At 32.7% G+C, this 144,179-nt stretch overlaps 2 protein-coding genes and 1 long non-coding RNA gene across 18 annotated transcripts; 2 read left to right on the top strand and 1 right to left on the bottom strand.

Annotated features, from left to right (window-relative positions):
• Positions 1 to 23,085: 23,085 nt before the first annotated feature.
• LOC143253953 (uncharacterized) lies at positions 23,086 to 109,104 on the top strand. Of its 4 annotated transcripts, XM_076508608.1 has the most exons (14): positions 23,100 to 23,514; positions 38,006 to 38,065; positions 39,453 to 39,533; positions 41,988 to 42,110; positions 48,800 to 48,870; positions 63,531 to 63,626; positions 70,599 to 70,651; positions 73,285 to 73,352; positions 78,440 to 78,669; positions 90,075 to 90,337; positions 96,743 to 96,877; positions 97,508 to 97,765; positions 100,453 to 100,780; positions 103,211 to 105,515. In XM_076508608.1, the coding sequence occupies exons 6-14, from the start codon at positions 63,605 to 63,607 to the stop codon at positions 103,435 to 103,437; spliced, it is 1,584 nt and encodes a 527-aa protein (XP_076364723.1). In that variant the 5' UTR covers positions 23,100 to 23,514; positions 38,006 to 38,065; positions 39,453 to 39,533; positions 41,988 to 42,110; positions 48,800 to 48,870; positions 63,531 to 63,604; the 3' UTR covers positions 103,438 to 105,515. The 4 variants fall into 4 exon arrangements, with proteins under 4 accessions (XP_076364726.1, XP_076364723.1, XP_076364722.1 ...); XM_076508611.1 differs by lacking the exons at positions 38,006 to 38,065; positions 103,211 to 105,515 and adding an exon at positions 105,957 to 109,104 and having other exon boundaries at positions 23,086 to 23,514; XM_076508607.1 differs by lacking the exon at positions 38,006 to 38,065.
• LOC143253954 (uncharacterized) lies at positions 103,013 to 111,450 on the bottom strand. The gene is made up of 2 exons (XR_013029908.1): positions 111,004 to 111,450; positions 103,013 to 103,402 (listed from the first exon to the last, which is right to left on the bottom strand). It is a non-coding gene; the product is annotated as an uncharacterized LOC143253954 (long non-coding RNA).
• A 6,628-nt stretch (positions 111,451 to 118,078) lies between these two features.
• Positions 118,079 to 143,732, top strand: LOC143253951 (uncharacterized). 13 transcript variants are annotated; one of them, XM_076508597.1, is made up of 9 exons: positions 118,119 to 118,171; positions 118,294 to 118,432; positions 121,195 to 121,252; positions 122,362 to 122,443; positions 124,352 to 124,432; positions 125,688 to 125,750; positions 129,883 to 130,040; positions 131,903 to 134,413; positions 139,216 to 143,732. In XM_076508597.1, the coding sequence occupies exons 8-9, from the start codon at positions 132,087 to 132,089 to the stop codon at positions 139,415 to 139,417; spliced, it is 2,529 nt and encodes an 842-aa protein (XP_076364712.1). In that variant the 5' UTR covers positions 118,119 to 118,171; positions 118,294 to 118,432; positions 121,195 to 121,252; positions 122,362 to 122,443; positions 124,352 to 124,432; positions 125,688 to 125,750; positions 129,883 to 130,040; positions 131,903 to 132,086; the 3' UTR covers positions 139,418 to 143,732. The 13 variants fall into 13 exon arrangements, with proteins under 13 accessions (XP_076364715.1, XP_076364717.1, XP_076364714.1 ...); XM_076508600.1 differs by lacking the exon at positions 118,294 to 118,432 and having other exon boundaries at positions 118,079 to 118,171; XM_076508599.1 differs by lacking the exon at positions 118,294 to 118,432 and having other exon boundaries at positions 118,104 to 118,171; positions 121,122 to 121,252.
• Positions 143,733 to 144,179: the final 447 nt, after the last annotated feature.

The raw sequence follows: 144,179 nt of genomic DNA, 5'->3' as shown, positions 1-144,179 counted from the left end.
GCCCGTCCCAGCACGTCCTTCCACGTTAAACACAATAATATCTCAACTTTTTACGAGTTGGGACATCTCATGTGAGAGAAGAGAGGATATTGTTTAATCCTGTGTGTTATTGGGTAAACATCAGATAAGATCTGATGTTATAACATCTCACAACATTTAAGACCTAGCATTAAATCAAACTTATGTAGTTAAACTTAAAGTAAATGCAGACTCGGTAAATTGACTTGAATATTTTCTGTGAGGCTACCGGTATATTGTGACATCATTTGAAACAATACACAGATGTTAAATCATTTAAAACAATACACAGATGTTAAATAATTTGAAACAATACACAGATGTTAAATCATTTGAAACAATACACAGGTGTTAAATCATTTGAAACAATACACAGATGTTAAATCATTTAAAACAATACACAGGTGTTAAATCATTTGAAACAATACACAGGTGTTAAATCATTTGAAACAATACACAGGTGTTAAATCATTTGAAACAATACACAGGTGTTAAATCATTTGAAACAATACACAGATGTTAAATCAATAACTTACTACTCTTTATCTGTGTTAATATTTCTGTGGGTTATTCGTTTGAAAATTTTCAGATATTATGTAGAAAACATTAATACTACTCAGAGAGCGAGATATTTGGGGATCAAGATATCAATATGTCATGTAAACAATGATGTAAACAAATAATAATATAAACACTGAGTAAAGGAAGTTCTATTTACATAAAGAAAGTTATAATATCGAAGGCTTAGCTGGAAATTGAATAATTTCCGTGTTCAAATAACGTACATACTAATTATTTCATTACTAGGTGCATTTATTTTCTTATCATCCTACACTGCTAGACGGTCGTAAAGAGAAAAGACTTAATCAGATCAAAACCTTAAAACTGGACTTTCGAATTAACATGCCAGCCATATTTGAAGACTTTATCCTGTTGTATAATTAGTTTAATATGTATAAGGATTATATTAGTTAATATTTAAATAGTTTTGTGCACTTACAACGCTTTAAACCGAATTTCCATACTCGTGATGGGCAGAGCACAAATAGCCCATTGCGTAGTTTTGTGCTTAATTACAAACAAACAAATAATATTTAAATTATTTTCTCTTTATAAGATGGCCAAGCATGGCCAGGTAATTAGGGCGCTCGACTTATAATCTGAGCGTCTCGGATTCGAATTCATGTCACACCAAACATACTCGACTTTTCAGCCGCAGGGTCATTATAAAGTGACCTGTCAATTCCACTATTCGTTGACAAAAGAGTAACCCAAGAGTTGGCGATGGGTGGTGATGACTAGCTACCTTTCCTCTAGTCTTACATTGCTAAATTAGAGACGGCTAGCGCAGATAGCCCTTGTGTAGATTTGCGCGAAATCCGAAACTTCTCATAAAGAGTTTTTATATTTTTCTGCTGAGCAGAAATTAGCTAACAATGTCTCATATTACACATATCAAAGGCTTAGTCCTTTCACATATCCTTTCTCTGTAGATATTTTTGGCCAACCAAAGATATATACCAAACAGTATGAAAACAAAGACTGTAAACTTGAAGTGTCAACTTCTTTGGTGGTTTAATTTAAACCCCGTATCGTAACCGTACATTTAATGTTTTTGGCCTTCACTCATTTTATTGAATAATTTGTTTTGTTTTATTTAATTTTTTTCCCATAAGACACTGTGGTTTGTTAATCTATAATGTGGTTCAAGAGATCTGATGTAGTTTCTTTTATACATAAAAAATAGCTATTTGAAAAATGGTACTTTATATCTCTTTTATGAGAATAATAAAATTTGCTTTTCATATATTAAAACTTCAAATATTTTTAATAGAGCAAGATGACTGAGATATTTTTATCGTTTATACTGCTTATCAACTTTTTACATTAAATATAATTAGAAATAAACAGTCTTAAAACACGAGGTGTCAGTGAGGATGGAATGAATGAAGAGTATAGTGGTGTGCTTTGATTTTGTTTGGTTGCAGTTAAGCCTAAAACCACATCATCGGCTATCAGTTCTGGTCTCATCGAGGGTATCTAAAACCGATTTTTAGCGTTACAAGCTCGCAAGCCTAGAACATAGGTGCGGGGATTCGCGCCTATTCGACCACAAGAGCATTAGTGAGGTCGAGCACTGATGTCGGGCGAGAAGGCCTGGCTAGCAGTCGGCGTTCCAATTCATTCCAAAGGTGTTCGATGGGATTGAGTTCAGAACTCTGTGCAGGCCAGTCAAGTTCTTCCACACCAATCACGGCAAACCATGTCTTCATGGGCCTCGCTTTGTGAACAAAATAGGGTCTTCCTCAAATTGTTGCTACAAAGCTGAAAACACACAGTTCTCTAGAATGTCATGGAATGATGTAGCTTTACAATTTCTCTTCGCTGGAACTAAAGAGTCTAGCCCAAACCGTGAAAAACAGCCCCATACCATTATTCCTCCTCCACAAAACTTTACAGTTGGCACTATGCATTCAAGTAGGTAGCGTTCCTCTGGCATCCACCAAACCCAGATTCGTCTGTTGAACTGTCAGATAGTGAAACGTGATTCATCACTCCAGAGAACGCGTTTCCACTGTTTCAGAGTCCAATGGCGGTGTGTTTTACACCACCCCAGCCGATACTTGACATTGCACACAATGAGCTTTGGCTTGGGTTTGGCTGCTCGGCCATGGAAACCCATTTCATGAAGCTCCCGATAAACAATTCTTGTGCTGACGTTGCTTCCAGAGGCAGTTTAAAACTCGGTAGCGAGTGTTGCAACTGTGGACAGACGGTTTTTATCTAGGCGCTTCAGCGCTCGGTGGTCCCGTCCTATGAGCTTGTGTGACCTACCGCTTCGTGGCTGAGTTGTTGTTGCTCCTAGACGTTTTCGCTTCACAATAACAGCACTTACAGTTGGCCGGGGCAACTCTAGCAGGGAAGAAATTTGATGAACTGACTTGTTGGAAGGGTGGCATCCTATGCTAATGCCACGTTGAAAGTCACTGGGCTCTTCAGTACGACTAATTCTACTGCCAATGTTTGTCTATGAAAATTGTATGGCTGTATGCTTGATTTTATGCACCTGTTAGCAATGGGTGTGTCTGAAATAGCCGAACCACTAAATAGAAGGGGTGTACACACACATTTTTCGTGTAGTGTGTGTATATATATATATAAGTAATTCATAATCTGTTATTAGGCATATACTTTTTTCTAGACATTTTTACCAATGATCAAAAACAACAGCACGAAACCAAAGAGAAAATAATACCTTAAGTATAATCACTATTTCAGATTTCTTTTGCACTTTTGTCTTTCAGACGAAAGCCATTTTGCGAAATAAAAGAAAATTAAAAAAGATACTTAATAAAGCTTAATATTGGATCATTGTAAGAAAAATTACACAGTTCAGAACTTTAATGTTAAACTTATGTAGGTAGTCTGGTTGTATGTCAAATTCACTTTTACAGAAGGTTATTCCTCACTAACACAGATCTGTCTGATATTAAAAAATACTTATAAATATATTATTTGTGGTACAGTTATCAGCCTTAGTTAAAGTTAATATCTACCACTGATATTTTTTCCAATTCTTTGTTGTTTATTATATATCCTTCCTCTCCAACAAAGACAAAAGTGAAGAACATAAGTTTACAAGTTTTCGACTGCTTAATTGGCCCCCGCATGGCCAGGTGGGTTGAGGCGTGTGACTTGTTATCCGAGGATCGCGGGTTCGCATCCCCGTCGCACCAAACATGCTTGCCCTTTCAGCCGTGGGGGCGTTATAAAATGACGATCAATCTCACTAGTCGTTGATAAAAGAGTAGCCCATGAGTTGGCGGTGGGTGATGATGACTAGCTGCCTTCCCTTTAGTCTTACACTGCTAAATTAGGAACAGATAGCCCTCGTGTAGCTTTGCGCGAAATTCATAAACAAAGATTGCTTAATTCTTTTAATCTATAATAGCTACTCTGTTTAGACCTATTCAGAAACATTAAACTTGTGGCATTTGGAACAGCTATGGCAATATCTCACATTTTACCGAAAACTCAACCCTGTGTATGAGGTCAAGGCTGGTGAATCATTGTGATTTTTAATTAATAAACAAGACTATGTGACCTTAATAAACTTAATTTTATCAAATAAAGTTTTGTTTGGTGAGTATTTCAATTGAAACGTTTTAATGCAGTCTAACAAGTAACTTAAAATGACTTTTTTTTTCAGAAGCTGACATCGATGGTGAAAATGCTTAAAAACCCTGGACAACAAAGTAATGAAATCGCTGAAGCGTTAGAAACTAGTGTTTCTGATAATGCTTTTAGTATTTAGTAATTCTACCAGAAACTAATCTTTTCAACTCCAATTTAAACTTTTATGTACTTGTGAAGACAACAGTTCCATGTTAATTTCTGCATTAATTTTCAACCGAGATTTGTTGTTTCTGCACTATACAATAATGTTGATGATAAGTAGGCTTCTATTGTTTTCACTCATTCCATTTCATTGGTCAGATGAAACATATTTTGTATTAAGGGTGTACTGCAAGTAGAAAACGATATTTCAGATAGTATTAAGTATCGCTAAAAAATAAGAATTTTTAGTATGTTTTATTGGTTAGAAGAAACAGTCATTTAATCAGGAGTGTCTTTCAGCCAATGCTACCAAATAATGTTATGGGTTGTAATGAATGCCAGCATAACTTTTATGCATTTCAGTTAGCTTCACTGGTTAGTTGTAAGACGTTTTGTTGTCATGGTTGGCTTTCAGTTGGTACTAGAAAAGGATATTAACGTTACCACTAGCATGTGTATGGTGTTCGTGTGTATTTCTTGTAATAAGAAGTGACTCCCATCCGATAATGGCAAATAATGTTAGAGGTAGGTTGAGTACCATCAGGATATTGTGAGTTCGTTTACCTTTGTTGGTCAAGTGGAGTATGTCTTGTAATTAGAGTTGACTTTCAGCTACCTCCAGTGGCACAGCGGTACGTTTGCAGACGTAAAAAACTAAATAGCGGGTCTCGATATCCGTGGTGGGCAGAGCACAGATATTCTATTTTGTAACTTTTTCCTTAACTACAAACAAACTGACTTTCAGTCAATATTGGCAAGTGGTATTAGAGGTGGTACAGAATATAGCATAAATTTATAGCGTACATTCACCTTCACTTGGCTAATGAAACACGAAACATAATCAGGGGAGAATTTCAGCTCGTGCTAGTGAAAGATATTATAGGTAATGCCGAATACCAACCAGAAGTTCAATTGGTTTTATTGGTAATACAGAGTTTGTCTTGTAAGTAAGAGTGACTTTGAGCCAATACAGGCAAATGATGTTTGATTTAGTATTAATTACCTGTAAACTTAGTTTACTGTGTTCATGTGTCAGACGTAATACGTCCTCTAATCAGTAAACTTACAGTCGATGCTAGATGCAGAGACGGTACTCAATATGGAGATAATTTTTATGGTGTTTACTTGTTTTTAATGGTGAAGTGGAGTATGTCTTGTAATCAGTGGTGACTTTTAGTAAGTGCTGCAAAATGGTGTTAGAAGTAGTGTTGAGTATTGGTGTAATATTCGTGATTCCACCAAGAATACGTTTTCATAAAGATTATTTTTCTTTAAATCAAATTATTAATGATAAATATAATATTATGGTACAACTTATTTCGATACTTATTATAATGGTAAAGTATGGAACAGCAAATAATGGTGAAGGAGGGAGTATGCATGAGCATATTCGCTTATTCTTATGCGGAGATTATGATCACGTAAACAATTTTCCAGAAAGTAACGCTTGCTTTGTTTAATATAAATTTAAGTGTAAAATTACTATTTTTAAAAATAATTGAACTATTCAAAGCAACCAACAATTTAATTAATCGAAGAACAGGCTGTAGTGCTATATAGTGTTGTGTTTTTTTTTTTTTGTAAAGTTACGAGTCTTAAATATTTGTAGAAACAATTATTGTGCTTTCATGTGTGAGTGTAATGAAATATAAGATAAATAAACTCTGAATGAAATAACATTGAAATTTCAGTGATATTCTTGCCTTTCGTTTACTAATCATTTGAATTTTATTTGCATGAACAGTTCTATACAATGCTCTCCAGCTCCCCCCACTGGTATGTCTGTGGATTTATACTGCTAGAAACCGGGTTTCGACACTCATGGTTGTCAGAGCAGAAATAGCCCTTTGGAGAGCTTAGTGCTTAATAACAAGCAACAGTGTTTTTAAATAGATTTTTTCGTACTCCGAAGATGGTTCCCAGAATTCCTGATCGTATAGGAGTTTGATGATTTACTTAGACAAAAAAATAATTTTATTAAAATTTTTTGATAGAAATTGTAGAATGTCTCAGACAACTGATAACGTTTCACGTCTTTTAGGAAATAAAATGAATAATTTATGTTAAAATAACGAAGATTTTAATAGAAGTAAACAAAACTCAGTTATAGCTTAATAAAATCTGAAATTAAAAGAACATTATGGAAATAAATGTAAGGGAAACAAAGTTATCTGGTCAGTATTTCGGTCAAAATGCTTCATTCAGAGCCTATCAGGATAAGACATTCGCAAAAACATTAAATTTGTATAGTTGTATAATTATTTATCTCTTTCAGCTTCTTTCGGCATTTCTCAAGATTTTAAGGTTTAAACGACGCCTCTGTTATTCATCACCCCCCAGCGGTTCAATGATAAGCCTGAAGGCTTATAACACTATAAACCAGGTTTCGATACCCTTGGTGAGCACAGCACAATAGCCTGTTGTGTAGCTTTGTGCTTAACAAAGAAACAAACTCAAACTCAACTATGCATCTCGGCAGAGGTAAAATGTCTCTTAGATCCTTTTTCATGACTTGAACTGCTCAGACACAACAATAACCAAACGTAGAACATTCAAGATACTGAGAAATCCAGAAAGGTTAAAAATGAAATAAATACCCAGTAAAACACCATTAGATCAAGTGTTCTCACTAGATACCCTTCCTTCTTTCAGAGGTGAGCCAGAAACGAATAGGAATTTGTATATTACGAAACTTTGTGAACGTACGTAACGACTTGTCTATCTATTGTAGTTCACTCTAAATCATGGGCTTGGTCATGGGGACCAACATCGTAATGCTTGTTGTAGTTGAGTCAGTAAATTTAGCGACATCTCAGGAATTAGGTTAAACACTATAAAAGTCAATTGATCTCCTTCTAATATAATGAAGATTACTTTTTTACGTTGTGTACGGTATGTAGTATCTTGGGTTTGAAGAACAAATGTGAATTTAGAGAGAGAGACTTATTGGCAATTTTCTTAATAACTATACATAAGTTTGTATTTCCCTATTCAAAAAGGAATTTTACTTTCGAATCAGAAATTAAGAGTATGCGTCCCCTGGTCCCACCGCCTATGAATAGTATTACTTGTTTTGTAAGTGGTCTATTTAGTAATTTCTAAATAATTTCATTGTTCTTGTTGCAAAGAGTATCAGTTGATTTCATAAAATTGCAGATCTGTATAGATGTAAAAACGCTGGTTTTGGTTGAGAAAATTTTTATGTAGAGGAAACAACGTTTCAACCTTCTTCGACCAGCCGTTTTTACATATATATTTTTCTCTACAAGTGGGTTTTCTCGTCATCACTGGAATTGCAGATCTATCTTCATACACTATTAAGAGGATGACAACCATCAAATGGTGAAGTGTAGTTATTTTCTATATAAATGGAGATATTGTTAAATGTTTTGTTCTTCAATAAGGACATGACGAATATTTAAAGAAATATTTGTTTGGAGTAAGTGAAATTCGTTTTAGAATACGTGATATGTTACTTCTTTTAAGTGTAACCATCAATGTGTGGAACAAACTTAAACGACCCCAGAAAACGTTTCAACATCCAATAGGTCTCTACTGACTCATAAACACTTCATTAATCCTTAGATTTCAACTAGTCTCTCAAAGATGTATTTCTCTTTGTATTGGCAACTGAACTAAATAAAAAAAATATGGTGAAAGGACCCTATTAAAGTACCACGTAGACTATTATTCTTCGTATCCATAGGATTAACTTTGAAACAGGAATTTGTCAACACTGTCCTTTAATCAATTCTTTATCGATTAAAAACGTCATCAATTTTTATCGTTCGCTTTACTTATTTTAGGCGAGACATGTGCGTTTTCATTTGAAATAAAATCTATACCTTTACTTAATGAAATTTTAAGTTGTTATTATTTGAAATAATATTATCATATTATTATTATTTGTTATTTTTCATTAGTTAGAATGAGCAGTATTAGGCTTAAGAGTAGTGAACTTACTTGTAAATATCCTATTCTATTGAGCAACATATTTCAGCCCTTAGCTTATGTAGACGAGGAACTATTAGAGGGAGGGAAGGCAAAAGGAATGGAGAAGGATATGGATTATGAACTTAAAGAGGTTATAACTATAGGTGATTCCTACACACAGATAGAATCATCTGTGGGGTAAATAGGGAGAAAAGAATTGAATTATGCTATGGTGGGACACAGGTGGATGACAGAGCAAGAGATATATTGAAAAGGACTGGCAACAGTGTAGTTTTTGTTGTGCATGTAGAGCTAACAATATAGGGAGTAACAAGTCAGAGGAGCTAATTAATAAGTGCAAGGGGTTGATAGAAGTACTTAAGAATAAAGGCCATAAATCAGTTGTATCAGGGATATTACCAAGAATTAATTGTAGGGAGGAAATTCTAGGCTGAAATTGATATGTAAGGATGAGCAGGTTAGTTGGTAGGAGGAAATATTTTGGAATGGATTGTTTACACTTAAGTAGGAAAGAGTCTGGCGTATTTACAAGAGCTAATAGGAAGAAGGTTGAATACATTTGGATTTCTGTTAGTAGATACCAAGGAAAAAAGCTCTGAGTAGGAATTTGTTACAGGCAATCAGATGAAACTGATGAAATCAGTGTGAACAAGGTTTCAGCTCTTAATGAGTCATAATTATGAGCGATTTTAGTTTTAGATCTATTTATTTGGAAACGCTAGAATCAAACCGTAAGGGCAAAAGGTTTCTGGAAACAGTTCAAGACACATTTATTCACCAATTGGTTAAGGAACGTACTATAAAATAATAGTATTTTAGATTTATTGTTAACCTGTAATATAAAAATGCTTGAGAGGGTAGAAACTGGGGAGCACATAGGTACAAGTTATCATTCGTCTATTAGATTTGATGTTTTGCTGCACATTGATATCAAGAATAATTATATTTTCATCCCAAATTTTTAAAAAAAAAATCGAAGGGTGTAACAATAATTATCTGTTGTGAATTGGACAGCTGAGCTACTTGGTGACACTGAGCAAATGTGGAAAAATGTTTAATGAAAAAAAATGTCAATGTTTGAAACAAATATATTCTTCACAGAAAGAAAAAAGTTAGCTGCAAGTGAATACGCTAGGATGGCTTACAAAGAGTATAAAAGACAAAATTAATGAAAAACATCACAAATTTAAGAAATTTAAACTGAGTGCTCTTATAGCAGGTTTAGAAGATTATGGAAGATCACGAAAGTTGGTCAAACAGCAAAGTAAAAAATCCGAAAGAATGTATGAAAAATTTAGGTTGAAAACATAAAAAGTAACAGTAGGGATTTATAAAGTACATTAGAGGTAAACAAAATGTTAGGACAGGGATAGGAGACTTAAGGGATGATAAATGAAGGCTTGTATCTGATGATTGTGAAATGGTTAGGTCATTAAATACTGTTTTGTTTTCCGTTGTTACTAATGAAGATTTATTTAATCAGTATTCCTCATCTTGAGCCATTGGTAGATGAAACAAAGTTGAACAAAACAATTGCATAAATTCGTAACTTGTTAAAATAAAATTGGAAAATTTAAAAAATGATAAGGCTCCTAGACCAGATAATATTTCCTTAGTGGTTTTAAAGGAGATTAGGAATTGAATATGTGAGCCACTTACCACGAAATTTTATAAGCCGTTGAATAGTGAACAAGTACCACCAGATTGGAAATTAGTTAATGTCATTCCTATTTTCAAGGGAGGTAACAGAAGTTGTTCCAGTAATTATAGGCCTACTAGATTTTCATCAGTTTTGGGAAAAGAATTAGAAAGTCTGATGAGAGATACTTTGCAAAGCCGTTTAACAAAGTTTATAATTTTATTGGATAGTCAAGCTAGTTTCACTAAGGAAAAAAATTTTACCTTACACTTTTTGTCATGTTTTGAAAATATTACTGCTCATATAGGCGAGGGTAAAAGTGCAGATTTCGTGTATCTGGCTTTCCAGAAAATATTTGACCAAGTGGCACATAAAAGACTTGTAAAGAAACTCATCTCTATAGGTGTGAGAAGTAAATTAACTAACTGGATAAAAATGTGACTTCATGGAAGAAAGCAGAGGGTTTGGGTTGTCATAAACGGAGTTCAGTCAAACTGGATTAATATTGCAAGTAGTGTACCTCAGGGTCTTAGGACCATTGCTCTTTTTTGATGTACGTTAATAGCATAGATGAATGAATGGTTAATACATTACTTAAATTTGCTGATGATATCAAGGTCTTGGGTGTTGCTGGCTGTGAAGAGGATACTGCTGCTTTACAAAAGGATTTAGATCACTTAGTGAGTTAATCAAATAAATGGCAGACGGGTTTTAATTATGACAAATGCAAAATATTGCATGTGGATTATCATAATTTGAATTATAAGTATAATTTGGGTGTGAATAACCTTAACAGTGTTATGAAAGAAAATTATCTGGGTGTAATGAATAACCAGTTTCTAAAGCCATCCAAGCAGTGTAATGTTGCTAGTGGTAAAGCAAATAGGATTTTACTTTGTATCTACAAAAAATGTAATACAAGTCTAAAGATGTTATAATTTTGTTGTATAGGTCATGGTTTTGCCACATTTGGAGTATTGTGTTCTGTCTTGGGCTTCTTATCTTAGTCTATTCGTTATCATATTTAGTAGTAAAATTTATTTAGTATTTTTAATATTAGATACTAATGGTATTTACTTAATGGCCTTGGTGATTGTATAAGCTACTTACTACGACAATTATTTTTTTTTATATTCAATCTCCACTACCTAAGACATCTATTTTCCAAAATGGTACCATAAATTATAAAATACATTACAATTACTATGATATCGAATGAAACAATATTTCTTTAAAATTTATCCCAAGACACAATATTCTATAATTTTGCATTACAGTATTGTTTTCAAGTGAAACCGATTTATACAATTGTATTTCACTCGGACAGAGGAATCAATAATAATACTGACAGATGTAGGGCAATATGGTCCTAACGTACGTACTAGTCATTTCCTCAGTGATGTCATCATGAACTACTTTCTTTTACTAGTAGCAAAGTTTATTAAAAACTATGTTCACTTTGGGGAGCGCGGATGAAGAAGTTAATTTGTGCCAAATGCGATACCTTTTTCTCTAGAACTTGAGACTCACCTAATTTGCACAGGATCCGTGCAAAACAAAATTATTTTCTCAGAAGAACAACAACACTCTATTCAAAACACACAAAAATTTGCCTTGATGTTTCATGATTCAATGCTTGTTGTCTTAAGTTAGCTAAAATAATTTTAATTTTAGTTTTACATTATATGCACACCTAATAAATTATAAGAACACTATATCTAATATTGTAATACGTTATGGTTTATGGAAAGTAAACTAACAATATGTATTAATTACAAGTTTTCGAATGAAATATATATTTACTTTGTTTGTCTACTTTTTCGTCTTTAATTAATGTAGTTCTCCATTACTATCTGAGATGTATTTAAATATTTACAAGGAATATTTTAGAACAGAGGAAGTAATACAAAGATTAGTTCTCCCAGCAGGCGACGTTAATTCACGACTTTTAACTTCAACTGTTTGTTTTGTAATAAAAATATTTAAATAAGGATTGTGTAGGAAAGCTACATTTTTTCTATCCAAGAGTATTAGGTGCGTCTCTTAAAACAAAAATAAGACGTATACAGGATACTATCCAACCTGTAGTCACAAAATTAAAAAAAACAAACCAAGGGTAGATATATTTTTATCTGTGAGTTTGTGGCAAAACATTGGCAAGGAAAACCTGAATTATTTCAGTCAGAAGTTGTTACTTGAAATACTTTAACATGCCAATGACCTTCAACGTTCTTGTCTTGGGCTTTAAACTGTGTGAAAATATCACTGAATAAAATGTACTAAAGACTTGGTTACGTTGGTTCAATCGAGTGACGCCAATCAATCCTTCATAGAATGCACTGTCCCTTGAGTATCATTTAGAGGATAAATTCAATATTAATGTAACATTCATCCTTATTTTATCTTGAGGAGTTCAACAGAGAAAAAACTAACTTTATTTGTAAATATTGTTTTGTGCCGATTTCTTCTAACTAGAAAAACTGAACTTTGTTTGTTTTGGAATAAGTAAACTTTCCTAGCTTGGATTTTTCGGGGAACGCAAAACGAATTCAAACCACACTATTAAAAAAAATATAACACTGTTGATGACATTAAACTACTGTTTATGAGGGATTACAATGGGACCCCCGGTAGTACAGCGGTATGTCTCCGGATTTACACGCGTTACAATGACATTAATCATGTAAATTTACTGAATGTTATTACTTTGTTCACCTAAATATTTAAATCTAACTTTACTTTTGTGATTAATTTCAGATAAATATTTTTCTATCCTTAGGAAACATGACTAATCCAAGAAATAATTCAACTAGTTCACTGAACACATGGTGTTAAAATTAATTAGTCTTCTGTTTGGCTATCAAACAACTTGTTTTGCATATATTAAAGTATTTGTAGTAAAAATAGCATTTAGATAGGGTTTTTCTCAAAGTGCCTAATTTATATTTCCCATATCTTTAACAAGTTATTTACAGTATTCCGAAAGAGAAATATTTATTAACTTAACTAAATTCTGTACTTTTAGGATATATGATATTGATTAGAAATTATCTTAAAGTAAATTAATCATTTCATGAACATTTGTTAAGAATTATGAGGTGACTCGATTTTCAAATAACAAGAAAAACAAAAAAACATTCGTTAAAAAAATGTACTAGATTCCTTTTAAGGGGGAAAGAAATTTTAAATTCTGGGGAGATAACAATCTCTGTAATTAAAAGAGCAATATTTAGTGAGGTCGTGCGTATTTATGCGTATTAGCTCATGTGGAAACTCAATTTTTCTATTGGTTAAGTTTTATAGTGATACTTTAACGTTTATATGAGTGCAACAGTAAATGACGTTAAACGTGCATTGCAGCATACGCGTACAAAACTACGACGTTTATATCATTAAATATAATCACGTCAGTAATATAAATAAACACGTAAGAGAACATATAGACTTAATTTTTTACTTTTATGTAACTTATAAATGACGTATTATCATTATATCTCAATACAAATTCAAACATGCACGTGAAAATAGACAATTACACCTAAAATTTATATACGCTTCACAAGCGAAGAAAGAGTTATCGCCATATAATCTAAGACAATTAGCTTTAATAACCATTCCACAAGATGTTCTACAAATAATACTAATACATTGCACAAAGGAAAATAATTACAAGTTTCTGATCATACAAAAATGCAATTTACACACACGCCTAGGTGGTTAGGGCGCTCAACTCGTAATCTGATAGTAGAGGGCTCAAATCTCCTTTCAGCCGTGGATGCGTGATGATGTGATGGTCAATCCACAATACGTTGGAAAAAAGAATAGCCCAAAAATTGGTGATGGGTGGTGATGACTAGCTGCTTTCTTCTAGTCTTATACTGCTAAATTAGGAGCGGATAGCCCAAATAGCCCTCACGTAGCTTTGCGCGAAATTTAAAAACAAATAAAACAGATATATGAATGCGGAACAAGTTTGAAACAAAAACATGACAACAATTGATTTTTACACTTCTTGAGAACAAAATTGTCAAAATTCACTGTTCTGTGACTGTTATACGATCACAACTGTTGTAATATATAAAGTATTATAACATAACTCTGACACACGCAAAGAGATAATTTACAATGCAATCATCTTTGGCTCGAACTGGAGAAACTTTGCAGTGAACAACTACATCACGTAAGTAAATTATTTTGGTTTTACGGAAGCCACGTTTTGTCATATTTTCAGTGAAACTGGCTTTCTTCAGCCTTTCAAAAACACCACTTAATACGCATAAGAGTTTTTCCCAAATGTAATCCCAAATAACAATATTGTCAACATAAATTCCAGCACCTGACATATTGTTGAGACATTGAATAATCATTCTCTGAAAGCTGCTTGAGAAATTTTCATCCCAAACGGCATTACATTGGATTGGTATATTCTATCAGGAGCAAAAAAAGTAGAAATTTCTTTTCCCATGTCAATTAAAGGAACAACCCAACATCCCTTCAGCAGATCAAATTTTGTGATATATCTGGCTTTTCCAAATTTATTAATACAATCCTTCATTATTAGAATAGAATAGGAATCTGTCTTTGTCAAAAAATTTATTTTGCGAAAGTCTGTACAGGATATAATCGAACTATCAGATTTAGGAACCAGTACACAAGATGAAAACCAGTCACTTTTACTGGGGTTCAAAAAAAGGTTTTCCACCATAAGATATTCATTTACGCATTTTATCAGCTTTTATTGGATTCAGACGATAGGAACGTTGTTTCATAGGAGAAGCATTACCTATATTAACAACATGAACAGCAATGTTGATTTGTTTAGGAACATCCAGAAATATACATTCATATTCAACAACTAAACTGGCAAGTTGATTTTCTTTTTACGAGGTGATTGATCGAATTTTGAATCAAGATTGGTCAAAATGTCAGAATTACTCAGTTTGATGTTGCATTCATCTCAATTATTTTCAAATTTACAGGCGTCTGAGTCAAAGAGATTGTCATCAGTATCAGTAGAACACACCATGACTAAAATGTTTTCAGATGCATCTGTTATGTGATAAGGTTTCAACATATCGATGTGACACAGCTGGATAGCCTTTCGTGATTAGGTCTTTCTACAACATAGTCTGTCTCATTGACTTTCCGAACAACTTTATGATACAGAATGGTATGCACTAGTTTTGACTTGTTTAGCACCGAAGTGATAAACAGCCTGTTGAAACAATTCAGACATAAAATTGATCCCCGATCAGACTGAACTTCTTTGGGCAAGCCAAAAAAAGTAAATTAATTAATCAAAGCCTATAACGGATTTAATAGTATTTTAATATGTATGTTTGTTTCAATTTAATATATATTTAGAAATGAATGTAACTTATATTGTTAAATGTGTATTGCGCAAGTCCCACCTGTTCTCTAAAGTCGTAGAAGATTTTCGAGAGTAAGAGTCAACAATGTATGTTTTACAAAAGCATTAGCGTATTTTCAAACATTATTAAGCCATGTGACATTCTAGAATTTCGCCTGAAAATTTTAAATCGATGAGTGCCCCCAGAGGCAAATTGGTATGTCTGAGGACTTATAACGCTAAATACCGGGTCTTGATACCCGTGATGAGAAAAGCACAGATATCCCATTGTGTAGCTTTGTGCTTAATTCAAAACAGCAACAAAATCTCGAAGTGCTAAGAAACAGTTTTAAAATATTGTTAGTCGGTTGAAGTCAGTATACTACAAGCCTTGGAAGCTATAATTGTAATTAACACTTATTAATCGGAAAACTATAGATATTTGACCAGAAACATTTATAGATTTCGAACATTGGAAACTTCACTGAATTAACTTCGGATGTTCGTATTTCTATGAGGACATTAGCTATTTTCGCACTTTATAAAAATTACCTGCATTTAGTACATCACAGTTTTTATAACAAATTATTGGTTGATAACCACTCTTTATGACAGCAACTTGCATATCATAAATAGTAGTTTGTTACTACTGATGTGAGCCATTGCTCCATTTTAAGATCTGTACATTTGTTTCACAACATATTCCTAACCAACATAATATCACCACGGAATGTTATAGCTAGGACATATATCACAACACATTTTCAAGATAGATATTCAAAATGTAGGACCAACAGTCACAATATTAAAAAAAATCGGTGTTCTCCAAAGCAGTTAGGGTAGCGATATGCTTCAAGCTCACATTCCAAACCCATCCAGAACAAAGTTTTCATTACGAAATACAACCTTCTGACAAAAAAAACCCCAAAAAAACCGAACATTGTGATATAACCTGGCACATTTCTTGGTACAGTTGATAAGGTGATAAAAAAAGAATTTTTAGCTGAGAAAGGCTCATAAGCCAAAAGTTCAAAAGCTCATAATCATATCACAATGAGTTTGATTTGTTTCAGAAATTGCATAATGCTAGGTGGAAGCTGTCTTCATTGGCCAAATCCCTCATTTTAAACAGACATATTAGATGAATGGCAGCTAGACAATAGCATATATTGCTAAGTTATTGGCAACTATACTAAAATATTGAGACATGATCATCATTTCATAAGTATGTATTAAAGTTTACAACAACAGAACACAAATCATGGACTCTTGTATTACTGGCCCAGAACTGGAAAACACCTAAACTATTTTCATCTAAAAGACCGTCGAAGAACTGGAATCACAGTAATTCTATTCGAATATTTAGCTTTTATAACCTCCAGTAAAGCTTCAATTGACTCAAGTGTAGTTAAATGTAATCTTAGAAGTAGACATCCATGCGCATTGTATGGTCTGTAATAAGGTTATCAAAATGTTTTATCTATGATTTATCTTGTCGCCCTTTGTATTAATTTGATCTAACGGAATTTGCAGTACCGCATAAAAGTTCATAATCTAAGTTATTAAATTGAACGTGATCAATAATCATTGGTGTAATTAAAGAGCAATATGTAACCTGGAATGCAATTCTTACAAAATACAATTAAAACTCAGTAATATATTATTTCTTCTTAAAAAGTAAATGCTTACAAATGTTTGGCAAATTTAACTTGAAATTAAATGATGTAATCTTAAAGTACAGTTAAATGTATTGGATCAGTAATACATTAGTGTGTTTGTTTGTTTTTGAATTTCGCTCAAAGCTATACGAGGGCTATCTGCGCTAGCCGTCCCTAATTTAGTATTGTAAGACTAGAGGGAAGGCAACTAGTCATCACCATTCACCGCCAACACTTGGGTTACTCTTTTACCAATGAATAATGGGATTGACTGAAATAGAAAGCAGGTTTGGTGTGACGGGGGTAAATTAGTATGTAAAGAATTAATTTAAAGGTTGTTAATTTATGTTTATTTCAGATCAGAACAAGCTAGCAATTTATATTAAACCTAAAAATTAACTTAGTAATGAATATAGCTAATTAAATATATTTTATTTTATCTTTTTACTTACCAAGATTAGAAAGCATTACTTTATAAGATGGATACTTTCGCTGTTCATTATATTTTCGGCCATAAACCCATCTAATATCTCATGCGGTTTAGCAACCTTAGGAAGCTTGGATTAGCTTTAAATCCATGTACTTATATAATAGGCCTGGCATGGCCAAGCGTGTTAAGGCGTTCGACTCGTAATATGAGGGTCGCGGGTTCGCATCCTTGTCGCGCCAAACATGCTCACCCTTTCAGCCGTGTGGGCGTTATAATGTGGCATTCAATCTCACTATTCGTTAAGAAAAGAGTAGCCCAAGAGTTGGCGGTGGGTGGTGATGACTAGCTGCCTTCCCTCTAGTCTTACATTGCTAAATTAGGGACGGCTAGCACAGATAGTCCTCGAGTAGCTTTGTGCGAAATTCAAAAAACAAACAAACTTATATAAACAATCCAAAGTTATACATATAATATAATATGTATAATAAAACAAGTTGTTGCTGCTTTTTAGTGGCATACTACCGTAATGTAAACCAAGTGCTCATCCCAATCAATTGACTGGATTTAACAAACTGTGTAAGCATCTGTTTGAGAATCTGTATCTCCCCTATTGCAGTATTTCAAATATAAGCTTCAAGGCATTTCTGAGAAATGCCCAAAATATAACACAAGCTAAATGACATAACCATGAATTCAAACAACCTATCTCGAGTGTGAAAACAGTAACCTGCTCTGATCAAAAATACATCAATACTTGTTACAGTGTTCACCCCGCTGAAATCACACAGAATTTGTTATTGCCATATTTCTTCCTGACAGTCACTAATGGAGATCACCGTGCACTTTTGAAATATTCTATGATTCCAACTTTCAACATTTGTATTATTTCAGTGCTAGTTACGTCCATATTGTTCTTGGGTAGGCTTAAAAGCAGTTATTTTATTGGATTTGCCTCATCAACGTCTCTATTGCGAGTATGATTGTGATATTTTTCAAATGACTGTCTAGATCAGCAAATCCATTAGCATGCTTAATCAGCAAGTCACTGAGTTAAAACTAGATTGATTGCATTCTACAACTAGTGACCTCATATTTGCTGCAAAGTATTTGTCGAAATGGAAACAAAAACCTTACGGCTCGCAGCTAAAATCAGTATTCAAGATTTTTACCACTCTAATGACGATTACAGATGGTTGATAAAGAAATATAACAGCTCCTGCTACTGGTTTCTTTATTTCCTGTCATTGGCCCAAGATAACCACTTGTTATAAACAAGAATTTTATGATCTTAGAAACTTCCACTGTTAGGGTTTGAATACTTACACACATTGTGATGCTCCTTGCCTCACTTGGAAGTCCTTCAATAAATTTATTGATCATGATCATTTCACAATATTCTATTACCATTACTAGGTAAACGTTTCTATACTCAAATTCAAAATTGCAGTGCATCTCGTTAACAACGGTATCCCAACTAGTGGGATTTGCAATTCCCGTTCCGAGATAATTAATTCCATGCAGTCACTTGTGTCTTCTTTGTATGAAGTGGTTCAGACGTTCTTTGGCTACATCTTTGAAGTTTGGGAAGAATAATCGTTCATCTCAGGTTGTACATTCTAGTACAATAGGATAGCTACTAAAGAGGTAGATTCCTGATTCCGTACACTCTATTTAACGTTGACTACAACCCTTGAGTTGCTTATCAATGATTTGCTTGTCACATATAATCTACTGGCCCTGCAAACACTCGGGTTTCTCCATGATCTACGATCACCTCCGTAGCTCACGTTCCTTCCAAGAGAGGATTTTTAATACCATACGGATTGGAATTTCTGACACTGCAGCTCGACAAGACAAAATTTGACTTTCAAATGCAAGTCTGTTTTGTCCTGAGGGCAGCTAATTGCTTTTCTTTACAGAAAGATTTTTACCTGACTGACCGATCACCCTTCTAACGGGCAAGATTCCAGTGATGAAAGATTTCTTTTTGGTGACTACCCATCATCACTTGCATTTCATTAGTGACATTGAGTTTAGTGGTATGGTACCTCCTTCAATAAAGAAGCTTCAAGCTTAACTTCAAACTCTCTTTGTTGGTCTTTACACCACTGATTACCAGTGATGTCTTCCATTAGTGGCAAAATGGTTCAGGTTGGTGGTGTTTTTTCAATAGTGGTACTTCTCTTCCTCCTGTAGACCTTGATAAGAGTTTGGGTTGGACTTCTCTGGTCAGCATATAGTGTCCTGCAAAGAACATATCACCTGGTACCAATAACGATCCACAGCTGCTTTGGTTTCTGTACTGCCTGGGCTTAACTTTGAAGAGAGAGTTTCATATAGCGTTCTTAATACCTTAAACCTTTACTAACTATCTTTCTCTCATGACTATAGGCTTAAGGGCTTTAGGATAATGATAAAAGTTAAAGATAAATGCAAGGTTTTACTACAAATCTCATTACTTTTGATACAAACTGTTCTGCCATAGCATTAAACTCATTTCATTTATCTCATGCATATGATTTCCTGTGGTAAAAACCATTTTAATACAAACTCAGATTAGCATATTCTCTGAAGAGTTAAAACGTCCAGCCGTTCCTCCTTTCAGAGTAAATTATGTCATTTGCAATATCAATATCTTTAGTTATGTCATGATAGCAAAATATCTCTTTCCTTACTCCTTTATGGTATTTTCTGATATACATCCTTCCAAAAGAGTAGACAGGTCGAGCCTACAAACTAGAGGTTAGAAGAATATTAGATTATGAAGTGTTAATAGGTTACGTACGTTACATATTAAGATTTCAAATAGCTGAAATTTTCAATTTTAAGTTAAAAGCTATTTGAATTTCGATGTGTATCAAATTTAAGATATTTGCCAACAAGCCTGATACACAGTATTTTCTTTCTTAACACAAATATGTTTTAATATTCAAACAATAATACAATTTATAATAACAATTATCACAAATAGTAATTAAAAATATTGGTTTATATACAAGAGTTTTACAAATTTACAAACAATACTGGATCTCATATCTTGTCTGTAACTTATTTTTTTATCGACGTCCAGTTCACGACGAGCAAATTAATTTTATGTTAATACACAGATACACTTTACTTGACGGGAATGTTCGCGAGCTCTATTTTTATTTGGCTGACCTCAGGCCACTTATAAGCTGGTATTTACCGAAGAAGATATCTAATGTCCTCGTAGAAATACTTACGTCCGAAATTAACTCTCTGAGCTTGAATGGTTCGTAATGTTCGAAATATATAAATTTTTCTGGTCAACTTTTGTAGTTTTCCGACTAATAAGCGTTAATCACAATTATAGTTTCCGAGGGTTAAAGTACACTGATTCTACCTGATCAATAACAATATATAACTGTCTCTTGACGTTTTGTGGTGGTTTGCTTTTATATACCAATCACGTGAGATTCTCGAACGTTTAACAATGTTCCACGACACACTAGTATTTTCGTAAACCATATATTGTTGATTCTAGCTCTCGAAAATCTTCTACAAATTTAGAGAACAGTCAGGATTTGTGATGTCGAGAAACCCACTAGTTGAGAAATTTATATGTATATATCAGTTACATTCATTTCTAAATATATATTAAATTGAAACAAACATATATGTTAAAATAATATTAAATCTGTTACAAGCTTTGATTAATTAATTTACTTTTGTTAGCTTGTCCAAAAAAGTTCAGTCTCATCAGAGATCAATATTATGACTGAGTTGTTTCAACACACTGTTTATCATTTCGGTGCTAAACAAGTCAAATCTAGTGCGTACCATCCTGTATCAATATATGTCACATGCATAAAAACTATACTAAATCAAGCGTAGGTATTAAAATAAATGTATATAAGTAAATTTGTTACAAACTCCATGTCTCTTTAATCTATAACTAAGGTTATTGAGAATAAAGAGTCAAATCCAGAAGGTTGACAATGATATTAATCTTTGTTTACAAAGAAAACAAATAGGCAAACATAATGCAAAAAAAGACAAATCTTATCGTGTGTGTGAAGGGGGAGTGTTAGAAAAAATCTGGTAAAACTTCGATGATTTTTTTTTGCCAATTAAGTGTCTTCCATCCTGAAAAGTATACTAAAAATCTCCTAACTTTTATGAAAAATAAATGTTATATAATATTAACTAAATGAAAAACTACAGTTTAAATGTTTAGCATTAAACTAAGATGAACGCTAGATGAAACTGAAAAATATCAGTTGAAACAAAGCAGTTAAGCTTCCTAAAGTTTAAAGTAACGCAAATCCCTTGAACAAAATCTGAAATTAAAATTATACACTAGCATAAAAAGTTACAAAATCACATATAACAGAAACAAAAGTAAAAGCTGAAAACTGACAGTTGTTTTTCTGTATCATTTTTCTTATAAGAACAATCCTGGCTTTTTATGTATAACATATCAGCACTAACAAAGTTAGGTGTACAAAAGCGTGCCTCAAACACACACATGACCCATGTCAACTGTGAATTGATCATTAGGGCAGTATAGCTCCTTGTGCCCTGGTGGGACAGCAGTATGTCTTCGGATTTAAAAGGCTAAAATTAAAAGTTCGATTCCTCTCAATGGACACAGCAGATAGCTCAATATGGCTTTACTATGAGAAAACACACGTACAGCTCCTTAATATTATTTGATTTACCAACAGAAAAGACAGCTTTCTATTTCTGAACTTCATTTGTTATTTTTCCTGCAATAAACTTGGTTAATTGCCAATCAGTGAACTCCCATCTCATATGCACGAAAAAAGGAGTATTGAAGTGTTTACTTTAGAAATTCTCTGCACCCAAATAGAAACTCTAAAACACAACAATTTCAAAATAATTACATCCTAACTGAGGGCTAGCAAACACATAGTACTTCCCAGTATTACAAATACATTATACTGATCTAACTACTCATACTTTGAAATTTTAAATTTCTGTTCTATTACCTGGTATGTATAACGACAGTTTTAGTGTATCTATTTTCATTTTTTAATAAATCTTGATTGAAATGAGTGGCTTTAACAAAACTCTGTAGTATATCAAAATCACCTTTCATAACTATCACCATAGCTCCCTCATAACACTCAGCACATTACTAGATGCTGATAGCCTCAGCATCCGCAATGTCGTATACAACTTTCTCCAAGCTTGTGTTAATAAAATGCTTTTTGTAACTTGTATTCACGTTCTTCTAAAGCTTTTTGAAAAATATTTTTTATGCTCTTCATCTAAACATTTTTTTAATAACTAATCCTGGTATGACTGTTTTTCTTTTTGCATATTTGTAATCATTGCTAAAAGCTCTTAAGATTCTTTTTCCTTTTTAAATTAAGCATCTTGTTAGACCTACATCCACGTTTAATTTATTAATCATACTCTGATATAACTTTCATTTAGGTAAATTATTTTAGAATTGATAAATAAAGAAAATCATTGAAAAATAAACTTTGATTGTGTATTGAAACAAAATGACTTTTGTCAAGCTTATTTTCACAGATGTTTGAAAAAAGGAAAAATATATAATATATTTAATTGAGAACATTGGCTTATTGAAGACAGGATTTTAAAATTTCGCACCAAAATGTTCCTAGAGAATCATACAGCCGCCAGTTACGTGATAATTTGCTAATTTGAGAAGTGTCGCATAAACCACTTATAAATGAAAAAGCTCATTTTTATATTTAAAAAAAAATACTTGTTGGCAAAATAACCAAGGCATAATCTTTCTGCGTAATATGTTTTTTCTTTTCTTAAATATTTGTAGCTATTAAATTTATGCTTGATATGTTTCACCAGGTACCGCTTATGAAGCTGCTGTAAAAGTGTTTTGATCGTTGGGATTGCTCATGTTAGAAGTTTATTTTGAATTTGATTGAAGAATGTGATGACGCTGTAAAAGTATTATAGTTTCAGTAACTTTCGTATCGAAAAAAACAAAAAACGCACCTTCTTATGATTACAAGCGTTCACTGAGGAGTAAGATGAGATCATGGCAAGTCCGAGAAAATTTAGTGAAAAAATTGCACTTCACAATCAAAAACAGGCGAGGGAAACTGCCGAATTTGACCAGGTTATGCGGGATGTTCTCGGTGCAAAACGGGCAAGTTGAAACAACTTAAGTTAAAATTAGTTATATAACATAAAGTACAAGAAAACACTAATTACAAAATGTTACTAGTACCACTCGTTCTGGTACTGTACGCACAGTTCTGAGTTCGAAGACAGTGAAATGTGTAATTTACATTCTGAACATGAGTTTGAACTTGAAGTTTTTCTTTTAATTACTTTTATATGGCAAATCATATGATTTAAAAAGTACTATTATGAATAGTATTAGTCAATACTTTCTAATGCTGTAATGGTATGAAATGTTTCTGTTTCAAATTAATTGCCAAAAGTTTAATTTTTCAACTCTATTAATACAATTTTTATGTAAAGTATTTTCCAAACATTTCGGTGTATATACCAACAAAAACATTCTGTTCATAAGCCAAAAGTGGTAGTACATTTAGTAACAGTGTAAGTTATAACAACTGAAAAAAACTTGTGCTGTTATTTCATCTAGTCTCGGTTATCTAATAGTAATACTAAGTTAGAGTACAGTAATATAGTTTTGATTTTTGCCTGAATAATTATAAAATAAACATGGTATAAGAAATTTTGTTTTGAAAATAAAAAAAGTATTAACAAATATTTCAGAGTTTTCTGAAATTACGTTTATTTATTACATAATGCAAGCTAAATAAATTGTAAAAAACAGTTTCTTCAGTTTTATATACAGTAACTTGTAAACACATAACTCCATAAACAAAATGATTTGTAATACTAAATTTATTTTACAGTAACAAGGTGTTATATTCATGATTGATTGTAAAAGTAGCAATGTTTAAATTCAGCTCATAACACTAGCTTTTGTAACATCAAATTGTGTTATAAACATCATAAATTTGGTCAGTTATTTTCTCTAGTTCTGTAGACAAAGAAGACTAAAATTATTTACTAAGCTTTAATGAATCCACAGTGAAAGTAGATGTATTAGATAAATAAGTTAAATTAAGTACAGGTCATTGCATGTCAAATCATCCAGGGGGCTGCAGGTGACCCCCACAGAATGCCTTGGAAAAATTCACAGGTGCTCATCTACCCACATAATGAACAATTGCCAAAGATTGAATCAATATCTCTAATAGTTTCTGATTTACAGCCCTGTAAAATTTAGTTACTTTGTTTTTCTTTTTGGCAAATTCATTTTTGGGCAACTTTGGCTGCTTAAAGCTGCAAGAGTAATGGTGGTAGAAGGCTGAAATTTGCAACGCTGACTGAATTAATCTCACAGAATTCAAAATTGGTCTCAAACCACGTTTATCTCTCTTAGGATTTGCACATTGAGGCAGTAAAATCACCTGAAAACCCAAAATCGTAAAAAACATTGGTTTATGTAATAAGTCATAGCTCTAAGACTTAATATGATACAAAGTTGATTTTTTTTTCACACTTCCTATAACATATCAGTTGATAAATCAGCAATTGTTGTAATTAAAGGTCTGTTAGATCTCCTGTGAAAAAATATAGCTGCATGCAACTTTTTATGTTCAGGTGTGTTACTGTGTGCAAATATATCCATACAGTTGTGAAAAATACCTGTCAGAATTTTATAAATCCCACTGAAATATTCTAACCAGCCTTTCACAATGTTAAATAATGAAGTTGTAGGAAACAAGAAAGACTTAATTCATTTTTGAACAAGTTTATTGGCATAACTAGTTAGATCACATGGCAATGCAAATATATTGTGTATGCATTACAGTTATACAGATATGGCTGAGTTTAAGATTCGTAATATAATAAATACAAAGGTAAATCAGACACAAAAAGCACAGTGCTACAACAGGGGATAAATGAGAAAGATTATAGTCACACCAAACTGCAATAATCACGACAATGAAATGTTTCAAAAACTGCTTTGGCGATAAATTAGCCTTAACAACATCAAATAAACATTGCTTTGTTCAGACAGCTTGAATAAATTTCTGAAATTCGAGTTTGATTATGTTGAGATCACTTTAACTTAGAACCTAGTGGCAAGCATTACTGCCTTGCACGGTAGATGCACTTATCAGACAGAATATGTTGGAAAGGAATCCAGCTTTCATCTTTACGTGACCTTGCAGGCAATGAGAACAGTTTGTTTCTTGATTTCTTCATCAATGACACCAACACATCGGAATGTCCATTTGATCTATCTTTTATGTTTCCCACATACCATTTATGATTGTGTATGCATGCCACATATTTTCCTGGCTGATAATTGTCATTGCTATCATTAGACCCTATTTGAGCTGCTGCAGCATCACTTTCACTGTTACTACCAACAGTTACAACTGTGTACACATCTTCATCTTATAGCCTTCTCATATACAGTATGTTGGTAGAGTGGGGAATAAAGCTATGATGTGAACTAATACCTGCCGCAGTTTTGCATTTTTCATGGTGCTTATGTAGATCAAACTTTACACAATTCTGCAGGACTGATTCCTGATTGACAAGAAAGAACTGAATGCCCTGAATGTGGTCCTTTGCCCAATGGTACATATCAAAGACACTAAACATTTGATAATTTATTTTTCACAACCTTGGTTTTTTTTAAGATCATGTTCAGAGATGTAAGAATATATGGTAAATGCTGATTAGAATATTTCAGTGGGATCGTGAATTATTTCAAAATTGTATGGATACATTTGCACACAGTAACACACCTGAATTGATGGGTTTTTTTTTTCAAGTAAACAGTGTATGGTCAGAGGATACTTTAAAACATTATAACTCAAAATGTTGGTTGAACACCATCCTGATTTGTTTTGTAGATCATATTCAGAGATGTAAGAATATATGGTAAAAATCTGAAAAGGCTGAATTACTGGTGACATGGTCAAACTATGGACTGAAGTAGGGCTATTTTTAGCTAAATCATATAAAGTTGCATGCAACTAAATTTTTCTACAGGAAATCTAATAGACTTTTAATTACAACAATTGCTGATTTATCAACTGATATGTTATAGGAAATTTGAAAACAAAATTCAGCTTTGTATCATATTAAGTCTTAGAGCTTGGCTTATTAAATAAACCAATGTTTTTTACCATTTTGGGTTTTCAGGTGATTTTACAGCCTCACTATGAAAATCCTATAAGAGATAAACTTGGTTTGAGACCATTTTTGAATTGTGTGAGATTAATTCAGTCAGTGTTGCAAATTTCAGCCTTCTACCACCATTACTCTTGCAGCTTTAAGCAGCCAAAGTTGCCTAAAAATGAATTTGCCAAATATAAAAAAAAATTAATTAAATTTTACAGGGCTGTAAATCAGAACCTATTAGAGATATTGATCTGATCTTTGGCAGTTTTTCATTATATGGGTAGATGAGCACATGTGAATTTTTTCAAGGCATTCTGAGGGGGTCATCTGGAAAATTTTCCAAAATCTGGATGATTTGACATGGAATGACCCATACACAAAAAGTAGAAGAAAAGGTATCCATTTATTCCATTAAATAGAGTATGCAGATGTACCATAATATCAGAAACAAAAATGCATTAAAATGTGTGTAAACTCAAAAAAACATAATAAAACCAAATTAAAAATATATATTTAAAGTTTAGTACAAGATATCTATAATTGTAATGTATTTATGTGGTGAAAATTATGACTTGAAACTGTAAATGTAATGACTGAGACATATTTACATGTAACAATTAGTAATTCATTAGCTGTACATGTTTAGCATTTTAAATTCAACAAAAATGTATGTATTCTGATGTACACATAACATTAGAAATAAACCCTATTCATCATATTTATAAGCATTTAAATTATTATATATAACCTACTAGCGAACTGAATTCCTTGTATAACTATCACCAAATTAATGTCACGTAAAGATAAAAGTGTATGTTGTTACGTACATGTACTATGTGTAATTATTGTCAAGTCTTCTGTAGTGAAACACTGTAGTTGCTTTAACAGGTATCCTCTGTCTGATTTCCACTTTCTAATATCAGCCATACTTCAATTATATATTGTTTAGTTATGTGATGTATTTTATGTTTTTTTTACTTAATGACCTCTTTTGATGTGATTTGTTTTAAAATATCAAGTAAAAAGAATCTAACTTTTTGTAATTTTTAACACAAAATATATATGCATTTTATCAGAGGCATCTGCCACTTGTTGCGCTGCACAAGATGCCACACTTTATGCATCACTAACATACAAATATTGGTAAAGTTTATATTAATTCAGATTTAAACAAGAGTAAAAGAAAAATTGTTTCATAGTCTAGTATTCAAGAATTTGTATTAATAACTTCAGAAATAAATAATTGATACATTTTTACTTCACTAAGTCAGGCTAAGAAAATATAACAATGCACCTTTCTTTAAGTGGTAACTTCAGAGAGAACGAATTACAAAGCTTTAGAACCTATGATACTGCTGCTATTCACAATTACGTAAGAAACTTTTATTTTTAGAATATTGTAATTATTATGTCAGTAGAATTCATTTCTTTGAGTGTTAAAATTCTAGACTGGATGTTCTCAAAAATGAATTTTGTTCCCTGTGGAGTCACAAAGGAGTTGAAAATAAGGAGCAGCTGTGACTCTTATAACACACATCTGGTCTTAAAGTGTGTAGTATATTTTGTGGCAATGCAATGCATTCCAAGAATGCTCTGATTCACTAATATATTCCTGATCCTTCTTTTTTTAGTATTATACACCTTTTGTGATTGATTTCTTTTAAAATTGTACGATAATTTTAAGATAAATGGTATTTATTCTCAATTGATATATTAGTTACCTGACAAATGAGATGTCTTGTATGTTAAACCTTATAAATAAAAGGATTTCTTCAACAGAAAATTTTTAAGAAGTTGTGTTCTAGGCACTTCTAAGACCTTTTTAAAATAGCATAATTACTAAAAGTGACTTCAAGTGATGATAAATTACCTAATTAGTAGTATTACAAAACTATTAGAAAATTTGTACTTTAATTGCTTCCTTGTTAATAATTATCTAAAGAGACATTGTGAATAGTAATCAGTCATTTGTGAGTTGGAATTTGAAATTGGGGTAGGTGTAGTAGAACAGAAGCTGTACAACAGATGTATTTTTTAAAACTGTAGTATGTTACTGGTTTAACCAGTTAAGTTATATAATTGAGTACTCTGAGCAGCAGTTACATTTTTTAAATAAACTAATCAATTACTCGAAATTTCAGTTAAGTTGATTTTCATGAAGATAATCAATCAAAATTATATTTTTAATTATTCTAACATTTTGTTAATAGAAATTCTGAATATATTGGTTATTACACAAATATTCAACTGTAATTCTTCTGATTGTTAATATCTTTGATCATTCCAACTATCCAATTAATAAAAGTATTGTCATTAGGTTTGCTTGTTTTCGAGCACAAAGCCTTATAATGGACTATCTGTGCTCAGCTTCATTTCAGCATTGTAAGTTGCTTTCTTTTGTTTGTTTTTTACTTTAAGTTTAATCAGCTTTGGTGATTTAAAGGTGCTTCTAATTTAAGCATGTCATATTTGATTCCTAACAAGATCAAACTTATTCATCTTGCCTTCGTTGAGGATGCTGTACAAATTTGACTAAACGATTGTGATCAATTAATGAAACAATCAGTGAGCTACTACCACTATTCACCCTCTCTAGTTCACAGTGTTTGTGGTACAAACTTCACATTTTCTAGAAAGCTGGAAAACCATAATTGTAGTGTGAAATTGAACTAGAGTTTGTTTTAATGAAGATTCTGGGGAATGTACAGCTGTCTTCATCCACTGTGTGTTTTTTCACTGCTATCTTGGTGAATGTAATTTTGGTGCCAGAATGTGTGTGCATAGCTTACCCCATGATTTTCATAATATACAATGATGTAACACTCAGAACTGACTTTAAATTTGAACCAGATTATTTTTTTAAATAATAATAATAATGCATAAATTAAAATCAACTCTATTTTATGTTAAATACTCTGGTGATTTAAAGAAATTGAAGGTGGAGTGGCCAAGATGTAAATGTTCCTTTGATTTACATTATACACATGTAACAAACTTTACTACTGTGAAAACAAGAGTGTCATTTCGGATGACAAGGCACCAGTTATGATAGATTTATTTAAAAACCTAGATACAACTGGATACACAAGTCAATTAACTTGAAGAAATTTACAAGTAAAGCAAGGAGTAGGTGATACCATGTCCAATCCTACAACAAAAGATGTACACTTTGTTATAAAAATATAAGTACTTATAATGAATGAAAAACAATAACATCAATTACATAAAATTTTACACTTTCAGTAACTTATATTAGTGCCATAATATAATATTATAGTAACTTATATTAGTTTCAGTTTCTCATCTTGCATAGTCTGTCTTGAATAAATATTTCTTCCATCTAAATTGTATTATTACATTTCACATCCTGAAACACAATTGTTTAAACTTGCATATCCATCTAATTAGGATTGCTTTACATGAAAATGTTCTCCATTGTCATTGCTATGTTAGCTGTTCTTGACAGATGTGTTCATCTTTCATTAGCATTTCACAACTGTTATTTTGCAACACGTCCTCAGTCCATAGTTTATCTTTGTCAAAATGTGAGGCTGTTATAAATTGGCATTTCAGTTGATGAAAAAGAAAGCTTAAAGCTTTGTTTGATATTTGATATTTTGTAACATGGTCATAAGCTCTAAGACTAGTTAAACTAGCCCATGAGAAAGTATAGTTGAACTGTCTGGTTATTTTTGGGTGCTTCATATGTTAGTGTGTGAAACTATTCTGTGGTCTTGGTAGGAACAAGGACATACACAGAAAATGCAGCAGTAGTGTGAAAAGAACAAAACAAACTGGAAGGTAGATTTTATTTCAAGTCAAAATGGAGGGGTTTTTGGAGAAATTCACTGAAAATTGTACGAGTCATAAAATGTGGATGACACAAAGAAGTACAGAAAGCTATCACTAAATACAAAGACTGCATAGAAGAAAATCCAAATGAAATATAAAGAAGAATATGAGAAAGATAAGTGAGTTCTTCAGAGTTGGAAACTAATTCACAGTTCTTTTTTGATCAGACAGTGATTGATGTCCCACAGCCATTATAAGTTCTGTGAAAAGTACAGATTAATGAAATAAGGAAATTGATTCAGCATAAAAAATTCAAATTGATGACAACGACAAAACATTAGAAATGCGTAGTTTCATTCCTAAAAGAATATGTGAGAGGGAATGTACATTGTCTTGTCTGTTAGCCAGAGAAATGCAGAAAAAAATATTATGCAATCTACTTGCAATTTAAGTGTTTCCATAAACAGGCCCAAAAGTTTTCACACAAACAAACAAATAATCCAATACACTGCAGCTGGACAGTCTTATCAATATAAGATTACCTAAAATCCCTGATTATATAGTGCAGTGGTTCCCAATCCGGGGTGCAAGATAGCATTCTAGGGGTGTGAGATAACATTTGTTTTGGCCATCTTCACCTTTATTCTCAAATAAATAATTACTGTAAGGGTGCGAGAACATATTAAAAATTTTTAGGGATGCGGGGCACAAAAAAGGTTGGGAACCAATGATGTAGTGTCATGAACATTTATTGATTAATTGAAGTTATAAATGTATCAGTTAACAATGCAGAAGTAATTAACTAATCAAAATAGCACCATTATAATTTCTCATTATTTTGTATTAATTCAAGTTTATTTAGCTTAATTCATTGATTTCATGACTCATAAAAATATGAGTTAAATCACCATTTTGCTGTTTCAAAATAATAAAATTTTGGCTGACTTTGAACTGGAATGTTTTTGAACCCAAAATAATAACATCTTATACCCATACTAATTATCTTTTCTCCACCTCTAACAAATGAAGTGGTGCATGCTATTAGTTTCCCTAATCAGGAAAGATTATACCTAAAGTATACACGACTTTTATCACTAATGTGTAGTTGTGTTTGCATTAAATCATAAACTTGATCCTCAGAACTAGGTATGTGTAGCTTTTCTTTTATCCTGTACTTAATAGTTTTTTTGTTAGTCAATGTTGTGCTCAGTATTTTTCAGATTTATAATCAGTGTCGTGAAGTGATCCTTATTTTCATTAACAAACGTTTTTGATAGAATGGGGTTATGAAAATTTGTGTAAAGACACTCGCATAATAGTGTTAACTGTATTTTTTGGTTTCTTATTAAATTGAATATATATATTCAGAAATGTTGTTTACCACTCCAAAGATCAGAAAGAGATTACATAGCACTGCTACCAAAAATAGTTGTGCATTCTTCAAGCCTTAAATTAAATTCCCACCCTTAAATATAGTACTATATACTGTACTCTAAAAGGAGGGCAATACATTCTCCATGCACACTAACTTCTATAAGTATTTGCAGTTCAACAAAGACTCCTTCTTTTCTCAGTACTGTTTGGTTTCAGACTTGTGTTGTTTCTTAATTTGTTAAGAATTATGGAACTTTTGTACTTATTATTTAAACTTTTATACCACCATAGTGTAATCTTTCTTATCTTTATTTTCTTGATTTCAGAATATAACCACCATAGTGTAATCTTTCTTATCTTTATTTTCTTGATTTCAGAATATAACCACCATAGTGTAATCTTTCTTATCTTTATTTTCTTGATTTCAGAATATAACCACAAAAATGTTAATCATTTCAATTAGAACTTGAATTACATTAATTTGATTTCCTCATTTGTATCAAATTATAAAATTTTGGACATATGTTCCAAATCATGATATAATTTCTTTAACAGTATTATTACAAATCATTATCAACCCAGTGTTAGAGGTTCAATAATTAAGGCCCAATTTTGTCATTATGATATTAACCATGACCTGCATGCTGTAGACATATCAGATTAAGTTTTAAAAAAAGCAACTATAAACCAAAATGGTTTTGTGTATTTACTTGACTGTAAATTCATGTATCCACACTTCTAATACCTCCAGAAGACCTGAACTCCATGATGAGAGCAATCTTTTACTATTTTCAGTGGCAACTGAAAGCACTGTGATGGTAAGTGATGTTATTGTCCTGTGACCTGAATCTATTTTTTTTTTCCAACATGACAATATATCACTTCATGCATAATATCTTGATTCCTACATGCACCTGCTTATCAGATTTGCATGCCACTATCCTTAAGCTACCCCTCACCTAAAGAAAAAAGTTTTTAATATGAACTGCACTAGTGTGTGATGCCATAATCATGCAACAGTAGTGTTCCACCAGTAGGAGGGTAACTTAACTTCCTTACGCGATAGCTTATCCTAAGTACTTACACTCAAATAAACTCCATTATTTTTCTTTAGATTGTCAATAATGGATGTGTTTCAAAATTACTTTTGTGATAATTTATGACTATGTTAAATTTTATTGAATTTTACCTGGTTTAGTGTTCATGTTTCATGTAACCAATGTTACTTTGTTTTTCCTCTTTTGCTTGATATTAGGATCCATGCAGACTCATTCCTTGAACAACTTTTTACCTGTAAATACTTCATCCTCTTCATCTACTTAACTCTTTAGTCCTAGCTTACAGCCATTTGGAAACTTTTACCTGCACTGGTGCAGACCCCTTAATTTCTCTTTACCTTTTTAGTGCTTAATTTTTCATACCTCTCTATCTTTCTGTTTCCACTCATCATTCACCTTAATTTGGAAACTTCATCATGGTCTAAAAGAGTTTTCTAGAGAGATTTATCTCATTCCTTTCACCATGTTGACCCACACTTCTTCTGTTTTAAACTTCTTAGTCACTCTAATGTTGGGACAAAATGCTCTCCCTGCTAATGTATACCTTCCTCATGCTTATCTTTGTGATATTTGTTGGGCTGTATTTCTTTGCACAGATGTCTTTGGGGTGCTTCTGACTTTCTAGACACCTAGTTATCTGCCATTACCTGCTTTAATTTATCATTTTTAAACCCATTTGCTCCTGCTCAGAGCCCATTATTGGATGAGGTTTTCCAAAAGACTTCTTCAGTGACATAACTCTTCAAACAAAGACAGGGAGTATTTGGTTCATATTTATGTCTTCAGTTGTTCAAAAAGATTGCTGTGTTTGTTAGTGGAGGCATGGTTTCAGGTGATTGATCTAATGATAGTGGTTCATACACATGCTCACACTCACACACATACTAGTGGTCATTCCTATGCGTATTCCTTCTCCTGCTGTTTCTGCTAGAATATAGGCAATCCAATTACCCAATTCTAAAGTCTGGGGGAGTTGACATGGAAAGATTTCTCTGCTAATGGTCCCTTTTTCCTCATAACAGACCAGTTGGGTCAACCCCCTTGGTTTGAGATGTAGATATGGTGTGTTAATTTGAAGTGTAATAGAGGACAGCCCATTACATGGGCTGTTGCAAACAATTTCTGGTGGATATATTTATCTAGAAGGACTTGGATTTATTTAGGACATAAGTAAGGGTTCCTCCTCTTTTCATTTGTAATTATAGCATCCATCTCATGTAAATAATTAACCTTAGATGATATTGCCTAAAGCCCTAGCTACACTAAACCTTCTGATATTTCACCAACTTTGGTGACATTTAGCCACCAGCATTTTATTCTCCTAATATCCTTTGCTGTACTATCATCAATTTATTTTGACTTTCTCTGATATCTTGCAGCATTGAAGGAGATGAAGGGAATAGTTTTTTTGTTCATGTTTTGTCTTCTGTATCATCATATTCTTGGGGTTGTTAAAAACATTTTCAAACTTCTATCTGTATGGTCATCAGCTTTTCTTTTCATCCATTTATCTTTGTACTGAATGCCATTTGTGGCTGAGAATTTGAATGTTGACTAATTAAGTGTCTGAACCACTTGGTCTGTTATCTCTTGATGTATGGCAAAACTGGTTCAGTTTTCACTCTCACTCATATCTTTGTTACATGTTTTATCTGATAATAACATCAAGAGCTTTTCTGAGGCTTGTCATTTTTATTTTGACAATCTTCCTTTTATATCTTGATGGTAATATCCATATTTGGTACTTATAGCAAAGTGTTCATATCATATCATATGGTATTGGTGAGGAGGGTATTAAACCCATGAAACAACTACAGTAAACATGAAAAACAACTTGAGTTACTCCGGTGTATTCGCTAGTACAGCACTAAGTCTCCAGATTTACAATGCTAAAATCAGGGGTTTGATTCCCCTTGGTGGGCTCTACAGATAGCCCAATGTGGCTTTGCTAAAAATAAAACACACACAAAAGAAAACACACATACTCTGGTGTATTCATGACAGGCTTAGCAAGCCAGTGATGGATTAAACCTTGCTCAAAGAAATCAAAGGTTCTTCTATCCTAGTGAGTAAACAATGAAAGCCCATCAGACAAAGATTATCCACTTGGTATTGCTTCTCTAGACAACAGTTGGTCTTGTGGAAGTTACACTTCATGGGATTTCCACTTCTGTCATTATTTCAGAAAGGAACCCATTCTTGTTATTACCAGCACTAGATACTCCATCATTGTGTGTGATTCTTGCTCTTAGTAGTACAAGTGAGTGAGTAATATTTCTAAAATTTACATTTTCCTAAATTGAAATCTATTTCAGATAGATACTTAACTGTCTGCACCATCTTCACCCTTTCTACCCACTTCTCATAGGTTTTCTCTTGTCAAGAATGAGCCTAAGATTATGTGCTACAACTCGTGGATTATTGCACACAGTGGCCGCATTGCCCTCTTGTTGATGGACGAACACAGCATTATGACAATTACACCATAAGTTTGTACAATACATGGAGATGCATAAAAGGGTGGGAGTTTGCCCAGGACTTTTGGCATGTGCAGGAAATCTCACAACATTTGTACAGGAAGTAATAGCTTTTAGTGGTACAAGAATGTATCTTTCTAAAACACACTTTTGGATAAAGTAAATAAAAAATTGGCAAGATATTTAAATGTTATCTTTCAAAACTCAGTATAATTTGATCATTTGCTCATTGCAGAAGATCAGTAGTGAAATCTCTATTGTACAACAAATACTGAGAAAATTTTAAGAGTTATGGGTCTGGTAGTTTGTTGGTTTTTTTGTATGTGTTAAAACAGTTTTAAACTCTTTTATCTAAGGTTATTTAGAAAATCATTTTGAAAGTTTTCCTTTTTCACTTTGCCTGAATTCTTGAATGTAATTTTAATATTGTGCTAATCTAGAGGAGATTTAGTTGCATAAACTTGTTTATTTGAGGGAAATTTGGATTTACTTTAAGAAAAATTGCAGAATTAAAAAAGGTTAAAGAATCAGGCCTGTTGAAGAAGTCATTTAAAGAATAGAAGAGGTTGTAAATCTTAAAGCCAAGATTTTTCTTGTAAAAAAAAAAGAGAAAGCAAATCCTAGTTTTACTAGGATGTGCAATGGAGGAAGGTCCAGTGTTACTACTAAGGAAAGAAGTCTAAATGAGGTGAAAAAACATTCCATACCTATTTGAACCTCTAATCATTGGTGGGTGTTGGTAAGAAAATACAACTGAAGTGCTTGAAGGAGAGGATTCTTTAACTAGTATTACTGAAAGGTATGTTTGTAGTGAAGTGCAACATGAAAAGAAATATAATTTATTTATAGGTACAACAATACGGGATGTTGTATACAGAGCATTGTAGATAATTTGATGGCATTTGAAAGCAAAAGATTAGGTGGTTAATCTGAATGTGAGGAATATGAATATAATTTGGGATATTTGTAGTTTTATCAAATTGTCTATAAAAAAAGTGTTTTTATCAGTCATGTATCCATTTGGTAGAGAAATGAAAGTTCCTAATATGCAAAAATTGTCTACATGAAACTGAAGAACAAGAACATCATTGAAAATTGGAGAGTAATAAGTTTTATAGGAATAAGATAAGAATAGAGCTACAACATAGGAGGTTCAGATAGATTAAGAGTCGTATAACACATCAATTTAATTTTGGGATGTTTTTATAAAAAAATAAAATTGTTAATAATATTGGTTAGTTAAGAGATTTTGAAAGAATCTTTGCTATGCAAGAAGGCAATATAGCTTATGTGTGAAAAACCTTCTTACTCATAGTTTTGGTAGTGAAGGTGAGTGAAGGATTCCCATTCTGGCTTATTTCTTTTATATAATTTTTTTAATGTTTTGTTATAAATGGCTTTCTTATTGATTGGAAGATTGCTAATCTGATCTTTATTTTTGTGTGTTTGCAAGTTGTTGGAATCATTTGTTAAAAATCATTTAGAAAGCTAGGACTTAGCTTATGATACATTACCTGATTTGGTAACAATCTTTTTGCAATGGGCTTGGTATAATATATACAAGGTCATCTGCACATTTGAGCATGTTAAGTAATTGCACCATAACTTTTGATACAGCGTATGTATCTTTTCAAAAGTTGGTAGACTTTCAGTATAGATTACAATAATTTTTGTACACAAAAAAAATCAGATTTTTTTAAATACTATTTTTACCAGAGATTTGTTTGTCAAAATAGTCTGTTTTGTTATTAATCTGAGTGCAAGAAGATATCATGTTATGATTAAAAACCATTCTTCATCCCAAAAATTTCAAATATTATTTGTGTAATCTTTAAAACCTAAATACATTTGAAATATTTGTTTTCAGTGAGACTTTGTTATATTCTATACTCTGTGTGGGGTCTGTCACTTGACCAACCTTGTAACCATCATAAAAGAAATCAGGAAATATAAATTATTCTTTTCTCATTCTAGAATGACTACATTTTATAATACAAAAATAAAAATGTTTAGTCTAATTGGCTTAAGCTTCGTCATGATATATATATATATATATATAATTTTTATTATACTGATCTTACATTCATGCCTAGGTAACATTACATAACTTGCATTGACGAGGTGCGTGTGTATTCATGTTACATATCCAATAATGTAAAATTTATCTTTAGTCTTCCCTGTTTTGGCTGTGTTTTAGTGGAGTAGTATTTTGTGATATGCAATCACATTTCAATTATTATACATCATATATATATACAAGAATTATTACTATTTAGAAATAAATTATTAAACTTATTTTTCTTAAAATATAGAACAATAAATCAAGAAGTAAAGCAAACAATTAACAATTATCTTTTCTTGCTATGATGTTTGAACTAGGTTGCTGCCGGACATAGGTTGCTAAGCCTTTTAAAAGTTTGGATATTGTAGATATCAAACAAACTTTTTTTATGTTTTATATACACAGCTGAATAACCAAAAAATCAAAAATAACTATATTGATACCATAGAATTCCACTATAACTTATTAAATTTAGTAACTAAGATGTATTTATATTTTTAAAAAAGTGAATATTCAAGCAGACTAAAAGTACAACCTTCCTTTCTGAAATTTTTGTTTGAAAGAACCTGGTATACTTTTCACATATTAAAATGTCTGAAAAAACCACTAGGGGGAACATTCTAAATGGTAGATTGGTTATTCATATCTCACATATTGAAGTAAGTGTAAATAAGGGACCGTTTCTAAATATAGGAAGAAAATGGATCCTCTGTTTGTTTCAGTACATAAGACATATCTCAGCAGCATAAAAAGGTATGAAGTTCTTATTTTGTGTTCTAGCTTTTTAATATTAGTAATTTGAGTTCCTAATTTGTACAAAACTATAGACTTAGTATTTTGACATCACAAACATCTAATTTTAACCAGTGCTGCATTCAACATACCTCATGACTCAGTAAAATCTATATTTAGATGTGTTCTTTTAATATTTACTTTTAAGTTAAGAAATGAACTAATATATAATGTTAATATTTGAATTATAATCTACAATTTCATTCCAAACTTACTAACATAAATTTATAAAACAACAGTTCTATAAAGTTTTGAATGCATGTCAACAGACACAATGACATGGCCTTGATCCATGACCCATCGCAAAAGGGTAAGAAATAATTTTTTGTTATGGTACTTGTAGCTTTTGTGGAAGAGGACCTGTTTTAGGAACTACTGCAAGCTGGAGGCTTTGGTTTCAAGCCCCATCAGGATAGAATATAACTTTCTTGAGCACTAATTACAGTTTCAGATCCTTTTGTTTTACAATAGGATTATTTTAGTTGTATGTCTTAAGTTTCAGAAGATCTCTGATAAAATATCTAATAAGAGATTAATAATATACATGAGTTAGATTATTATGCAATTTATGAAAAAAGATAATAAGTGGATGGGAAATTGGCTAAGTAGGTGACAGTAAAGGATGGTGATAGATGGATAATTTTACCTGCAGGAGAATGTTACTGTTGGGTCTGTCAGAGATCTCTGTTAAAACGTTTATTATTAAAGATTTGAATAATTTTTTGAACTGTAATATTTCAAAGTTCACTGATAGCACAAGTACTTTAATTCTGTCAAGAGCAAATTCTTTTAAAAATATTTCTCTTGTCCAAAAGCATCTTCACACTCTTAATAAATGGAGCAACACATGTTAAGGTGAGCTTTGATACTGAAAATGAGTGAGAGAAAATTTGTTTAGAGGAAAACAGAAAGATCTAGATATGATTATTAATAAAATTCTAAAGTCTCCAATATAGTGCTTTATTGTGCTTACAAAATAATCTCATAGTCATAGATGTAGGAATTTTGAATTTATGGATAAGAACTTTATTGTGTAAAACTAGTGAGAACTTATTTGGGGTACCTTATACAAGCATCCCTTATTATGACTTGAATACTAAGAATGAAATGCTAACAGCAGTATTCTTAAGGAATAGTATTTATTAGAACTTTTTAAAATTAAACTGAATATACTCACAATTAAGAAGTTTCAGGCTCAGATTTTTACAAATGTAACAGTCAAACCTTAAACTTGTGACTCAAAAAACTTGCATCAAGGTTAAGACGTAGTTAGGTTTTGAGGCAATTGATTTTTTTTTTCTACACAGTACAAAGTAATTCATAAATTAATTTGATGTATCCTTTTCAGGGGGTATTTCAGAAACAGCAGATTCTGATTAATCAGGCTTTAGGAGCTTATCGAGTTGGTTCGCTGCCAAATGTTAATCAGGTAAGCAATATGTTACTGTTGGTGAGCAGAAAGTAAATCTATAGAAGAATGAGGAAATTACCTGTGCCAAAAGATAAAACTAAGATTGAAACAACCTGTTCAAATAAAAAATAGTTCTTAAAACTATCTTATAACAGCTTAGATGATTTTAAAATCACAGTTCTATTTCTGTCATCAGGCATACAAATCCACATTTCATAACTCTAAAACAGAAGTAACTTTGCTAAAGAACTTTTATAGTCCTAGTATTTTAGATTTTACTATAATAATTATTATTAAAGTTTCCATTAAGAATAATTTGACTTTTAGAATCAAGGACATTGTAATTTTGAAGTATCAATACATATTTCTTTTCCATGTGTTAGTCATATAAACTACTTACTAGTTACTGTATTAATAGTGTTAAGTATTATATGTATTAAGACCCAGTGTGTCAGCAGTAAGGTGCTTTAGTTCACAATCTTCTTTTTGTCTGGTTTGACTCATCTGATTTGATTTTGACTTTTTGTTTGTGGTGGCTTATATAACCCTTTCTTGTTCCTTTTGAGGTAAACAGAAAGTGGTTGGGTTTTAGATTTAGAGCTGAACCAATAAACATAAGTCCTCGCATGTATATTACAGATGTCTGTATTCCATAACTCATTTTTATTCTTGTAGCTCCATCTGTATTGTGGGTCAAGGTGGAGGTATATGTGGATTACTATGAATCTTCTCCTTTTGCTATTCCTCTATTGTTGCTATTATTATTCTGAGGAAGTTACTATCCTTGGGGCAATTCCTGTCAATTTAGATGGTTTATATTAAATGTACATCTCATCATTTCCAGATGTCAGGTTCCTAGATTTATCACTTAATTTTTCACATTATCATGTGCCCCATTCATGGGTCGGGGGGTGGGGGGGGAACAAGATTCTCTTAGGTCTTGTGAATGTGAAGTGATGATGGTACAATCCTCATTTTTACCTCCACCAGATGGCTGGGTCTTTTATTGTAGTTGAGTTGCCAGTAGTATGATCCTCTTTTCAATCCTCAAATGGATGTCGGCACATAGTGGTCTGGTTTCGGACTGTAGTTGGCTTACCAAAGTTTATTGGTCATGTTTTCATTTCCTCTTCATGGATTTATTGGATGTGATCTGCTACAACAATTCTACGTTTATTTCTTGTGTCAACTGTCTAGGGGTTATCTATTCCATGTCTCTTTCCTATTTTGAGCTCATTTCCATTGAATATTTCTCTTACCTTCTCATGTGACATAATCCCTAAACCTGGTGACAAATTGCTCTTCTCAGCTGGACTGGATTCTAATGGTGGGGTGGTCTCACTAACATCACATTTTTCATAATGTATACTCTCAATTGGGCAAGTTCCTCATAGATACATCTGCTACTTCTCTTAACACAAAAGTTCCACTTTTAAGGTCCTCAATTCTTCATTCTTCAGCCTTGTTATTTGATGCTTTCAGCCAGGACTGGTCTCAGTTTTATTTTTATGCCTTTTTGTCTTCTCTTTCATTTTCTTCTCTTAACTGGTGATATTCCTTATAAATTCCTGTTCATGATACCACTTTAGTCTTCACAATCTTCATTTCCTTTGCCTTGTCAAATGACATCTAGGTGCCCTCTTCCTTTGCCCCATTTTTCTCCCCTCTTGATTTAACCTCACGTCTCTTTTTCACCTAAGGTTAATGTCTTTCATTTGCATATGTGGATTTCTCAGGTCCATTACCCACAGATCCAGACTCTCTGATCATGTAACCATTTCTGTCATTCCTCAACTTTGACCATCTATTAAATAGAAGTGATAAATTTTTCATTGTTAATTTATCTGCCAGTCTCTTCCTGTAGGCCATCCTACTATAGGCCACTTTTTAATTTCAACTTTTTTTTACATGATTATTTGATCATGGATTGTTGATTTTAACTATGGCTGGTTATTAAGTGGTTTTGTCAAATACATTTCATTTTTTCCTTTACTGTCAGGTGTTTTCTTCTTCTGTCCTCTCCACTTTGTTCTCTCTCTCTCTTTTTTTTTTTTTTTGCAGACTCCCATATCTAACTAGGACCGTAATATGGTTTTACTCTCTGTCAGTCATGCTCAGTTTGAACCTCTGGCTTCCTGTTCTTTATACCACCTTGCTCTGAATACATATATTCTCAGTCTTGCTTGTAGTTACTGTCACTCAGATATATATGCTATCAGCATTCTCTGCACTCACTTTTATTGTACTTAATCAGCACTGTAACAATTGGGTAATATTGAAGATCAAATAATTAAACAAGGTTTTTGTTAACATGAAGATGACCTAAGAAGGTTAAAATGTTCTTCTCTGCTTATTTTGGTAAAAATGTTAATACCCATACTAGCCATTCTAAGATACAAAGAAATTATTATTATATCCTTTATAATACATCTTGTAATATACTTAATTCTAAACCTTGGTGTTACACTTCAGGGAGCTGGATCAAGATTGGAAGATGCTAAACAAGGCCGTGACCTTATGAATGAAAGAACATACATGGACAGAAGTAGGCAGGTCACTTTAAGTGGATCAAGACCAATTGGATATGAAAAACAGGTTTGATAAAAAAAATTTATTCTTTTAATCAATTTTACACACTAAACACTTACATAAATATAACTGCAAAATTTATATAGTTTATAGGCCATGCCCTCTGAATTAGTACAATTTTATGTTAGGGCAACTTAATGAAAGTGACCCACTCAACTGAATAAGCAACAAACTAGACCCAGAACTTTCTATAGATACTTTATAATCATTGGTCAGATCTTTGGGATTTTGTTTTTTATTGGCAAAAAAATGATGGTAGTTTCAAGTTGCTAAGACAAATACTGTTCCTAAGGTTCTGTAAGTTCTATTAAAATGAGCCTTTCCCAAGTGCAATTTCAAATGTCATAAAGTAAATAACCCAACATTAAGTTCACCTGTGAATATAAGAAAGCTAAACAAATTGCATTTCTCAGTCTCAAGATTGTAAGAAATAATACAAAATTCAAAACAAAATCAAAGAAAAATCACCCATACCTAACTATACATTTCCTAGAACTCAGCAAATGAAACAAAAAAAACTTAACATATTTAAAAAGTAAATAAACACAGCCACAAAGATGCTCATCCAATAAAATTTACAATGCAATTGACAAATTAAAACAACACTTTGTCAACATTAATAAATTTCCTTCAAAAACCATTGAAAAAATTATACACACACATCTAAGTCAACAACACAATTAATAGCAAACAAACAATAGTAAATTCAATGAAACAACTGAGTATAAAATCTTGCACTACTGCATACCCTATATTCTCAGCATTAGCATTAAAATAACTAACATTTGGAAAAAAACATATAACATTCCAGTAAGTACTAAGTTCATTCAACAGCCAAGTACAAAACTAAAATAAATATTATGTAAAAACAACACTGACAAACATAACACTAATGTTATTTATAAAATACAATTGGACAACTGTTGCAATTTCTATATCAGAGAAACAAGCTGAAAAGTAGAAATGAGATTTAATGAACATAAAAAACCCTTTATTTTTGAACACTTCATATTAAATAATCACAACATAACCTTAGAAAACACCAACATATTAAGTAGAGAAACAAAGGTAAACAAAAGAGAAATCAAAGAAGACCTACTTATACAAGAACTTGAATCAATGTACACCGTTATACCTATATTAATTAATTACATAACATCTAACTTCTTTGTCCCCTACGATGTCGTACCCATTCATACTCTCATTCCCAACACGTGCCCAGTGACTGTCAGTTTGAAACTGTCTATGACCCAAAAAGGTTGATACATTGGCTTTTTACTTTATTTTAATTAAAGTTTTTAATACCCATACCAGCCATCTCTGAAATACAAACAAGGGATAATTAAAGGCAAAATCTTAAAAAAAAATTAGAATTGCACAATATTCCAAAGCATGCAAGATCAACAAGAAAAGCTAGCATTGGAAAATAACCTAATAATTTAAGCTTCTTCAGCAAATCTACTTTCTGAAAAACACTCGGGCTGTTAAGTTTTTTTTTTTTTATTAATTACAATAGTAAATAGTTTTAAGTGTGAGGTTGCTGTGATCACTGTCACTCATTAGCAACATTGAAAGAGAATGGAATGAATAATTCATCTTGGATTAGAATGGAATAAATAATTCATCTTGGATTATCTCATACATATTTATAGTTAAGTTTTACATTATTTCCCAGCATGTCTACCTGGTCTACATAGAACATGGTTGAAATATTTCTGATGGTCTTCACCTCATTGTGTGGATGTTGTATACACTTCTATCTGTATTTCTGAACCAGCAGAATGGGAAAAAATTTCCTAAATTTGATCAAGTTTGGGACAAAGATTGTGTGACTGCAAAGTCCAGATTATTAATTTTTGATGAATGTAACCCAGAAATCAGAGTTAGTGATTTTTGCTTAAATAGTAAAATATTGGGATTTAATTTTGAAAAATGATCAAACTCTTCTTTAAATTTGAGATAGAAAGAGGAGTTTGGCACCTATATCTACATTTTGCAGGGTGAGAAGTTTTTTTTTGTTTTATATTTTCAGTTAGTGGTGGCAAAGTAATGCAGGATGAGGTTGCATTCTATGAATGCTTTTCTAGTTTTTTTTACATCTTCACACTCAGCTAAACCATATGTCTTGTTTTGATTTGTTAACAAAACAAAATAAGCTGTAGAGCTAAAAGCTTCATGCGTGAATCATTTAAAACAGATTACACAAGTTGGTGTTAGTTATAGTACTTCAGGCTTGATAAAGATGATGAACAGGGAGAAAAAGTGTAGTCCTGCAAATAGGTCCACCAAGAACACATCAAACGGTTTTATAAAAGCACTTCAGGAAATACAAAAGTATCATCAATAAAAAATCAAGCAATGAAGAAAAATAATAGTCCATCAATTCATGACATTTTATATAGTTTGTAGGCCTGACATAACAATATTTAGTCTTTAATAATAAATTACGTCCAGAGTAATTTTATTCCAATAAGATGAACTGTTTTGAGTCTTTCTTAAAGTAGAATTGGTTAGATATTTTAATGCTTTTCTAAATCAAGTGTTAAAAAATTAAGAATAGCCGTAATTTATATTAAATATTATGAGTAGTTGTTTCCACAGTGGTGAGTGAATTATGCAGTATTTTTTTTCTTTTTTGTTTAATTGTTCCTTGAATGTTTATATTCAGCTTGATTATTATCATTTTTATTCATTAGCTGTGTGGACTTTTTATGGGTTTTTTATGTAAAAAGATTAAATAACTTCTCCTTAGATAGAACTGGACAGGTAACAGCAGATCAGTGTGTATAAGTGAACTACTTAACACATTGTTATTCAAATAATATGGTCACCAAGTTTCTGAATGACAAACTGTCAATGGTAGCTTACACTTCTATTCTGATCATAATGAGTTCAATTCTGGAGTCAAGTTTGACAAAAATTTAATTCTGGAAAAACTAGGTTTAGGTTAATATGTAAGAACAACCAGATTGGCTGGTTGTACTTGTGGTATCAGTTAAGTAGGAAAGAGGAGTTTTTTTTGGAATTTATTGTTTACATTTAAATAGTATAGGAGGTTACTTGTTTACAAGGTTTTATCTCAACTGTAATAAAACTTTAAACTAGGACTAGGCAGCCATTAAGATCAGGATAAGCTAAATGCATAAAAAAAATATGATTTAGAGAAAACATACAATGTAGTACCAAAGTTGGTTGGTTGTTTGGGGCTTACTGGGGCAAAGCTACAGGGCTATCTTTCAGAGTAAGCTATATTGTTACAATTGTAATGGTAGAAGTATAAGAAAAAAAAAGACATTACAGCAATGGTTGGAACAGAGAATTTTGATATAATGGGAATGACTAAAACTTGTTTAACTGTAGAAAGTTTTGATGACAGAAATATCTTTCAAATAAAGGGTTATAGATTATTTAACTCTCTCTCTGTAGGCTCGGTCATTTTAACTGACCTTTTAATCACCTTATAAGCATGAAAATATACATACTATAAGTGTGAATGTAATGAGCACTAGACCATTATCATTGGTTTGTTCTTTCTTCAGCAATACCTGTACTCATATACTTTTGAGTTTCTAGTCACTTTAATTGACTACCACTTTTTATTTAGTGTTACATTACTTTTATCTTTGATAAGCTTTCACTCCATTCACCTAAAGGCAACCTTAATTTTTTAAGCCACCACAGTTATGTTTTATGTTACTTAACTCAATGTATGCATACTCTTTTTGGTGACAGATGACTCAGTTTTAGGTCTCGGACATTCTCCACATCTTAGTTTGTCTGCCTATCCTTTGCTTGTTTTTAGTTTTTTATCTCTCAGGTGGCTGGTTCAGTTTTCCAAGTCAGTATCAACCCCATCTTGTATCTCATTCACTTAGTGCTATTTCACTTCATAAGCATTGCAAGTTCAGTTTCCATCATTCCCTGGATTTGTCTTTTTTGTACACTTTTTTTTTTTTTTCCTTTTCTTGAATCCCTTTGTTTTGTATGATGTGCCCATATATGTTTTCCTTGATGCTTTCTGGCCCATCAGATCCATTGTCTTGTCTTTCTCTTCCTTGATCATAATGACTTACTTGATCCCTCACAATCATTGATGTCACTTGTTTTTCACATTATTCAGGCCTGCATATGTTTGTAGCTTTCCAGGCCTCTGAAGTAAATTGATGAGCTCATTCTGCTTACATATGTGGGTTTCCATATCTGTGACAAGTGCAGTGTAGGTGACAGGTACATTGTGTTGCTTTGAGATTGGTGACAACCACTCCTACACGCTAACCTTTCCATCTGTTCAGGTAGGGCACAGTTCTAGACACCTCATACATTTTTGGTGTGTAGTCTCAAGAAGAGAGATTTCTGTCTTGTATTCCTGGTCTTTTTATCATGATCCATTTGGACACCTCTGTTATGTGCTCCATCCCATGAAAAGGTATTTACCCACCCATAAGACCCCTGCTTTCCTAGCTCTGGACATTTTTTTTTCTTGGCCCATACCCACCACATTCAGTTGTTGGTTTATCATGTCTTGGGAGCTCAGGCCATTACAGTAAATTGTCTATCTCACCTGGGACTGGACATTTTCTACATGATGGTTTTCCCATTTTACGTGGCTAATTTTTCCATGCCATTATATTTCTCATATACTTGTACCAAGGACATGTCTCAATAGTTCTGCTTGAATGAATACTCTGATCAAATTTAGAGACTGAAGTAACTGTCATGGTACTCCAATCAGTGTCTTAACTATACAGAAAGAAGCTAGCAAGGAGCCAACATATTGTGCCTGTATATGCTAGGAGAAATCAACAGCACTTCAAAAATAAACCTTGATAAAAACAGTGTTTAACACTATATATTAAAGTTTGTTGTCATGTCATAACCAAAAAAAAAAATCATAGTTAATTGTTAGTAGAGCAGAGAGTTTGCATAAAACCTTTACATGGTGCAAGTTGGATTCTCTGACATATTGCTGGAGACTTAAAATTTTCTCCAAACATTGTTAAGTACACCCTAGATCGTAAGACCAAGACAGATAAATTTGAAAATAGTTAAGCACACCCGAGATCATAAGACCAAGGCAGATAAATTTGGAAGTAGAAAATGAAGAGGCATAACACCTAAATTCAATGATAGTGATATTAAGTATCTTCATTTATGCAACCTTGGGATAGAAGTAGCATTGTCACTGATCTCAAGCAGGAGATAAACGACCATGTATCAACTGACAGAAAAGTGTTCAGATCTGCAGTATCAAGAAGACTCAACAAGAATGGAATGTTTAGTTGTGTATCAGTTAAAAAAAAAACCTTTACTTCATTCTTAAAATATTGTGAAAAGACTGTAATTTGCTAAAAAATACAAAAACTGGATTCCTGATGATTGAAAAAGTGTGTTATGCAGGTGTTTTCTTGCAGAGGCAGCATGAGATATTTGAAAATAGATGGAATAATGGACCAGCACAAGTACCATCATACACTGATCCTTCATGGTATGCTCAGTGGTTTGTGTATTATTAATAAAGGATTATATTACCAAGAAGATAATGACTTCAAACACTCATCCATCCTATGCATAAATTGCTTATTTAAGACAGAACTTGCTAGATTCATTCGAATGATGCAGTATCCTGCACACAGTCTCAGTCTCAACTCAACAAATCTGCAGTTTGACAAATCAAAAATTACTTTTAAAGAAACTTTATGTGACTGTATTAGAGATATTTGGAGTAATATCCCAAAGGACAGATTGATTAAATATGTTGCAACAATGCCTGAAAGACTGTCTGCAGTTATTAAACTGAAAGGAGAACACACAAAATATTAGTTGTTTACTGAATTCAAGTACTTCAGCTGAGTTTCTGTTGTACTAAATATGAAGATCAGTAAAGTTCTAATGTTTCACTTGTGATTTTATTCTACTGTTGTTGGTTTTTCAAGTGCCCTAAAATATAATTTTTGACTTTGTCCTGATACTTTTGCATAGTATTGTATATCACTTTTTAATCTACATGTAGTGGATTGTAATATGTATAATTTTATAGTACTGTACAAGAACACATTTTGATTAATACAAAGTATTTGCAACATGTAATGGTGTAGTCATTATGAGTGAAAATAAATAGTTGGTTTACTGTAATTTCAGTTTGGCTTAGTTCATTAGAAACATTTTTAGACTCCTGAATTTAAGTATACACAATTAAATATTTGCATATTTCAAGTAAGATTCGATTATCTATGATGCATTAGCCTTGTTCCATTTCCTATATTATTTCAGGTTAGTAAAGATTGCTTCAAGGTTACAACTGCTTTTTCTGTCTATTACAAATCTATTAAATATGTGATGTACTTAAAGAATTACTACAATAGATTTGGTGTGAAATTTTACACGTGAGAAATGTTCAAATAAAATATTCATGTACGTATGTAAACATAATGACAGTTCAATATAATGAAACTAAATGAAATGTTTTTTTTCTCTCCATATTTATAATATTATTTAATTACTGAGGTTTTATATATTTTTAAGAATAATTTTGCATGTAAAGAAACATGTTTCTAAAACTGGAACTTTCTATAAAGATAAACCTTCAAATAAGTAAAAAAAACAAATAAAAATTAAATAAATGAATGTTTCCTGTACACCTGTTGTGATTATAAATAGTTTGAATAAAATTTGTCATTGCTGGTATTTCTTTTCAGTTGAATGATTTAATGTTCACAAGTGGAGGTCAAGTACATTTATCAATTCCTCCTGATACAAGCTGGAGAAGGTAAGCTGTTTATCTTATTATATTTAGGTTTTTATCAACCACAATGATTTTTGTGAAGTATCTTTAGCTTAATTAGTTCTTTTTCCATTTGTTATAGGATATGAACTTAAGGCAGTAGCATAAGTAAAGCATATATCAAAACCATGCTTGTGATCAGTAGTTTAATCATGGTTTGTGTTTTGTTGTGTTTCATCTTGCATGAAAGTAATATAAAAATGTAGGAGATTAACTCCACGACCCAACTTTTATATATATAAAAACAATGATTAAAAAAAAAGAGTGACATACCAAAGAAAATCTCAAAAACGTCATCTATGAAATTCCGTGTTTCTGCAACGAAAGGTTGTTAACCTGCTCAGAATGGTGACTGCCAAATGAAAACTTCTTCCAATACAGGACTCATCTCCTCTCACAAGATTATCTGTTCTCATTCAGTGCTGCCCTTTATATATGAACTTCTCTCTTTACACATGCTACAAACCTTTTATGCTCCCTATTTGAATCAAATGATTCCAACACATGTCTGTCATGCAAATCATTATGCATCACTTCATCACCAATAGGAGTGTGACACATTCATGTGATTCCTTCTATATGCCTTTAACAAACTGTCTCTTGTATGGCAGTGCTGGTATTCAGACATATTCCTATGTTTGTTTCAAGTTTCACATTGAACATTAGTATATTTGTGAAGTGGTTTTCCTGTACAGTTTTTCCAAGTGTCTTAAGACTGTTTCTTCACTTTAATTTAATCCCAGTTTATTATCAAAGCATCATTATTTATAAGTTTAATTTTTGATTGACTCTTCTTGATGATGAAATCCAAAGTTTTTGTTCCCAATTTGATGATTACACCTTCAACTAAGTACTGGGCTACAGGTCTCAGGTATGGGGTTATCCAGCAGGAGATTTACCATATTTATTCTCAGAAAGATTGAACATTACTTGGGTGAGCTTCTATCTCCAGATTTCACCCCATTTCCTCCCAAACATTCTTAACCTGTTCAGGCTGATGAGGAATTGGATTGCCTATTTCTACCTCCTGATTTTGTTGTGCCTTCCCATCCATCTCCTGAAGATTCAGTTAGGCTTACTATGGTCTTCTTAGATTTCATTTCTCATTTATGTGATATTTTATCTCTTTCCTCTATTTCCTATGAACCACATCCTTCCTTGTTACATAACCAATCTTTATATCCTTATTTGGTTTTCTAACTATTCAGATATTCACATACATACTAACCAGTTTGTCTCACAATTAAGTAATGGGATTAGCATGTCTTGCCTGCCATGGGCTTTGGATTAAATTGCACTTGCATATCATCATGCAGACTGTCCTTTTCCACTCAAAACATTGTGAGTTTCTGTTTTGTCTGATTTGGTTGTAGTTCTTAAATGTCCTATAACTCTGGCACATGATCAATTTTCCTACCATTGTCTTACCCTCACAACTAATTAATGGTATTTACCTATCATTCATATCCTCTCCGAGGCTCTCCACCAAAATCCTGAGAGATTTGCTCATGATATATTTCTCTCTCCTTTCCTCCACATTAGCCCATTTTTCATCTGTGGCTCTGGCTTTGCATGTGTGGTTTCTCTATTGTTAGGATCTTCTAGATTGTAATGTGACCTTAATTCTCATTTGTTTACCTGCATTTCGTCTTCAGGATTTATGTACGACCCCATTTTTGTGGCATTGTATGGTTCTCATAGCACCTGAATCCTTTGACTAATGAGTTGCAGCAGTACAACAACAGTATACCCTTTCCTACCTTATTACTCATTTATCTCGGTCAGAGCCCAATATGGTACCTGTTCCAACTTCCTGATCTTCCCCTTTTCAACTCCTACTTGTCCCTCCTTCTCAGAGTGCCTCATCTCATAATTTTCTTTAATGATGTATGTCACATTGCAAGCAGTATTGGTGAACTACTCAGTGGATACATGTCTTGTGGGAACTTGACTTACCAATTCTTTCATCAGTTGCATCCTTTAATCAAAGATCATTTGATTCTTCAAGTTTTATCTGAAGGATTTGTGATCCTGTTTTTTCCCTACCTCTCCTATCTTCTATACCTATATCCTTCCCTCTGCCTTGGAACCCGATGACTAGCTAGCATCAGTCAGAGGTGGTTCAGAACCTACTATCTCAGCAGATCATCAAACTTGTTCTATGTACTTTACTTGGGTTTTGTTCCAGACTTTTTGTTGTTTCCAAGACAACCAGAGACTGGGGACCTGTCATCACTTTAACCAGTGATGTTGAGAAAATCCACTTGTAGAGAAATATATATGTAAAAATGGGTCATTTGGGTTGAGAAAATTTTTTACGTAGAGGAGTGAACAACGTTTCAACCTTCTTTGGGCAATTATATATTCAAACATCTAAGCCCACCCTCTACATTTTGACACTCAGTTACACAACCCCTTTCAAACATGTGATCAGCTTCCGGTCAGTTACCTCTCTCTCTTTGTGAACCTGATGATGACCAAAGAAGGTCGAAACGTTGTTTACTCCTCTACGTAAAAAATTTTCTCAACCCAAACAAGCCATTTTTACATATATACTGTCATCACTTTGTTCTGCCCTAATCAATTCTTTCAACAAACCCATTTTGCCATGTAGTCATTCCCACTTTGTGGTGTGTGATGGTTGTTTTCTCTGGGCCTGTGGAAGATCATTTCTTATCTTCACATTTCTATCTCAACATGGTCTCATCTGTATCTTCAGTTCTTAAATCATGGGGTGTTTTACAAGTTTTGTGCCCTATCATTCAAGTTTCTTTTTGCCCTTTATGTTTTCTGTCAGGTGGTCAGAACTTTTGCTCACCATCTTCATGATCTGGGACTGTAATTTCAACATTATTTGGACAACTGCCATCTTTGACTCATTCCAAACTGGAGTCAGCCAGCTATAATTGCTTACTGTTTCAAGTGGCCACTTGGATGGGCTAATTAATTGAATTGGAGAAATCCTTCCTTTGTCCTACCAAACAGCTCATCCATATAGGAGTTTTTTTTTGTACTTGTTCCAGTGTGGCCCAACCTTCTCCTTCAAGACTTAATTCCATGTATTGTCATTTCGGTACATGCTTTCATCTTCCTTACAAGATTCTATCGTTTTTGTGAATATGCTCTTTAATACATCATTAGTCCCCCTCAGTCATGTACACATGCAGTCTTTTCAGTGGGCTATTCGTAATTAATAAAACCTTGATTAGGATTCTCTGGGAGCTTCTATTTCCCTTCCTCATACCCTGATAGATAGTAAGTGATCATCCCACTTCCTCCTCCTCATCTGGATTTGCACCTGTACATGGATGCATCCCTTCAGGGCTGTAGTGCATGGTTCAAATCACCCGAGACCTCGTGGTGTCATTACATATCAACATCCTCAAGCTTCTCATAGTCCATCCTTCCTTTAGCTGGACATTGTCTGGTGGTGATTCATTCTGACAATTCTACAGTGGTAACACGTATCAATTACTAAAGGAGTATCCTGTCAAGATCTCTATTTTTGAATGTTGGATCTCCTATATTGGGCCCACATGCATCATGTTCATCTCGTTGCATGTCGTATTTCTAGTGCTTTCAATGTGATAGTGGATCATCCTTCCTGCCTCAAAAACATTTATTAAATGGAGTGTTCTTCAGATCCCCTTGTATTATGGTGGTTTTGTCTCTAGATTTTTCCCTGTGTAAATGCATTTATCACAACCCTCAATCACAAATTACCACTTTTTTGATCCCTGTTAATTCATCCTCAGGCTTTGACTGTTGTTGTCATCAGCCAGAATTTGGCCTGCAAATTCTCTTATGTTTATCCTCCTTTCCAATTACTTTATTGGGTAGTCTTTCTCGTCCATAACCACTCTTTGTTAAGTCCTTCTTACTGTCCCTTATTGGCTAGGTTAACCTCTTTTTTAACTTATTCCTCATGCTCCATAGTTCACCTTTCCCTTAAAACTTATTTCTTTCTAATCTTGTCTCTAGTGGTTAAAGGTCCAACTCATTTGTCATTCATGCTTCACATACACCTACCTGACCTTTCTAGCTTCTCCTTATTCAGATGGATTGTTACATCTTTCCAAAGACTTCAGCTCACCTTTTCTCTTGCTTCTCATTTTCGTTGGTCATCAGAAGAAATCCTAGTCAGGCATATAGATTACACCTATTACATTCATTTCTCATTGTTTACACCATATCTCAGTTTATTATTTGTCAGGTTTTTGTAATCCATCTGTTTCCTTTCTTCAAGTTTTGGTATGGCTTTGACTGAGTAGCTTTATATTCATGTTTTTTCTTCCTTTTAGGGCCCCTATAGCAAGTGATGCTTGGCCAGGTATTCTTTAATTAGAATCTACAAGATTACTTGTAGGTAAATAACCTTATGTTTACTTGCTACATAAACATGCCTGTTCTGGACTATCACCCATTGATTGTATGGGTAAAGCCATGCCTTGTATTGAATAAATCTGTATTGTCTTCTTCTTTTTAAAATAGGGTTTCATGGACACCTATTGCACTGTCTCAGGTGATGACATTTCTCTGAACTTTCCAACACATCTTCACCTCTCTTTTCTACAAGTGAAGTATGGGAGCCCTTAATACGTTACAGTTCTAAGCCAATGGGGTAGTTATCCATGGAGATGCTCTCCTGAATGGGTTCCACACAAATATGGTTGTAACCATTCATTGCAGAAATAGGTAGTTGTATTCTGTGGGTGTAGGTAATGTACTATACTCTAAGTAAGTGTTGCACAATTATAGTGTAGCGGAACATGAAATTGCAGTTTACCCATTCGATTGGGAGCTCTCATCCTACCCCCTACATGGATATTGGTACTCTGTGAATAGCTGTTGGATATAGAATAGAAAAAATCAACAGAAGATCTCACACGTCTCTATGATTGTCTGTGTTCTCCCCTTTGTTATACTCCATCTGTGTTGTGGGTCACAGTGGGGGTAAGGGAGATTGTTCTAGTTTTGTTCATTTTGCTATTCCTTGTTATATCTTATGCCAAGAATGTTATTGCTTTTCAGGTGGTTCTAGTCAGTTTTAGTATTGGGGGAGTTGATTTTTTTTTTAATACAGACATCCTTTTGATACTGGATATCAGGTCCCCATATTGATAGGTGTAAGGTATTAGATGTCCTGCTCAAGAGTTGGAGTGGTTCTTGATTTTCTATGGTCTCTTGAACTAGAGGTGAAGATGGTATGACTTTTATCCTACCCCTTGCATGGATGTTAGTTTCTAGCAACATGGGTTTTGGATATAGTTGACTTACTGAGTATAGTCTATTGCACCCCAGCCACTCTATGCCAAAGCACAAATCCATTGATTTACCTACTTTTGTACTATGTTGGATTGAATGCTATATACATTTCATGTTTGGGTTTACTATCCTGCCACATTTCTCTCCCACTTTGATATGCTCCTCTCTTCATGTTACACATTTAACAGATGAGCAAAGAGCATACCTGGTTAAGAAATGGTGCTGTTCCCTTCATAAGATTTTCAGATCTCTCTCTCATTTCCAAGGGTATCTTTTAGATACATTTATAGGTTACTTCAGTCATTCCCTTGCACCTGTCATTTGTGGATTTAGTAAGGTTCTAACTAATTTTGTGACAGGCAGAAGGTAACTACCATATTGAAAGTAATAATTTTCTTAAACTAAAAATGTGCTTGCAATAGATACTTACCTTCACTAACATTACCTACAATTTTTTGAAACTTTGCAGTGATAGTTCAGTAGAGGCATATAGAGAGAGTCACATCCATCATGTGAATGTGTCATGCCTCTGTTGATGGGGAAGTGACGTATGATGACTTGCATGAGAGACATATTAGAATCATTTAATTCCAATAGAAGGGTGGGGAGCACTCCATAAGAATCTTATAAAAGGAGGTAAGTACATATTAGAAATACTTTTTCAGTATAAGAAAATTATAACTTTTTTATGTGTCAGCTGCTGTTATTTTAATTGATGGTATAGGGTGGTCTTTTAGTGCAGGTTTTCTCTATGCAGCAACATGAGTATGACACATCATCAAGTAGATGTATGATATACAGGCATATAATGTTTTCTATCTGTTTTGGTGATATAGGATTTTTTAAAATTTCTTTTATTTGGTCACAATGCAGTTTTAGTATAAATATGTGATCCAGAAAGTCACTGAGATTGCCTTGCTCTGCTTATTTTAATTCTTCATTCTCTATAGTAGATAATATCTGTTTTTCCCAATGTGATTTTTGTGTAACATATAGCATCTAGATTGAAAGGATTAGAACTGTAATATCCTGTGCTGGCCAAGTTAACATTATTTAAGCTTGTATGTGCACTACCCGTGAAATAAAAAAGTTTTCAATGAAATATAAATTGGTAGGTATGATGACATCATGAGTAAATTATTCAAAGTAGTAAAATCTAAAATAAAAAAATATACCTTTCATAACACTGGTTTACAAAAAAATATTTTTTGTCTGAGGCAAGAATGTGAACAGGTGTTTTTTACTAATTTGGGTGTGCTGAATTCAAATTTATAAACAGTTTTGCTCTATCACCTCTAGTTTTCTGGCTTTTAAATAGTCTCATTTTAGTATATACAGAGTATATACATGCTTATTTCAACAGTTGCAGCAGCTTATTACAGATAAAACAGGATAGATAAAGAACATTGACGGAATAAATATACTTGGATGACACAATGTACACAATTCATAGTACTGCAGACAGTTAGAAGTGTGTTTTCTTAGATGATCTGGTGTATTTTGCCTCCAGGATGTCACGCAAGAGCATCCAGCAGAAGTCTCCCATCATGCTGGGGTTCCACTTGCCTTGGTAGTTGCTCTCCATCTTCGTAATGTCTTGGTGGAATCTTTCTCCATGCTCATCACTCACAGCTCCAAGGTTTGGAGGGAAGAAGTTGAGGCGGGAATGGAGGAAATGAATTTTGAGTGACATTCGGCATCCCATATCCTCATAAGTCTTTGGCAACTTCTCAATACAGGCTTGGTAATTTGGTATGCATGTGTTACCAAGGAAGCCACTACAGACTGACTTAAATGCTTCCCATGCTCTCAGTTCCTTTAAGGTAAGAAGCTCCTCAAAATCAGTATCCTTCAGCACTTCTTGGATTTGAGGTCTGACAAAGATGCCCCTTTGAGCTTAGCAGCACTGAGACCTGGGAACACAGTAGACAAGTGTTGGAAGGCAGCACCATATTTGTCCATGGCCTTCACGAAATTCTTCATCAAACCAAGCTTGATGTGAAGAGGAGGAAGAAGCACCTTCTTCATGTCAACCAGAGGATTCTCCTTGGCTGTGTTAGCCAGGAACGAAAGTGTTTCTAGACCCCAGTCTTTCTGCTTGTAATGCTGGGATACAGCTCGACTATCCCAGAAACAGAGAAAGCAACAGTACTTTGTGAAGCCCGCTTGCATACCCATAAGAAGACCAGTGACCTTGAGGTCCCCACACAGACTCCACTGGTACTGGTTGTACTTAACAGCTTCTAAAAGAAGCTCCATATTGTCATAGGACTCCTTGAGATGGACAGAATGTGCAGTGGGAATGCTGGGATATTTATTCCCATTGTGCAGAAGCACAGCCTTGAGACTTCGCTTGGAAGAGTCTATGAAAAGACGCCAGTCTGAAGGATTATGTGGCAAACCAAGGAAAGTGAACAAGCCAGGTACATTTGTGCAGTAGCACAACTTGTTTTCCATGTCGAAAAATGAAGCAAGGTCTTTGTTCCGATTCCTGAAACTGGTGATCCTTACATCTTCCTGGACTAGGTTCCACTGTTTAAGCCGAGAAGCCAAGAGCTCTGACTGCTGTTTTGACAGGTACAAATCACGAGCAAGGTCATTCAGGTGTTCTTGTGTGATCCAGTGTGGCTCGTTGCCACTTGTTCCTGAATAAGAAGAGTCAATATCTTCGGAAGAGATTGACTTGGCAGAATCTTCCCTTGGAGGCATTTCTTCATCTGATGAGGAAAGAAGATCCTTATTTACTGGAGGTGTTGGGACAGGAAGATCATTTGAATGGGGAACGGGTTTCATAGCAGATGGAAGGTTGGGATATTTGATCTTTTTTCTAGAAGATGCATTGAAACCAGTTATATTTGTTAGACAAAAATAACAATCATCTGCATGGCTTCGTGGCTCTCTCCAAACCATCGGGACTGCAAAGTTGAAAGCCGCTTTCTTGCCATTAAACCAAGCAGTTAGTCCATTGTAGCAGGGTTTACAACAGATGTGTGGAGCCCAAGATTTGTCCTGATCACCAATTTTACAGTCAAAATACTGAAAGTAGGCAGTTCTGAGGAGGGAAGTGATGGTTCGACGCTGTGCAACTGTCGTGAAGTCCCCACACACGTAGCAGAAAGAATTGGCCTTGTTGAGGCATCCTCGGTGTTTTGACGAGCTTGAAGCCATTGGAGAATCTGAAAAAAAAACAAAATAAATTAAATCATATGTAAGGCAATAATAATTATGTGCGTCATTGGAAATTGTAATACAAATATATACCCAAAAGATTGTGTAACACAATTGTCGAGGGACACCAACCTCCTGCGCTGACTGCCAGTGCACTACTGGCTGTTGATTGAGACGCGTGTTGGCTACGCTTAACTGCCAAAATCCGTCTTGATATATAGCTATATATATATATATAATGTAATGCTATCACTTACATTTATTGCATAATAACTAAAAAAGAAGACATAAGTCACACAATATTAGAAATTAACCCTGAATGCATATACGCCTTTATGTACAGTATGTGTACAAAATGTACAGTATGCATATCTAAAAAACTAGAGGTGATGAGTAAAAACGGATTTCAAATCTGAATTCAGCACCCCCAAATTAGGTTAAAACAGCTATTTTTGTGCTTGCCTCAATTTCTTTGTAAACCAGTGTTATAGCTTTACATCATATTATATCTGACCACAGTGCCATTTTGGCAAAACTGTTGGCTACAAAATGATGCTGCACCTTGGTCTCAAAATGATGCAAGGACTATTCAGTTCTTTAAACACATACAATTATGAAATAAAGGATTTCTTAAACTCTGAATCCTGAAGGAAGGTGTGATTAATAATAAATTTTATGGTTGCTCAGTCATATCTTCAGCATCTTCCATGTGTACATATATTTAAGTAAGCTCTTTTGTTTGTATGTATAGATTTGCAGAGCAATTCTATTGGCATATGTGTCTCAATAAAAGCTTTTCAGTGGATTTACTAATGCAGAAATAAACTAAAATAATTAATCTTTGCATGCTTCATTAATTTTCAAACAATTATTTGAACCTTATTAAACATGGAGAAATGTTCTGTTATACATAAATATTATACCTGCAAATATATTAAAATAGCAAATTCACAAATCTTTTCATATGTTCATTTAATTAATTTTAGGATATATAGTAGAAACTTCAGTTGTTGAAAAATGATCTACTATCCTTGAAGTCAGTTGGTAGACCACTCATTTTGTGTATGAGATATCTCAACTTCAATCCAAGACCATGTCTACCTTGAATTCATCGCAAGGAGTTATTGTTCAGAGGGACTTGAAGAACGTCCCAGAGTCAGAGATTCTTGCTGGTCTCTCCACTCAAGGAGTTTCTTCAGTGAGGCACATCTCCACTGGCAAAGATGGAGTTATACTGCCGACAAATATCCTCGTTTTGACATTTACATCACCATGTGCAACTGCCACCATCAAGGCAGGTTATCTAATTTGCAGGGTATGGCCGTACATTCCAAACCCTCTTTAATGTTTCCAATGTCAGAGGTTTGGCCACTCAAAGATGTTCTGTCGTGGTTCCGTGACATGTGCTCGTTGTGGTGGCAAGGACCACGATGTCTGTGAATGTCACACGGACCCACATTGTGTCAACTGCAATGGTTCCCACCCTTCCTACTTTTGTTCTTTCCCAAAATGGTTGGAGGAAAAAGAGGTGCAGCATTTGAAAACAACCCATAACATTAGTTATCCTGAGGCTCGGAAATTGCTGTCCGCCACTCCATCTCGGGCATATGCTGCTGCACTTCGTTCCACAACTACAGTGGGAGTGCAGACAGATCTCTCTGTACCTCCAAGAGAATCGTTTTCAAAACAAATGAAAAGCCTTTTGACCTCCATGGTTAAAAAGGTTGATGAATCAACTTCTACACCCATCTCTGTTTCTCCCATACAGTCCAACAAATCTCAAGATCCACATCCTTCAGTTTCAAATACAGGCATTTCTTCTGATACATCTTTTTCTCCAACCCCACGATGCAAAACAATCATTCGTTCGTGTCTTTACTCACTGGAATCCCCTTCCAACAACAAAGACCTGCCCCATTGACCCAGGGCAGGATCCATGGAGGTCGATAGACCGCCTCCGAATAAGGACAGTAAGGAAAAAAGATGTGGTCATAAACAGAAGGGTTCTCCAGCCACTTCACCTACCCGTCATTAAAAATGGCCACCTTGATACAATGGAACTGTTGAGGTTTACGTTCTAATCTGGATGATATCAAAACACTGATTGCTTCCTACCATCCTGTATGTCTTTCCTTACAAGAAACATTTCTAAAACCTGCTGATACAGTCACCATTCAGCAGTTTTCTCTGTACAGAAACGACAGGCTGTGTGATGGATGAGTACATGGAGAGGTGGCACTATTGGTTGATCAGCATGTGCCCACCCTGTCTTTGTCACTCAACACACCCTTGGAGGCCGTAGCCATCCGTGTTTCCTTGGGTCATACCATCAGTGTTTGATCTGTCTACCTTTAACTATCTTAAACAGTTTTAATATGAAACATGTAGCATATTTTAATAAAAAGAGTATCTTAGAAAAGTCAAATTGACTATATGTTCTTTAAAAGAGAGTCAACACAAGGCTCATCAGATCTCACAACTGAGATAAGTTTTACATGTGTATCTATAGTGATAAATAGATGATTCTACATTATTATATTCATCTCCCTTTTTCTCTTCATTATTCATTAATCCCGATTGGAAGGACCCTCTTTTATTTACTGAACATCTTTCGAACAACCTTTCTATTCCAATTTATATGAATGGTTCAAAATCAGGTGACTCTGTGGGCTCTGCCATGGTTTGTTGCAGTTTGATGGTTGCACGTAGAATCCCCTCTACAGCTTCTGTGTTCACTGCTGAACTGTACGCCATATCTCTTACCCTAGATCATATTGAAGCTGAGTAGTACTCCGACTGCACTATTTGTGCCGACTCCCTTAGTTCTCTGCTGGCCTTGGTATCACTTCATGTTGGCTCACACCCTGTTCTCGCTGATATTCAAAACCAACTGGCCTATTTCACATTAGCATCTACTTCTATCCAGTTTTTCTGGATACCAGGCCATGTTGGTATTTGCAGGAATGTGCTTGCAGACATTGCAGCTAAATCTATCTGCTCTGGCACTGTCACCACTATGCCTATTCCGTACATGCACTATGGTCCTATATTCAAGGCTTGGCTACGTGCCAGCTGGCAGTCCACTTAGAGTGAGCAACATGACAACAAGCTTTTTCAAATAAAACCCTATATTGGGCTTTGGCCATCTAGCTTTTGTAAGGTTCGGAAGGAGGAAGTTGTTCTAACTAGACTACGCATTGGTCACAGTTTTTTTAACTCATTGTTTTCTTTTATCTGGAACTGATGCACCAGTGCATAGTTTGTGTAACACTCAAATCACTGTAAGCCACATTTTAATCACTGATGTTCAGAAACCCCACTTGTAGTGAAATAAATATGCAAAAAACAGCTCGTTTGGGTTGAGAAAATATTTTACATAGAAGAGCGAACAACGTTTCGACCTTCTTTAGTCATCGTCAGGCTCACAAAGAAAGAGGTAACTGACAGGAAGCTGACCACATGTTTGGAAGGGGTTGTGTAACTGAGTGTCGGAATGTAGAGGGTGGTGTTAGATGTTTGAATATATAATTTATTTATTTTATTATATTAATATAGGTATAAAAGTGTTCCTTTATATTGGTTTATTTTGGGTTTAAGTTGTTGTATAAGTAAGGCTTCTTTAATTTTGCATTTGTTTATGTTTGTTTCTTTATTTAGTATTTGAGTGTTTTCTATGATTATGTTCTGTTTATTTGACTTGCAGTGTTCGAAAACGTGTGAAGGTGACTTTTTATGTTCTTTGAATCTGGTTTCCATTTTTCTACTTGTTTCTCCAATATAGAAGTTGTGGCAGTTATCACATTGTATTTTATAAATAATGTTGGTGTGGTGTTTGTCAGTGTAGTTTTTACATAGTATAGACCTCAGTTTTGTGCCTGGTTTTTGAATAAATTTGGTATTAACTGGAATGTCATATTTTGTTACTAGTTTTTGCCAAATGTTGGTTATTTGTCTGCTGATGTCAGGAATATATGGTATGCAGCAGTATATGGTTTCGTGATTTTTTTATTCGTGAGATATATTTACTTTTGTTGGTTGATTTTGCTTTCTGTCTAGGTGTGTGCGTATAATGTTTTCTACGATTTGTAGAGGAAACTTATTGATGTTGATGAAGTATTGTTTTATTTTGTCTAATTCATCGTTAATTTTATCTAGTGAGCATAGTTTTATGGCTGTGTTTATTTGATTTCTTAGTATGTTGAGTTTTTGTTTTGTTTCATGTGCTGAATCCCAAGGAATGTATAGTCCAGTATGGGTGGTTTTTCGGTGGATTTCTGTTTTGAATTGTGTGTCGGTTCTTGTAATTTTGAGGTTAAGAAATGATATTTGATTGCTTTCTTCCTGTTCACATGTGAAGTTAATGTTGGGATGTATAGAGTTAATGTGATTGAAAAAATTAAGTATGTGTTCTGTAGATTTGAATCCTGCAACAGTGTCATCTAAATATCTGTACCAGTATAGTGGTGGATGTAATGCTGTGTTAATTGCTTGTGTTTCAACTTGTGTCATAAAAATATTGGCTAGAACTGGTGATACTGGGTTGCCCATGCTTAGGCCATTTGTTTGTATATAGTTGTGGTTGTTGAACATGAAGTTTGTCTTTATCGTGGTGAATTCTATGAGGGTTGCTAATTGGTTGCTGGGAATGTCTCTAGTTGGGTTAGGGTCTCGGATATAGAGTTCTAAGGCTATCTTGCAGGCTTCAGTGGTTGGAACTTTTGTAAAGAGGGATATAACATCAAAACTGGCCATTAAGGCTTTATGATTAAGTTGATTTAGATTAGACTTGAAATTAAAAGAGTCTTTGATGAATGAGCTGGTTGATGTTACATATTTGGAGAATGCCCATGCTATGTATTTACCAAATTTGGTAAATTGCTGTTTTGTTTATTCCTTTGTTTCCTTTCATGAATTTTACTACATTTAATTTACTTTTACCTTTTTACAGGATATTTGGCTAATTTTTATTACAATTTTGCTATATGTCTTTTAACACTTTTCTTATTTTACCTTTTGATAATGGCTGTTGTGACAACATAACCCGGAATCAGGACTGGAAAGGCCAACTTCAGGTAACTGATGGTGGTTCTTGAACTTACCTGTTAGTCTTCCTGGCAGGTTATGATCATTACCATTTTGCTAGAGAAAGTCCTTTACAACTTCTCTTACTCTGCTTTCTCTCTTAACATTGTAGACTAAGTGTCAACATTGGTTTTATGCTTTTTGTTTTTCAATGATGTTTTGTTTTACCTTCATTTCCTTTTATGTATTTTACTACATTTAGTTTATTTTTACCTTTTCACTGGATGTTTGGCACAGATAGTCTAGCTGCTTTGTGCCATAAAACACTAAATCAATAAATCAATCATACGTGTCACATACCTCAAAATTGCATGTAACTAATAACCTCCACCTGTACTTCATTGTGTCACATGCTTATAAAATAGTTTTTAAAATCTCTTACTTTTTCTAACTAAACGAAGTACGTGAGTTGAAAATGTTAAAAATAGACGTGTGTTACGTGTTCTGAAGATCAGTGTATTTTCGTTATCATGTTATGAACCCTAATGTTAAATTCACTAAGTTTTAGTGGACATAAGATTGAGAAACATAGAGTTGAGCACCACCATTCCAAGAAGATTACTTGATTTAGTGAAACCAGCTTTTCTGATAAACATTTGAAAGTATGCTTGTTACACAACATTTGACTGACATCGTTAACAGATAAGTTCTAAACCTATGCATTATTGTATGTTAAACTAAACAAGTATGCTTTTATGCTTGCCTCTAAGTCACAAAAAGTACTAGCCTTATTTTTGCGTGTTATTTGAAATTATTGAAATTATTTGCATAAAGTTTAAAAAATATTAAACCGAGATTTTAAACATCAAGGTGTAATTACTATTCTGTTAATATACTAGTCTTTTTAGAGAGAGTTTATAAATTATATTTTGGTATTTGTAATCATTTCTTACGAGCTGTTCTATCCTTCTGTCTAGTTTTGGAGACGTTTTAAACTACATGCTAAATTCTTCATTGTGTCTCAGGAGTTCAGAAGAGTTTTATATGTCTAGTGAGAACCAAGATTATCCCACCTAATCATGTATCACTGTTTTTTATATTTCTCTCAGGGCTGCAATACCATCTATATATAAAGAATCATTCTTATCTTACTCCACATATTCAACTTCTTGTTAAATTCTATTTTTCAGGACAAATTCTGACTCAGCTCTACATCACAGTGCAACATATTTTCCCAGAAAACAGTCCTGGAATACCCATACCAATGACTTCAAAATATGAAACAAGTAAGGATTCTTTGAAAGGAAAAAATTGAATGGAAGGAAATCATGTTTAAGGTTGATTTTATCTGATAGATGTGAACTTTCCATTGGCTGCTTGTGAGTTACAAAGTATAACATTCTAAATTCAATTTGTGTTGAATTTAGAAATAAAGTAATACTTTTTTTTTTAACTTCTGAATATTTACATTTACCACTATTTCTTGTATAATGATCATTTGTAAAACCACCAACATGTACTCTTGAAGACTTGCATCAGGTATGCTGTCAATCATTATAGAGTAGTACTTTATACGTTTAATTTTTAGAATAATTACATTAGCATTATCTTTTGAAAGCATCTGTATTAGCTAATTCTGGACTTCAGAGCTCACATAATTACAATTTGTTTCATTGTTTATGAACCTACAAATATATTTATTCAAAACAGGTAAAAGTTGACCACCAGGTCTACTTATTTTAACAAATTTCTCTTTCTAGGGTGATAAAGATTAACAGCTCCACAAAACAATTTACTTCTCTTTGCTAAATGCATAGTAAATATGCCTATTCTGCCATTCAGCTTCAATTAAAGTTTAAGCTATATTATTTACTGTAGAATTTGTTTTCAACCAGAGTTTTAAGGTATTTAATAAGATATTCTGTATACAGTATAAACTGCTTTTTTTCATGAAGATCTAGTCTTTTATTATTATATTATTAGGAATAAAATCCTCGATCACTCAGCTGTATTTTCTTGGCATTAATCAATTTAAAAATCCAAAACAGAATATTGCTTATTGTTTTAAGAATGCACCATTTATGGTACCTTTTTCTTATGTGAAATATTGTTATCCTGTGAGAACTATCTTCCAGACAGAGTTTTTTTAATTAAGTAGTAGAAACTAACTAACTTGTGCAGGTCTAATTTTAACTTGTACAGATCAGTATTTTATTAATTATATTTTATATCCATGAATTATTATCAAAAATTTCATGTTCTAGTATCTTTTTATTAACTTTATTAATTGTTACTTGAAAATATGGATATGTCTTTTCTGCTAATTCAGTTTCCATTGCTTTGCTCTACTTTTCACTTTTTTCAGTTTAGTGTTAACTGTTCTTTTTTATTCATGTGCTGGGATTTAAAGAATGTGTAAATGGTTCTTTTTCTACATTTGTTGGCTGCATCTGATTGCTTTCTGTTTGTTTTTTCTTTCTTTTGCACTAGATGTGTATTTTCATAGTTATACAATATGTTTTATTTCTCCTTGTTAAGTTATTCCTTGGTTTGAGTTTTTACTTGGTTGTTTTCCCCTGTTATTGAATTGCCTTTATTGCTTTCTAAATTACTGGGTTTTTTCATGCACTGTAGTTCCCTTTCTACACAATGGACTTTTGTTATTTTGGGTGGATCTTGAATGTGTTACATTTTGCATCATATATAATATTACTAACTTATTTCTGAAATGATAGTTATATTTCATGGGTTGTTAGGTTCTTATACAAAACATACCAAAACAGTAATCTTAGTACAACTTATCCAAGAAACATACAGTTACAAAATGATACATCACCTCTGCACACAGAATAGCTTGATTCCTTGTATTTTTGCCTATGAAATTTGGATGCTACTAACGTTGAGTTAAATCCCACCTGAAAATCGTGTTTAATGAACTGCACCAGTATATTTATGATGATAACTCTCCACTAATATAAGAGGGTGACACAACCTCCTTGCACAGTAACACCCCTTAATCACTTGTGTGCAAAACAACTTCATTCTTTTCCTCGGAATCATATCAAGAGGTGTTTATAAAAGTATTGTCCATGTACATGAAATTTGCAGTAGATTGTGTGAAAAAAAAATCACTGATTTATTTTACAAATAAGAAGAAACATATTTTTCTATCTTACCCATTATGAATTCTCCATTTGGTTCCATGACATTGACAGTGTTCCTAACATGGGACCTGTTGTTACTAGGGGGCTTTTTGTCTGTGGAGGATATGACAGCTAGTGTTTGTTGTGTTATAAGTTCCTTCATGCACCCTAACCTGTTTAATTGAAGTTTCTTTGCACCAGTTTGATTATAATGTGGATGATGGTGAATTTGACAGGCTGTTTTGCTAACAAGATTTGCTCTTGTCACAGCTTTATATATGGAGGAAATTCCTCATTCTGTCCATCTCTTCTTTTACATGGTTTAGCAGGAATTTTCTTTTCTTTGTCTTTCCCTTTTTATTAATTCCTTCTGTGCTTCACTACATGAAACCCATACTTAAGACTACTTTGTTTTTACTCACCTAACATTAGGGTCCCTGCAGACTTATTTTGCAAACACCTGCACATCTATATTTTTTATCCTAGCTTACCACCATTATTTATTTCCATTCCTTAATTATCATTCTTTAGAATTTCTTTAACCTGTTTGGGGGTGTTTTTTTCTCTTTAGTGCTCATTTTCTGTGTCTTGGTCTCTTCCTTACCATCCTCCTATGTTACCTCTCCTCACTTCACCTGATATCGGAAGTTTTATAGAAACATTTGTTGTCTTCATCAGCACCTACTTCCTGTACTCTCTCTCTTCTTACATGGTTCCTCTGCTGTTGGGGATACCTCCTGTACATTTATCCTTGTGATCTTTGTTGGGCTCCATTTCTTTGCCCTAAGGTTTTCAGAGGTGTTCTGACCTACTGTTTACAATGGTTTCCTCATCTTTCTCAACCTTACCATTCTGTCCTTATTTCTATGCCTGCTGAATACACATTTCCCATTTCAAATTCCCAACCTTATTATACTTCTTTGGATGACCACTTTTTTTTTTTTTTTACCTATTTCAATCATCCTGTCCTCTGAGTGTTTTTTTTATTTCAACCAAGGGTTCTTCCACCTCTGTGCTCTTCCCTCTGGCATTGCATATGCTTTGCATATATTTATTTGAGTCATGGAAGCATTTGTTCACCGTATTCATGGATTTGGCCATCCTCTGCCCTTAACAGCATCTCCATTTCTTCACAAATGTATCTGTTTGGCTGAAAGGCATCTCTGAACTACTAGAAAACAGTATCTTTGAACTTTTTATTGTACTTTAGGCACTTTCTCCTTGTTCTCATGGATTGGTTGGTCATGATTCACTTTGATATTTCCTTGTACATCTTATATCAACAATCAGGAAGGTTTCTTCCTCACATTGGACATCCAGTTTTGGGCTTACTCCTTTTGGGTTTGTCTCAGAGCTTTTTATATGCCAAGGGCTCTGAACTCAGTTGTGGATAACCTCTTTTTAGCTAGTTGTGGTTCTAACCACTGAGTGGTCTCTCAACCTTTTAAATTTTCTATTGGGTTTGCTTACTTGGACATGTTTTCATCAAAGCCTTTACCTGACTTTCTTCCCTTTGGACCACCAGTTCTTTATTCTTCAGCCCTGGCAGATGATACTGTCAGTCAGGACTGATCTTACCTTTTACTGTATGTCTATTTTCTGTTTTCTCTCCTCCTTCATGTTCTTGCTTTGACATGTGACTCTCCTTATCAGGTCCTGTTTCTGACACCTCTTTGGTAGGTATACTCTTTATTTTCTCTGCTTTACAAATTGACATCCTGCCCCACTCTTCTTGTGCTTCATTCCCACTCTCTTGCTTCTTTGAAATTTATTTTTCATTACAATTTCTTTAGTAAAAGACTTCACTGGTAGGTTTTTAATGGAGATCTGGGCCTTTTTCTGAGTTTTCCTAATAGGAATTCTCTTTTCTCCTTATTGTAGACCATGGGAGACCTTTGCTACTGGTGTGGTTGACTCAGGAGGAGTTCCTAATTCATTGTGTACATAATTCTGGTGGGAAGTGAGACAGTGGTGATATTTTCTGTGTAATGCAGGTAACCCTTCAAACAACTGATGTGTCCTCTTACAATGAGAGTCTGTCCATTTAAGATGTGGCATACTCTATATATTCTGATTCTACCCTACCAACACTACACTTCCTGGCTTGCTTGAATACTTGTGTGTGAGTGCTCTGTTGGTAATAATCAAATTCTGCCCATCCTTTCAACACTTCAGGCTCTTTTGCCTTTCTGTCTGTTTCATTCCAGGCAAAGAATATACCCTGATTGGAGCATGATACTGTCTCTCACAGGTGTGCCTCTAAGAAGCCCTTTTCATCAGGTGTCACATTCCATGGGCTTCTATTTAGATGCTTTCTGAAGGGAGCTGTTCTAGGTTTAATGTTTGCACCAACTCTTCTACCACTTAAGTGTGGGATTATAGTTATACTGTGTGAGGAGGTGAGGTATCATTTCAGAAGTTAACATTTTCTTTTCCTGAAACTGTATTATGGATAGATGCTCGTTTCTATACATGTGTCCATTCACTTTTCCTACTTCTGATGCACTTTTTTTGCCTCATCTAAGAGTGAAACTATTTTTGAGTCCAAGTGCTTCCTTGGAGCCATTGTATAAGGAGGTTGTGTAACCCTCTGATCTGTGGGTAACTGTAATTCATGGTGGTGTCATCATGCACTGTCACAGCTCTTGTTAACATATGTTAAATATGTGATATTTAAGTAAGAGTTAGGTTATGATTAGTGGCATGCAAGTGTCATAAGCAGACAAGTGAGGAGCAAATTTATTCTGTGTGTGAAGGTATCTGTTGAAAATACATTTTCAGATAAGGAACATTTTAACATTTCAAAGTTAATAATTCATTATTGGAATGTACTTTGTAAGTGACTAAAACTGAATTAATAATACTATTCTGTTTTGCTGGATTTATACAATAATGATATAAAATATACCACATATATTTTAACATAAAATAACTCAAAAACATTTGAGGTGCTCCTTAACTCCCAATGCAGCCATAGGGATGCATAGGCACTAATGATGAACCTGTTTATAATAGCAGCAAGGTATATGATACATAACATTTTTTTTAATTTGTTGTTGACTTTTTTATTTTGACATTTTAACTAAAGTTTAAGGTGGTTTGAGACCTGCATTCAACATGAAGATTGAATTTCTTAAATTGAAGTTTTTAATTACTGAAAGCTAGATGACATAACTTATTCACTAATTGAAAGTGCAAGACTCTATTCTTACATTATTATAAAAAGGTTGAAAATTGTTTGTGTTACTCACCATTTGATTGATTGTCATTCTAATAGTGATCACATTCCATTGGTCAGCTGTTATGTACTCTTGCTATTAAAGATGTTTTAAGTTAAATGCTAATTATTTATTCAGGTTTTCACTTGTTTATATACGTATATCAATGAGAGGAGAATATTTGTTATAATTTTCTCAATAGTTTTTTATCCCATAAAAACAATGAATTGAACACATCATTGCTTAAATTGGATGCTAAGTTACAAGTCATTTAGTGTAAAGTACTAAAACCAATAGAACAGATATTTTCTTTAATCAAAAGCTGTATTACAGGTCACTTACTTTAAAATACTATGATGAATAGAACAGTTTTTATGTGAGTTGCATGTTTGATTACAGATTACTGTATATACAATACCACAGTAAATTGTAAAGGTCATTACTTGAATCAGATACTAAATTACAAATCAGTTGGTATAAAATATGATAGTGAATTGAACATGTCTTTACTTTAATCAAATGTTAAATTACAGATCACTTAATTTAAAGTACCATAAGAGTAACCATTTACCGGGTATTAAAAATATTAGTGTCTCAAGTGCTTTATATTTTCCTAAATATCTACAATGCCTTGATAATCACTTGTTAATTGCTTTATCTTGATTGCATTACTTCAGCTTGGGCTCTTCTATCATAATATTGAGCATGATTGGAATGATTGTTGAGATGCAGTTGTCCTAAGCTTTATTTTCAACACTTTAATCTTTGGAAAGACATGTGTACATTTTGAAGTATTACATAGAGTGCATAATATAAAAAATAATTGTACATCATCTTCCTGGCATCTGCACTTTCGCAGATAATTTAATCTACTGAACATAATCTAATACACACAAAGACAATGTTGGCAAGTAGTAGGTAGCTAATATAAATAGCATCTTAAAGACTTGTATCTGTTGTATCTCAGCAGGCTTGAAAAGCCCTTATATTAGGTAAGAAGCAGATTTAATGCAGATCTTACTTAACATTCCTCTGTACTTTCATTCAAAAATTCTTATTAATAATTACTAATATAGTTTTCTACCCTATATGCTGTAGCTTTGACCATCTTTGGGATGGAGTATAGCTTGCTGATGGGCTTTTAAATGATAAGCAGGAAATTAAAATAATAATTAAAGTTTGGTGTTACAATTGATGAATAATATTTTGTTAAAAATCTTTACCCTAATTCTAATATGTTGTGAGATAACTGAAATTGATGAAGAAATTGTGTGTCGGTAATATAACCCAGTTCAAATTTTAACAGTTATTGTCAAGGAATTTGCTAATAAAAATGATTCAAAAGTACTGATTACATAATTTGTTCTAAGTATAAATTTTGTGTCTGTGTGTAAAATTATATGTTTGATTAAATAAGAATCTCAATATTTTAAACTAAGTCTTGTTAGATATTTTCACTGAACCATTTAGTTTTTTTAGTTACAAATATAGCATGAAAATGTTTAACATACTTGCTTCTGAAAAATTATCTTAACCAGTATGAAAGAAGGATTTTGTAGAAATACCAGTACTGAATGTGTTACTGTAATAATATTAGTTTACAACTTTAAGGTAATTGTTATAATGAGGCATTTTTCACAGCAGTTTTTAAGACTTTTTCTCTGTAATAATAAGTAAAAAAACATGAGCATTAGGTGTGAATTAGTATCATTAAATGTCTTGCTCTTAGGAATGAGGTAATTTTGACATAACAAACCTTGTTTGTATGAATCTTATTATTCTTTTAATACATGAAAGAAAACAGTTGTCAAATTTTTGTCTTTAAGATTTAATTGTTAAGTATCTCTTATGTTACTGTTGTTTTCTTCCAAATAAAAATTAAGTTGTTCTTTTGAAGGTGATGAAATGGATAGTATGCAAATGGCTTCAAATTACTTGGATCCTAAAAAGGTAACTTTATGAAGAATTCTAAAACCATGTTTGTTATTTATAATTATTTGAATAAAATATGTTTCTTAAAAACATATTTGTTTTCATAATTATTTATTAAGTATATTTTCAGTACAATACATTACTGCCACTCACATAGTTATTCTTGTTTAGTGCTGCCCTCTATATGCAAAATATAGACATGCCACAATCCTTTTATCTCCCTTTCATTGGAATTGCCTGATTCTCATATATCTCTTATGCAAATCATCATTTATCATCCCTCCACCAACAAGAGTGTGACACACTCTTGTGACACTCTGTTCAATTCTACCAAACTATGACTTCTCATGTTTAAAAATTTTTAAATTTGTTATTTTCAAGTTTTGTATAAAATACGTCATATTCAGAAAAAGATGGAGGCTGGAAGTAATTTGTAGTAAAGTTTTTAGGATGGTTATTATTCTACTGCAGGAATATTTAGGACTTCTAAGGGCAGAGAATGGTAAGTAATGTTTAGTTGAAATATTTTTGGGGTGACTTTATCTTATTTTATTTTGACTTTAATACATTTCTTTTAGGGCAACTGCCTTCCTAAACTGACTGCAGACAGTGAAAGGCAGTAAGAGTTAAGACATTGTTGGTATAAATCCACACCTTTAGTTAACTTTCCATGATTCTGACTAATTCTCATCTACTTTTTCTGGATTTTATCTGGTAGATAGGATATCCCCAGTGCTTTTGTGTGCTACTACCACTGGCAATTTCCATCATGACCTTTGGATTACAACTGGAAAGTGCAGTGAATTTTTATAAATTTTTTACCAACATTATATACATAAATAAAAGTATAGATCATACTTAACTTATTTATTTGTTTATTTATACTGGATACTGACTGAACATGTGCATCACTTCTATCCATCTATATACATGTATGTGTATCAGCACACCAGGTTTTGTTGAGAGCATGTTATTTGTTAAAACTTTCAAAGTCACTATTACACTTTTACAGTCACAATTATAAGGTGTATTAACTCAAAAATATCAACGTTTCTAAATATTTCATTTCTTATTATCATCTTCTTCACTAATTTACAAAAAATATATTGATCACCCAAAAAGAGGTTAGTGCTCTTCTTACTGAATCTACCATTTAGGTCTAATGTGTGTTACATCAGTTTAAACACGAAAGATAAGTCTGTAAACAAAATGTATTGGAAATTCAGTTTTCTCATAATGAAAGCAGTTATATGTAGAGCCAATCCAAGTTACGAACTATTAATCTTTCAAAATAAAACAATTCAGGTAAAACAATGCAAGTATGATTTGACTGAAAATAAGATGGTTATGAATTCACTTTTTCATGACTATCATACTCATACTAATTTAAATACCAGGTTTTTTTAAACATTTTTGACAAATTTTAAAAAATTATTTACAATTTAACAAGATTTGTCATTTGCACAATATCCCATTGTTATATTGTTAAGCACATGAAAAAAGCTCTATAATATTTAAAATTATCAATGTTTACATTATACAGGTAACTAGTATTAACAAAATATTGTTCTGAGTCTGCTTTAAATTCTGTGTGCAAGAAGAAATTTCCATACTTCAAATAAGTGTTATCCTGGAGCTTCTCACCATAAGTTGTGTTTTGGTTAATTTTTCTTTATCTGTCAATGATCCATTCCTTCTTTTCACCAGTGGTAGTGTATCTCAGTCATCTGGGCATTAGCATGCTCATTCCTTCTGTACTCATACATTGGATTTTTTCTGGCTCACATGCTCGATTTTCATGTCATTGTGTGTCATATTGCAAGTGCTTTTGTTCTTTTCATGGATAAAATTCCAATCCTGACAAAATCTGTTCTACACAGTGGTTTCTTGGTCCTTTGGTTTTCCAGTGGTTTTTACTTCAGTGAAGTACTTCTCACTTTGTAGTTTTTCCTACCTCCCTTACCCACAAATTATCTTAGATTTGGTCTTTTGTCTGGATATCATTGTCTTCACCAGGATTGGACCAATATGTTTGTCTGATCTCCCATTCTCCTTCTCCAGGTGATTTCAATCAGCCTTGACATTCTGTGTTCAGTTATTGTGATAGCTCCTTCTTGGCCATCTCATCTGTGTTTTCCACAGATTCTCCAACTTCCTATGAATTTGTCACTCTTGATTATCGGTGATAAAGATTACAGAAAGCCTTTAAAATAAATTGTTTTTAGTGCACTTAACATCATTCTATCAGCTTTGAATGTTAAAGATATTAATTTCTAATGTTACTGGTATTCTTGTTTTGTTCTTTTTTAACTTGACAATTTAAGTAAAACAATTTTTCATTTTTCAACATTGAAATATTACTTCTGGAAATTTGCTAGTGTTATGGTGCATAAGTTTTGTTTTGTCTCTATTGTTACATTATAAATTAAATTGGAAACAACATTTTTCAAGTTATTTAACTTTATTGTTGTTGAATATAATATCTAAAAATATAAACCATATATTGTTTCAAATATTATTCTACTGTGTTTTTTTTGTTTATTTTGGTATGTGGAAAGAGAGAAATGTATATGTTTATGAACATTTTCTATACAGGAACATGTTTTGTTTGTTCTTTTTTTGGAATGCTCCAAATGTTTTATTTACAACAGGCAGAAGAAAATGATTTCCCTCAGCTCTCTCAGTCCTTGCCAAAATCTTGTGAACTGCCCAGTCTAGAGTAAGTGTGATGTTATTGATGCTGTATTATTATATTTATTACATTAACTATCAATGTGAATGATCAAAGAAATGTAAACATCTGTTCAGTAAAGTTAATATACTCCTCCTTAGGGTCGCGGGTTCGCATCCCAGTCGCGCCAAACATGCTCGCCCTTTCAGCCGTGGGGGCGTTATAATGTGATGGTCAATCCCACTATTCGTTGGTAAAAGAGTAGCCCAAGAGTTGGCAGTAGGTGGTGATGACTAGCTGCCTTCCCTCTAGTCTTACACTCCTAAATTAGGGACGGCTAGCACAGATAGCCCTCGAGTAGCTTTGTGCGAAATTCAAAAACAAACAAACAATACTCCTCCTTTGGGTACTGAATGACCTAAATCTAAGTTTTAACATTAAGTGTATTTACAGTAAAACAACTTACGTCATACATGTACACATATACAGAACATGACTGAATGTCTTTTGAATATAAACAGTGCAGTCAAGATACCATGAATGTGTGGATTGTAGACGTTTATTCTCATGTTACTCACACTGATGATAGCAGAGCCATGTGATTGTAGATCAGTTTGGTGTTGGTTTTCATCTAAACCATTTTGAATGATGCATCACTAAAGAACTTTTAATCTAATGTCAAACACATTTAACTTTAACACATAAAGAATTGACAGTTTTCACTAAGGAATTCCCAGTAAGGGAGAAAACACTATGACAACTTTCTTTAAATTTTTTCTAAGTAGAATATCTCATATGTACCTTATAATTCTTGTATCCTCATTTGTACCTTATAATTTTATCCATGCCATAATGTTAATTACACTGCACAACAATTTTTTTGAAAAGTTTTACCTCCTGAAAAGTTTTTGCTGATTGTGACAGGTACCTGGTGGATATGCACAAATAGTTTTGGTTTTGCTTAATCACGTAGGAACTCTAATAGACAGTTAACTGTTTACCAGCAATAACGTATTTAATTGCGTTTATGTTTCTAATACGCTATTAAGTTTAACATAATTAAAAGTGTTTTGCTCTTGATTTTCCTTTGTATTCGATGTCCGGTGCATCACATTGCAGTGTCCAACAGTAGTCAGCAAGCATTGACGGATTCCAGTTGCCCTGATATCGTTTTTCCATTGTAGCAAAACTGAAGATTTTGATGAAACGGTACATGATGGGCAAATTTGGATCTGATTTTTGTGATCAGCAACAAAAACTTTGTTGTGCAGTGCTATTTGTGTGACTGTATGCCAAGGTAATAGACTTTGTACACTGTAGAGTTTTTTTTTTCTTTCTTTTTCTGTTTGATGGTTAATTTCTGCTCGATCAACAAACTCATTAATGCATCAGTTTAAAGTAATTATGCTTGTGGGTTATCCTCTCTGTAGGAAGAATTCTAGTCCAGTGACATTCATCAAATATACTAAATATACTTCACTTATCCAATTCTATGTCCACTTATCATGAAGATTTCACAGATCATGTAAAAACTGACCAGTAAATAGAGTAAAGTAGAGAGATCACCAGGAACAACAACAACAAAAGAAAAGAGGTCTTTGTCTTGGCAGTTTGCCACAAAAAGTAGATATCACTTAGTATAAAAGCAAGTAACTACGTGTATTTGATGTTGAAATTTAAATGTTAATACTTGAAAGGTAATGTGTCAGGAAGTTGAATAATTCTTGCAAAAAGAATTAGTTTGTTTTTTCTTTAGAAATTGTCTAGAATTTCTAAAATCCTTATGAAAAAGCTGACAACCTCAATGAAATCCTCAAATTGTTAAACTCAAAAATGTTGCCAGCTGTTTGTTTTTAAATTTGATAGCATAAAATTTCAATGTCAAAAATAAGTTAAGACAGATTAGGTATAACGTTTATTGTTAAAAGTGAAAAAAATGAATTATGTAATCAGACTTTCAAAATGTTTTGGCTACATTTGTTGTAACTTACAGCTTTAAACTGTTCAGTAAAAAATACTATTTCTTTTTAATACACAAAAACAAGATTGCATGATTTTATGAATATTAGTGTTTTCAACCAGAAATTCATATGAAAAAGTTAATAATACAAAACAGATGCAGTTTCAGTTTTTGTATATCTTACTGTATATTATTTAATGTTTGCTTACCAGTATGTTTTTTGGATGAAACCATAATATTTTTTTATTAGTTTAATGTGTACAGATATCAAATGGCCTCACAATTCCAAAATGTCAACTGAAACTTCTCTCTTATGCATTGGAAGACTTATTCTCTAGTTAATAGTTATATTTGTGAATAAGTACATGATTGGGCTGTTAGATCTAGTTTTCCTTGAACTTGTAAATCTGTTTTTATTTCTCTGAAAAACAATAATTTGAATCATGTTTTGAACAACTTAACTTCCTATAGTTTGTACAAAGGTCTAACTGCAAGTAAGATGAAGAATTTGCCCACATTAACTCAGGACTATGTGTGTGCACTTGTGCATATAAACCTAACAAGTTGACAGTGCAATACCATGTAAATAATTTATTAAAGTGCCTTCTTTGTCTTTCATGGGACTGCAAAAATATGTATAGCAAAATATATGTGCAGGGTTACAAAACCGCTATCCAACCCAGCCTGAGACAGCAGTTAATAAAACAACTCCAATTGAAGGAACTATCTTGACCAAGTTAGATGTGTTCTTGCACTATTAACAATAGAATAAATATGGAATTAAAGTTAAGGAATGCTCATTGTCTTCTATCCACATTTCAGAATCAAGGCTTCTTCATAAAGATGTCCAAAAACAACTTGAATGACAATTTCATATGTAAAATTCTTCAGTGAAGTTTCATTGGTCTACTGAGCTTTGGTATACACAAATGTGGTCTTAAAAATGTATTTTCTCATACAGTGGAAGGTTCAAAAAAATTTCTCAATACATGTCCTTTATAGGATCTTGTTACAATAAAAATTGTGGTGCTGGGCATCACTATATAATTATGTCAAACAGCAACAGTATAGTCAACAATAGAGGAGTAGTTAGGATGTTGTGTATAATGTAAAACACTGTTTTTAAACCCTTTCTATATGGATCACTGGTCAAGGATCATATCATCACATTTGTTGACTGACATTTAAAATTTTATTGAAGCACTATTTTGTAAATGTATGTCGTTAAGTATGGTATCAAATTGTAGATCGTAGTTAAAATTTTCATATTACACATTATTTAATTTCTCAATTTTGAAGTGAAAAAACATGCCTAGACATCAATTTTTGTGTGTCACATGGTATGTTGAATGCAACTCTGGTTCAGATTATATGTTTGATGTCAAAATACGAATTCTGTAGTTTTGTATCAATGAGGAACTCAAATTACTTATTTTGAAAAGCTAGAATATAAAATAAGAACCTCATATTTCTATTTACTGAGATATTGCTCACGTGGTGAATCAAACACATTGGCCCTACTCACCTCTATATTTATGTAAAATGTTCCTCATAACCAATTGAAAGATCAAAATGTCCCCCAAGTGGTTATTTTCAGCCATTTTCAAATATATCAGTGTCACCTATATCTTTTGGAACAAATCTTCATGCTGGTAAGTTCAATCTTTAGCCTGTGAAATTTCATATGTTTTTAGACTCCAATACAGCTTTGTTACTAAATGTGATAATGGAATTCTGTGATAGTGATATAATAATTTGATTTTATTTTGTTTCACATCCTACTACAAGTGCAAAATTTCTTAAGACTTAGCAACCTAAGACAAGCAGCAACTGAATACAAAGATTGTAACTGGAAGAAATAATTATTTACTGTTCTATGTTTTAAGAAAAGTAAGTTTAAAAACTTATTTGGAACTAGTAATAATATATATGCATATAAATATAATACATTATATGCATATATATTGTATATATAAATATAATACATTATATACATATATATATTATTATTAGTTCCAAATAAGTTATACTGTATTACAACTGAAATGTGACTGTATTTTACAAAATACTCATCCACTAAAACACAGCCAAGACAGATCACTTTATTAAAGTCAGTTTTATATTCTGGGGTATAGTATCATGAGTGCACATGTGCCAAATCAATGTAACTTCTGTGATGTTAGTCACCAGTGGCTGAAAGGTCAATATGGTAATGTAGCATTATACATTTATATATATATTTATTTATTAAGCTATTTAGACTAAACATTTGTATTTTCAAGTTATAATTTGTAGTCAAATGAGGTTATAAGGTCATTAAAATCTACAGAGATTCTAATTTGATTGCAAAGATAACAGATAAAATATTAAGTTTTTCTTAAAATAACATTTGATAATTATCTGGAGGCTATAAAGATTTTGCAAGTTAAATTTGAAAATTTTCTGAAGCATGAAATAATATTTAAGCTCAAGGTGAAAATTACATGTTGTCTAGCAACAGTCTAAAAATAAAAACAAATTTGGAAAAACTCTTTTAATTAAAAATTCTTAATACTTATTTCAAAACCTGATATTTTGTGTACAAAAGCCTTGTAATGTTTACCAATAAGCTGCAGAATTTTGTAAACATTTGCAAACATTAACAAAAACAACAGTATAATTACTTTCCTGGTTATGAGCTGGGTGTATTCCACTCGACCCTGTAATAAGAGGGTTAAAATGGAATAATATATGGATGATACATTTTTATAATTTAGTATTTTTTACAGTTATATTTATTTTATTGCTTGAATAATACACATCTAACCATAACAGTGCATATTCAGAATAGAAAATCAGTATTGTGGTAATCTTCCATTTTGAGTAACATTGTGTGAAAAATAATACAATTAATGTTTTACTTGCATAAACCTTCCATAACTGTATTATATTAAATTCTGATAATTTATTAGACTTAATTCATAAATATTTGTTAATAATGTTTTTTTTTATAATGCATTCATGTTTGTGTTGTTTGAAATTTATAAGTTGTTAGAGATATTGTCCAGTTTTTATTTTTTGTTACTATGTAAATTGTGTGTGTGTGTGTCCTGCAACACAGAATGTTGTGTTTCTAACTGCATAAGATGTATTTTGTAATAGTAATAACTGAAACTAAGTTTGTATTTTTTGGTAGTATTTATCCTTTGGAGAATGAAGATAGTATGATGAATGTTGCTTTTCCCAGCAACACAGGTTCTCTACCAGATTTAACCAATCTACAATGTTTGTCTCCTCTGGCTGCTTCAAATGACATGGAAGATCATAAAATTACTTCATCCAGTAATCCACAAAATTCTACACAAGCATTTGTTGGAAACTACTCTTTTCCTTTTTTTCCCCAGCAGCAATTTACACAAGTGATTGGTGAGTTTAATGTACATAGCTACTATTTTCTAGTAATGATAAAAACTGTCAGGTTTTAAGTTCCTTTTATTCATATGGAGAGATTCTTTTCCACTTTAGAAATACTTGACTAAATTGCATTAAATTTGATAAACACTTACTAAATAGTATTTAGTTTTAAAAATTAGTATGATATTATTTTAGTATTTCTATAATGTTTCCAGTCATGGAGTTTCCAAAACTTTAATGAGACATTATTTTTTGAAAATAAATTACATTTGTCACAGAATGGTTCATCAGAAGGTTCTGATATGATGATTCATCTCCATGCACAGACTAGCTACTTTCCTTATGGAATCATGCTTTTCTGCCCTAAATATTTGCTTGCCACCACCTTGGCAAGTGTAATGGAGTATCATGCAGCAAAACCCTCCAACAATAGAAGTGCAACACTCTTCTTTGCCTGAATCCTATCACACATTTTTATTCATAGATTTTAAAGCTGAAGAGGATGAAATAGAGTGATGTTTCTACCTGTTGCATCTCTACCTACTGCATATTCCTTTTTCCACCATATTTAAGTTTCTACTTGTTTCTTTTCTTATCTTTCTCCCATGTTAGTGCCACACCTGTCATTTACTTCAGGTTTTAACTTGCCCTTACTGTTTTTTTTTGCCTTTTCATTCATGCCATTTGTATTTACTGTTATCACAAGTGAATTCTTTTAAAAATGTATGTTGTTTTTTATCAATTGCAATTAGTATTTACAATTACCTTTGTAAGCCCTTTAAAAAATGTATGTTGTTTTTTATCAATTGCAATTAGTATTTACAATTACCTTTGTGAGCCCTTTTAAAATGTTTTTATAAAATCATTTTATCAATCATTACTATTTGAAGTTATTTATTCTTCATTAATACATAACTCAAAGGACTTAATGATTAGACATTATTTGTTACTCCGATTAACCCTGTCATGACAGACATCCTTTACCTGAGCATATCACAAATTATAGTGACTTACATTCCAAATTTTATTAATCTACTTTTATTTTATGTTGTACCAATCACTGTAGCATAAACTCTTAACTAATAATCCATATTTTAATATTGGGTTGAGGAATAATTCGTGAGCGTTTTTTCAAGTTAAACAAATATATTCATAAATGAAACGCTTTCACAAAATATTTCATGTCATTTGGTAGATAATTTTTTGCTCTAATAGATGGTGTGTTTGATTTTCATATGTCTTTAATTTTTGCTTTCATTTTCAGCTCATTAAATGGAATGTCAAGTGGACAAAATAGAGCATTTTCGACACCATCTGCTTTTCGCATTTAATTTCTTGCAATTTCGTTTAAAACAATGCATACTATATACCTAGGTATTACATGAAATAAAGTACCATAATAAATGTTTTGGGTTAATGTGTTCATGCATTGAAGTATTGTATAGTCTTGCATGTAATGCTTAAATGAAATTATTTAAAAACGCTCACGAATTATTCCTCAACCTAATAGTATATAAGTTTTAATTTTATGAGGCAATAGTTTTCAAAAATACTGAATGTCCCCTGGTGTGACACATTTTCTCTAGCCATCTTCTTTATTTTATTCACCACCACTCCCAATAAACATGAAATTAAACACAAATCACTCACTATAAAATCCTCATTGCTCAGAAAAATCATAATTTTTATAGTCTTCAATTTTGTTTGGTTACAGAGCTTTCAAATAGAAAATCAGATTCCTCTTGCCACATCCATCTTCCACATTTACTCTTTCAGGAGTTGTTAATAGGTCTCTCTTACGATTAGTTCTATATTATATATAACCAATAGAAAGCCAAGATTTTTATCTGTCAAGTGACATTATATTACATTGATTTCTAAATATAAACTTGTCAATTTCAATATTAGTACAAACTTTGTTCCCTCAGGAAGGATAGCAGTTCATTTGATGAACTTGCAACAGCTCTTGTCACATATTTAGAGCCAGAAAAATTGTGAAGGTTAGAGAAAATTGTCTACTTTTTACATGTATTAGTATATGTCCTTTGGTGTATTATTTAATTAAATAAAAACTGTTTAGTGCCTTACTACCATCAGTATAAAAAAAGTTGGATTAAGTGTCAACAATCAACAGCAAAAACAAAGATTTGGTTAAGTGCTTTATATCTTGTTTTTCACATTTATTCTTTATATATTATTATAAAAGTAATAAACATTGTAAAAATAGGAATCTCTTTACATTATTTGACAAGGTTAGATTAGGTAAAACTAACTAACAGTAATATAAAAAATGTTTCACAATGCATGCATGAGAGCAGCTCCAAGGGATCATTATTCAACAGAGTAATGTAGCTTCCACATTCTCCAAGTAATTTACAACAAATAACAACATGAACAGTAGTTAAACACAGTTCAAAGGGCAATCAAACAATAAAATTTAATTATAAATAAATGTATACTGTTATGAATTTATAGCTACTTAGGATAAACAAATGTAGTTTTATGGTATAATTTCAAGTCATTCTAGAAAGAAAAAAAGGGTAATTTAGATTTCTTTTTGTGGTTACAAGGTTGGTCAAATTTACCTATATCGTATAGAGCTAGGGTACAGAAAATATCAGATGAAATATAAAATTTTACAGAAACTAAACATTTGAAATGTATTTAGGAGGTTTCAGAAATTAGACAAGTAAAGTCTGAGATTTTTTAAGATAAAAAGTAATTTTAAGCATAACAGTAAAATCACTTTGTGTACAAACTATTCAGAACATATAATCGATATATTCACAGACAAGTTGTTTTTTTTTTACATGAAAGACATAATGTATACTAAAACACTGTCAAATTTTGTGAAGATATACATACTGTATTAAGTTAGTAGTGCTATATCTATAAAGACTTTATACAAATACAGTGAGGTCAAATAGACCAAGCCAATGTTGAGGGAGTTAATCCTATTGCCACATGCATTCTTTATTGTGCATGCCACGAGGCTTTAGTGACTTACATTCAAAGTTATAGTGAACTAATTTTTGTTTGTTATACCAATTAGTATATCATAAAACCTTAGGCGATAATCCATATTTTAGTAGTATATAAGTTTTTAAGTTCTTCAGTTTATGAGGCAATATTTTAAAAAATCCAGAACTTTCCTCTAGTGCAACACATGACACATTTTCTCTGGGTATATTTTCTTCTCTGTTTTATCCACTACTGCTCCTCATGTATGAAATTAAACATGTACATGTTAAAGAATAAGAAAGTAGAATTAAACATGAACAGTAATGTATATATGTTAAGGTATAATCAATTAAGACTAAGCATTATCTACCAAGAGCACATGTAAAAAGGTAATGAACAATGTAAACATTGCTTTTTATTTGGTCATACTAATAAGTAACAAATGAGAATGAAGTATTACAATTGAAAGAGTGATGATGTGAAACTGGACATTAACATCTATGCTTACATGGTAAGGAATAAGTGAATATGACTAATAATCATGTGAAAGAGAGATGAACTATGACTAAACATAATAAACAAAGTGGTACATATTAAGGAGTAGGCAACTATGATTAAACATTATAGTCTAAGTAATACAAATTAACATTTCTACTTCGTGATTAATGTTTTGTCATAGTTTTACAGCTTTATGTGTACCAGTGGTTATGTCTTGTCCATTACTCCTTCACAAGTCATACATAGACAATACTATATTGTTATATAACAGTTCATTGTGTTTTTGATTGTGCACAATGTAGATTGTGTTTTGTTATAGTTCTTTAATTCTTCACATCTCCATGTAGACTTATTTTTTGTTCACCATTCTTTTACTTTTGGATACCATTAGATGAGTAGCATTGCCTCACAGTATATACTTACCCAAAATTCTACAGCAGACCAGGATAATGGAAAGCACTCAGAATATTTCTACAACCCAGTCGGTGATTGTTATGAGATGAGGTGATATACAAGACTGCTGGACTTCTACCCGTGATATCTATATTTAACATATTTCCACTCTGATCCACACATACCCATTCCATGGACTACATGAAAAAGTGCTTATTCTCATGTCTGTGGCTAACACTTACTATGATTGAAACATAGGGTTTTACAGTTACCCTGCACTACCTCCAGTACTAAAAGACCTTTCCAGGCTGAAGAACTGATGGTGATCTGGGCACATTCTTCAAGCCTTCTCTATGAGAATTCTCTCCCTTCAGAACTCAGGTGCTAAAACACAAAGTCCCTCTTTGCTGAGAAGTGGGACAAGGAGTATTTTCAGAGTGTAGTACAGACTGCTCCAATCTCTCTGGATTCATCACCATCTCTAACTGGTTTTCAGACATGTTTCTTCTACACTCTTCTTGCCCCCCAACAAGGTGGTCAGGTAATCATATTGACCATCTTTGTGACATGTTTTGGCTTCTTGGATAATGAGTATACTGTGATTGAGATAAAATGTCATCTCCCACAAGTCTCTCCCTATGAAGCCCCTGCCATAGTTTGTTTCACCCTATGATTTCCATTTGGCACTTTTGAAAGGTGGCTAACCTAGGTAATTTCAACACGAGTCCATCCACCACCTCACCATGAGATACTAACTAATCTGTTGAGTGAGTCATCATATTGGAAGTTAACATTTTGTTTACTTAAATATATTTTCAGTAGATTTTCACCTTGGTATACATTCCAACCCTTCCATCCCACTTCTTGAGACACTTTTCTTGTTTGCTACATCAAAGAAGCAAGCAAGAAGATGTGTCATGCTTTTCTTGGTCAACAGTTTTGCTGTTTGATACAATATTAAACAATAGTCCAAATTCATATGAATTTTAGATTAAAGTTTTATAATGCTGGTCGTATGCAAGTCTCTAAGACAGAATACAGTGAAAATAGTTAATCTGTGCATGGAGGTATCTATCAGAAATACATTTTCAGACAAGGGAAATGGTAACTTTCATTTTATAAATATCCATTCACCTCAGTGTGATTGATACTCAATAAGTTTTTTTTGTGGATACTTTATTTTGTAATTGCTATAGTTAACATTTTTAGCTATAAGACATAAAACATTTTCAAACATGTACAAAGATCTATTGGTGACTTAAGACTTCACCTTTCAAAATAATATCACCATTACCTGTGCCAGGCAAGGTATCATTATTTTTGTTAACAGTATTCCTGTTTGGGATAAGTTTATAACTAATACATATAGTGTTTTGTTTTTTAATAAACTAGTCTATTTGTGTTTCAATATGATTATTCAATAGATAAAAGTTTAAATTGTTATAATATTCTAGAATCACCTAATGTGAACCAAGCTTGTTAAATGTATCTAAGCTTACCTAACAACTTGTCTTGGAAAAACATTCGGTAACTTTCAAACAGATATAATTTTGCACAAAATATTTTCAGGAACAAAGAGTGTTTAAAAAGGCTACTAAATATTTCCAGTTCTCTGGCTTGTTACCAAGTGTTCTAAACTTAGAAATTATTTTTCTTTGTGAATTACACTGTATGAAAATTTACAATTTAACTATAATATTTCCTACAAGTTAATAATTATTGAAATACAGTTAGACTTGGTATTTTACTTAAATTTTGAAATTTAATAATTGGATTCTAATACAATATTTTACCTCCTCTCACTTAAGTATCTATTCTCATTCAGTGGTGCCCTCTACATACAATCACTTTTTGTGCATTCCACAAGCTTTGAGGCTCCAACTCATGTGGAATTGACTTATTCCAATGCATCTTACATGTAAATCATCATGTAACAATCTTCCACCAATAAGAGTGCAACATAATCTCTTGATGCATGTGACTCCCTCTATTCAGTTCTTCCAAATTATCACTTTACTTTATGGCAGAAAATGGAATTTTTAGTGGGGAGGAAAGGTGGAAAGTGTAAGTGTAATTAAGTAGAGGACTGGTGTGAGAAGCATCCTTTGAAAGCATTTGAAGAACACCCTGAAAGAGGAGACATTTAGAGCAAAGATTCATACATGGGAGTTTGCAACACATCTGTACCAGGTAAACTTTTCAACCAGCGTGAAAAAATGTATCAGATATTGGTAGTAATACAGAGTAGCACAACCAATATGGAGAGAACTACAGTTACGACAGAAAGTGTTCATACCCCTGTGTCCCGAGTAGTTTTTTGCTCATAACTTAAAAAGTATCATGATAAGGCTAATAGATGTATAATATATTATAAATATTATACTAATGCACATCTACATACATTTTTATGTAAATTAAATGACAAATAAACTGTTTATAAACAAATAACCAAAAATAGGAGGAGCAGAAAGTGTTCATGCATTTCAGAACATGAAAAAAACTGATATTCCCGTAAAAAATTTGTTTAGTTTGGTAAATAAACTACATTATACCATTCCAGAACTAGACACTGGGTTCATAGTTATTGGAATTTAGCCAACAAAGCATTTACTTCCGGCAATTTAGCACCGTTTCCGTTATTATCTGCTTGGTCATCATGGCGAACAGGAAACAACTGTCCAGTGATTTAAAAAAACCCGAATTATTGTAAAATACAAGTCTCGTGTATTTCTTTCCAGTATTGCTACACAACTTAATGTGCCAAAATATACTGTTCAAAGCATAATTGCCAAGTTTAAGCTTACAGGATCAATTGCTAACCTCCCTCATTTTGGACGCCCCACCAAAATTCAACAGAGAATTAAGAGGAAGATTCTCAGAGAAGTTAGTAGGAACCCCATTTAACACATAATGACGTACAAAAACTGGTAAGGGAAACTGGGGTTGAAGTAAGCACCTCTACAGTTACGAACATGTTACACTCTTCTGGGTTCAAAGCATGCCTTCCTCATAGAACTCTTTATTTAAAGCCTGTTCATTTAGAAGCATGATTGGAGTATGCAAGAAAACATGTAGATAAACCCTTTACCTATTGGAAGAGTATTCTTTGATCAGATGAGACTAAAATCGAGCTTTTCGGCCACAATGATGTTCGCAATATTTTCCGTAAGAAGGGGGAACGAAATCTTCCACAGAGCATCGTCCCTACAATTAAATATGGAGATGGCTCGATCATGCTATGGGGTTCCTTCAGCTATTCTGGTGTAGGCAGCTTTCATCGCATCAACGGAATCATGAAAAAAGAAGAGTACGTTGATATATTAGCATCAAGAATGATGCTCGGAACTTCCGGCTTGGGAGTCGTTGGATCTTCCAGCAAGACAATGACCCTAAGCACACATCAAAATATGTGGAATCCTGGTTGCAGAGGAACCATATAAGCATTCTGGAGTAGCCATCGCAATCATCCAATCTCAACCCAATTGAAAACGTTTCGCATGAGTTAAAGACCAGGATTCATCAGCGTCATCCGAAAAACTTGCAAGAATTGGAGGCCTTCCGTGAAGAAGAATGGAAGAAAATACCAGTGAGTACTGTCAAACAATCATGGAGGGCTATGAGGAGAGATTGCACCAAGTAATTCACCTGAAAGGCTACACAACTGACCATTAAAGTAGATGCACAAACACTTTCTGCCCCTCCTATGTTTGGTTATTTACATAAAAAAATTATGTAGATGTGTGTTAATATAATATTTATAATATACTATACTTTCATTATCCTAATCATGATACTTTTTAAGTTATGAGGAAAAAACTACTCACGACGGGGGTAGAGGTACAAACACTTTGTCATAACTGTATGGTTGAACAGGGATCTGAACCACACAATATATGAATCTCAATTTCATATCACATAAATGAGAGTGAGAGTAAAAGGATGTGCCTCCAAGTGGAAAATCAGCCTGGTACGACAGACTGTACATGGTACGAACTGACACAGACTGTACATGGCAAATAAACTACATTTAAATCCCAGATCATTACGAACTGACATCCAAGAACCTTGTATCTGGCATTGAAGTGATGTCTCTTTAATGTAAAACCATCGTACTGATTCCAATGCACCTCACATGCAAATCATCACCAATAAAAATACAACATATTTTCTTGATGCATGTGGTTTTCTCTGTTCAATTCTACCAAACTGTCACTTCTTGTTTGGCAGTACTTATGTTGTCATATTGTTATCTGTATTTGTATTAATTCCTCTTAATAAGTTTGCTCTTTATTATACAATATATTTCTACCAGGTTACTGAACTTATTACTTCACTACATTTTTTTTTATTATTATTATTTCTGACAATACAGTTGAGTTTGACTTTTCATTTTGCATTATTAATTCTACTTTACCACTTTGGAGGTTATATGTTCTATCAGCACATCTACACAGACTTTTATTGTTTTATTTTATTGTTTATTTCATTTTTACTATTATCTTTTGTACTTCTTCATTGTAGTTTGGTTTGTGTGGAACACTTATGGCTTCTCCCAGTATTCTACTTTCTTATTATTCAGATTTTCTTGTGAGCTTAGTGATATCCTTTGTCCTGCGGTCTTCGATAAAGCTTCACACACATACGTCCTTTTCAGTTTACTTGTAGTTGGCTTAGACTTAAGTGTGTTAATTTCAATTTACCTCTGGTTATACTTCCTGGTCAATTAATAGTTTTCTTCAAAACATTTTATGTATTACATACATTTATTTCACTACATAATTTCTTACTGTTATTTTCTTTTAACTTATACTTCCTGCCCTTAATTTAATTTGTGTGGGCCCCTGGAGGATAGAGTGCTATCTGCCAGCTCCCAGTATTACTTGTCTTCCACCGTAACAGCTAAATCTATTTCAGATGGCCTAGATTTTGTCAGTTTTCTTCCACCTTATTATTGATTGCATTCCAGGCCTATACTGCAGAATCTGCTAAGTCTATCTTTTTTGTTGTTGTTGTTTTCATGATATATTTTCCTTCTCCTGACATTGTTGTGTGATGATCTTTGTCTGTAATATTTTCCTTTTTTTATGACTCATAGGATTTGGATTGGGACTCAACTGTTTTTTTGTAATTCCTCATAACTTTCTTCCCATTATCAATTCTTGGTGTCTGTTCCAGTCATGCACCTTCCCTTTTCCCTGCATTTTAACCCTCTATCTGTTGGAGGAACCTCTTCTGTTAAGTAATGGGACTACACTTCACATGTTCATTTTCCATTCTCTGCTTTGAGTAGCTGTTTATTCCTTATCATGGTACTGTCATCCATTGGTTGACATCCTTCACTCTTTCATGACACTGTGACTGAGTAAATTACCTTTTAATATGCATGTCTCTCATTTTCTTTATGGATCCTGCTCTGTGGCGAGAGTCCTTGTGTGAATATATTCAAACAAGTAAAATCTGCACAGTCAGGCCATGATGAGTTAACTCTTATAATTTCATGACTACTAATGTACATGCTGAGATGGGGTTTTCCACAGCATCACTTGTAGGTTTATCCTCCTGATATATTTGCTTCATTAAAATGTCCATTCTGGACTACACTCACCCATGAACCACATGGGTAAAGCAGAAAGACACAGCTGCCCATCCCTGTCATGCTTCCTATTGAATAAATTGGTATGCTCCACTTTCAAAATGGGGGTTTTATTGTCACCCATTGCACTATCTCAAGTTTTGTTCCTCTGGACTTCCTCTCCTCCACCTCCATCCACCCTTTTTTTTTTTAAATTGGGAGTCCTTTCCACTTCCAGCTCCAAGCTGCTGGGGTGGTGGACTGTGGAGGCATCCTCCTGGATATATTAGTGAAATATAAGTAATATATATAAATATACTAAATATGCATAAAATATAATAAATACATTCAGTTGACAGTAGTGCAGTGGTGTTCTGCTGGTGTGACAAGACATCCTTTACCATGTAGTATTGGAATAAGCTATCATAATTACAATTCATCCCTTTGATTGGGTTCTTTCATCCTATTCCCACATTCAAAGCCATTTCCCAGTGGTTGGTTTTGGACTTTGAGCTGAACTAATCAATACCAATTCTCACACATGTATTACAGATGTCTCTATTCATCACACATTTCTACTCTTGTTATTCCATTAACTGTGTTGTGGATCATGATGGTGGTATGTGCATACCAGTAGAATTCTTCTCATTCCATTATGTCTTGATGTTTTTATTATTCTGAGAATGTTACCACACTTGGGGCAGTTTCTGTCATTTAATTTTCAGTGAGATGATTTTTGCATTACACACACACACACACACATCTTTTGATCAGATTGATCAGTTTCTCATGTTGTTATCCTGTATCCTGTTCATGGGTTGGAAGGAATGAGATTTCCTCCAATCTTATGGAACTTGAGGTGAAAACAGTAAGATCCTCTTTCCTACCCCAACATGAATGTCAGTTCGGATCCATATCCAACCAGAGTTCCCTCTCAATTGGATGTGCTGCTCTATACTTCCACCCATATCTGTGACACATTTTTTCATACTGGTTGAAAAATATACCTGGTACAGATGTGGTGCAATCTCCCATGTATGAATCTTCAACTCCATAGACCTCCTCTCTGATGGTGTTCTTCAAAAGCTTTTGAAGGATGCTTCTTTCTTTCCATCACATTTAATTCTGCTTACACTTCCCACCCTACCTCCTCACTAAAAACTGGTACTTCCATTTTCTGCCATAAATTGAAGTGATAATTTGGAAGAATTGAATAGAGGGAGGCACATGCATTAAGAGATTGTTGCATTTTTATTGGTGGAAAATTGTCACATGATGATTTGCATGTAAGATGTATTGGAATCAGTCAATTTCAGATATCTGGAAGCTTCAAAGCTTGAAGCATCTACAAAACACTTTTGTAAATACAGGTAAGAATTGAACAAGAATAGTTATTTATTTATAGCTATTTATAGATAAGTGTCCATCGGAAATATATTTTCAGTATAGGAAAATTATAACTTTACTGAAAAATGCTGTGCACTCCAGATAAGTAAGTCTCAAAATCCTTGATTTCCTTTAGCTATAAGAAGTTCATAAACAATTTCTATGTTTCTTAAGATCTTAATTTTAGATAGAGTTTACAAAATTTTAAACAAGAGTTAGTATTCTTCGTTATATAGTAGAATTTTCCTTATGAGAATTAGGTGTATTGAAACTTCTCAGTAGAGTCAAGGGTTGAAATGAATTATCATTACAGTCTTGGCAAATTCTGTTATGTGAAATTACTAAAATGTTTCTTTAATGTATGATAATTTTAATGGCTTCAAATGGAACCTCCTAGTACTTTTAGGGCATGTAAGGTAAAAACTAATCCATAGATTTTAGCCTTTGTATGAAATGGTTTCTTTTATAAACATGTTAGCTTCTGTGAAGAATATATCTGAATTTCAGTGAGCAAATCAACAAATAAAATTATTATGCTTATTTTACATTTCATTTTCAAAGGAATAATTTGTTCTCATACTCTTTGTATATGTATCTTGGTAAGCAGATTCTGGAATTAATGAAGTAGGTATGGCACCCTCATCAATAAGTGTTGAACAAAATATGGAGAAAGGAAGTAGCCAACATTCTAGTTGTGGTCCATCTCCTTCTCCATCTTTACAGCATCACCATCATTATGATCAAAATATTTTGGGGATGAGTGGTAGCAACTCTAGGAGTCATGGTCACCAGCATGGCTTTAATACCTTGAAACAACAACTGAGGTATAACCAACCTACTAGAGATGACCTGATGCAAATGACAATGGAGGTATGGTAAATAAGAAGGCCCAAAACTGCATTTTTATGATAAAATGATTAATATTTAAGATGTGTCTGTCTTTTAAGGTAAAGATAAAAAAATAAGTTGATGAAACAATGATAAAACAATTTTTTGTTATCTAGTTGCACAATATCTATAATGTCTGACCACTAGACTCTCTCAAAAGACTTTTTTTTTACATACAGAGGACACTGAATCTAAAAAAAATTACTGTTTATTCTTGTGATGACTTTCATGCAAAGATCTTATTGTTTATGCATTTAATGTACTACCAGCTACAGTAATCACAATTAAGTTACAAAGTAACAGCAGATGAAATATAAATTATTTAAAAATCCAGTGAATTTAAAATGCACTTCACCTAATGACACCATGTTAACTATATGAAACTAGTATACTTTTAAACCTTTTTCTAAATTTTTCACAACTAAAAAGTTTTTATATTTTTCTCTAAATTTTCTCATTTTTAGCTCATACTGTAGCAGATAAGATTCATCATACACGATCACGTTTTGCTTTATAGATGTTGTTAGCTATCTGCGTAAACTTTCAGATGCTTTGGTGTTTTATTTTTACTAAGTCTTCTTTAATATTTACCCACTTCATTTTTTTTGTTTTTTAATGCAGTATAAAAAAGCCATATAACATGTTTTTCAAATTGAGGAAGATGATAACACCTGTTCAAAACAGAATTTGCAGCTACATTCTGTTCTACTGCTACGTTGGGAGTACTAACAGATATTTGTCCTTTAACCTTTCTTTGATTTTTTTCATGAACTTGCTGTCCACAGACAAATGGGTTGATAAGTCGGCTCACGCCCCTACCTCTGTACCTACCAGCATCACCAGCAAAATTTGGATGAGTCCCATCAGCACCAGTGTGTAAAACCATTATTTAGTCTTGCCCTTTTTCACTGGAATCCCACTTATTTTACGTGGACTCGCTCCTTCAATTTGGGGCAAAATCTATGGATGGTGATATACCTCCCATTGATAAAAATAAAAAAGTGGTTGAAATACTACACAAAAATAAAGTTCCTCCTTCCTTGATCTGAACAATCTTGGTGAAAATGGCCATGCTGTTAAAGTGGATGTGTTGAGATCTTCATACTAATTTAGATGATACCAAGGTAGTTATTGATTACTTCCTACCATGCCATATGCATTTACTTACAGGAAACATTTCTGGAAACTTCTGATACAGGCATCAATTGGCAGTTGTTATTTGTTTTCTTGTTTTTTACTCAGAAAGAACAGGCTTTGTGATGGACAGATTCATGGAGATGTAGCACTGTTAATTGTTCAGTAAATTCTCCATGACTGTACCACTTACTGTACTTATAGGGACTAGCATCATCCACATTTTCATAAGTTCTACCATTCCACTATGCTCTTTACTTGTCATCAAAAGAGGTAATCACTCTTGAAGATCTTTATGACCTTACTCTGCCATTGCTGTTTCCCTTAATAATCCTGAGAGACTTAAATGGAGACAATACTCTCTAGAGCAGTGAAGATATTGATGGAAAAGAATTAATCTATTGTGTTGGATTACAACCTTTCTTTAACACTAGAGAAAATATGTCTCTTTCTATGCCTTAATTCATTTTAATGCTGTTGGTTTTGGTCCATTTGTTCATTTTCTCTATTCTCCCATCACTTAATGTGCTCACCCCTTCAGTCATGAGGGTATTATAATATGACAGTCAATACAACCTGCTATGTGAGATAGGAATGTGACTAATGTATCACTAGATAATGTAATTTAAAGTATTAATCTATAATTGTGTGAGTCCTCATTTACGAGGCTAACTCTCACACGTTTAAGGTGAGAATTTAGAATAAAAAGGGAAATGTTTTGATATCATTGTTAATACATTTATTAGCCTAATTAAGGAAAAATGCCCAAAAAAACATTACATCATTATGTTCAGTCCAGTTGTTGTCTGTTTACTCCTTTTTCATTATTTTAAACAAATATATACTTATTTTTATGGGGAATATTGCTAGCTTTCTAAATATAAAATGAGTTGAGCTACTCCACACTTCAGAGATTCAACCCACTACATCTGTTTTATATCAAACATAATCTATTTAACTACACTTCTAATGCAAACTTGACACTAGCTTTTGTAATATCCAAAGTAGTGTTGTGGACAGTTATGCATTCACACTAATCTACTGAAGTTATACCAGGTGAGATCTTGATTAAACATATTTGTTTGGTCTATTTTGATAAACATTTTCACTTGAAAAAGTTTCTAATATTTGCTTAACTTCTGAAATCCTACCTTTTATTGAGGCTACAGTTACTTTATTGGAGTTCTATCTGTGGTCAGTGATTGATGTAGTTTTACAAACTGTTTTATAAACAAAACTTCTAGTATGTGTTTAACCCTTTGACTGTGCCTGCTTTAAATACATGTAGAATTTTTGCAAGTTATACACTATATAGCACCCTCACATTCAACTGCCTATGGTACCCTCCATAGTGAACTAGTGATCAATCATTAATAAATTACTTTTGCTAAATATCTGCCTGAATTTATAGTTTTTACTGAATCAGTTTGATTGAAAGTTGACTTTCATGTTAAGAATTAAAATACTTATTTTCATATTACAGTTTTCATATTTCATTTGCATAACTTAACCTCCTAAATGAATATTAACAATTTTTTGGTAAAACTTTACACTTGATAACTTCTTATTTCTACACTCAAACTAACTGTAGTAAAACTTGCTCATAAGCTACATTTTTTTCCAAGTTTATTTACATAAAATTATAATAAAATTGTTTAATTAAATTTTCAATATAACTGTGTAAATTGCCATGACATATGCACTTTGATCCAGCCATGTGCATAGGAGTGACAACACAATTATATGCAGTTGAAACTGTCAATGTCTTTATCCCACATAAAGAACTATCATACTATTCATAAGCATAATTAACTAGTTCAGTCTAATGTCACTTTGAGTGACATAATCTGAAACTACCACTAATGTTTCCAGAAAGCTAACTTTTATCAATTTTTCTCACTTAATACCCAACTCCTTTAATTTCAGAAGTAATATGGATTAAATTCGTTATCAGCATATTTTCCACCACCAGTTTCAAGGCCATTTAGGACAGTGTTCAAAAGGTTAGTAGGAAACATCTCACTGTACATCACAGTGGTCAAGGAATTGCCAAAACCCTTGGAGATTGCTTTTTCCATACTCAAGCATATATACCTGTTTTCTTGCCCATCCAACCATCATTTCTTCCCAATTTTCATTTTGAATATAACTCACCATTCACTCTGATCAATTTAAAATTTACTTTCTGATATGGTACTTTGCTCTACTTACAAGATTAGCTTTTCCCAATTTTGTTCTTCTCTCTATTGCAAACGTTTTTTATAACACATGCCACAGACCTTCTACAATGCCTTACTGGAATCAAGTTTTCAAACTTGTCTCTCATGCATCATCTTTCCACCAGTAGAAGAGCACTACTGACACGATTCATGGGAACTCCCTCTATGTGTCACTACTGAACCAACACTTATCATGTGGTAGTGCTTGATCAGACATTTTTTTTTTTTCAAAAGTGTTTGTTTTACCCTTGTTTAACTGCAAAAATTTAGCTTGTTTGTGTGGTATCAATCAAGAATTCCAATGTAAATGTTACCACTTTGGGTACATCTCATTTATCTGACACCATAATTTAGGCCACAGGTGCAGGCAACCTTTTGAGGGTTTATCAGCCTTTAGTTGCAGGGAGATAGAATGTTATATGGGACAACCTTTGTCTTCTGTTGTTTCCCTCTTTCTGCTCAGCCTTTTAAGCCTGACTTAGCTGACAAGGATTTCAATCATTTATTTACCCTTCAGAGTTTACCCTTTTAATTCTCATGTATTTGACATTTTGTCTGTTGCATCTATTTCTTATGATTCACATCCTTCCTTATTACATGATTCTGCCTCCCAACCTTGTTTATTTGGATTCACACTGAACATTTTGCCTCCCAGTGAAGTGACAACATTAGTATGCCTCCTCCTCTGTTGTTTTCAGATCAGTCTGCCCTCTATTATCATAGGGTGGAATATCCATATCTGGACCAACAGTTGTTGGGCTTAGTTGTGCCTATTAATGAGGTGAAACCTGAAATTTTCCATTCATGTTACCAGTGTTCAGTATTTCCGTCTTTGTCTTGTTCTGATGACTCTTTTGAGGTACTTCTCCTTGATCCATCTCCTGTCTGAGACTCTTCATGGGAACTCTGAGGGGTTTTCTGGAAATTTTCTCTTCTTCCTCACCTCCACATTAGCTAGCCTGCCATCTTTGGCTCTGGCCCTGGAAATGTGGTTTATTTGGAACCTTTTGAGTCATGGTAGTGTAAGGAGGTGTGAAAAGCTTGTGGCATGCATAATACAAAAAGTATGCATATGGAGGGCAGCACAAAATGGGAAAAGATAATTTTTTGTACCTATTGGATGTAAAGTTTCAGTATAGGAAAATTATAACTTACTTTGATATGGCAATACATCAGCCAGAGTAGATTATATCTGTTACAAGATGCAACATTTCTTTCTTGTTTCTCTTGATCTTCTGCTTCATTTTTAACCTGATTAATTGGGATGAGGAAATTCCAAATATAATTCACTGAGTTATTGCCATCCTGTTACTTATTCTAATTGCCTGTATATGGTTTTGAAAAGCCCATTTAGTTTCTAAAATCAAACACCTCATTTTCAATATCCATTGTGGTTTCTATTGATTGCAATATTGTGGACCTCTAGAAACATCAACCACGGAAGTCTTTCTCAAGAGGGAGCAACAGTTTTTTACATTTATTTTGTATTTTGAAAATTTTTGTGATACCACATAGGGATTATGTTCATAATGGGATTGTCATTCTTATGGGCTATGTAAAATTTTTATCGCAGCATTTTGTCATAGAAGTCATTGCAGATAAGTATATGTTCAATACTACTCCAATACGTGACATAGAAATTCAAGAGTACTTCATGGCTGTGTCTTGAGTTCTGCACTTTTTTGCATTAAGATCATTATCATAATGGCCTTTATGTCAATGACTTTCAAATCTCTTTTCAGTTGTCAAGATGTATAAGACAATGTATAAGATACATTGAACTAAAGCTCTAAACTGCCCTTAAAAACAATTTTTAGGAAACTGCTGCAAATGGGTTCAGATTTGTTCATTCAAAATTGTTTTTATACATGTTATCATTTTTTGTGTTCTTATGGCTTCTCTTTGACAATGAAATGAGTTTCATTCCTTAAATACAAATGGCACTAAATATTTTCTGCATCCTCTTTCCCACCTCTTGAGAAGCAAATTTATGTAAGATGGACAATGAGTTTTTGGTCTCTGTCTTAGCCAGAATATGCGTTATAGATGTTGAACCTTGTGCATCAACTGTGGACGTGTCCAATAAACATCCACTTTCCCTCCAATATTTGCAATTTTCTTTGCAGTACACAGCCTGATATTAGCTGAAATTGCTGAACCCCATGATATCCCATCCCTTCATGGCTTTCTACCACCACCCACTGTAGTCTGTCATTAAGTCATCTGAAAAAGTATTGGCTATTGGCATCTGCAGAAATTTTTACATTAGATTCAAAGTATTGTGAATAGAATAAAAAAATTAATATACATATTCTGAATGAGTAAACAAAGAATAGTGTTTCTCATTCTCCATGTGGATGCAAGTGCTGTCTCCTCTTAGTAGCCCTTGGTATTTGCTTCTCTTTTTGTAAACACCTCTTGAATTAGCCTTCTGTACCAGTTTTTATGGGTGGCTTGAAATTAGATGTCTATATTAGCTTTAACAAGGTTAGTACAAATACTATTGTTTTTAATTAAATCCTTTCTACAGGTTTGGTGTTCACTTCTGAGTTGTATGCAATTGAAATTACTCTGAATCACAGTAGCTTGTATATTAATTGTATTACATATATTAATTTTCTTAGCTCTTTCAAGTCTCTAGATTTGCTTTGTGTCTTTCCTCACCCTATTAAATCCTTTCTACAGGTTTGGTGTTCACTTCTGAGTTGTATGCAATTGAAATCACTCTGAATCACAGTAGCTTGTATATTAATTGTATTACATATATTAATTTTCTTAGCTCTTTCAAGTCTAGATTTGCTTTGTGTCTTTTCTCACCCTATTTTCTCAGATATTTAGAAATAGTTGAGCCATTTTTCTTTATCAAAAGTTATCAAATTATTAATGTCAAAGAAACAGTGCTGTTATTTAAAATGTTTGCCTTCTTTTGTCAGGAATCTTGTTTATCAAAAATTCTTTATTCATAGTGAGACTGTTTAAATTTCATTTTTCCATTCATGAAACTATGTACTACTGTTATGTTTTATACTTTTAGGGACTGACAAAAGAAACAAGAGGACTTTCTTTAAATAACTACTCACAGAAACCTGAATTTGATGTTTACTCACAAAAAGATCTGTACCTGATGTCTCATCAGATTTCTGGGGATCAAATAGGAATGTTGTGTCAGGTGTGCTATACTTATCAGATACATACCAGTTATTTATGTTAATTTTACAGAAAAAATTCAGTATAAGATTCAAACACTAATGAAAGTGAACCAATTGGATTTTAACTCTTTCTTTGTAATGCTTCTTCAGCAGTCAGGGTTGTTGTTTTTTTCAGCCAGACAAGCTATTAAGAATGAACACCACTTGAAGAACATGTTATGAATATTAGTTTATTTATAGATTATTTGAGACAATTTATTTCATTTTGTTAGGATTCAGTTATAAACAAACTGACTAATTAGGAGTGTGTTCATTATCTGGGAAGTTGCTTTATTTATCCCATTTCATTTCTACAGCAACCTGTATGAACAAAAATTAATTAATCGACTGTGTTTCTTAAATATGTTTTGCAAGAACAATTTATAACACCTAGCAGCATAAATCATTTGATTAAGACTAATTTTTTGTTGTTGTTGTTTTGTGTTAACATCTGTAACTCAAAATATTAAATTATTTTTTCCCACTAAACAATTTAGAGAACAGTACTGAGCATCTGGTATCAACATATCTTTGTATATAGGTCTGTTACATTATTTACACCTGAAAATTTTAAAATTCAAAATTATGTGTTCTAAATGTTTATCTTGCAGAACTCTGTAGGTTTACAAAACAGCAGAACACCAGCTGACCACTCATGTAGTGCTCCTGCATCACCTATAGCTCACAGTTTTCCCACTGTTGAATATTCTGAACCAGGGTATAATCTTTCCTTGAGTAAAAGTCCATTCACCGACTCAAACTATCACTTCCAGCAACAGCATCAACAGACCAGATTTCCTCAGCAGCAGCAATTGCAGCAGATTAATGAGTTTAATAAGACATCTGAACAGGAGAAACATCTGTCTTTGGTATGTTTATGTTGATGGAATTTTGTTAAAGATTTATCTCAAGGATGCATCAAAAGTTTAACAATTCAAAGATCACTTCATTTGAATTTTTGTTTTGAATTATTTACAAATACCTTTAATCATGTTAAGTGTTTCACACTGGGGATGGGCTGAAGAGAAAAGAGGGAGGACTGTGGTAATCGTAACTGTTGTTACTGTTTGCTTTTCTGTAATATACAATAATTCCATACTTCTGTTGTCTATAGCAGTTTTGGCTTAACTGTTGTAAACTTGTACCTTAAGGTTGCAACATTTCTCAAGAGGAAAATAACCTTGCATTATCTCTCTTTTTTTTATGGTATTGTTTGACCAGAAATCAGTGATTACTTTGTACTTTTTGCATATTAATGAGTAAAGTTAGAAAAGCTTCAGTTCTTTTACCTCTGACTGGATACATGTTTGTTTTGAATCTTTCTGTTTAAGTCATGTTTGTTCTGGTCATCACACAATTTGTCGTATTGCAGTTAAAGCCCAGTTCATCTACTGCGGATAAAATAGTATTAAAAATATTCAGTGTTATTTCAAGTTCAACTATGTTGGTTGGCATAACTTTTTTTTTTTTTTACCACTGCACCAAATAATCTGTCTATTTGTAATATACACCCTTGTGCAAGTTAATTGAAACAAGACGGAAAATTACGATTTTTTCAGTTGTTTGTGTTTTATTTCTGAGAATCCAAAAATTACTCACAAATTAATGCATGATATGACCGCCTTTATTTTTCAGAAGATCGTTAATCCGCTTTGGCATCGAGTCCACGAGTTGACTGCAATCTTTACTAATTTTGGATCGCGGTACCACACCTCAATTATGGCCTCAATTAGCTTATCTTTCGTAGTACAGTCTTTTCCCTGAAGTCTTTCTTTACAAATCGTCCAAAGATTTTCAATAGGATTTAAGTTTAGAGAGTTTCCAGGCCAGTCCAGCACCTTTATTCACATTGTAGTCATAAAATTCTTCACAAGTTTCAATGTGTGGCATGGAGCCAGATCTTGCTGAAAAATGCCAGATCCATTTAGAAATCTCTTTTTCAATTCTGGAACGACTCTTTTCTGCAAAACTTTGATGTACTGTGGTCCTCGCATCATACCTTCTACGATATGTAAGCCTCCGACGTTATAGTAGCTGAAAAAGCCCCAAAACATCTTCTTCAATGGATGTTTTATGAACTGATTGATGTGAGATTCTCGAAGTTTCTCACCTGGAGATCTGCAAACATGCAGACTTCTTTGATCCTGTACGAAGAAATGAGTCTTGTCACTGAATAACACCTTTCTCCATTGTTCTTGCATCCGGTTCTTGTATTTCAGACCCAGTTGACACTGTTTTTTCTTCATTGAGTTGGTAAGTTGTTTTTTGACTGGTCTCCTTGCCCTTATAACGCAATTTCGAATGATGTAATATTCCTCAAAATTTCGTCATATATCCCAAAAATAGATCGACTGTACTGCAAAACACAGCTGATGATGCCGTCTGTGTGAACAAATGACTATTAAAGGAAATCAGTGGATCCAGCGAGCCTACACAGGCCGCCATGCTGAAAATATTGTAAAATGATCATTTGTTTCAATTAATTTGCACAAGGGTGTATATACATCTTAATATTAATCTCTAAGATGTATACATTTCCATACTGAAACAATATGGCATCAGTAACTCACTGCTAACTAGATGTTAGCACTATTTTATTGTTACACGGCTAAGGAGTAGTGTGATGCTCAGGTCACACTTGTTAACAGATGTGTTTCCTCTGTTTAGAGTATGTAGAGTCTTGTGTGTTTCAGTTGTTATGTTATTGTATTTGTGACTTTTCTGAATGTAACTTTTTAATTATGAAGTACACAGCATAACATGGAATATTTTTTAAAGAAAACTGTAAATGATCCTTACTCTAAGTTATTAAAGGTAGCATTTAGATATTGTCATGTACTTTGATTTATTTTTTATTATTTAATCATACATGCACTTATCTTGATTTTTGGTTTTCTTTTGAATTCAAAATTTGTAATTCATGCTGGAAGGATTTACACATTTTTATAAAAGTTAAAAAAACTTTACACCCTGGATAAATATAAAAGAATATTTTTAAACCAACTTTTCACCTTTCTGGCTTCTTCAGTTATAATTTAACAAATATTCTAGTATCAAACAGTTTGTATATTAACCCTGAAGAAGTAGCAAAGGCAAAGTGTTGGGTTAAATAAAAGTATATTCTTTTATATTTATCTGGAGTACAAAGGTAATTTTTCCTTAACTTTATTTTCAGTGCTTTCTTTTTCCAGCAACTTATGGTTTGGTTATGACACAAAATCATACTTTTGTGTTCTCAAATGAATAATTCTTCCTGATTTAACACTTTAGTTTTAATACGTTACAAGTATGTTTAGATTTCAAGAAATTTTGAGAATTGTTACTTATTCTCCATTTCTATGCATATATCATATGACAGTTTAAAATAAACACTGTTACATATAAGTTCTTTATGTAATTTCTCTTGGTGGTTTTATGAAAAGAGTTTGAGATTCTATTACAAAAAATATAAAAACAGGATACAGAAACTGGTCCTGCAAGTTTGAACAGTAGTAGCTATTGTAAGCTTCTACTGAATACTAATCCATTTCTAAATTTATGTTATTAATTTTGGTAGTTTGCTGACAGTACTTCACCTGGGTTTGGCACAAACCAGGTTTCACATGCTTCTTCAGTGGCTGGTTATGTGGATACACTGGTTGAGTCGAATGATAATAGTGCAGAGCATATGGAAGAAACTACATTCCCCTTCCCTGATTTGTTTACTCAAGATCTGATCTGTAATCCAGACAATCTTGATATGGCCTTAGAGTTTTACAATATGGTTTCTTCAGGCCCAGGTTCTCAGCTGCAATCTCCATCTTTCTTATCTGCTTCAAATGCTGTTTCATCCAATTTTAATACCGCACATATCCCAACATGTATTCCTGACATAGTACTCACAGGTATGTTGAAAAGTATATAATTTATTTAAAATCATATCCTGTTGTTACTTTTTTTTGTATTTATGTTCCATAGACAACATTGTTTAAGACTGTTTATGTGTAAGCATTTATTATTTTCCATAAATATAGGTAATTGATTCATGTGTTCAATGAATGTAGGACCTGGCATGATTAAGTAACTAGTGTATCCAACCATAAATAGAAGTATTCATAGTTCATGTCCCATTACTATGAAAACTTACTCCACACTTTGGGTTTATGGGTATACCATAAGAGTAACAATCAAATTCTACTGTATGGTTGAAAAAAACTTGCCAACACACTCCAATGACTAACTGCCTTCCTTCTAATATATCAATTCAAAATCAGGGATGACTATATACAATTTGGCTCTGGTGTAACTTTTTATAAATTTCCAAAAATTTTCCAAATAAGATTATTACATGTGTTCCTCATAAACATTATTATCTGTAGTAATATATTGCTTTGCTTGTCTTTCCCTTTGTTTTAATGAACTGTTTTCATCTGTTTCGAGAGTAGAACAACATTTTGGCTTCCTTTTTCCCACTCTAGAAACAAATGAAAATACTCCATTAAAAACCAAATGTCTACTATGTGTAAAATGCCTGAAATATTCTTTAAAGCCATTGTCTAATTATTTACCTTCAGGCTTTAAAACTTAATTTGGTAGTTTTAAGTAAAAGCCTATAAATTGCATATGTTTTATATTAATTTGTGTATTAGCAATCCCTTATTAAAATAATAGATGTTATAAAAATATGGTACATCCATATAATGCACAAAACTTTATGCAAAGTATAATCATTACATTAGCTATATTTCATTTTTGAAGATATTAGTTATGAATGTTGGAATTTCAATAATTTTTTTGCATTCCTTGAATACCATAATCAGACAGAAAGGTCGTGTTTGTTTTTAGAGAATTAATTAGAAATTGTTTCTTCCTGAATGAACACACAGTATTATGATGAAGAATATCAAAGAACTCTCCTTTCATAAATTTCTAAAATATGGAATCATCAGTATCAAACAGTAAAGTTGGGTATTTTTTACTATAATGAAATAATAATTTTGTTCACTTAGAACAGTTGTCTTCACAACCCTATTCAGAATTAGATGTGACAATTCTTTTAAAGAAAAAGACAACTGAGATTTCTTTTTTCACTTAACATTTTGAGCACATCTAAAGCTGTTAATTTAGACACATTTTCAGTGCTTCCCTAAATTGCGCTGTTTAGTTTTTTAGTGTATTTGAAGCCATATAGTTGCATGTTCATTGGATTTAGGAGTTTTTAACTTTATTTAATTATTTATTTAAATAAATGATATAAAGTGATTAATTCATTAGTTTTGGCTTCTTACCATTATTGAAAGTTTACCAATTAAATAGTCACTTATGTAGGATTCATACTTCTAACACTAGGCTTATTACAACTTTGTTTTGTTTCAGATTGAGTCTTATTTTCTTTATTAGTTGGCTTTCTTTGATGTGAAATTGTTGTTCTTCTTCTTTTCAAAAGTATACAGAAGAAAAAGACTTAATTTCATCCATATAATTTCAAAGTGTGAGACGTAATCAAACTACTAAGGTTTGGGCATCAGCCTCTTTTCATTTTATGCACTTTTGAAGATAAAGGGTTGTTTAACCTTACATAGATATCTTTGTACTCAGGGCACTGGTACTTATAAGTGCTTGATATAGTTAACAGATCAAAGGTCACCTTACGTAGATTCAACGACCTGTCACCATCAGGAATGATTAAGAGAATATGCTTATTCCAAAAATATGAAAAGTCTAATCATGTATTATGCCTTGATGGTATGTACAAAATAAGTAACTTCAAAAACTTCATCACACTAGAAGCAGCAAATGAAGAACAATATTCTACATAAAAGAGAGGCTACATATCAAGAAACTGAGAACCAGGATATATACAAGAAGCATAGGGTTAGAAATATAAACTGCATTGTATTGTTATTGATATGAACAAATGGTAATAATCAAATTAATGCATTAACTACAGCTGGTAATCATGATATCATTACTGATATGAATAAATTGTAACTTAATGGACTCAAATGAAAGAAATCAACAAAACGTTGTTGAAAGTTAGATGTGTACAATGAAAATGAGTGCACCAAAGTTATGGTTAGCATCACTTTTTACTTTTGCTTGTATGTGAATAGAATTCATCTAAAATCACCTTCATGGGCAAATTTCAAATTTTTTATCACATTGTCATGATACACTTTAAAGATGTATTTAAAGTTTAGGTAAAGGACATCTTTCTACTACTATATGAAGTTTTTGTTTTCTAAATTAAAACAAGAAAACCAGATATATGAAAATATATTCCTCTTATGTAGTAAAGCACATAACTTCAGAACATTTTGTTGTTATATGCATAGCTCCCAAGGGCGAGGAACCATTGATGAAACAGGACTTTGTTAATGATCCAAATTCTGTAATAGCCATGGCTGGCTGCTTTGACAATGAATTTTTACCAGCTGAGGAAGTATTAAGAGCTGGACTGGATCCAATTGACTTTGATGGACTTCAGATTCTCACAGACCCAGATATTTCAGTTATTACTGATCCTGCTATGGAAGAAACATTTCGTTTAGATTTTTCATAGCACACTGATACCAACAAATCTCTTATTTTAAGGAAGTTTTTACTTTAAAAGTAGAAGTAATATTGTGAAACTGATTTCATGCATGCATACAAGGAGAAAAAAGGAAGCAGTGGAGCAATCACCATATTCAATACAAAGATATAGGGAGAGCTGTTCAAGAATGTATGCTATCTGACTAATGGAAACAATGTTTAAGCCAGAATAATTGTTAGATAAATTTGTTTCGAGAAATGCAGAAAACTTAAACCAATGCTTCTTAAACATCTATATTTACTTGAAGCTAATCTAAAAAGATCTGAGGACTTAGCAGTGTGTTTATGTAATTCATGCAATGTTTATGTAGAAATATTGTATTTTTAAAGTTTTAAACACATAGATGTATCAGTAAATACATTTTTGAAACATTTAATGCAACTGACATTCTTTTCACAAATGCATTTCAATACATTAATTCTATTAATTTTCCATAGAATTTAGATTACTCCTAAGCTTGAATATTTAGGGCTGTATGAACAATTTGATTGGGTAGCTGGGAAGAAGGACAATGTTTTGAATAACTTGCACACTTCTTCATAATGTAAAGGAGTACCCAATGACCTAAAATGTTGTCAATCCTCCTGATTACTCTGTGAAATTACAGTTAAAAGTTATAAGTGCATATTGTCAGGGACTTTTTACAAAGTTCTGTATTTCAGTAAAAATATCATAGGAACCTCATTAAACATGAGTATTTGCATAATTTCCCTAAAATATATTCTGTTTTTTTCAAATGAAATTTCTTAAGAAACAAAATTTTGCAAAATTTTCTTGAACATATGCTGGCTGTATTTTTTTATCTTGATTTTACAGATTTATATTACAGTATATAACACATATATATATATATATAACAAGGGCAGTACATTTCTTAAGTATTACTCTACCTTGTATCGGTCAAATATGTCCACATTTCAAAAGTGCTTTAAAAGGTAAGTTTTCATTAATCATATCTAAATGAAAAGCACCAACAGTAATATGTAAAAACTGTGTCAAAATTGAAGAGAATTAGCTTATTTTTTTAATTTATGGTATTAAACATTTTAGTCAATGAACAAATTTTCATATTCTTCATAACATGCAAAGATATAGTGTAAATTTAGGTGCACTATATTTTTTGTATTTTTCATGAATATTTCAAAACAATTAATTGTCAGAAAAGTAGTGAATAATATTGTATTTAAAATTATTATTCTTTACTATTTATGGCATGGGAAGTCACTGAAAATTTTTAGATATGTGGATTTTACATCGTATGCCATATCATTGGCAACAGTTATTTTTTTATGTATTAAAATTAGTGCATAAATATTTTAATATTTTTGGAATACATGATGCTTGATATGTTGTGTTTGGAATTTTTATCAATACTGTTTTAGCTTTAAGTTAGTGCAATATACACAGTTATGATATTAACACTTTTTTAGTGAGTTTTATGTGTGTTTTTAACATTATTTACAAGAAGAAACACATTTATTTTCTTTATAAAAAATATCTTATTTCCTGGTTTGGATTGTTGTTATTGTTAGGTTTTCATTTTAACTTGATTCTAGTCTAATTGAAATGTGTTACCAGTAGTTTTAAATGCAGTTATACATATTCTTGTTTCCAGAATATCTTATGAAAACATTGTAGTATATTTTATATTTGAGCATTTTGGGCTGTGCAATTATGTTGTTGTGTGTATGTATATATATATATATATATGTATTTAAAAGAGAGAAAAAATGTAAATATATCAGAAAAGCATGAGTAAACAATATTTTGAATCCTTAGCCCCAAATGAGGATATAAAAAAAATTATTTGGAACCTCTTTGTTAGCTATGTGATAAAAAAACCAAAACCATCAAATATTATTGTTTCTAAGTTTCTAGCATTTCTTTCATATTCTGCTAAAATAATATTTTAAAATATTTTTGGTTTATGCTAAATTTGAATCTCTGAGATATGCTTTTTTTTGATAAACTATCATAACTAGTATTTTAAGTTTTGCATATGTAGTAATTATTTCAACAATAAAGTTATGGCACAGTGTATACAGACCTTTGTTGCATTGTATTTGAAGAGCTCGGTCAGTTAAGAGTGTGGTGTTTTAAGTTACATGTAACTTAGAAAAATACCTTTCTGGAAGAAATCTTGGATATAGAAATATGAATTTATTTATGATATCTGGATTCAAGAATGTGTATATGTTGTGTTGTTGTTTTCTAAATGGGAACTTTTACATATTATAATTCGTTTCAAATGAGTCTCTGATTTACTATGTTATGTATGTTAAGGTATTACTATTTAAAATAACATTATCAAAATTACAATATTTGCCAATAAGATTGATACACACAATTTTCTTTTTAGCATAAATATATTTTAAAATACAATAAAAAAACATTATTTATAACAGTTATTGCTAATAATTATTACAAATGATGGTTCATATACAAAAGTTCTAGAAACTTACAAACAATACTTATATCTTTTCTAGAACTGAATATTTTATCGATGATCCAGGTCTATGACGAGCAGATTACTTCTCAGTTGATATTGTTACACACCTCGCTTATGCTAGCTAGCTTGATTGGCCTCACACCATTGACGTTTGCTTTTTACTGACAAAGATATTTAATGTCCTTGTAGAAATAATAATATCTGAAGTAATTCACCAAAGTTGAATATTTTGTAATGTTCAAAATCTATAAATGTTCCTGGTCCAATTTTGTAGTTTTCCAATTAATAAACATTAATGACAGTTATAGCTTCCAAGACCTATAACACACTGACTATAGCTGATAAATAATAATCTTCTTCTTGACACATTGGATTATATTATTTAAGGCAAATTTCTAGAACATCCAATGAAGTTCGAACATGCTAGCATTTTCATAAAACAAATTCAGACTCTCAAGAATATTCTACAAATTAGGAGATTGGTGGGACTTGTACAATTCACATCCAACAATATATACCACGTGCATCAAATTGAAACACACATAGATATCAAATGTACAACGGTAAATCTGTTACAAAACGCTCAAAAATGCAGATTAAATGTCATTTTGCTAAAGACTTGAGTACTGCATAAAAAATAATTTATATTTAGAGTTCTTTCATAAAGTAGTTCTTCCTATAACTGTTAGAATGAGGGAAGCAAAATGCTTAAAGAACTAGGTTTGTCAAAGAAATGAAAATGGATGGGAAAGAATGAAGCATTTAAGTAAGCAATAGGTAGACAGAGTTCTCTAGAAATATTATTCCAATACAAACAGGAATTAGGTAAATTCACATTCCTGCTTCAGGCTGGGCTCCCAGGTTTTTAACTAAATTAGTCGTTGTACAGGGTGGCCTGTAAGTCCCTACCCATCCATATGTTATTATGTTATATTCAATTATGCATGTAGGCAGCTGTTACTGCTGCATTTGGAACAATAACCCCTGCTATGTTGAGGAAAATGTCTCACAGAACATGGCGTCGCATAATATTACGCAGCGAGAATGAGGGACAGCACACAGATACACTGGATACATAAAATATATGGATGGGTAGGGACTTATGGGCCACCCTGTACAATTTTCAAAACTCAGTACTATTTTGAATAGTTCATTGAATTCAGTATTGCATATTTATTAAAAAGTCATACCAGTCACCATGAAAAGTTAAAGTTCCTCAGGAATTTATGCTATTATGGACAACATTTTAACATTTTTAGTTTCAAATTCTGGATAAAGAACTGGGCTCATCTAAAACTGAACTTCAATGAACCAAGTAATTGAAATATGTCTCAGACTACTCACACTAGAATAAAAGCTACTTCCTGAACAAGACTTTGAAGTTTTTCTTATCATTGACTTCACTATTTGAGTGAAAACCTAATTTATGAATAACTGATTTTACCTTACTTAATTTATAAAAGAACTCTGTTATCACACTTTTATTTCAGAGATTATTTTACATTTTAGCTTAGTGTATGAACTTAGGACTAACATAAACCTCCTCAGTTTATCAGAGAACTCTGTAATCATACTTTCACTTCAGAGATTATTTTACATTGTTAGCTCAGTATATGGACTTAGGACTAACATAAACCCTGTAAGCTAGCGAAAACTCATGAAATATTACTGGGTTTGCAGGTTTATCTGGGAATTGAATTACTTTACATCTATTCTTACTTGGCTTTTCATTACAATGAGTGAGAAGCTTAGAATTGTAGACTTCCATTTGTTATCTGCAAAGATATGTGTAACAAATGGGTAGGTTTATTATCTTGCTTGAGGATTTTTATCTAATACATTAAAAATGAAATGGCTCAGTGGTAAGTCTATAGGCTTCAGTACTAAAAATTTGGTTTTGATACCTGTGGTTGGAAGAACATACATTTCACTATATAGCTTCGTGCTTATCAACAATAAAAAAAACAATCACAAATTAACAATCATGTGGAGATAAAATTCATAGTACCCTCAAAAATCATATGACTTATCAGAAAGTATTATAAAAATGCATATTTCTTATACAAGAAAAATTTTCTTAATGTAGAATGTTAATTTTCTTTTCCTAAATTGACTCTGTTTTAGTTTTGAGTTTCCTTTACGTCATTCATACATGTACTGTAAATAGTCACGTCATGTAACCATTTCAGATGAAAATACTCTTTCTTGTTGTGTATGTAACCTTGGGATTATAACATTTGGTACAAGTTCTTATCAGTGTATTATACAAATAATGCATTCAGAAAATAAAAGATAATATTTTCAATTAAAAATACTGGAAAAGTAATTAGATCATATTAATTAAAATGATTTATTTATGTAGAAAGAAATATATGAAGTTATAAATGTTTAATGTTAAATATTTTATAGTTAACATAATTTGTTGTAATTTGTATTTTATTATAATAAGTAAGTTAAGTAACTGCTAAATTCTTGCTCACTAACATAGGAAAAAGATATATCATATGTTGACTCATTCAACATTATGTTATTACATGTTATGTTTAGTTAAAAAATATTATTTTTCATGGCCAAAAGTGAATATGACTTTTAAATGAATTAGACAATCCATTTTAAATACTTTAACATATCTTGTTAAAGAATGTTTTAACCATCCTATTCTTGTTGTTATCAGTCTTAATAGAGCATAATATTAGAAATATTGTTATAAAGAAAATTAGAAATCTTTGTATTTTATGTGTATTATGAATGTGAATATACTGGTGTAATTTGATCAACAAAAGCTGTGGCCTAATATGTGTGAAATATTCAACATTTATGGATTCTAATAACTATTTTTCATGGCTTTAAGCAGCTATACAACTAATACTTGGTGCTTACGTTATTTCTGGTGTGAATGAAGCCTTTGTTTTGTATGTGTTTCAGTTCTGTAATAGGCTGTAGTAGTTGATACAAATATTAAATGCTTAAGAAAATAGAAGGTTTTTGACAGTTTCTTTGTTAATTATTAAACTTATATACAATAATAGAAATAATTGTGGAAACACACAAGTAATATATATATATAGGAGTTGCAAGCAACAAGTAATAGATACTAAATGTTGAATTAATTAATGGTTTCATACATTATCATACATAGAGTACAAAAGAGGTGCAAGTAAGTTATATATTGCACTAGTATTGACACATACCATTACATCTTGTTTAATGCTGCCACGGGTTGGGTATAGCCTAGTGATTAGTGTGCTGCACTGTGAACCAAGGATCTATAGTTTGCATCCCAATGCTCTCCACCCAAATAAAAATTACACTGTGCACGTTAAAACCATACAATTCATAAAAGTAATCCAACTTCTAATTAGAGTATCCTAAGAACTGATGGTAGATGTGTTGACTAGTCTATCAGTATCTTATAGATGGCTAGTACAAATAGTTTTGAAGTAATCTCTGAAATAACACAGGCCAGCAAATTTAACTTAATAAAAGTTGTTTTGGTTTTAATAACAGATTTTCCATAATTCGGCCATGCAGATTTTGAGAATAATATTTCCTGTTGTGTAAGGATTTTTTTACAAATTGAGAAGAGAAAACTCTTACTCAGATCAACTTATTATTTTTTACCGCATTGAACATTTTTTTATTATTATGTTTGAGTTCTAGAGAAGTAGATAAAACTCATGTCATGATTGATCTAAAAAATTCTGTAGCCAGTAGTTCTCAGTATTTTAAGCATAACAAAATGTGACCTGATTTCAATGAAACTGATTTAATTATGTCATAGCACATATGATGTTTGATGAAAAATTGGTACATGATGGAGAAAAATGGATATAATTTTTGGATTCAGCATACAAGAAATACAACAGAACATGTAAAAATTTCAAAAAACAATAAAACCATTGCAGGCCTTTGTCATAAGTCGTCATACAGTCTATCAGTGTGCAACTGTGCGATATTGTTCCATATGTCCTCTATTACTTCCCACAATTCCGTGACTTTTCTTGGTTGTCTTCTGACCTTAGCAGATTTTGCATAAACCCTAACATTCTCAGGAGAGTTTAAACCACAACTTTGTGTAAAAGGTGTGTTAATGACCTTCTGTCCTCTACCATTGGCATTTATTTCCCCACATTTGCTGTATGATTGGGATCATTGTCTCAGAATTAGTTGTAATGTAAGCAAGCTTATTCCCAAGGTTAGGATGCCAGGTATGAATCAGATGAACACAGGTAATGAAGAATAGGTCAGTCACCTATGAATATCCAATAAAACTGAATGAGAAGACATTAAGTGTTTCCAGGTCTTTCAGAAAACTAGAATACAATGTACAGAGGTATACTCTTTTAGGCTCAAGATGATCCAAAGTAAGTGAAATTGCCTAGAACTCAACAGTGAACAAAAAAACTATATAGGGAAAGTTGTGACCAATAATAAGACAATATCAAACCAAAAGTGAACTTACATAGCTTTCAAACTTGGAGCCACGTGTGTAAATAGGAAAAAAGAGACTGGCTTAAGTGATGTTCAATAAAATCTGTTTTGTCAGTCAGGAATAACAGATAGGGATTAAGAACGTTAAGTTGTTTATTAGACTTTGCAATGCAGTCCTGAGAAAATAGCATTATGTATCAGACTTTTCCTGCATTTGTCAAAGTCAGGGTGCCATAAGTTTTGTGTATATCAGAACTATCCAATTTCAAACAGTAAGGTGCCAGATTACAACTTGGAAATTGTCTCTGTAGGCCAGATTGTTATCTAACAATCTAGAGTCCATTATTATGTTTAAATGCTAGAATATATATCTGTCTGCCATTTCAATCTCCTTTTTCTTGCATTTCTTTTATTTTTATCTGATTTTATAATCTTTCAAATGTTTTATTTTTAGATAATACCATTTTTACACAAATCCTGCGACATTTGTTTACTGTTACTTGACAGATTCTTCTTGATTCTATGAATAGTCCACTTAATCATAAAAAAGTCTAAAAATGTTTTATTTCTTGAACTTAGTTTTACAACTCAGCTTTCCTGATAATTAATTTTAGGCCTTGGTTCAAATTAAATAGTAATACAATTTCACTTACTGACTTCCTTTGTACATGTGCCGTTTTGTCGATTTCTAATACGTTGTTCAAATGCAAAATTAGTATTCGCGAAACTAAACTTTTTAACTGACTAAAAAATTCGCTAATTCCATGCCCAATCGTTCACTGTAACGATTAAATAAATATTAATTAACGGCAACGTAATTTTTTTATATGGCTTCTTCCTTTGAAGTGGGAGTATTTACTTTGTTCCTCATTCAAAATTGGAAAATTAAAAACGAAATATACTCACAAGTGATACTTTTGCCAAAATAAAATAATTTTCCTTCAAACATACTTTAGATTTGCGTGATATGTGTCATTAGTTTAAATTTGCTCATCCTATTTTAGTAATGTTGATGGTTCTGAGAGGTTTACTTTTAACTTGTACAAAAATTATTTTTTATTTAAAAAAGAGTAGGTAATTTCGATTACATCAGTGCTTGTCTGCCACTTTATTTACAAAAATGAAGGTCGGATTTCGATACTCACGATGAGCAGAACAAAGATACCCTTTGTGTTCAACAAAACTAATTTATCTCAATATTTCTAATGTAACTTTGCTACAAAAATAAGTTGTTTTTAATGCATATTCTCAATGGACACTAAACGATTTTGAAAGATAAATATCTGTGGTCCAGAACGGCCAAGTGGTTAGGGCGCTCGAGTCGTAATTTGAAGGTCAAAGGTTCGAATCCCAAACATACTCCCCCTTTCAGCTGTGGGGTTGTTACATATATAATGTAGCCTAAAAGATTGATGTAGTTGATGATGAGTAGCTGCCTTCCTTCTAATCTTACACTGCTAAATTAGGGACGGCTAGCGCAGACAGTCCTCGTGTAGCTATGCGCGAAATACACAGCAAGTAAACATTTGTTACATGTTTAAGCTTTAGGGAGTCTCCAATCCTTCTTTACATCAAAATGAAAACAATCGCTAAAGAATAAGATAATTTTTTTAAAACAATTTAAGATTACTATTTACACCAAATTATACAAAACCTAAACTCAGTATTAAAATGAGTTTTACCATTTCCCAGTTTCATATAATTCGACCTAACTTTTATACAGAAATTCTGGTCCCATGCTTAACCTTTTCTCTGTATTCAAGAAGAAAGAAAATGTATTGTTTTTGTTTGTTTTTGGAATTTCGCACAAAGCTACTCGAGGGCTATCTGTGCTAACCGTCCCTAATTTAGCAGTGTAAGACTAGAGGGAAGGCAGCTAGTCATCACCACCCACCACCAACTCTTGGGCTACTCTTTTACCAACGAATAGTGGGATTGACCGTAACATTATACGCCCCCACGGCTGGGAGGGCGAGCATGTTTAGGTCGACGCGGGCACGAACCCGCGACCCTCGGATTACGAGTCGCACGCCTTACGCGCTGGGCCATGCCAGGCCCAAGAAAGTGTAGCATATGAAAGTGTAGTTACTTATACGCTTACCTAAAATATACGAGAGAAATGTACCGAAGCAGTTACGTTTACATATTATTAAGATCGAATGAACGATGCTCAAACAACAGACAAAGAATATTTTATTTACAACTTCAGAAATATCGTATACGTTGTACTATAAGATTAACTTTTAGTTACTTTTTTTACATCTATAGAAACAGAAATTGGTGAGTCACGCCCTCAAACAGTTTACTGTCGTAGATAAGAACTCCTTTTACATTTGTACAAATACATTTTTTTTAATATGGCTTCATTATCCGGTACTTAACTACAATGTTCATCGCATTAAAAACTATTACTCTAGCCAACCACTGCTAAGAACTTTCAATTTAGGTTTCCCAAACAACTGCATTGGATTTCTATCGAAGACTCCCCCATTGAAGGTAAATATTTTTTATCCAGTTTGGAGCTTTTTCAATCGATCTTCAATGATGTTTAAATTCATTAAAAAAGTCAGACAAAATTGTAGAAGTTAAACAATTAAATTATAAAAGAAATTAAAAAACGTTTTAAACAAAATTTTCCCATAGTTGTGTTTAGACACGCATTTGAGTGTTTTTCACTTATATATGGATCGTATACATTCAAGATGTTTACTTTGAAGGCGCTATAAAATCATGGTCAATCCCATTGCTCGACTCGTAATCTGAGGGTCGTGGGTTCGAATTTTCATCACACCAATTACACTAAAAATCAATTACTTAATTTCAAAAGAAGAATAAGGCTATATGTAAGCGAAAATATGTTGCAATGATGATTATAAAGGTTTTTTTATTAGTGACATATGGGCTAAACAATCAATCCACAAACCCCTAATATTCAGACATACATAGTTCATTTCCAATCGTGAAGAGAGCAAACACATTGCAGCAACTAAATAATTCAATTGTCATGATAAAAAGTATGTTCAATGGCATATCGTGGCTCGATTCTTGGACCTTTTGATCTGCAGTTCAGTAAGTATACCTTCTTGAAGTAATTTAGTAGTAGTTATCTAAAAAGGCTGTCTGGCTTTCCTGTTGGATCACAGTACACGAACAGTTTATTTACCAATATCTGAGCTACTATAACTTGAAGGAAAATATCCGCATCTCTCACACAGAGTGCTATCTGTTAGGTTACAATGATGCAACCTATAATGTAACCAGTTTTTCATAATCATCAAGATTGTGGAGAATGTATTAACATTCTCACAACATGAAAAACATTAATTGTCCTTCTATAGATATAGATGGGTAGGAAAATTCACACAATAATGTTTTCAATCATTTATTGATAGAATTAATCATATTTAAAAACAGATATGTGGTAGAAGTAAAGCACCAATTTGCCACACGTTAATAGCCGTTTCGTCACATGTAGCTAGTGCCAAGCGTGTTAGACACTGTGATGTTATAATATGGCTACTACAATTATGCTGCTTCCATAGCAAAAGGTGGACGTGAGGCCCAGATTATGTTTTCTATCGGAACTGGTCTAACTGTACCACAATACTGAAGCTAAACGTGAAGGATTTCAAGTTTGACACAATTTTACCACCTCAGAGATTTTATAGTAGTATCACTTCTGTGTAAACTTGTTCATCATGAAAATCTTGCATTTCTTTACTATAGAAATAGCTTTTGTTGAAGATGCCCCAAACATACATATAACGCCACGTTGTTTTACTTAAGAATCTGTTAGAAATCCTGTCTATAAGAAGTTTCTCGTGATATGCCAACAGCATATTGAGGTGTGTTCTCCCACGTAAACATTGCAAATAATTTTTGTACAAATTGCCAAGTTATTGTATTGCTGATTTTTTTTTTTTTTTTGTAGATTTGAACTCTGCTTTGTGGATACTATGATTTCTCGCAAGATTGAATCTTTAATGCTACTCTAACTCTATCCAATTTTTGAGTTACTTCTCAATCACTTAACGGCATCAAGTGTAGAACGATTCACGATCGGTATTGGGCATTATAGCTGATGTCCTTTAATCCAGTTATTTCAGGTAATTCATTTACCCCTGAAAATAGTTCAAAAACTGTCCAGGCCACCTTTAATAGTACGTGTGAATATTATCACCTTTTGGCTGTGCCAGTGAGTACAAATGCCAATATTTGATTTCTCAACAACCAAGTAACTGACATAACAAGGACACGGACTTTATTGTTTTAGCAAGCACATTTAACCTGGCTAGTTTGTTTGATTACGAGCACTCAGGCAACTTCTGGTGGCTTTGGTAACCCTCTTGCCAGTTGTCTAGTATCCTTGTGAAAAACCTCTTACTCCACCTAGCCGTACGTTAAACTTTATCTTCAGGAGCATTTCACCCTGTTTTCTGAGCACTGGGATTCCAACGAGTGAATGTAAACTCCTTTATATGTTTTTTTACGGTCTCCTGATATTTCGTCAACACAGTATTCGAATTTAATGGTCAACTCCCCTTGTAAGCTGGAAATATTCCTCAGAGTTGAGCAGAGTGATCCGTCTGGGAGGTCACCATTTGCTGCTGAAATTCCCGGTTCTGAGGATGAAACAAGAATGTAACTTCAGCTTCATGTAACTGTAGTAAAAGGCTTTCATCTAAGAGAAGATTTCTCCAAGAACATTCTACTTTATTACTTTTCTCAGTTTCACTTTATTTGCTGTATTCTTTCCTCTTCTCTACAGTAAATAGGTATTTTGTTGTTTTTGTAAAATATGATGCGAAATTACAAACCCAAGTTGTACTTATAAGTTTTAAAAAACTAACCTGTTTGACATAAAATCCTTAATCATTGTACCAAACTTATGAATATTAACCGAGTTCTTTTATTCTAGGGGGCACATGGATGATTGGCTAGTTAATTAAAATCATTAAGAGAAATAAAATAAAATGTATGAAGAATGTGAATAAATCACTGTTGACAGAGAGAAACAAAGACTAAACATAACTGTTTTACTGTGGAATAGATAACTTTATTGATTCACAATAATAAACTAACAAAAGATGGCATATGTTGGTTTCATTATAGCAAACAAATACTATCTCTGTAGATGGATAGCTAGTCTAGTTTCAACAACAGAAACTAGATCTAATTGATAGTCAACAATTAATAGTACAGATTCAAGAATGTTTCTAATCACAATGAATCGTTGTCCAAAATACCTATGTTTTGAATTTTACTTAAATTCAAACTCTGTTAATTTTGTTTTTGTTCGTTTGGAATTAATCATAAAGCTACAAAATGAGCTGTCTATGCTCTGCTAACCAGGGGTATCGAAACCGCAGACATACCGCTTTGTCACTGGGGGAAAACTCTATCAGGACTTTCAAGGATGTTACATAAGTAGACCAGTTTTTCGTCAAAAGAGAATATTCGTGTTTTCAAGTGTCCCTATCTCTGCTTGCCAAACTTGGTCAAAAAGCATTCAGTGATTTGTAACTATAAATATTTTTATTTTTTAAAGAAAACTTTATCAAATGACAAACTGGTGAATGTATAGATTCATTAGTTCATATACATAATTCCATTCGCATATGCATTTGCCTAAGTAGAATATGTACTTAGTTTGATTCTCTTCCTCCTAATTTTGTCACACTATAATTAATTGTTTCATTTCATTACAAAGTTCAATATTAAGGAACAAAGATAAAGGGTTGAAAAACTATAACATGGACATGTATATCTTAAGCGAAAAAGAAAAGGGTAAATAACTGTTTTAACAATAACGTCCGCATAAGTCAACCAAATTACCATTCTTTTCAAATTTGACCTGCTTCTCAAGAAAAATGCTTAAAACAAATGTTTAAAATGCGTATTTCATATCCTATAGTGTGATGTTCAAAACGACAACACGATATATAAAGACTAGATTGCCTAAATAAATTTCGCGTGACTAGATCGTGCTATAAGGTTGTGTTTGTTTGAATTTTGCGCAAAGCTACACCATGGCTATCTGCGCTATCCGTCCCTAGTTTAGTAATATAAGTCTAGAGGGAAGGCAGCTAGTCCTCACCACCCACCACCAACTCTTGGGCTACCCTTTTACCATAACATTATAACGCTTCACGGCTGAAAGGGTGAGCATGTTTGGTGTGACGGGGATTCGAACCCGCGATCATCAGATTACGCGTCGAACGTCTTAACTCATCTGGCCATGCCAGGTCGTATGCTATAAGGTAGAAAACTGTTCAAGAACGAAAAATTTGCTGTTAAATATTATAAAAATAAGTTAGGCCAAAGCGAGTCATTAAAAATAACCGGAACTTGACTAATTTAAAGACGATATTCTAATATCTGGGGATATATCATTGTAAAGCTACATTACTGTTAAGATAGGTTTCCTCGAAATTAATAACAAAGACACCAAAAGTTTTTTTTTATGCTTCCAACTTCTTATCACAACATTTTAAATTCTGGAACAAATTAATTTAAAGTGCAGATTTATTAAAACAGATGTATTAGGTTATTAAGGTTATGAACACGTACACTAAGTGGATAGCACATTTTTATTTATTTTCAAACATATTTTTGATAAACAAAGGAGGAATCAGTTACTTATCAAAATACAGTTACTAATGGCTCTGTCATTTCAACGATTTTTGAAAAGGAAGCTAAATAAATTGTAAAAGATTGAAAAGCAATAATAACATTTTTTACTCATTTTGTAGTCCCCCGCTAGGACAGCGACAAGTCTCCGAATTTACAACGTTAAAATCAGGGGTTCGATTCTCCTTCGTATATACTGCAGATAGGCCGTGATAGCTTTGCTATAAAAACACACACATACACATACTCATTTTTATGTCATAATATATAATTGGGTTAGGACAGTGCTCTTTTTGTTGGTGAGTACATTCATTAAATAAATATTCCAAGAAAACAAATCTGCTACTCGTGAATAATGCACGAGAATGAGGCTATTACTTATGAATCATGTTCATAATACTCTGCAAAAAGATAACATAAAATGCTACAGTTTTCTCATTTTTACTTGTGTTAACTGTATACATTGTTCTTAGTATTTTGTGAACAAAAATTACTTTAATAGTTTTGTAATACAGACTTTTGTTACTTGTCGGTGCACTTTATCTCATCAACAGCGCAAAGCGATTCTCCCCACACTTACTGATGGACTTTTCCCTCATACTCAAGGATATATTGTGAGTTGGCCTACAAGTGTAGAATATTTTGCACGTCGAGTCGTTCTAACAATCAGAAGTATTACGATCCTGTGACGTCATAGTATTACAGCACATCTAAATATAATTAAAATAAAATTTCAAACTACATATTTTAGTAAATGTTTGTTCTTACAGTGTTTTCATAATAAAAAGAAGCCGTCTTTTTACTGTTCATAAAGCTAACATAAAAGTGTAAATTGATAAAAAGTGCGAGCATAACACATGCTGGGTGTACCTCTACATGTCCTTGAGTGTTACTCAAGCAATAAATTATAAAAATAATAGTTATGATATGTGTAAAAATATTCAGATTTATCTACAAAACACACAAAAAGATTGATTAAAAGTTCTGCTAATCCAAGTCAATTCGGGAAATTCACATTACTAAAACGTTATATATCGAAAACAATTTTGAAACTGACAACCCACACCCCTTATAGTAAATGGTTGAGGTCAAAGTGGTGTTTATCTAAACAAGCACACCATCTGGAACACCCCGCGTGCTTACATGGACTTTACCAGTCCGCTTCCATAGCAATTTTAGGAAAAGAACGCGGTAAGTAACCGAGTGGTGTATTGTGAATGATAGTTCATAAGGGCTGTTTGGTTAAGTTCTTGCTGTAAAATGTAACAAAGAAGATAATTAGTGTATTACTGTTTGTTATCTTTCGCATGCAGTAAGTCAACGAATCTTTCAAAGAAGACTTTATAAAACCGATTAACAAGACACATCCGTCAGTATAAGTGTACTGCAGCCAAGGTCAGATAAATCTTGCCAACAGTCCCTTTTGTGACGTCATTCAACGTGGACTTAAGAGTATGCTTTAACAAATTTAAATTTTAACAGTGTCAGTGATTTAAAGCTGGGCCTATTATTGAATATATATCTTCTGCTTTCAGTGTGCTTACATGTATTTTCACTGTTTACTATTTTAAAAGTTAATGTGTCATGTACTTTGTGGAATATTACGTTGCAATTACGAGTTACAGTATGAGTAGTGTTATTGTTGAAGTAGGTGTAGTTTTTGCTAAGCCTAACGTTGGCCTTATTATAATTTAGGTGTGTAGATGTGTTTAGATACACAATATAACATTATATGTAAACATACAATGTGTCGTTTCTGTAGTTTTGTCGTAACATCCTGTTATTTCGCTTGTAATTAAGTGCAGGGATACTAATTATAGTGATACAAATGAAAAAATAATGCCTAGCATGCTTATGAGGTTTAAAAATAAAAGCAAAAGTAGAACAACTATCTTTGTTTACGACCGAAATTATCGGTAATACTAATACCAGAGTTATGTAACTGGTGCAACAATGCGTTCTAATTTTTATACTATTGCTGAACGTGAGAAAAGTATATAATTTAGAAATTACGTATTTGTTGGTCTCGATTTCATGAGTGATGTGTATACAGAGGTGTTGTAAATTAAGGTAATTAAGAAAGCTTTGGATATGATCTTTATTAGCTTATGGTGAAAAAACAGAAGAAATAATACCTTCTTTATTTTCACCATGAAGATGATACCTAACGTTTTCTTGTCTATTTTAGATAGGTACACGTATCTGGTTTGATTTTTTTTTAGTTTTGATTTAACTCCAAGTAGATACTTTGCTCTGATTGGAAATTAGTATGAATAGTTTATAAATGTCATGTAACATGTTCACCAGACTATTGTAATGTTATTAATAATATAAGGCTAAATATTGTGACCTTTTGAATACTGGTGTTTTCCAATTAGTAGAGAAAATAATGTAATAAGTGCTACAGACCTATTTTAAATAGTTTGCTTTTATGATTAAACTTGTAATTGCAGTATCATTAATATGACATTAGTTGCAAGCATAACAGTAGTAATATAAACATTGCAGTGTAATTACAAATACTTGTATTATCATAGTGAAGAAAAGTATTGTACAAAACATGACTATCTTCAACAATAATTCTTGTAAATAAGAGGAGCTATACAGGTCTTTGAGTTTAATTATTAAATTACCAGATTTTAACAAATATTAGTTAATACTGAACATGATTAAAAACAAAAGATGTTAATCAAAAAATATGATTACTTAGAAGAAAAGAAAACTTGTTTTTATTAGTATTTCATCTATCTTTGCAAGGAATCATTTGTCATTATCACAATGTTCAGAGTAAGAGAAATATTTTTCTACTTGTCTTAGTTTAATTTATGTTTGTGAATGTTTTCAAATTTATTCACATTTTTGGGTGTTATGATATTCTTCTACTTTTTTAATAAGGTCTGTCTTGTAACTTGCACAAATATGACATCCTTAAATCACCAAAACAGGAAACTTAAAATATCTAGGTTGTCAAGACATAATAGAAATCTAATATTCTGTAGTTAACTGTACAATCGCGCGTGCACGCACACACACACACACACACACACACACACACACACAGAGTCGTATATATATATTTGTGCATGTAGTTTGATTGGTTCACCACCCATTCTGCTTAAATGATTCTGAGTAATAGGGCAAATAAAAGCGTAACAAATCTGAATATTGAGAAACCTAGAATTAGGGTTTGTTAAAGAGTCTATATTATAGTACCCTCATTTACATGAGTTGAGAAACCTTAGTACAATGTACTTTTGAAAATGTACTCATTTTAAACACATGAGAGGTTATATATCTCAGAAATTGTAATAGGATCACATAGAGTGTGTGTGTTTTTCTTATAGCAAAGCCACATCGGGCTATCTGCTCAGCCCACCGAGGGGAATCGAACCCCTGATTTTAGCGTTGTAAATCCGGAGACATACCGCTGTACTAGCGTGGGGCGGATCACATAGAGTTAAAATGAAATAAACTATATTATATACATCTAGTTTTTAACACTATTTATTAAAATTCATTTTCTTTACTTTTTGCAAGCAGGTTAGATTAGGAACATAATAAAGTTTAAAATGTTTTTTAAAAGTTAGTGACTTTTATCAGAGAAGATAAGCAAAGTCATGGTGAACAATGAAAGAGGATTTAGGTTTTAAGAAAGAAAGTTAATGCTCAGTGTATATGACTGTATTAAACAGATTTTAATTTTCATCTGCAGTTCAATTTAATGAAAGAAAGAATCTTGAAGACTTTACTTTTGTTGGATCTTGTAGGCTTTGGTTGTGGACAGCATGTATGACTTTGGTAGTGTTACTGAGTGTTGTTTAAATGGAAGTCATGCTAGCTAAAACAAAATGTATTCTTTCAAAATCTTAAATTGAAACCAGAATATTTGTAATTGATATTATTATGTATTTTCACTTCTAAGAAAGCATGTGGTTGTTAGGTGCCTCACAAGAGATTAATTAGTTAATAAATGAAACTTATTATTGAAACTTGCTCTCATCTTATCCCATTACATGGAAAAATTTGAAATGATTTCATTTTAGCAATCAAAATTGTTGAGGTTGGGTCAGTTTCAGAAGTGATAAATTGAAAAGGTTGAAAGTACATTAAGAGCTTTAAATTTTGGAAACTTTTTTTCTAGATTGTACTTTGATAAAGTTGCATGTTTGAAAGTTAAATCTGTTGAAAAGAGCATACTGACCTCTCTCAAATAGCAAACCAAAATCAAGATTCTGTGGAGCTCAGATTCTGAGATGACAAGCAGTTTAAAGAGTAAGTGACACAGTTGTGTACTTTATTCACCTAATGACATAAAACATAGAAATCTAAGCTTTTGTATATTTTTATAAAATAGACACTTCAGTGGTATAAATATTTTCAAGCAGATAATGTAACTATAATAAGCTTAATTATTTTCAACATGTAACAAATTCGAAGATGGCAAACTGTTTTGTAATTGCTTTATGAATTTCTCTGGCAGTTATTAAATATTATATACATCTCTTATAGGTGAATAGTTGCATGAGGATAAAATGTTTGTCTGCCTACTGTTGTAATTTTGTAATTCAAAATTGACATATTTTTCACTGTGCATTCTGTTCATAGAAGTGACATACAGAATATTAGATTTTTTTTACACCATTTAAATTTTTACTCTTTGATCATGTTGTAGGTGATTTCTCACCACTGTGTATTTAGCTTGTATAAACTTTTTAGTGTGTATATTAGTGTTAACTTTTGATCAGAGCAAGTTATCAACATGTCTCAAAATTAAAATTGTCAGTTTTGGTAAGCATACATCTTCTAAGATGAAAAATATTGTATGAGGAACCTTTGAGTTCAGTGAATGAGTCTTAAAATGAAAATTGCCACTTTTTGTACTCATTCTTTTTATCTTCTGTGAAATGAAAAAATTATGAATCTAACAAATCAACAAGGAACCTCCTTCATTCTTTACATCTTTGGATTCTGATGAGCATTTATGCAAATATTAAATAGATGAATTGTGTTGAAATTTTGTTCATGTACATTTTTTTTGGGGGGAGGGAATGTATTTCTCTCAAAATAACTTCTATTCTTTATTCAAGACTTTCAACATCCTTCTATTGTATTTCCACTTAGTTTGTTATTAAACTTATGGATATTTTAAACAAATTTGCCCAGCTTGTGGACCAACACAATTGCCTCAGCTGATAATTGCTTAATGTTTACATGTATTGCCCCCTCCAACTCAAGTGTTCTCTCTTTTTTGAGATTGTGTATGAGGGAAAAAGTATACAATATGTTTCATACAGTGTGAGTGTTTAGTAATGAATTTATCTGAACATTTGTTGGACAGTTATAACAAATGTAAATGCTTCACTTAATCTTTTATTTTATAGCTTACTTTGGAAAGGACGAGGAGTGACCTAAATGACCAGATAGCATACATTGCACAATGCTGAGTATTCAATAAATTAACAGGTAATCAGGGATTAAGTATGATCATTGAATGAAGTTGTAGAAACAGTATATTTTACGATTGAATTTTGAAGTGCACACCATTGTATGAAATATGTATTTTTAAACTGAATCCCATAAACAACAGCTACCACATTCTCAATCCCTTCAAATATTAATTGCTGAAACATGTCCATCATCATTATTTTAATTAGACTGTATGTGTTATGTGAACCTTTAATTTAGATTTTGTTTTAGAAATGAATAACTGGATTGAATAGTTCTTTGTTTGGCATCTATGAAGATGTTAAAATCAATCAGAATAATGAAATATTATATACCTGGCCTTTGCTTTGGGGGACGTACATCCCTACACAGAGTGATTGCTTCAAGAGGTATTAAAATCAACTTTGCAATTAGCAGTTCATGACAGTTTTATGGGGGCAGGGGTGCCAAATACAGAGTTTGCACAGGCTCTCATTTTCACGTTGATTGGCTCTGGTATTCTGTCTGGAAATAATGCCTTGATAAATATACTCTTCAAAAAAAGAAATGCAAAAGGCAAAATATGAGACAAATTGTTAACAAGTTTATTCCGGGTAGTTCTGTATGACGTGTGAAACTTTGCACATTCACTGCTGAACATCCAAAGTCTGCAAAGGAGAAGTCCATGCTCACTAGGTGAAGTTTAACGTCAATAATGAGTATGCCCCCCCCGTGAGCATCAATAACTGCTTGGAATCTCCTGCCCATGGAAGGGATGAGATGATGAATCACATCCTGTGGAATGGCTGTCCACTCAGCCTGCAAAGCTGCTGCAAGCTGAGGTAGAGTCTGCAGTTGAGGTTGTCGCCGTCGCAGATGTCGGTCCAACTCGTCCCAAAGATGTTTGATGGGGTTTAAATCTGGTGATCTGGAGGGCCAGGGAAGAACATTGATGTTGTGGTGTCTCAAGAAGACAGTGGTGAGTCGGGCTGTGTGAAAAACGTCGTTGATGTTCACCATGATGAGTTGGACATGGGGCCTAAGAATCTCATCGACAGTTGCGTACGGTCTGATCGGAAATCCTACATAGCCCTGGTATGGTTGAGGCAGTGGCTGTCGCAGTGGTGGTCCTATCCCGAAGGTGACATAACCTGATGTTGCGATCTTGTGCGGGCGCGGTCACACGAGGTCTGCCAGATCGTGGACGGTCACGAGTTGATCCATGTTGTTGGTGAAGATTTCGTAGCCTTGTGATGGTGCTTGAGTGGACATTCACAGCTCTGGAAACATCTGATCAAGATTTGCCTGCTTCCAAGTGATCAATGGCGTTGTTGTGTTGTGCTTCAGTCAGTCTTGGCGTAACTGTGTTGCGTGTCAGTGGCTTAACACTGAGCTATGGAAACCGAGAACCCGTCACATTTATAGGGATTTTGCACATGTTGCACTTGCAGAACATGCAGATCTCTCAAACAAATTTATTGGACACGCATACGTTTTGGCGAAAAATCCGATGTTTTCCTCCGTTTTCAAAGTGCACAACTTTTATTGCCATTTTGGTGTAACATCACATACTCTGAGCTTGTAACGTTATTACATATATTTCTTTTTGAAATAACAAAAATATCCCTTTAGTATTTCTAGTTTTGAAGAATATATTTAGGTTAAGGTAAGGCTACAGTGTTACTTTATTAGATGTTTCAAATATCTATAACATTAAGGTTTAAGATTTAAAATTAGAATAGTGTAATACTGAGTTAACACAAACTGTGAAGTATGTGTGTAACTAAGAATTGTAAATTTTGAAACGTTTTATGAATCGATAACTGAGTCTATTCATGATGTCCTAGATGTTAGACATCTTGGAATGTAGTTATATTGCATGTATTAATGTGAATTATCCCTAAGTTTTCATTTAATATGTATTAGAGTGAACTTTTTGGTTTTTAGAGTTTCATGAAGCCTTTCTACTTTCAACTCAAGCTGTCATTAAGAACAAGTGAAAGGAAAATATGTGTAGGTTCTAGACAGGTAACCAGTCATCTCCTGTTTTTTATTATGATGTAATACATTTTCTAATAATAATAGCCAAGGCAGACTGAAATATGCAATATCTTAATTCAGGTTATGTCACAATATCCAACATAAAAGGAAAACAATGTTGTCTACAATATATCATGTGTATGCAAAAAGGATACATCAGAGAAACCAAACATCCTATTAACATCAGGATGGAAAAACATCAAAGAGACATTGCACTTGCTTTACTAGCTTCACTATAAACAACATCTGTTGAATTACATGCTAGAGAGGAAAAGCACAACATAGATCTAAATAACATAAAAATTATTGCAAAGGACTATGATATCAAAAAGAGAGAAAAAAGCCAAAGTCATTGCAGTAGTAGTCCATGATTATGGTTAGCCAAAAATCATGTAGTATCCCTTCACCAGTTATTAAAATAACCTAATTTTATTATTATTTTGTTGTTGTTGATCCTAATATATTTATTTTTACTGTTGATTTATCTTCTACAATAATGAACCACAATTATAATATTGCTTGCTATGCTTTTCTACCTTGTAACATTAATTTTTAATTTAGTTTATTAGACTTCAGACTTATTTTTATAAAGCAACTTGTTCTTGTTTTCATTATTACTAGGTAACTTGCAATTCATATTTTTCCTGTAGGTCCTGTTGTTTATTAAACAATTCACACCTAAAGAAGGCTTAGGTAACCAAGTCAAGAGCTTAATTAATTTAAAAACTAAAACAAACATGGTGATAGTCCATATATATTTGTATTTGTAGGTTTGAAAGATACATTTTACAAAATCTCAATTATCAAATAAATATACTCTGCACATAAAATCAAAGTATCTATGTGGTTTTATAAATAACTTAAGTGGGTTTCAAAATGTCTCATTTATGATCATAGCACTGACTTTGTAAACAGGCTTCAACACTTTCAGTAAAACATCGGCTTTCCCCTTTAAGCCTATTACACACGACTATCAGATTTATAGAGCTTGGAATGAGCTCTTTCTACTAATTACAATGAAGTGCAGCATGTGAAGTGGTTCTTGCTATATTTTTGTTTCAAAAATAAAAGGAGTGGATAAAATTGCTCAAAACTTTAAGAATTTTGAGAAAAAAATTATTTTTCTACTTTTTTTAATAAAGATTTGTTATTTAATCTAGTTTTATTTCATTCAGACTGTAAATGCTTTACCTACAATGCAATTTTTATTTTGAGTATAAAAATACTATTTATTATCTTACAGTTTTCATATTTCACTTGCACAATCTCCAGAACTACCTAAATGAATGTGAAAAGTTGTTTGAAGGTAACTATTTATATTTTATTTTCTATCTTCTTTACCATATCACTAACACTAGCTATTATCATAATTGTACAGTGCAATAAAATAGTAGGTAAACCAATATACTAGTCTGGCCACTAGGCTCGGCATGGCCAAGCGTGTTAAGGCGTGTGACTCGTAATCTGAGGGACGCGGGTTCGCATCCCTGTCACGCCAAATTTGCTCGCCCTTTTAGCTGTGGGGGCGTTATAATGTGACGGTCAATCCCACTATTCGTTGGTAAAAGAGTAGCCCAAGAGTTGGCAGTGGGTGGTGATGACTAGTTGCCTTCCCTCTAGTCTTACACTGCTAAATTAGGGATGGCTAGCACAGATAGCCCTCAAGTAGCTTTGTGCAAAATTCAAAATGCAAAAAAACACAAACAGTTTGGCCACCATTTTTGACTTCATTTCTTTAAGTTGTAAATTCAGTTTATTTTGGCCATACCTTTTTTCACAACCAAGACGTTTTTGATTAGATATGATGACTTTTTTTGTCAATATACACCAATAAATCCAGAAAGTAAGAGTGACACTCAATAGTAACCAGTAGTAGCCTCAGGGCTGCAACCCCATTATTTGGAACAGACCTATACTTTAAAGAACTAACAGATTCTTTAAAATATATGAATATAGGGTGGTAGTTTTCCTTTTTGAAATTGTGTTAATTTTCATTTTTGTAGCACCATGTAATCTAGATTAACAGTTTCTTGTCATCACCCACATGCACTCTGTACAGCTCTATTGAGCATTATTAGTTAGTGATTGCTTAAGGTAACATCATTTCACACTAAATGCTCTCTAATTAGGAGGATTTTCTAAAATTTAGCAACTGTGTTTTAACATTGGAAGTAATAATAAATATTAACCATCTACATGTAATTTCACCCTACAATTCTAATACTCTGAATCAGTCACCTTTAATGTGAATGACAAACTACAAATGGTTTCTTTGTACTGTTAGGTCAAGCTGTGGTAAAAAATTTTAGATCAATAACTGACGTGTATTTTTGTATGTGTGCACAAAATTTTGGTCAAAACTAAGCAGTTTCTTTTGATAACTTTGCACATGTTGCTTGTATTTAGATTAAATTGGACATCATACTGTAGGTTTTAAAGATATGTCAATGTACCAGATTTGAAAAAAATCCATAAAAGGTAAGCTTTTCTTTCAAATAAATTCTATATTTTTGGTACAAACATACAAAGAAATTCAATCAAAATTGAAGATTTTATATCTCGTGTATTTATTATTTGATTGCCATGAAATTTGGTATGTCAAGTAAGGGTCCAGTAGAGCATATCCTGTTAGAATATCTGACTCTTTGGATTACCACAGTCTGAGCTATAGAACACGAATTTACTAAACTGTTGTTTCTGTTGATAATGCACAGTGTGTCATATAAGCTGTTTCGACTGCATGATACACTATCATGTTTTTTTAATTTGGTAAGAAACAACTGAGGAGCTCTCATGAACAAAGTAGCCTATAATGGTATAAGCAGTTGCATAAATCCAAGGGCATCTTTGCACCAATTTCAAAGTACCTATTTTTGGATTATAATGTAAAATGAGCTCTTTTTTTTGTGACAATAAACATGAACATGTAACTTCTAAAGCTTGGTTTTAAACTATAGAAGGTGGACTTGGTACCTGTCTGGGTTGGCAAAACTTAAGTCATTTCAACTGCAAAAGTACTTTAAACAATATGTTTAAGAGCTATATTCTGGTCTAGAACTTCATTTACATAATTATCTCCTTATGATTCAAGCTATTCAACTGTGCATCACTTGACACAAACCAGCAAAATTTCATTATTGCTTTCAGTGTTTTTTTTTAAATAAGGGAACAAAATGGAGATAATCTAATGCTTTGAACTATAATGTACTTGATAAATTTGTGAAAATACCTTGATGGTAAAATAGTATAATTAATTTGAATGTAACTCGGTGACAGGTGCAGAAAGGAATTTAAAAATGGTGCTTTTGTCATAGGACTAAGAAAAGTTTGAGTGTGAGTAGACAAAAGGTTTTAAAACAATGGAATAGTAAGAGGCATTAATGTGGTAAGTTTGCTAAATATGTTGATACTTCAACAAATCAAAAAGGTGTGAGGTTCTTACATGGTCTGTTCAAAAAATACGCGGACTGTTTGAATTGCGCAGCTCCAGTTGGTTTCAGGGGAATCCGCTTGGTGTCGCTAGGTTCGCACAGATCAGCTGATTACGATGCCATTTCCCGATTGCAGATATCTTCATTTGTGTATTAGCTACGTGGTTTTAAGTGAAGTGCGATTTTTTCGTTTGACGGATTTCAGAATGAATGACCTGAAGGAGCAACGACTTGCTCTGAAATTTTGTGTTAAACTTGGAAAATTTGCGACTGAAATTTTTGCTATGCTTAACACGGCTTACGGTGATGTTGCTATGAAGCGTACGGCATGTTTCAAGTGGCATGAACGTTTTAAGGATGGTCGACAGTCCATTGAAGATGATGAGCGCCCTGGACGTCCTTCCACGCCAACTGACGACCCACACGCCGACAAAATCAACACCCTGGTGCGGGCAAATCGACGCCTGACTGTCAGAGAGCTTGCTGAAGAGTGTGGGATATCAGTTGGATCTTGTTACGAGATTTTGACCGAAAAATTGAAGATGCACCACGTTGTTGCAAAATTCAGCCCTCAGAACTCGTGAGTTTTTGGCCAAACACTCAATCAGTGTTTTCCCCACCCCCCTACTCACCTGACCTTGCTCCTTGCGATTTTTTCTTGTTCCCCAAACACAAAAGACCCTTGAAAGGAAGAAGATTTGAGAAGATTTGAGACAATTTCCGATTGCAGATATCTTCATTTTGTATTAGATTAAGGCAAATGCGATTTTTTTCGTTTGGCGGATTTCAGAATGAATGACCTGGACTTGCTCTGAAATTTTGTATTAAACTTGGAAAAACTGAAATTTTGCTAAGCGGTGATGTTGCTATGAAGCAGGACTGTTTCAACAAGTAAGGATACACCATTGGGATAACCCTGGTGCGGGCAAATCGACGCGTCTGACTGTCAGAGAGCTTGCTGAAGAGTGTGGGATATCAGTTGGATCTTGCTACGAGATTTTGACCAAAAAAATTGAAGATGCACCACGTTGGAGGAAGAGTTTTACTCAATCAGTGTTCTTCCCCACCCCTACTCACCTGACCTTGCTCCTTGGGTCCCAGACCTGTAATTTGAGACAATTCCAGAGATTGAATAAAGTACATTTTGTTTCAACAAGTGGATACACCATTGGGATAAGTGTGTGCGTTGGGGAGGAGAGTACTTTGAAGGGGTCCCAGACTTGTAACTTCTGAATAAAGTACATTTTGTTTTATGACGTCAGTCCGCGTATTTTTTTAACAGGCCTCGTATTTTATATTTTAGTTTGTCAAGGTCCGACGTTATGTGGTAGGTTTAATGAAATATAAACTGACCAGTGAGACAAGAATGTCATGTGGAGAAACAAAAAGAATATTTAGCATTTTGTTTGTAATATTTTCTTTTGAATTAAGAAATTAAAACATATATTAAAATTTGAATTTTAAACTGTCTTGGTACCAATTTTATTAACATATGTTAATAACATAGCTCTTTAATTGAATTTTGAAAATAATTTAAAGTGTCATGATGTTTGTTCTTTGATCTATCTGTAACAAAAGAAGTAATCGGTTATTCTAACAAGACTAATCTTCATACTTTCAGTTTGTTTTGGTTAGGTCAGATTCAAACTACCCTTTGTTTAATATGGCAGACATCTTTATGTACCACAACCAAGGTTTAAATTACTTTTTTAGTTCTAAACTGTTGTATCTGAAATTGTATCATTTCCCTAATGTTTCAAAGCTTGCAACAAACTGCAAATATGGTTAATATTGCTGTGTAGGTTTTACCTTGCAAGTTTTCATGAGACTAATCTTACAAAGGTATTGAATTTTTGTTAATGACAATAAATGTTACTTTATTATATTGATTATAAATTAGTAAAATAGCAAACATAACAGACATACAACATTGTTATTAGGTACAGGCTAACATAAGTTATGTATGTGTTTAGTTCTTGGTATTGATTAATAATTTTATGAAAACAGAATGGTAAGAAGGTTATAAAGCATCTGGTGGTGAACAGAACATACACAGCTACATCTGGGAAACGAAGTACTTTAGTTGTGTCTTCACTTTGTGAAAGGATGACAAAACATAACACCTGCCTTTTTAATTGTTATGATTAGAAGAAAATGAGATTTTTGTGGGTATAAAATTTGGTCATTAATTTGAATCTGTAAAATGCTGATATGATGCATCTCTATCCTTATTACATATTTATTTTTCATTATTAAGGCTTTATTGTAATTTGTGTACATACAAAACCAGCAATAGAATGTTTCTTATAACATTCTTCAATTTACAATACAGTACAGAAGAAAATGCATGTATGTGTGTGTGTCTAAAACTGATACTTGTAACTATTAATGCAATATCAGTGTACTAATTTTGTTATTTGTTGCAAATCTGTTAGTATCATTTTGTGTGTGATTTATTATGATTCAAAGGTTATGGGTTCATTTTCCATTGCTACCAAATACATTCAGCCTTGAGAGGGTGTTATACTTTTTTTTTTTTCTTGGCCTTAAGTTATGGCAAAACTATAAAAGCTCTCCATTTCTGTACCTAATTTTGAATTGATAATTACTCAAGGTTACTGTGGCCTGATAGTTAGAATGGTTGCCTCCTTAGTTGAGGGTCATAGCTTCATTACCTGATGTCATCAGAGATATTTGCCTCTTTATCTGTATGCCCATTATAATATTACAGTCAGTTCTATTCTTTGGTAAAAGAATAGCCCATAAGTTGACAGTGGGTGCTCCTGGCTAGTTGCTTTCCCCGTAATTTAACTGATGTTTATAATTATCATTTGGACATTTCTGCTGTGACCTATCATCACGAATTTTTTAAAAACTAATCTTCATGCAGTCATTATACGATATATTAAGTTTTCACTGACCACGTGTAGATTTGGTTTACCAAATCAAACAAGAAATCATTTAGCAAAAAAGAACCTTCACAGTTATTTATTTTGTTCATGACAAGTCATGAAACATCAGTTTCAGAAATAGATTATTACTTATTTAATGAAGTCAATAAGAAAGATTTGCAAATGTAATTTTGCAGAAAAAGAAAAGACCTGGATATATATTCATACGTCACATCTTATAAATGTACAAGTGTGTGGTTATGATTTTCATTGTTTATATTCTTTAGTTCAATGACATCTTTGGTTTGTGTACTCCCCAAATCTGTAAAGTGGTTGCAATTTCACTGATACCATTAGAGAGCTAGTTTGTTGGTTTTGAAGTTGATCATTACAGAGTTAAATCACTGTAACATAGTTTACTTTGTCTTATTTAAAAGAAAAATGTTTACATGAAACTGTTTGGTATAAAAGCCTTGAAGAGAATTATCCATAAAACTAAATTTCACAATTACATTGAGTTTTATATATGTTAGTATTATGTAAAACATTCTGTATAAGTGAGAAGATATTTTTGTTTTATAAAAACCAAAAATGGTAGCATGCTTTATTTCAGTTTTTTTATGATAATTTAACTGGGCAAATATAGCAAAGTGATTGAGTTGGAATATATAGTTGTATACTGCAATAAATGTATTGTGTATATCATAAAAGCACTTACTTTGTTCATATTGTTTGAAAACCACTGACACTTTTAGTGCATATATTTGTTATACAGATTGTGTGTGTGTGTGTGTATAATATATATAAAATAGTGAACCAAATCAGTACAGCATTTAAACTAACCAATATTTTAATTGCAAGTGTATATTAAAAATCTTTAACTCAAAGACACATTAAGCAGTTGGTCTGCTGTATAATGTTGAATACAGAGTTTGATGAAATGTCCCTACATTATTCACATACGTAAATTAATTTAAGTTACTGTATAGTGAAACAAAACAGACTCAAACTTTGACATATATAAGTAACACAAAGCTATTTGAAATGTGACTTTTATCAACAATAATTGTGGAGTGGTTATAAATATTACTTTTTAGAAAAAGGAAAATAATTTATGTATTTTTTTTCTTTTTCAGGTGTTAAGTTTAAGCATGGAGGAAAATCATCATCTAATCTTATTTATTTTAACGTCTAGAAGATACTTTATTCCTCTATGGAAGAAAGTTGTGCAAGTTGGGTTACTTTTTTCTTTAAACTTGTGAAGAGTCTGCCTTGTGTCATTGGGATTAGTAACTGCTATGTTTATTTTAATGTGATAGAATGGCAGATACTCAGGTAGAATCTGGAAGTTCCTTATTAGGGAATCAAGAGAATGCAGAAGCTGTAGTAAAAAAAGAGAAACCAGATGTTTCCTTTAACTCTGCAAATGAGAGTAAGAACAACAAATGTTTTTCAAACCATCAGATGTCCTTGCCACCTTCTTACCTTCCTAGTTCAAAAAATCCTCAGAATTCTACAGATCAACAGTTGAAAGCTACGAAGAATGTTCATGCACAAGTGCAGATAGAAAATAAAGAACTTGTGTCACCTCCTATAGATATCTCGAGCATCCAAGGAATTTTTGGGTGGACAACAATTGGAGGTGTTCATTTGCCCTTCATTTTACGAGGACAGGATAAATTTATTGCTGTGAGAATGGTTGAAGCAAAGGTAGTGAGCAAGTATTCACGCATTTTGCCATGGGTAGTTTTCACTTGTACAAATATCAAAAGTTACTTTATAACAGAAAATGAAGCCAGACTTCTTAATGAAATAAATGGATTTCATTGTGCTTTCCAGTTTGGACAAAAGACTTTTACATCTAAAGATGTTGTTGTTTGTTTATCTGAAATATTATGTTTTCATGAGTTCCTTGAGACTTGTCGTAGTAAGCTATTTCCTGTGTCTGGTGACAGGCTTTTGGCTAAGAAATGTGGCTTGATAATGATGAATAATATTGTTTTACCCTACATTGATAAAAGTGGATCAAAGTATGTTCCATTTACTATGTTACCAAATGGTGTATTAGCTGATGCTTCAAGAAATGTAAATGACTGGGACCTAGCTTATTTGTATTTTTTGTGTCATGTTGCTCAGCTTAACAAGACCAAGTTAAAGAGAGGAACCTATCTAGTTAGTGTGGATAAGTTATTTTTTTCATCTGGTCAGGTACCAGTGATACAGGAATGGTGGCCCAAAACACCATTACTTCATATAAACAATGGACACATGTCTCCTTCTCATTCCCCAGATTGTATTCAAAGAATTTGGAATGTGTCTGTGTTTCCTGATCAGGTTACGAGGCAGACAGTAAACAAATATGTTGAACAACAAGAAATTCAACAGTTGCAGGTGCAGACTTCGAATAGCGCTAAAGAAAGTTTAGAAGAAAATAGACTTTTATCACCTTTTTACATAGGACATCATGGTGCACCAGTGGGACAAGCAACTTCTCCAAAAGTCAATGGTGCTATACATGATGGCTTTCAGGTTGTTGATAACAGAGGACAACCAATTCCAACTACTAGTATATTAAGGGGGCATGTACCAGCTGTACCAGCAAGTGGCTACCTTGTTCCCCCTCCTGGAAGTTTAATGAATCACTTAGATTCACCATCGTTATCCAGTTCTTCGAGTCATGAAAGACCAATGTATCCATCTCTAAATGGTTCATCAGGTACTTACCCAGTAAACAATTCACAAGTGTTGCTGAACTTGCATAGTCACCAGCTAGGAGGACATCAGGTTTTCTCACCACAACCAGTCACAGCCAGTCTTGTTCAGCAAAATATGTTTGGAAACTTAGTGAAACCAGGAAGCCATTCTTCTGCATTTCATCAGAGACATCAGGACAGTTTACCAGAATTGCATCAAAGACAACAGGATAGTCTACCAGAACCACCTCCTTTGATTCTTGATGTCAACTGCCAATTAAATGGGGGAGGAAATTCTTTGAGAGGTAGTCACTCTGTAAGAAATGCAAGTGTATCGAACAGTGCTTTACGCCATGCTCTTCAGACATCTCCACTTTCTTCTGTGTCAGAAGCTGCTAGCAACATGGTACTTTCCAGCTTGACTGAAAGTGATTCTTTGAACAGTCATTCAGAAGCAGAATTAAAGAATTTGAGAAGTCCCACTTCGTATGGTTCAAGTATGCCTCCTCCACATTATCCAACACCCCCTCAATCTACTCCAACACATCCAAGCATTTCATCTCCATTACTTCTGACACATCAACAGAACAGAGCAACAAGCAATGCAGCTGGACTGGTAATTGATCTATGCAGCCCTCCACCGTCACCAGTAATGAGAGCAACTTCTAGTAGTCATACAAATGAACCAGTAATGTCGGAATCTTGTGGAATATCTCGTGATGCAGACATCCTTCACACAACACATTCTACAGATGTTTCACCCTTTTCGTATAAAAAAATTCACATCGAAGGAAGACAGCTACCAGTGGTTAACTTGGATCTTTACCAAAATGACAAAAACTTAGCAACAAGTGTATCTGAAATGGTACATCAACTTTTCCCAAGTCTCTCTGCAACATCATGTCAGTTTGTCCTACAGAATGTTTTGGGAGTAACATTGTATGAGTATAACAGGTGAGTTTTTTTGTAAGTATATTGTAATTGATAACAATTTTGTTTTTATAATTTGTGTAATTATGCAAGGTGGTTTTGAGAAGTTTCATCTACAGTTCTTGATGATGAAGGTATTAATAAGGTGAAAAAAGTTCATTATTTCAAAAATTCTGGTTATTATTATTATTATTGCAGTACGGAAAATTGTATGAACTGTATTTTCCATTGAATTCTGTAATATTTAGTGGCAAAGCCAGTGAAACTAATTTCTACCCCCTCCCTTTTTACAACTTAATTGATTTGAAAAAAAAAGTTTAAAAATACTTCAATCATTTCATTGTCATGATATACAAATCAATCTACAAGTCGATATATAAAACTATTTACTGGGAAAAGTTAGACATACTTGTGTGATAAAATATTCCTTAGCTGGTCCATTTTTTTTGCAAAGATGTTTCACTTTAATACATACCTACTCTTTGAAGTAAGAGTAATCTCTAAATAAAAGTTGTCTGCATAAGTAAATAAAGAAATAAATAGCTTGATGAGGACAGTTAACTTTAAGCAGTGGTTTTTTTTTCAAAAGAATGAGAAAGATTGAAAAAATAAACTAACAAAAAAATCTTTGGAGCATTGAAATACTTAGAAAAATTAGTAAAAAATGCAAACTTGAATGATACAGCAAATTACAATAATAATATAACAGTATTTTACACATACAAAAAGAAAGTAAAACATAATATTAAGTCGTAATAAATGATAACATGGCCACAGGATTTCTTGAACTATCACTATATAAAAATAGTTACTGCAGACAACTTCTAGTATTTGACAGATATGAGGTTGATTGAGTGTGATTATTAAAATCAGGTCTGTGTGTAGGTAGGAAATAAAGCTTGTTCAATACATTTATATTCATGTGCACTTTTTTTTGTGTGTAAAGCTATGTGAAAAAAATTGGAGCTAATTATTACCACGAAATAAGAGAAACATGATGAAAACATTTTCTGTCTTTGCTTTTTAATGTAGTTTAGATGTGTGGTTTATTTTTGTTTGGCTGATTGGTTTTAGCAATGCAAAAATATGCATCTTGGATGCTAAACAGATTAACCCTATTGTCAAAGGTCATTTCATCGTGTTTGTTGACTTGCATTCATGATTTTATTGAACTACTGTTTTTGTTTGGTATCAAATTGTAGATTATAATTCAAATTTTAATATACATTAACTAATTTGTTTAATTTAAAAACAAATATTAAAAGAAAACCCCTAAATATAGATTTTAGTGAGTCATGTGGTATTTTGAATGCAACACTGGCTCAGATTAGATGTTTGAAACATCAAAATACTAAGTCTATAGTTTCATATGAATGAGGAACTCAAGTTACCAATATTGATAATCTAGAATATAAAATAAGAACATTGTATCTTTTTGTTTTACTGAAATATATCTTGTGTGCTGAATCAAACTTGATGGCCCTGTTCACCTCTTTCCATTTTTGGAAATGGTCCCCTTATATACCCTTACTTCAATATATGACATGTGAATAACTAATTGACAGCTAAGAATGTCCCCCTAGTAGTTTTATCAGCCATTTTAATCTTTTAAAAGGCTACCTTGTTTTTTCAAACAATGGTTCTAAGGAGGGAGGTTGTCTTTGGTCAAAATATCACTTTTTTTATTTTTTTTTACAGACCTAAATACAGCTTAGTTACTAAGCTTGATAAATTATAGTGGAATTTATAGATATTATTTTAGGCAAGGATAAAGTAAAGTAATCTGAGACCTTTTTTCCTCTATATTAATGTGGTCAGTTACATCAGTCAAAAGAGTAACTTTCCGAGTACAAAATTAGTTAGATCTCAAATCAGTTGAGAAATAGAGCTATGAGCTAAAAGTTTGTAACTGAAAAAGAAAACAACATCCATTTGTTCTGTGAGCTGCAATGCCTTGGATAAAAATAAACCTAAGTTCTACAACTTGTGTGAATTAATCTTCATAAAATTTTATTTTAAATTATGAACTAAAACATCACTTTCCAGAATTGGTTTGAAAATTAACAATTTTTGTGCAAATGATAGCTCTACAGTTTGCAAATCAAACTCGAGTAATAATTGATTAAAATATACTTTTAGTTTTTGTCCTGATGAGATACACTGCTGGCCAAAATCTTGCAGACAATGAACATGAAGAAAAAATATACATTTTGCATTGTTAGAATCAACCACTTTATTAAGTAGAGTTTCGAAAGATGAAAATAAGAAAAGGGAAAATAAAAATAAAAAAACCTTTTAGCATTTAATAGGGAAAATGTGAACACTATGAAATTAACCTAAATACTGGCTGGTCAAAAGTTTAAGACCATACTGAATCGAAGCATTAATTGTAAACACGTAACGAAATTTAGTCATTTGTATTCAAGCATTAGCATTGTCAACATCTCCCACTGACATCTCCTGTGTTACATTGGTAAAAACATGCCAAAGGCTAAAAAGTTGGCAGGGTTTGAACGTGGTAGAATTGTTGAGCTGCAAAAGCAAGGTCTCTCTCAACGTGCCATCACTGGTGAGATTGGGCATAGTAAAACTGCTGTTGCAAATTTCTTAAAAGACTCTGAGGGATATGGAACGAGAATTTCAAGTGGTCGGCCCAAGAAAATTTCACCAGTGTTTAGCAGGAGGATTTGACAGGTTGTCCAGCAAGACACCATCCGATCGTCAAACCAGATTAAGACCCTTATGGATGCAGAATGTAGCTCAAGAACAATAAGATGGCATCTATGAGAGAGAGGCTTTAAAAACCGTAAACGTCTTCAAAGGCCATGCCTCCTTCCACACCACAAAACAGCTCGGTTAAACTTTGCTGAGAGCACCAAACATGTGACGTAGAAAAGTTGACGAAGGTTTTGTTCTGTGATGAGAAAAAATTTAACTTGGATGGTCTAGATGGCTTTCATTGTTACTGGCACAATAAGGATATCAGAGACATTTTCTATACAACACAGTGGAGGAGGTTCTATCATGATCTGGGATACTTTCTCCTTCCATGGGAAAAATGGAGCTTCAGGTTATATAGAGGCATCAAATGGTAGCTGGCTATGTTGGCATGTTGGAGAGAGCATCCTTATTGACTGAAGGCCCTTGCTTGTGTGGAAATGACTGGATTTTTCAGCAGGACGATTCTGCAATGCCAGCAGGACAAAGGACTTTTTCATGGTGAATAACGTGATTTTTTTTGGACCATCCAGCGTGTTTGCCCGAACTGAACCCCATTTTAAATGTTTGGGGTGGATGGCAAGGGAAGTCTATAGAAATGGATGCCAATTCCAGACAGTGCATGATATTCATGAAGCCATCTTCACTTGGAATAACATTTCAGCCAGCCTTCTGCAAACTCTTATATCGACTATGCCAAAGCAATGTTTGCAGTTATTCGCTATGACGGCCATACAACTTGCAACTGAGACCTTGTGTTGGGCATTTCCTACCCTGTTTAGAACTTTTTTTTGGTATGGTCTTAAACTTTTGACCAGCTAGTATTTAGGCTAATTTTATAGTGTTCACATTTTCCCTATTAAATGAATAAGTGGTTGAGTTTAACAATGCAAAATGCATATTTTTTCTTTATGTTCATTGGCCTTAAGACTTTGGCCAGCAGTGTATGTAAGTTATTATTGGCTTCAAACAAAATCTAGTCTGTATCTACACCTATTTATAACACTGCAGGTGCTTCTCACAAACAGTTCAAAACCTAAGTTTTGCATTTGTTAAAATTAGTGCCCTTTCAGTTGAATTGGACTAAAAATTAGCAAAAAAAGCACACAAGTATTGCCTTCTTGTCTAAAATCTTGCATGTAAGTGAATCACTCGTATAATTTGTAATAGGGTGCATGGCAAAGCACAAGTACTGACCAATATGTTGTTCAGGGTGATCTCATTTTTATGGCCATCCGAATCAGGTCAAAAGGTAATGGAACTATATGTGGTCATTTCATGCAAACAGGTGGTAGTCACATATTTGAATGTAACTTCTGAAAGGTGGATACCTGTTGCTTGGCCTATGAGTTTTGGAACAAATGGACAAAAAAGCTAGGTTTACTACTGCTAATTACTAAAGATTACTGAGGATATTCAACTTATCTGGTTACATCTGGATGTAAGTGATTTTCATATGTTCTACTTGGTGATTGAGTTCATGGTAAATCAGGCATCTATGGTATTAAAAGAAATATAAAAAAGGTTATTTATTAGGTAAGTAAATAATTTTGTACTGATGGAAATATAAGTATTGTGATCTTGTATTATGAGGAACATCTAGTGTTTAATTTCATGATGGTAGAAAATTGTGTATGTTTAAGAAGTCTTGATTGAAATGGATAAAACCTTGTAACCTGACTGGTTTCGAAAGTGGACTTTTCTTATTCAGATGCAAACTGTTAATTGGTAATTATTTTGATATTCTTATCACTGCCCCTAAACAACCTGAAAAGTCTTGGGTTTCTTTTAATTTTAAAAATGTTTCTTGAAGCATGGAAGTTCTCAACAGCAACTCATAAAGCAGTTTTAATTTTACCCTGGAAATATTTATTTTCTTAACCCAAAAATATGCTTGTTGTTATGTTATTTATTCTATCACTGCAATTATTGATTAGGTTGTAAAGATTATTTTGTTTTTTGTTATGGAGAAGCTTTGATTGTAAGAACTGAATAAAAACCATCACTGACAGTAAAAGGTAGTTATTATGGTTTGCTTTTTTTTCTGGCTTAAAACTTGAGTGGATCTTCAAAGAATTTTGTATCTGAAATATTTTTATTCCTTATAGGCTACAAATGGACTTGATGATGAAGCATGGGGTTAGTATCTCACCTGATGACAAGTTAGTAACTATTAAAGACTTGGAATCGTATATGCCACAACTGAAGTACATGTTTGAAAGAGGAGGACAACCAACTTCTGAATCATCCAAACATGATGATGCCCCTCCTGCCAAACGTCATTGTTTTGATAATACAGTAAAAAGCTAGCTATGCGATAAATGTAAATAGTTGTACATATTTATATGTACATATATAAATAGATAATCTATGTTGTCATTTACTTGTATGATTATGATAATGGGTTTATTATAAATCTACCACTGTTGTAGGTAGTTTTTACGTACTGTATAGCTCTTATTCTAAAAAAACAGAGTTATGTTATCACATAAAAGCACATTTATTATGTAGATTGTAGAATTTGATTTAGATTCTAAGTAGGTCACAATCAAGAGAAAAAAAAAACGAAAAATATTTTTAAAAGCTTTTACAATTCTGTTAATGAATCATAATTTAAGGATAAAGATGGCATGACAAAGACTATTGATTTCAGATAATGATTTCATTACTTTGTTTAACTTTATTGAAGGAATCTTTCTGTACATTTGTTTTAACATAGTGGCATATTTCCTTTTTTCCATTCTTTTGTGTTATAGTTGTCATATTTTGATTTAGTATTAAAGAGTTATGAACATATGTTGAATTTTCATGCAAAACTAGTAAACTTCTGTTTATCTTTTATTCCATGTCTGTTGCGCTAGTGCACAGCCTGTTGTAGAGCAGCTAAGAGGGCATATTTATGTTAGATTAATGGGAATGTAGAACATCATTAAAAGATTAAGTTATTACCAATAAAAAGAAAGTATGTTTGCCAAATCTATTCTATGATACAAAGTTCAGTTTTGATTTTTGAAAACCAATATTTAGATTGGCAACTGACATAAATTTATCAGTAACTAAATCATCTCAATTTATTGGCCTAAAATATAGTATGGTGTATCATTTAAACAGTGCCAGGTTTGGACCTGTTTTCAGATAATCAATTATAGTTAGTAATATATATATTATCAAAAGGACCATAAACTCAACTTGCTTAATTACAAGATGTAAATAAATGCTTGCCCAAAAGGTGTTAGTCTAAATGTGACTATAATGAAGCTGTGATTGTAAAACCTATGGAATGCAGTTTTAGGCACCAAACTGTAGAGTGCACGATAGCAGGTTCATATACACCATGACTATTATTGTTTTCTCCTTATTTGAATGATTCAGAGCTGATGCTGACATATTCTATGGTTGCAGACAGTAATTATGTACAATTGTACATTGTGTAAAATTAATTCAAAAATTTTCACTTTCTACCTTCACTCATTTCATCACCTTTTGTTTTCAAGAAAATGAAAAACTGATAGAAAATGGTGGATGTATTAACATACTTTTGAAAACAAAATATTTTCTATTATTACTATTACTATTAAACATTTTAAACCTGATTTGAACCTATGATAATACTGTATTGAATACCCAACCCTCTGTCTATCATATCAAAGAACATACCTCTATTACTCCCTACACATGACCAAAACAACTGCTGATCAAAAGTACCTAATAAAGTTGTGTTTAATCTGATGTATGGTGGTAAATCTCCTTTCATATACTATATCATGAACTTATCAAAGGTAATTTGATCCTAATGTAATGCAATTTCACACTTTAACACTATATTTACAATATGCAATGAATATACATCCTTATGGAAAACAGTTTTTTGTGAAATGTCTTTTACATATGCAGAATACCTTTGATACTTCCAAAGAAACTGTTATAAATATAAGGTTTGTTTTATGAGTGTACAAAACCTTGGAGGTGGTTATCAACATACCCAAAGAATCTCCATTACTTCCCTTGGAAAAAAAACAACTTTGTACATATAGGTTCAGTGTGAGCATAGCATATTAAACCGTTTTTCCCATTAAGTGTATTATAAAGTGAACTTCATTTCTAATGTATAATCATCATCACATAAGTATAGAAATTATGTTTTAAAAACGTCCAAAAACACTGAGAAATGTAACAAAAATTTCGGAATTGTAATATAGCATTGTTACTGATGTATGGTATGTCATATCAAGCCTAATAATTTGTATTTACTTTAAAAGGCATATCTAAGCTAGCCAAACCTTTGATTTTTCAGTATCAGTAAAAGGTATAATAGATATCAAAATTAACTTGCATGATTACTTGTTAAAAAGAAATTAAGCTAGATACAAGTAGATTTTATTTGTATATACATTGTTCGATAACATTGTTTTCAGTACTTCCTCAGAATTTTATATACACCACAATTATCATGATTATAGCTTGTAGAAAAGCAACCAAGATCTGTGTTCTGTTTCTGGATGAAGATATGTCTGTGTACCTTTGGAGTTGATACTACCAAAAATTTGTTGTAAGGCCTTAATATTACTATATTGAAGTATCTATACCTTGTTAAAATAAGTAGCTATACCAAAAGGTCTTAGCTGTGAATCAAATTAACGTTAATGTTTTTCTTAAATTTCTTTTTTCCAAAATTTTAGAATAAAAGTGACACTTTTTTTTTTTTTTTTTAACTGTATGGTAAATTCTTCAACAATGATAAACCCTGTACTAAGAAGGAATTTATTAAAATCACTGTAATAGACTTGTAAAGGGTCAAAATTTGGAACTTAAGATTTTGAGAAATATGTTTGTGTTAAATTTAAAGTTCATAAGAGGGCATTTATTTAGTTTTTTTGTTGACTTGAATTCCTTCCTCAAACTAGTAGTGTTTACTTGCAGATAATCTAAAGTTTTATCAAGACAGGTTAATGACTATTGATGTTTTTCATTTCTCTATAAGAGAAAGATTGTTTACGAAAAACTTCTTCAGTTTCATAGCTTATAAATGTACCACACGTGCTTTATTCCAGTTTTAAACTGTGGTATATGAAACCATTTTAGTTTACTAAAGTACTAAGTAGTGGTTAAGGCACTTTTAATTGTCAGAAAGGATGAAATATAGTTTATACTCCTCCACATCCAGAAAAATATTTGGATTAGACAGAAATTTCAAATTATTTTTGAAAGACTCCAAAAGATGGTTCAGGGGATTACAGAAAAATGACAGCATAATTAGTGTATGTAAACTGTTTCTAATTTATGTTAAACTGGTTCTGTGGCAGAGAATTGGGTTGCGTTGTAATCCTGTGTGTGAGTAATAACAGGGAACTGCCATATTTGATGCATCAAGTGAGAACGTTAGTGATGTATGAATTGTTTATTTATGGTACGTGAATATAACCATCTCATATCTGTTCGTTTTTAGACGCGTACTGCATTTACTAGTTTTTCTTCATGGTATTAAAATACCTTGGTTTTGCCCAGTATGGATCCTAGGTTTTGTTGGAATTGTCTTGTATGTTGCCTCTGTTTTTGTTCTAGTTTGGAAGTTAAAAAGTTTTGTTTGTTATTTATTAATTATAGTAATACAGTGAGTTATTTCATTCAGTATTCCAAGCTTCTGTAATAAATAAATAAAAACTCATCCTAACACTGACGATCTTATTATGTGTATAATATACGAGATTGTGATAGGAAATGAGCAAATGATACATGAAAAACTATTGTGGTTTAAAATTACCTTTTTTTTTTTTCTTCATAAATACACACTTACTTATAAAGACCGAGTAGTGGGAGATGAAAATTCGAAGATAATTTTTTTTTACATATCTTTCCAGGAAATATCAATTATTATGCTTTAAAGATTGAAATAAAAGATCTATTTAACGAAGTAGATCATTCGTAGAACGTTATCATGTGGCGTAGAAGTTTGAATATCATCTAATGAAAGCACTGTTTAACCTACCAATCTATAAAAAATGTATGATCTGTCACTAAAGCATGTTATTGTTACAGATTTTTAGAAAGGTGTTTATTTCCAATTCATCCAAGAACATTGCATAAAGTATGAAAATTGTCCCTACTGGGATATGTTTAAGGTTGTGCGTGTTTTCATCAATAAGTATAATTTAATATCGTGAAGGGAGAACTTTTAATAGCTTTTTGGAATATTTTATTAAATAGAAACAATCCACTCGTAAACAGTGATTATTTTGCTACATAGAAAGTGCTTTAGAAGAGTTGTGCGTTCGTTAATCATAACTTGTACATGACGGTTTTATACAAATGATAATTAGTGTACGGGTGAGTATTATTGAAAAAAAAAAAACTTTTTTTTTTTTTTTTTTATCATAACAGCCTTTGAAGGTGTGTTTATTGAAAGTAGTTTCAAGATAGAACTAAAGAAAAGCAAGAGTGCACATTTATTTATTATATTTTTGTCAGAGGCAGAGCTCTCGGTGTACATAAACATTCAAAACAGCCTTTTACTACAAATAATTGTGTATTCTTTATGGTGTATTACTGTATTGTTATTTTATTGTCACACGTAAACCATTCTCATTATTGTAATAACTATTATTTGTAATAAAACGTAATGTGTGTATTATCAGTGTCATTCAAATAGTTATTAACAAGGTGAATGGTACAAAGTATCCTATACTAACTTTGAAAGCTTCCAGACAATTAATTTTATTTAACTATAAAAACGGTCCATTAAGCCTCCATGTTAGCATCCATCCTGCTTCGATAACCGTAAATTTTTGTATGGTAACTGGAGATGGCATACATGGTTTATTTTAAGACATTTATCCGAAAAGGGATTATAATAAGCAAACACTCTGACACAGCGTAAATTTCCACAGTTGATTTGGAATTTAAAAACTTAGTTGAATAGGTCGGTTATTACTTCCACAAAGTTAGCTTCTGAAGAAGCAAATGATTAGGTATGTAATAAAAGAAAGAAGGAAAATATCTAACATTGACTTCTATACAATTGTTTCATCTTTAATGGGTATCCTCAGGTAGTCATTATAAAGTTCGGAAATTTTTT

Source organism: Tachypleus tridentatus, chromosome 6 (assembly GCF_004210375.1).
Source record: "Tachypleus tridentatus isolate NWPU-2018 chromosome 6, ASM421037v1, whole genome shotgun sequence".
NCBI classification, from domain to species: domain Eukaryota; kingdom Metazoa; phylum Arthropoda; class Merostomata; order Xiphosura; family Limulidae; genus Tachypleus; species Tachypleus tridentatus.
Note: the sequence above shows the minus strand (reverse complement) of the source record. Positions and strands in the feature narration are given on the sequence as shown.

What these genes read in the sequence shown, in the direction of transcription:
- LOC143253951 (XM_076508602.1), top strand. Translation starts at nt 132,087, where the DNA reads ATGGCAGATACTCAGGTAGAATCTGGAAGTTCCTTATTAGGGAATCAA. An exon ending in ACATTGTATGAGTATAACAG is followed by an intron (nt 134,414 to 139,215) that starts GTGAGTTTTTTT and finishes TATTCCTTATAG; the next exon opens with GCTACAAATGGACTTGATGA.
- LOC143253953 (XM_076508607.1), top strand. Translation starts at nt 63,605, where the DNA reads ATGACTTCAAAATATGAAACAA. An exon ending in TGTGAACTGCCCAGTCTAGA is followed by an intron (nt 73,353 to 78,439) that starts GTAAGTGTGATG and finishes ATTTTTTGGTAG; the next exon opens with TATTTATCCTTTGGAGAATG. An exon ending in TCCTGACATAGTACTCACAG is followed by an intron (nt 100,781 to 103,210) that starts GTATGTTGAAAA and finishes TTATATGCATAG; the next exon opens with CTCCCAAGGGCGAGGAACCA.